This window comes from Pseudopodoces humilis, chromosome 3 (genome assembly GCF_049639895.1).
Source record: "Pseudopodoces humilis isolate 2021_Gansu_Grassland_sample_001 chromosome 3, ASM4963989v1, whole genome shotgun sequence".
Classification (NCBI taxonomy): Eukaryota; Metazoa; Chordata; class Aves; order Passeriformes; family Paridae; genus Pseudopodoces; species Pseudopodoces humilis.
The window spans coordinates 22,779,493-22,923,671 of record NC_142202.1 but is presented as its reverse complement, the minus strand read 5'-3'; the positions used below and the strand labels follow the sequence as shown (position 1 = coordinate 22,923,671).

The 144,179-nt window shown below is 40.2% G+C and overlaps 3 protein-coding genes across 8 annotated transcripts; 2 read left to right on the top strand and 1 right to left on the bottom strand.

The window, feature by feature from the left end:
* Positions 1–70,762: 70,762 nt before the first annotated feature.
* BICRAL (BICRA like chromatin remodeling complex associated protein) lies at positions 70,763–114,541 on the bottom strand. 6 transcript variants are annotated; one of them, XM_014252931.2, is made up of 12 exons: positions 114,517–114,541; positions 90,625–90,673; positions 88,203–88,251; positions 88,037–88,120; positions 82,194–83,897; positions 80,301–80,400; positions 78,939–79,033; positions 77,138–77,199; positions 76,880–77,025; positions 76,638–76,732; positions 75,345–75,447; positions 70,763–74,545 (listed from the first exon to the last, which is right to left on the bottom strand). In XM_014252931.2, exons 2-12 carry the CDS (start codon positions 90,666–90,668, stop codon positions 73,743–73,745), a joined length of 3,285 nt encoding a protein of 1,094 aa, XP_014108406.1. In that variant the 5' UTR covers positions 90,669–90,673; positions 114,517–114,541; the 3' UTR covers positions 70,763–73,742. The 6 variants fall into 6 exon arrangements, with proteins under 6 accessions (XP_014108406.1, XP_087908793.1, XP_014108404.1 ...); XM_088052667.1 differs by lacking the exon at positions 114,517–114,541 and adding an exon at positions 114,025–114,076; XM_014252929.2 differs by lacking the exon at positions 114,517–114,541 and adding an exon at positions 104,797–104,986.
* Positions 114,542–114,562: 21 nt separating this feature from the next.
* Positions 114,563–117,302, top strand: TBCC (tubulin folding cofactor C). The gene has a single exon (XM_005523430.3). It carries the CDS (start codon positions 114,695–114,697, stop codon positions 115,727–115,729), a length of 1,035 nt encoding a protein of 344 aa, XP_005523487.2. The 5' UTR covers positions 114,563–114,694; the 3' UTR covers positions 115,730–117,302.
* A 6,214-nt stretch (positions 117,303–123,516) lies between these two features.
* PRPH2 (peripherin 2) lies at positions 123,517–136,077 on the top strand. Its single transcript, XM_005523373.2, has 3 exons — positions 123,517–124,369; positions 127,075–127,321; positions 132,601–136,077. The coding sequence occupies exons 1-3, from the start codon at positions 123,789–123,791 to the stop codon at positions 132,835–132,837; spliced, it is 1,065 nt and encodes a 354-aa protein (XP_005523430.1). The 5' UTR covers positions 123,517–123,788; the 3' UTR covers positions 132,838–136,077.
* The last annotated feature ends 8,102 nt before the right edge of the window (positions 136,078–144,179 follow it).

Below are 144,179 nucleotides of genomic sequence, written 5' to 3'. Positions count from 1 at the left end.
TCTGAATTTGTCTTCTGGATATTTTCTCAGATGAACATGCCTATAACTTTCCCTTGGGGCTTAAAAAGCACTTTCCAATGCATTTTTCCATATCATCACACTCTGCCCCAGAGATGTCTCTTGGGAATATATATGGTGAGGTTACACATTCCTAGTCCTCACCGGGAATGGGATTGCATAAGAACATTCCAATTATTTTAGGTTATGGAAAAAGTAATCAAGCATTTCACTCACCACCAAAATGTCATCATTTCATGCATTTCACAAAGAATTCTCTCATTATGTTAGATAGGCCTGGAGAGACTCCAGTCTCTGTGGGCTGCATGCATTCCCCCATTCTGCTCGGAAATTAAAAGCCTCACTCTGTTTTTCAAGAAAGCCAAGTCACTTGGTGCCCTGCTACTGACCCAAAACTCAATGGCAACACACCTGATTTCTCTTACAAACTGATCTGGCCCTTTCTGAATTTGTTCCTCACACAGCTGTGTGCACAGCATTTTCCCCACAAGCTTTGTTAGAAATAATATTTGCATGAAGAAAAAGAAAGCCCATAATGTCATAATAATAACAACATCAGCAACCACTTGAGAAATATTAATGAGTGCTGCCAACAGCACAGCCATTCATTGGCATTGAATAAAGACAGCAAGTCTATAAGCCCATTAATATCCCAATTTTTAATTTAACTAAATATTTTTATTATTGTTTTGGTACAACAGTGCAATAATACAGCAGCATTATACAAACATTTTAGCATCAGCAAGAAAGCTCAGTCTTTGAGCAAAAGAATGTGTTAGTAACACAGACTTCATGAATACAAGTAATTCTCACTGTAGGAGAGAGGAGAAGTGTTTCCTTATCTCTTACTCTCTTCCACATCACCATAGAACCTACAAGCTCAGAGAGTGACTGGGCACTGCACAAGCACATGAAAGGATGGTTCTGAGCCCCATGTCTTAGAAATACAGCTCTGGAACTTCAACAGCTGCTTGAAATCCAGCAGCATGGCAGAGATAAAGGTTGAGTAAGAAATGTCTGCGTTGAGAAACACAATTGTTGTGCAGTCTATGTTGCTTTAATGCGAACTCCTACTTCACTGGATTTTATGTAGCAAAATGCATCTCCTGCAGATTTGCTGCAAAGCTTCTCATATTTGGCAGGATCTCTATAAAATATCTTTCTGCAAAATCAGGAAAGTTGAAGAGAAAATCTGTTTCAGGAACAAGTATAGCATGTGTTCTACATTACCTAAAGGGCCAGGGTAAGTTGTGTCCCTGATTGCATTTTAGTAAAAAAATGTCATCGTTTTCATTCAAAATGTCATAGATTTCTTTTGAAAAGACATTCATATTGTTGAGACCAAGATGCTTTCAGTTCTGCTTCAGGATGGATAACTCTAAGTACTACTTTATAGTGCAGGCATTGGTGCTTTGTTCTAGTGAACCTATGATGAAAAGAAAGTATCAGATATTACATTTGGTCCTACAGACTCCACTCATGTAAGCAAATCTCATTGCACTGGCAGGTCACATGCCTGTGCATAACTTCCAGAAGAAAAGATGCATAACCGAGAGCAGTTATTGAGCCCCTCTGGAGTTGCCTTTGGTGGGGAGGAGGGAAGAAATTGTGAATTATTCACAATTTTCAGTTTATCCCTAATCCCTTAATTCTGTCATTCTGACGGTAGAGACTTTTGCTTAATGGCAGTGCCAGAAATAACAAGCTAGAATTGCATGTTTATGAAATGGGGTCTTAGTTACTTATTAGGATCAACTGAGCTTGAATTAATGTTGGCTCACACTCAAGAGCACTGAGTGGACTGAATAAGCATCAGAGTTTTAAAACTCGTTAATGGTTGTTTGTTGTGTATATTCAACGCACTTAGAAACATCAAGCACATTAGACTGTAGTTTTCTTATAAACATACAGATGTAGAAAAATATGGCTAATATAGAACTACATTCTTTGGGCTTGTAGCTCTACTTAGATCAGGGTTGTATAGATAGATGAAGATAATCCTGAATTTAATAGGACACATTATGCTCCCAAATCTCAGTTGGGCTGGGGTGGATAGACACATCACCTTGTTATCAATTGTGCTATAATCTCAGAAGATGAGTACGTAATAAGGCACGTAATAAGGCAAAATGGGAAAAGTAGAGTGTATGTAGAAGCGCAGGTGTAATACAAGTGGAAAAGAGTCCAGGCCAGGTAAAAAAGAGTAGCAGACACTGTAGATAACTGTAGGGGCTTTGAAAAATTACTGCTGAAGGCTGCTGAATATGGGGAAAAAAGCCCATATTTTGAACTGATGAAAATGCAAGGTACTTGCTCCAGGTGACCTGTATGTGATCTGAAACATGGGGTGGACAACCATTCAGACAGTTTTAATGTACTTTGCACATTAAATGTTAATTAAATTAATTAAAACATTAATTAAATTAATTAATTAAATTAAATTACACATGAATCCTTAAAGTACTTGTTGGGTTTTAATTTTGAGGTTTTTTTTTATTTAGCTGAGTAAAGGTCAAAAATGCCCAAGTTTGTATGAGACCACAGCTGCATTTCTGAAGATTTAATCATGCAAGGGCTATTCACATAGAGGCCAATCTTTCAGATATCACTGAGCATAAGAAATCAAGTTTGGCTCCACTAATTTTCTGTTTCAAATCAGGAGCAGCTTTGGAAGCAAATGCCACCATCATCCCACTTACCATCCTTTGGTTTGCACTTCAAACAGCCTCAGGGCTCACAAATTGGGTCACAAAATAAACTGGAAGATCCACTCCAGTGGAGCATCTACTGTGGCATGTTATGAGGATGAGGCCCAGATTGGAAACAGTTCAAGACTGAAATGTGAGCTTCTGCAGACATCAGGTCCTCAGTACCAACTGCTCTGCTCACACAAGCAGAATGTGGGAGAAGAGAGGGACACAAAGTGCACCTTGTCAAATTAATCCTCTAATTTAAATAAATCCTCTAATTAAAAAAAAATCCATTTCAAATTATGGTGCCAAGGCAAAAGATGCTTCTGAAAATAAAACCTAAACAAACTCACAGATTTGTCTGAAAACAATGGCACTAGCAACAACACATGGCAATAATAATAAAATAAACATTACAGGATATGCTTTTTTATCAAAATATTGAAAATTATTTTAAAAACTAATCTTGTCTGATCACAAAGTTTTTCTAATCTTGCTTGGTTGGTTGGGTTTTGTGTTTTTTTATGTTTGGTCAAGTTTTTGTTGGGGTTTCAGGGTTTTTTTTGAGAAAAAGATAAAGGTAAGTAAGGCCAGACTTCACTCAAGATGAGACACATGCAGAATTAATGTAGTCCATATGGGACACAGGCTTGTCATGCATATTCTTGACTATTTTCTACCAGAAGAAGAAGCAGAGGAAATTCTGCCTATTCCAGGCAGCATGGCCTTCAGGGAAAGCAGTGTCATCTTCCTCCTTTTCTGGAAAGAAGGGAAACCTGCTAGCAGAGATGGTTTCATTAGCAAAGGCTTTCAGTCAGCATCAGAAATCAGAAAAGGAGCATAAAAACCTAGTTTAAAGCATCAAATAGATTTACTCCTATAGAAAACACTGATAGGCAACAAAAATTAGGATTCTGTGGTACCTTCCCAAACACAAATAGTGGTATTATGATTTGAAGGCTGTGCTGTGCCATTTTTCAGCTCAATTTTCTTTTCTTCAAAGAAAACAAAAGTTTATTTTTCTCCCTCCTATTCTTCTGCATGCTTCAGAACTATCACCTGAAGAGAGCAGCTGCAGAATGAAGGAAGACGTTGAGAAGGATGGGAAAATGGGAAAAGCATACATCAAATTATAAATATGAAAAGATATAGTAACTTTTAAACTAAAGCAGGTTTAGCAAAGTAAGGAAAATAAAGGTTGCTGAAAAATCTGAAAAAGGGGATTTGGGTTGTTTTATGCAGCCAAAAAAAAAACCCACCAGCATCATTCAGATTTCTCATTAATTAAAAGGCATTATGACAACGAAACTTAAGTGCATGCAGAAGATTGCACAGAACAATAAAAAAAGGCAAACATCACCACTCTCATTTAGAGACCTAAATGCTTTTTGGAATCAGAGTGGATGACTTATCCACTCTACAACATCTGAGTAAAGAAGCAGATTTCTTGTGGTTAAAGGATTTCAGAAAGGATTCGTCAGAAGCAGCATAATTTTGCAATCCCCCATAACATTGATTTCTTCATAAACTCATTTTGATTCCCTCGTGGTTCTGACAGGAATAAATCACAGCAGTTTAAAAGAAGGTCATGTACACATTTTCATATTTCATACACCCTCCTGTTGCACAAAACAAATTATCTGGGGTAACTTGCTTGAGTCATCAGTTCACTTTGGATTGACTTTAATATGTCTCCATGGAATATTCTAATCCTTTTCTTCTTCAGAAGGACTCTGCAGACTCATTTGTTCCTTAACTACTTTCAGTAAGGCCCAAAACTCATCCAAAATTTAACAGACCAACCACAAAACTTTCTCTTACAAGCAAGCATTGTACATGAGATCACAGGCTCCACCTTGCTTCTGACTCTTAAGTGGCATCTCTCACCCTCTTTAGGTACCTGAGCTGCCCATGTAGTTTGTGAGGAGGTAAAAGCACCTAGGAGTAAGACATAAATGCATAGTATCTGCACCTAGCTGGAATCCTCAGGTCCCCTGGGAACTTTCATCCTGCTGCTTCAGCATGATACAACCCAACAAATCCAGCCCTAAGGTGCTCAAAAAGGCTGCTTGGGTTACTATTATTATTATTATTATTACTATTACTATTATTATTGTATTTTATAAGGCCAGCATAATGCAGAGTAACAGGGAAACATGGTATGCAGGGAACCTCTTAATCTCAAAGTGACCAGGTTATGCTCAGCAGGACTCATGTTGGACAAGAGTTAAGAGTTTCAGCTGTATCAGACCTGGCTCCATGCTGTCAGTCCAATACTTTTGCTCCCCTTGTGCCCTAGGGGATCTCTGTTATTCTGGTTTTCCCATCGACCATGGCACATGAGTGCATTGTTAGGGAGAGCTGTGTGTGGTACTGCACACAAATGATGTCTGCTGTTGTGAGGCAGCTACACAAGATCACTGCACCACAGAGCCTGAGCATTCTGTCTCTGATGTATTTTCATTCCTTTCTGAGCTTAGTTTCAGCTTTTGATCTGCAGGTTCTGTAATGGTTAATCAGAGGAGATTACTCTGCATCTTGCCATTTACTAATAATTTTGTAAAATCTCTTACAATTATTACTGGTTTGGTTTGGAAATATGGTTGCATTTACTGATTAATTTATAAAGTATCAACTTTTGCATAACATAAAATACAAACCAAATTTCTGCATTTCAGGAGCTTTTTTTGTTTTGTATTATCACAGAAATACATCTGCATACATTTTTATTACATTTTTAGGCCCACAAGAAAATCCAACTCAAAACAATACCATAAATGAACACCACTACATAGGATAGGTATTATTTTAAAACAGAGGTTTGGATTTCATGATTTAAGTGCCTTTTTTTTATGCCAGACCAAAATACTTTACATGCTACTAACTTGAGCTACAACTTTTATTGTGGTTGAAATCCTGACCCTTCCTTGCAGCAAAACTGTCACGGTCCATGCTATAAACCCCAGAGCTAGCAAGAGATTAGGGGCCAAGGGGATTGCTCCAGACCCCATTTTCATGCTCCAAAGAGTTATTGTACTATTTCTGCTACTGCTGTCTCCTCGCTTCACACATGGTCGAGAACCCTCCCTGCTCCCACTCTCTCACGCCTCCAGCCAGTCAACAACTTGTAATAAAAAGCTGATGCCAAAAATTAGAATCATAACCATATATTGAAACACTCCTCTGAAGTGCTTACATCCCCAGCCCCATATGGACCCAGCAAAGGATCCCAGAGAGAGAGAGGGGAGGAGAGAGAGACGAGAGCATCTAGCTGAGAAGCACGTGGATTCATGCTAGCAGCAGCCCAGCGAGCTGCTGGAACTGATTTACCACTAAAGCTGTTAAGCAATGACTGACTTCTTCCAATTATTGGTTTTTCAAACAATAATCAGGTTAAAATTAGTAATCTGAATATAAAACTTTGCTTGAAGGATAGGGAGTGCTGTCCTGTGGGAGTGAGGGAAGAGGGAACACTCAGAAAGGAGAGACACAACAAAGCATCCTAGAGGTGGGAAATGTGTTTTGCATCAGGGCAGAGCTGCAGGACATCGTACAGCACACTTTCAGCTCCCTCTCCCACCTCAGGGACTGCCAAATGCCACTGTGGTGACAGCAGGGATGAGCTGGATGCCAGAGTATGAGGCCTGGGGACATGTGCACATAAGAGAGAAAAGAGATACACAGAAATGGAAATTTAAAGGCAGACATTAAAGTCTCAAACACATACTCCTGTTTTGCATGATTTTTCCTACTCTAGTCTCAGTTTGCAATTACAGACCAAAATTAACAACCTAGTTTACCATCTGCACATTTATTTATTTAGGTTTGACCACTGTACTGTAAGCCGCCCAGTCTGTTTTAACAAATATAGCATAATTGAGAGCTGATGGATGAAGAAACAGAGGTGTAAAGGTGTGGGATAACATTTTCAAAAGCAAGGGAGGCAGGTCCTAACTCTGGGGTGACCATCTAGTTTATCACAAACCAGACACTTTTCTCCAAAGCTTTGGTTTTGGTGATTGTAGCCAAATAACAAGAGAGAAAACTGGAGCCTGAACACAAATTTCTGGCTCCTATCCTTCTCTTAGACCACCATGCTGGATTACCACCACTGCTAACAGCACTTCCACTGAGAATTGGCAGCTGGGCCCCTTGACAAAACGTGGAGATATGCTGATGGGCTTTGAGCTGAAAACACTCAAGTATTCGCTCCATTTAATAAAGAAAAGCATCTAAATCTTTTAAGTTGAAAGTTCTACTGGGAAATAAGCAATAGGCATTGCTGCGTTCCAAATGTCAAGACTTCCATCCTTCTCCTATAAATCCTAGTCAGGGCTCAAGCACAAGGGTGGAAATTCCCAGCACAATCCTGCACACACCACAGTTCTGGAAAAGGACAGCACTGAGCAACAGCATTATCCATGTAGTTTTCCAGCCTTCCCACATGCCCAAAGAGAAAAAAGCCCACCCCAGGAAAGGAAGTGATTTTACTTCATAAAAATTAAGATACAAATTATGGGGAATACTTGTACAAGAAGAATTCAGCTTCCTACACACTTGGAAGTATCACTGACAAGGAAACCATAATGGTAGCTGTTCAGAGATTGCACCACCCCACCTAATAACTTTGTGTTTCTTTCAGTCTGCATGATTCTGTATAATTTTGAAGCCAACTAGAGATGAAGGAAGTGAGGACCACTGACTATAAACCACAAAGGTCAAGACACAACCCCTGCCCTGGGAAGTCCCTCCACTGCAGATTAACAGCTGTTTTGACAGTTTAATAATCAAAGCATTACTCTAACAGTGCTCTGATTTTACACATCTTTTCAGCACATCCACTATGGAGCACTGCATCCTGGACCAAAATGGAGAGCGCTGGCATTTTTCTCAGTCATTCTTGAATTTTTGCCCCATGCATATTTTTGGTTTTAGTCCTATTTTCTTCCTTTTTCAGCAATTAAAAAGAATTAAGCAGGCAAGCAACAAGAATTTCACAGTCATTATTTTAAAAAGCATATAGGAAATGAGTCTCTGAAATCCACATTTATGTAATGAATGACTCCTAATCAGAGGAAGTCCTAGTAAGGTTCCCTGATGTGCTGAAAGACAAGGATAGGCAGCACCAAGACTGCCAGGCTGACCTATACTGATCTCAGACGAGAGACTTGCACATCAGGCTTCTTGCCCACAGTGTCACCGCTTCCTGCTCTTCTTTGTTCCACAATATAGGATACTTCATTAGACTTGCAACCTCAAGCTCATTTCCATAGCAACTCATGGCACAACAAAACACAAGACATTAAGCACCATACTCAGATTTCATCAGGAGAGAAGGAACTGGGCTGTGAGCTGACAGAATTGTACAATTCACAAATAAGTTCAACAAAAGAAATCAAATGTCACAGCCCTGGGGATAAAGGGGATCCAAACCATGCTGCACAGATCCCCATTCAGATCAGGATCCTAGCTGCCTCACTTGTTGGCATTATTAAGAGCCAGTGCTTCAGCCTATGACACTGGGACTCAGGGAAGAATCTGTTCTCCAGAGAATCAGACCTAAGTCACAATGAGGCTCAGGGTCAATTCACTCAGAGTTCAACCAACCCAATTATTTCTCCTAATTGCACCTCTACTGGAAATGTCTCCTTCTCTGAAGGCCCAGCTGAAAGATGTCTTTTGAGGGCATGTGAAAGAGTCTGATTATTCTTATGCTTCACTCCTTTGAATGTTTTCATTTCCAGTGATAATACCATTTTATTGCCTGGTTTTTCTCTCCCTCTGAGAGAAATCTGCATCAACACTAGAATCTTACTGATGCTGGCAGCCTGCTTTCAGTTGGACTTCCCTTTAAAACACTTTCATAGTACTTTTACTATGAAAATTTTTACTACATTGCAAGACTCACATCTAACTAATTTTTGCAAGGATTCAAATTTGTAAACTTGCAAGCAATGTTCTGGTTTCAAAAGAAAGTCATAACCATTTTTTAGATGACAAAATAAATATCAACAGTAAGACGAAAGTAGATGAACAATACACATTCAGATAAACCAGAAAGGTTTCAGAGTGAACATTTGAATCAATTCTAAACCTACAGCATGAGCTAAGACTAAGAGTTGTGGGATCTGTGGGAAAAACCCCAAAGCAGTCTTTGATCATAAAAAATTCACTGTGCTATATCTTTCAAGTAAGTATAATTCCCCTGGTTCAGATCTCCTCGGACCTTGTGTATAGAAGCTCATTTTCTTTGATCTGCTGTAAAAACACAGTTGCACATTTGGGGTTAAATACTTCTAGGAGGTATTCCTGCATCCTGCTGGCATGGACATTTCTAAGCCATTACCTACAGAGGACTTGTTCATTAATACATTTCTCTCACTTAGCGTTCCACTTCATTGGCTTCTTGGAGAAAAAAAAATCCAATAGGATGTTCCTAGAAGCTGAATGAGGCTTAGACTGGTTTTTTTCCAAGCATACTCTCCAAGACACCACCAATAGTTTAGAAAGACTGAGTGCAATGTCAAGCAAGGTATCCCAGGCTGGAAGACTCCATTCACTACAGACCTTAAGTACAGCTTTTATATCTATGAACTTCATGCCTGCATACTCAGATAAAAATGGAAAGCTAGCCAAATTTCAAAAATCTGAAAATCCCATAAAATTACTGAATCCCGGATAGTTTCTGTACAAAAGTAGAAAGTAACTGCAATTTGCTTGAGACTCCTGTCAAAAATCTGTGAACACGTCTGAACTTAGCAAGAGACACTTCCTGTGCCTGAAGGATCTAACAGCAATCCTTGAAGTTTTGAAAATGTCTCTAAATGCAGCTGCTTCACAGAGAGAAGCTGATGAGAGCTGCATAGCCCTGCTGAACGCCAAGTCCTGTGGACAACACAGGAGCTCAAACACAGCACTGACGGTTTCCAAACTCCCTTGAAAAATGAAATGAGCTCTTCTGAATTTCCCCTGCAGTGACAGGCAGCTCCAGAGCCATAAATGATTGCTGATGTGGTAAGAAAGTCACAGTGATTTCACAAACATGAGAAGCCTGACTGGCAAAGGCATTGTGGGAAGCAAGCTTTAGCATAGAGCAAACTGTCTCTCCAGACTTCCGACCAGAGCGCTTGTGTGCCAGCCCCTCAAATTAAATTCAGTTATGCACTTTTCTAGCGATTCATTCTCTTGCATCTGGAAGGACACTGTAATACTATTCACACTCTGTTTTCACCACACCTGTGTGTCAATGTGTGCAAGAGCAGAGTTATTCCTGGTACAGTCTCACAGTCACAGAAGACATGAGATCTAGACCAGTGCAGCACTTCCGTGTCTTTTCAGACTGGGCATGTAATGCAAGAGTACAAATCTGACCCGGTGATAATTGTTGAGGATGACGGGATTTGTGTGGATGGTTTGACAAAGTGGAGGAAAATCCTGACTCCATTCCTGACTCTTCTGCGGGTTTCCTACATAAACTTCTACTAGGAAAACCTGCAGCTTCCTTCAAGAAAAATCAGCTAATCAGCCTTTGACATCAGGAAAGGTATGATATTATCTTTGCAATTACAGAAAATTCTTTTCTGTAGAACAGAGATTTTAAAGTGCTCCTCTGTTTCCCAGAGGTCTCCATAGATAAACATCAAGAACTCAGATACTGTGATTATACAGTCAGACAAGGAAAATGTTACTATAGTCACTTCTTAAAATTTGACAGAATGAACACCACACATTCACCTATGCAGGTTTTTTTGAGGTTTTATTTTAATTTTACGGCTTTGCTTATTTTAGTTCAGTAATTTTGTTTCTAGTGATTTTTCTTAAGTTATCTTCACGTGACATGGAAGATATCACTAAAGATGATGCCAGGCTGGAAAGAGTCATCTGCTTTCTAACTAAATCCTCCTACAAAGACAGCAACCAGCAACTGGGATGTATAGCAGCTGAAATCGTAATGGTGCATATAATGTTTAATTGTGCATATGTGATACACACTATTTAGCTTTCTCATTATTCCATGCAGCACAAAGAAATTCTCAGGAGGCTGAGAAGGGTCATATCCATGGCTGAATGAGAAAATAACATTAAAATTATCATTATAGGCTTTCCTCCCTCTGACTTAGCTGGGTGAACCTTAGAAGATTTAGAGTTCAGGTTCAGTTCAGATAAACATCCAAAAGTTCACAGGTTTACCCAAACTATCTGACTCTCTAGAGCCCCGAAATAAGCTGGAAATCTCCAGAACTGCCTTTCTTGGGGGATTTCCTGCAATTCCAGTTTTGGACAAAAATCAGAAATGGAAAAAAAAAACCCCCACAACATGAATCAAATATTGCAGAATCTCATCAAAACTCATTTAAGTTACACTCTGAAAGTCATCGTCTACTCACATAGATCTATCAAGTGTTTTGATTATTTTTTATTTTTTTTTAGTATCAGCTTTTATGGCTAAATCAGAGCATATTTACTTTTTCACCTGATTTCTCAGCCTATTCTATTCATTTTTACCATCAGGTTTTTGTGAGTGAAACCCGGAGCAAGTGGTAAAGAGAAGCTCTGATCTTTCAGACGTTTACAATACATTTACACAGCACATTTAGGTTTTTCAGAGACTATCACACCGTCTAAAATATTTATTAAAGCAAAGACTAAGCAGTGAAGAGAAGAGACAATGGACAAGGAGTATAGTGAAGTAGTTTACAAAGTACTGACATTGGTAACAGATATCCTTCCCACTGGCACATGAGCTGCTGGTTTCCCTCTTTGACACTGATATGGAAAAAGCATCAGCAGCCACACTATCAGCAAGAACATGACCCTCTGATCAGCCGTTGTTCACTTTCCCAGAGCAGACTTCCATCTCCCAAATTAACTGTGGCCAGTCATTTTCTCTGGTGTAAAAATGTAGTTTGAATCATTTGAGACAGATGATCTGTATCAAGCAAAAAGCACATTGCTTTGTAGTAGTTTCCATCATCCTCTCCACTTGTACAGCGAGAGAGGAACATCGGCACCCTTGCCACATACCTGCTTCCCCTGTCAGGCTGTGCAGAGCCTTCCTCCTCACACAACACCCTCCCCATTCACTCAGTGACGTGTTGCATCACTTGTACCAGGTCAAGAAGCAATTTCTTATCCTACCTCGTGGGGAAAAAACGTATCTCATAATTTAGCACTACCACCTGAGCCAATCAAAGGCCTACAGAGTTCCATCTAAGAACACCTATAAGAAAAAGGGGTATTTACAGAGTAATTCTTTCCCTGCTGTTCCTATCCAGCTCCCAGGAAGGTACCAGCTTAGAGATTTCCTGAACTGAGAGCTGGCACCTGCACCATCATGCTTGGTAGGTACTCACAAACCCTTCCTCCTATAATTTGCCTGATCCCTGCTGATGCTTTTGTCCAGGATGAGATGTGCCAATGAGGTCCACAACTTCATTGCACTTCTTTTTGCTTGTTCATAGTCCTTGTTTAGTGAGAAACAATGAATATAGAAATAGTTCCTTATTTATTTTCTCTGTCCTTCATTCACTCTTATGGCATTTAAAAATAACTATCATCCTTCCCCCCCAGTCATTCTTCTCCAGCCTAGGAAATCCATCAAGCCCTTTTTCATATAGAAGTCATTTGACACCATCCTTATGATTCATTGTTTTGCTTTTTTCTCAAAATCCTTAGAATTTTTAAATTAAATGTTCACAGTGTCACATGGAAGATCAGGTGTGAATGGTTTGTGGCAGGATGCTCTTGTTCTGTGCTTTGATTTCCATTCCCCTTCTACCAAACCCTAGCATACTAGATGACTCTGGCATCATTTTAAGGTGACATTCTCAGAAACAGACACCTGAAGTGTTTCCCCTCAGGTGGTAGTAGCTATTTCCTGCTTGTCATGGCATATATATAGTTTATGCTAGTTTCACCACTCTTAATTTATTAAGGTTAGAAAATAACCTGAGAAAAGAGATTCAGACATTCAGCATTCTAATAGTATCTAAAGTTCTCCAGGGCTGATTTGAGTTTAGGTTTTCCTGAATAGCTTTGTGTCATTATGTCAAATCTTTTCATTTTACTGCTTATCTCTGTTTTTAGATCAGGAATAATTTTAATAACATGGAACAGATTTTTGTCAGTACCTTCCACTCCTGTAGTTGCCATTCCTTCTATTGAATCATTGTGATGTTCTAGATGATTGAGGAAGAGTTTTCTACATTGATTTCACCCATTTCTTGGAGGCTTTCCACATCCATCCCCAAGAAAGTGTGATATACCTCTTAACTGACATGAGTTATGAGTTATAAGAGCAATACCTTTCTCCTTCTTACCTCTTGCTGGAGTCCATCAATGCTATGATAAATTAGCTCTTCAAAAAAAGGGATCTGTTATAGGTAATTCAGCTTCCCATATATATTTTGTTTTTCTTTGTTTATTTTTATTTGGGACTGTTTATTTTGTTGTTTATTTTTGTTTGGGACTGGTTTGGGAGGGGGTTTTTCAGACCAGTTCAGTGTTTATCTCAGCCTTGCCTCCTACCAACATTGCTCAAATGCCAGAAAGTACTTAATATCCCAGAAACATTCTCAGGTCTTTTGGTCCTGTCTCTCCTCCTGCACAACAAACCTTGAGGCTGCTTAAATTTCACACCCTCCTGAAAAAACCTCCAAGTCAACCAGGCAGCTGAAGCTCCTGTTTGCTGGACCACTCCAGAGAAATTTGTCTCACAGGGTCTGTGCAGCCACTGATGAAAGGCAGCAGGTTTAAGCATGAAATCCACTGTGGCTGTGGCAGCAGGTGGGAGTGGCTGTCGTGGTGTGCTGATGCTGGGGAAGAGGAGGGGCCCACCACACATGAATAGCCAGGGACATCTTCTCACCAGATGGTGCATCTGACCTGCTGGAGCTCAACTCTTAATTAAACTAAGAACTAAGGGCCCCACTCAGTCACAACATCAGTTTCCTCCCAACCAGATGTCAGCAAGACACCACAAAAATTGCATTCAGTGCAAGCCCAAGCCCAGGCTGAGGGTGGCCACTGCCCAAGCCTCACGCACCATCTCTTTCAGGATAAGAAGTTTTTTCCAGCAGTGAACTGACAGCCCCTTTGTTCTGGGTCATCATGCCGTGAAAGCCCCCTCTGTCCTCCATGGCAAACCTGAAACCAACACTCCTGAAGCACAGCAGTGTTGCTAACCAGGTATAGAAAACAGCCTTAAATAGAGCAAGAAATTGTCTGTAGGGTTTGCTCAAAGCTTCCCAAAGCACTTAGCTACACTAATTTTTCCTAGTGGATCATCACGCTGACCAAGATAACCTACGTGCTGAAATCCCAGAGGTGCACCTGGCTAAGAGCAAACCGGCAGTAGGTGTCTCAATAGATAACCTTACTAGGCATTTGGAAAACATGGATAAATCTGTGAAGCCTTCAAAAGCCTCTGGGTAGCATTTTCAGTAGGTGAATGGAGAGAAATTAAGAGACCCAGGCCAAGTCGCATGGCAGCCATACATCTTTGCCTCTGGATCGCCTTCAGTGCAGTACAGTGATTTTAGGGAAGTGAGGTCCATAAGGTCCCAAAGAAGCAATAATGATTTACTTTATTTGGGTAAAACCTGAAGCCAGCAGCCTATCTGTAATTTTATTTGTCAAGGATCGGTAACAGAGTAGTAAAGGTTTTTATATCCTGGGCATTGACTCAGTGTCAAATATTTAATGAAAAAAAATGAAGAAAAATAAAAAGTAGCTGATCCAAGGACTGGCAGTGACTGTACTCCAGGATCTAATCCCTCTCTAACTTCCAGTCCCCTCCTCTCACCTACCCCAACTTTTCCCTCCCTCTCTGCCTTTCTCACTTGGAAGATGTTATTGTTTAACATGGCACATTCCCAAGCTGCTAGACCAGGACAGTAAAATTATTCACTGACTTTACTGTACTCTTCTACCAGTCACTCATTTTTTAAGCTTTCAGCTCTCCTTCCCTCCACCCCCACCTCCTCCATTACCCAATGAAATTTGCTTTTTCCCTTCTCTCCCTCCCTTTTTGCTAGGCCGAATCTGGAAAAAAGAAATCAAGGCCAAACTCAACAAAACTACTGCTGCGTAAGAGCAGTCCTTTTTCACACACAGATGGTCGGTCAGAAGAATGAGCGCTTTATAAGACAGACATCGTGCTGGTCTCTGCAATCCTGTTCCCCTGGACCTCAGCAGGAGTTTTTCATCACCAAAGTGGATAATAACTCTGTCAGACACCTCATACACACAGGTATTAATAAAAAAAAAAAAAAAGAAAATACTGCAGTGACTGATTTTACAAGAAACTGGGAATCTTAATATGACGGTTAAAAAATGCGCGCCATGATTACGCACAACCGATAGCTGTGTCAACAGGGGTTTATGGCAGGTTGCTAATCAGCAGGGAATGCACTTATGTATACAGCCATGGGTTTGCACTTTATGGACAACATTTCTGTGGCCAAAGTCCACGTAATGTTGCACGGTCACAAACATGCCCAAGTATCCGTAGGCTTCTCTGTGTTTGCATATGGAAACCCCATTTTCACAGATAACGGCAGCTTACAGCATCACTGCTGGATGCACCACAAGGTGCCAGCAGGTACTCTTGCCCTTATTTCTCAGATTTGGCCTAATCTACAAATGGGCTTAAATATATTATTTTAAAGGAAAATTTAATTTTCCAGACTAAGTGTTGATGACAAACAAGGTAGATTCCCATCTTTGTTAATCAGACCCTCAGCTTTTCTTGTGATAGATCCAGATTGTCAAGACCACCTCTGAAAGGCACAGACACCACCACCATTGGCTAACCCAAAAACACAGCTCCCTTTGTTTAAAATGGAAAAATATTTTCAGAATCTCTACATTTCCCTACAACAAAAGAAGCAACACTAAAGAAAATCCCTGCAGTAAGCTTGAAGTAGGAGGTCTGTTCTAACAGTTATCTTTCTGCCACAAATGGAAATTCATAACACTTCAGTAACCCAGCGTTTTCAAATTCAAATAGAATAAAATTATGTGTGAATTCTTGCACTCTTACTTCATTAGTCATTCCCTTCATTAGTCAAATGAGAAGGGGCAGCAGTTAATACTTCTGCTCATGACAGAAGTTCTCACAATAACATATTTGAGAGCTATTCTGACCTTAAAGTTTTAAAAATGTGCTCTGTATGTAATCTGATTCAATAAAGGCAGAGAAGAGAAACGCTGTCATCTCAGAAGCTTTAAGATGGTTGTGTTCCCAAACAGAAGTTAATGTGTGACATCCTTTTGTCTCCAGCAGACCATTGCTCACGAACCACTGGACACTTATGGTGTAAGTGGAAGTACAAATATCTGCTAAGGACCTGTGATTTCCACAGGTTAAGCAGTACCCAGTCTTCAAGCCTCCATTTCCATTTTATTTATTTTTTAACACAGTGGTAGGAAATAGCCTCTTTTCCTACTCTGACTACCCTATTTCTCCTGCTCCTCCCTTCACCAGTCTCTGCTTCAGAACCATTTCTTTGCACCACTGAAATTTCTGAGAAATAAACACCATGAATAACACCACACTGATGATTTGTACTCTCCCCAGGGCACAAAATTAATTCAGGATTTTGTTCAGGAGCTGCCAAAGATCAGCACATTACTTATCATTAAAGAGATGCACGAACAAAGCTACAAGTGAAGATTGCCAAGAAATGGGCTTTGCTGTGCCCACCTCAGGTTGCTGCTGTCAAGCCTTCAGCTTCCTTTTCCAAACATAATGAAACAAATTAAGTCAGCCTTTTCAGCATCAATCTCATCTATCATAAATTCATTTTTAGGGGCATTTTCCCATGGATTCAATCCAAGTGACCTGGATTCCATGCTTCTCTTTTACACCAATCATAAAAATTAAAAATAAGTGTTCAAAATGAGATCTCATACATATGGACCATGGAATAAGATTTAGAAAAGGTTAAAATGTTTCAATACTTGGGGAAAAAAGCTTAAACAGCAGGTTTCTGAATGTAAAAAAGTTATTTGAAACAAATTCATATTAACACAGCACAAATAGACTAGGTATTAACTCTGAATGCACAAAAATCACATATAATCCTGTTTTCAGTCTTTTCAAACATGTAGACATTATATTTTAATTATTATTAGTAAGTGCTCAGACTTCACCACAATACCAAAACTTCTATTAAAGAGGGTGAGAGGAAGGGAGAAACTTACCATAAAGACAGGTTTTTCAGCAACACATATCTCAGTGACTCCCAAAACTTTGTCTGGTATGGATCGTGCTGATCTCTGTGACACAGAAGGTAGGATTGGTCTGGGGAGGAGGTTAACAGGTCAGTTCCTACAGTGAGAAAATAAACTTTTTAATTGAGAGTCTTAAATAGGGTAAGAAAAAAAAATAAAAACCAAACAAACAAAAATCCAAGAAAAAATTTTCCTCTACAGGAAAATACATCGCAGAAAGAAAAATGTGTATTTCAATGTATATTCTCACTTTCTTTCTCTGCATGCCTCAGTCTGGTAATCTGAGTTTTTCCTCCTAAGTGCATCAGCCACAGCAGCAATTTTTTGATGGCTAAAGGGGAGGAAAGTCTAAAAACAGATAGGGCATTGCATCTTCAATCTCCCATGTTTATCAAGCCAGCTTTGGAGAATTTTATAATTCCAGATGAGCTCCAGAGTATTTAACAGGGACTTCTGTGTTTTCTTTGAGAATTTTACTTCCCCTGGGTTGGGTTTCAAAATATTTCCATCTTAGCATGAGAATTAGGGAGGGTATAAACCAACGCTGCAGTGCTCTGGCAACCTTGTGCAAGTCAGAAATGTATGTCTGTGAATGATCTGACAGGGGCTGAAACCCCAGGCTTGTAAAACCAACCAGCAGACTTCAGTGCTCTCAGTGGAGGCAGGATTGATCCCTGGCAATCCAGGGTTATTAGGGCTGTATTTTTTTAAGCAGAACAAGGAATGTATTTCAGCTGGACTTTAACTCAAGAAAACTCTTCTGATTGTAATGGCATTACTACCTTCCTAGCTCCACCCCTCACTCCCTCTTTGCTTCATTCCCCCTGCCAGCAGCTCCCCACCTTGTCCTCCAGCACTCAAAGCTCTTTCTCCATCTCGCCTCAGTCACATAAATTGCTCTGAAAGGCAGAATCCCCAGGCTCTCACGAAGCTCCTGCTGAAATTAATGAGACTTGGCACCAGATCATCCTATAGAGAATGATGTGCAAGAGCAACACCTTACTTACTACTGAGACAACACAAAAATCACTTCTACACTGACAGTTTTCGTCCTCACCTCTAACTTTTACCCAAGTCAGGAATGGGTTTTTTTTGCTTTATATCTGACTTGACAGTAACTAATACTACTGTGAGAACACACCACCTGATTTTATATGATTTAGAAAGAGGAGAGAGAACAAAGATAATAGTTTCATTATAAGTTTTAAGTCTCTCTAAATCTCTCTACATCGAACCATTCCTGTTCTCCCGAGAGGGACTCTCCAAACACTGAAGCTATGCCTATTTGGCAAGAACTACAGACAGGGATTTCTTTTTTAGTCTCATTCGTCTCTACAGAGGGCAAAAATCTTGGATAGAAAACTTTGGCCCAGAAGCCTTTTTCTTTACTTGCAGCAGTTAGAGGCACAGTGATGGTTTTAATAGAATTCTGTAATGACTCTATTTCTACTTTTTATGACTATTTCTTGGAGCAATAAAGTGGCAGAGCCAATGATATTGAACCACTAACTTTTCTGCAGTGAAGAAGAGAGTATAATTAGTCCATGAAGTCATTTTCATTCAAAGAGCAAATACATTTCTAGTTCCACAAAACAAATTTTCTTTCTCACCTGTGTGCTCTCCACTAGTCAACGTCAGAAGGGGAACTCATATTGTCCAGATACCTGAGGAGTAACTTGAAATGTCCCCTCAACTTCTATTTTGTGATATTCCTGCAACTGTTGCTCAGAATGCCTGTGACAGAGCCTATCAATGCTCCCTGGACCACCCAAGGGTCTCATGCTCTCCAGGGAATCACAGCATTAATGGGCAGCTCCACAGTCCAGCTTCTCCCACCTGGGCAAGTACAAGGCAGCTCCCTCCCAAATCACATCCAGAGGATAAATTGGGTCCCAGGAGGCATAAATTGCCCCCTCCCTCTTCACTGGCCTTGGAAAGGGTTAAGGCTCTCCTAAGTTAGGTACTTTGATTTGGTGACAAAAGCAGGAGAGGATGTGCACAGTGGTTTTTCTAATGACACGGACCTTGCAAAATAAAGCAAATATCTTTTCACCACAAATCTTTATAAAGGTGCAGACTGAGACTGAGAGACTTGTACAAGTGCTGCAAGGCAAAACTCAAATTCCACAGAAGGAAAGTAAGAGATTTTACCAAAGATTCCAGTGGCACAGGAATTTCTCCTACTTATGCCCAAATAGCTCAGTTTATTAGCACAAGACCCCCTTATCTATTTAGTAGAACACTTATTAACTTCCCTTTTAGTGTATCTAAACTCACTATCTAAGCCAATCCCAGCTGAATACATGATTGTCATTAACCAAAACCAAATGAGTTTCCTCTACATTTCAGCTCTTGCTACAGCTGTAGCTGTTATGTGGTTCTGTGTTATGCTGTTCTCTAGTAAGGCGTGTCAAAAACACAAACCAAAGGGGAAAATTATTTCATTTCCAAAATAAATGAATGTCTTTGATCAGTACTAATACATGAAAGGCAGGTATTAAAAGTTAAGGGACATGTGGGAAATTGGCTCCTCACAAAGCTTCAATTAGCTTTCAAATTATCTCTCATACAGTGTGTACAAATATTCCTAACCAAACTTCACTGAAAAATGGATTCTCAATACGTTTATTTACCTAATAGTTAACACAAGGATAACAACACACATGCAAATTTAAAATAAAAACATATGTGGGGATCTTTTGCCCCAAATAAGAATTTGAAACAGATGTGCTCTTTTAACTGTATTTCTTCACCCAATGCTTTTCTCTTCACTGTTTGTATCTTCAATGTATTTTTTTTCAAAGGTACATAATAATTTATTCCCCTTTTTATCTGACAAGCATGGCTTTCAAATAACATATTCTATCTTTATTTCTTGCTGGCGTAACTCATCCATATCAATTGGTGTTTGGCACAAAGGGAGCTGACTGCAGTTCAGCTGTAGGCTGGGATACTATTTTCATTAGAACTGCATTTAAAAATCAACATAACAATATTGTAGGATGAAAACATTATACTGTTCAACATTGTTTCCACAAGTTTTGTATTCTTAAATCTTCCATTAAACTCATGTTTGTATTGGACACTTCCATTCCACTTCTCTCTGCATGTTTTCAATAGCAGTACCTAATGTTCAGAGGGATAAATTAGCTGCAGCAGATTTTCAGTCCCAGAACCAGAAAATATTGGAAAATATATCTGATGTCTCTTTTCCTCCTCAAAACTTTAATTGTAGCTTTTGCAGAAAAGCATTAAAAATTCAGCGAAGTAAAATTCCCTGGAGCAGCAAAACACAAGAGCCAGCTCTCAACCCAACAAACCAAATCTGAATCAGTTCTGCAAGTCTCAGATTTCAGGCTATGTTCACCTACACTGAGAGTTAGGAAATGCTCCTAAATTTCTACTGGACCTAAATGGCAGGTGTGGGTAGCTGGGGAATGCAGGGACTCTGTGTGAAGGAGGTCTAGGGCTGGTCATCACAAGGTCCTGCTTACTCCAGCATCGCTGTTGAGCTCCTCAAAACTGAAGGTTATTGGTAGAGCTCCGTAATTGAACCAGTAATTAAAAATTTGTGTTAATTTGCAATAAATTAATATAACAAAAATTCCCCATGTAAAGCTGTTTTACCCATGACAAACTTAACATTTAGGAAAATCCTTATCTGTCCTTTTCCAGTGTTTTCATTCAGCCTTCCTAGTGCACTTTTTACACGACAGGCCCATAAACTGCATGGCTGCTGGCATCTTTCACCACTGGACCCTGCCACATCCACCACGAGAATTTAACCATGAATGAAGAGACAGTGGCTTCATGTGACACAGGGCTTTTTTTTTTTTTAACTTTTTTCTATTTTAACACCCTTACTTAAAATCTTTCAGATATTAGAATTGGGAGTTGACTTCTTAGTATTTTCAGTGGTGCTAGTAGCTTCAAATTATAATATCCAAAAGGATTTTACCACATAGAATCAAAGACATTACCTTGGTAACAGCTGAGCAAAATGCATTTTCAGCACCCAGAAAATGTCAGTGCTTCATATAATTGACACCTCATAAGCTAAAACATTTTTTTAAAAAATCCAATTCAGATTTCTTTAAAAGGTGATAATTTCATTAAATAAGGTAAGATTCTTCAAGAGGGATGTCAAAAGGAAAATTCCTGACCCAAATGCGCCAGTCTCTCGCTTTGTCAGGTATCTGATTCAAAGCATGTGGCTATAAATACTTTTATTTTATTAATACTTAAGAATTAAAATATAAATTAAACATGGTATGTTTTTTCCTTTTCATTACTCTGAAAAATGCTAGAATATGGTGCTGGTTTTTTTGTCCAAGCAAACAGATTCTGCTTGATGCAGACACCTGACAAAATTTAAAGCTACCATTTAAAGTCTGGCAAAGCCAAAGTGATTAAAAAGAGGGTCTTATTTAACAATGTCTTATAAAAATAGTTTTATGAAAATGGGGAGGAGAGACATGCACATTCAGTAACTGGGGAATTTATAAGGACCATGATTAATTGGGATACCGAAGAGTAAATTAGGATATTTTGGGAGCTTTGGCATACTTGAATAACACAACGTAACAATCAGACAGAAGGGGAGAAAAGCATCACCATCCCACAGACCTGGCACATCTCACTGAAAGTTCACAAGAGAAAACCAAGCTGCAATGGCCCTACACCAATCAAAAAATCCATAAAGACTGAGACAGGGAGATGGCACTATAAAAATCATAATCAGACTAGAGAACCAGACTGAGTGAATTACATGGTGGCCTTTGAGAAGCAAATCAAAACAACCAGCAAAGAAATCCAAGCAGCATTTGAACATTGACCATTGGAAACTAAGAGCAGCAGCAAGTCTCTGAGATTTTTCCTTTTTTTAAAGTGAACTCAAGCAAAGCTAGTAAAATTTGGCAATTGTTAACATACCACCATAACTACAGGTTTAATAATGTCCCATAAACTTTGAGAATTTCAAATTCATTGCTACAGAGCAGCTTACACATTCGTTTTGCAACACACCCATTTTCACACTCAAAGACATCAAAAAAGCAGATTAAAGTTTATTTTTCTTTTGATAAAGAAGTTAAGCAGATTTTGGCAGCTTGCCATCAATTTGACCCCATCTCCTAACTTCCCCCCTGCCCAAATACTATAAATTAATCTTACACTGGTTGAGGGGGAAAAAAAAAACAAAACCTGAAAAACTTCCAACATTCAAGTCCTTTGGCTGAACCTCTCAGGGGCATATCCCATGGTGACAGTCGTTAGTCTTGACTCTCTCAGCTGGCCTCTTCCCCAGAACTATGCCTATAGTACAAATTTCCATATTCTCTTGGTCTAGATATTACCATGATCCACAATTTCTTATTCATATTCACCAGAAATACCTACCATGACACTCTTCTTCTGGACTAGCTGCTGGTCTCACACTAGAACGTCTGCAGAGTACTCACTCAGCTGAAGTCAGTCCAGGTTTCCACTCTGAAGCCTAAGAGCAGAGTATGGGCCTACAAAGTTAGCCCTGCAAATAGGCAATTAAATCCAAAAATTATTCAAGGAGGGAAAAGTTTTAGTTTATCTTGACTGCAAGATTAGATGACGGTTTTTATGACTTGTCTGCCTAAAAGTGAATATACAAAAGAGTGAACAAATAACACAAGAAAACTCTCACCTTACAGACAGTTCAGTGAAGTGTACACAGGTTTTCCTAGGCCACTTTTTAATATAATGGTAAGAACACCGATATCCCCATCTTCCGTCAGAAAATATAACCACTTTATTTCTGGTAGTGTCTCTGCAGTAGTTTTCTACAATGCTAAATCCCCAGCTTCTTCACTGAGATGGTCAAACAACTGAAATTATTTTTCAGGACAGACTAAAACTGGAGGAAAGTTTCAGTGTTCCTAACAAGTCTGAATTTCATGAAACAGAAAGCTGGTTGTTACATCACTCCATGAAAAAATATTTATATTGGCTCTGGCTTTAAGGTTACATTTCTCAGTTCAAGCAAGTGGCAGGAAACACACAGAATCTAATCAAGAGACAGTCCACAAGGATTATTAAATGAAATGTTAAATAAAGAGTTCTCATAAAAACAAAAAGATGTAGCTCAGGAAATGAGCTTTGTCATCTCACAACTTTCTGTTGTTCCACAGCCAAGCATTGGCTAAACATTAGGTTATCATTGTAAACAATACACAGGGAAAAAATTGCTATCAGGATTTACCCTAAAGGTAAGTCTGAAGAGCACCTAAGTGACTTAAGAGGCTGAGCTTTGTTTTTGAATCTGAGTTAAGAGACTAATTCAGATCTTAAAGAAAACCAGGGAATGTAGGTTTTCAAGTCATGTACTTTTAAAGAATTTACTTAAAATGTAAAATGCAGTTTTAAGGACAAGCCAGAAAAACCAGCAAGAAAATATATTTACAAAATGTGAACTCAAGAAAAATCCTTTTGTGTAGAAGAGTCCTTCCCTCTTTTTATTTTTCAGTGCAGAAGGTCGGTGTTACTAGAAAATAAATAACATGAAAGAGGCGGAAGAGGACAGGGGAAATTGCTCTGCAGAAGAAAAACAAAGAACAGCAGTCACAAACTTCTCATGAACTCCTGAACTACCAAGTTAACCAAGGTAATCTATTGCTCTCCTCCATACTTGTAGTCCAGCCCTTCTTTCATCTCTTTGGCCTCAATGCCCTAACCTGTGTGCATTTTTAAGGGTGAGCTATGAGTTAGCACAGTGAATGTGATCCCTGAGTTTCCAGAGGGGTTCTCAAACTTGCACACATCAGCCTCAGACGAAGCATTTTTTCCAGATTTTACAAGTGTGGCAGCAGTGTCTAGTATTAATATCATTGCCTCTGTTTTTATTTGACAGCATGACTGCATTTACATTTCAGGGAAAGCCCATACAAAGGGATGGCTTTGGAGCTTGGCTCCCGTATGTGCTCCTAGCTCGTAACAGGGTGAAATTAATAGCTATTTTTATTCCATCTGGCAGGGAGTTTTGCAGTCAATGTAGGATTGCATCTCCTGTGACCACAGGGTTTCTCAGATTTCCCAACAGTTTAATTGCTCTGTGCTACGTGAGGTAGCATTTTCTGAGAGAGAAGGAGCTATCTCGTACAGCCAGGGCTCTGCAAAGCAGCCAGCGTTCCTGAAACACAGTCTTTGTTCAGTGACTACTAGGAAAAGAAAATCAGTAAAATTTCAGTGGATAAAGAATCACAATCCAATAAAGGGCTTATGCTTTAAAAATACTATCAGATAAACTAATGAAGGAAAAGAAGTTTAAAGCAAAAACTTGAGTAAGGAAAGATTTAAGTACCTTCATTTCTGACATTAAAATTCCATAACCCCTTTATACTTAGAAAGGGAAAAAGGGGGAAGGGGAAAAAGAAAGAGACAGGCAAGAGCATTGGATGTCTCGACAATCAATGAAACATAGACACCAATGAAAATACTTGGTTTGTTTTTACTTTCCTCTTGAAATACGGTCTCTTTTTTAGGCTAGGGTAGCAAAGAGTCTGCCTGAGACATAATATCCAACACAACCCACAGTGATGCTGAGGGAAAATTTTAGTATGAGAGCGCTGCATGCTCATTTAGCATTGCACTCCTGAGAGGGAATATGGTAGACAGTATATAGATTAAATTTAGCTAGATTTGGACATTAAGACACAATACTTGGTGCCTTGATATAAAAGATCAAGAGAGATCATTCTATTTGTGGTTTTCTTTGTAGGTTTATAATGCTTTTGCCTTTCTCATTCATTTTTTCTTTTCTTTTTATGGCATTATTGTTGCATAGCAGACAAACATTCCATCTTTCTTAGTGATGCTGGTTAGACAATATAGGAAGCTTGTGTCAGGAAAATAATCAGGATTTTCTGAAGAACTCAAAGTCCTTTCAGCATGCCTCATAATTGATTTCAAGTGTCTGATGAAAAGTCCCTGTTTTTCTTTGGCTTCAAAATCAAACAGAGAAAAAATCCTGCCATAGGAAAAACAAAACTTCAAGTCTGAAATGAGAGTTTTCTGGGATTTTCTAGTTTTACATGAAATGCCACTATACAGTAGGAATCCTCAGCAGTGCACCAGCTAACAACAACACAGCTATAGCTGCCTGTAGCCACTGCCTTGCAGACAATAAAGAGACTTCCTTTTAAAGAAAAGTGCAAAAGCAGTTTCAGGTTGTTTTCCCGCTGGCTTTTCCTGACTGGAATGCCTTTCAGAGTTTTGGCTCTGTTGACACTGCAGGTTAAATGAACTAAAAAATCCAAACAGAAGCCACAAATCTCAGCAACTCAGTCTTTTTGATCTATCTAAGTGTTTTTAAGCCTGCTCATCACCATGGGATCCATGTGCCACTTTTCACATTTCAGTGTTTCCAAAAGGATCAAGTCATGGTAAGACCATAATACTTGAGTGGCTGTTGCAATGAAAGATTGCTTTAGAGAAGAAACAAGTCCTCTTCCCTAGAAACAACCCTGAACAAGACAAATCAGAGGTGTTATAGGAGAGAAAGTAAAAGGGCTGTTTTTCCTTGGCAAAAAGATTAGTAGAGTTGGCAACATATGGAACTGGAGTTGTAAAGAGCTCGAAGAAAATGCTTTCCTTCTAACCTTCAAGTGCAAAGAGGTCACAGCTCTTTCAAAGAGCTTCCCTTGGGATAATGTGAATATGGATCTTCCCATACTTCACAGATTGAATAACCATCTGAAAGGAGAATAATTTGAGATAAACTGAGATTAGTTTCTTGCATTGACATCTGCTTGGAAAATCTAGTGCAAGGGTCATTTGGCTTGCTATGCTAATGATAATACTGGCAACAACCAGTGTCAAAACACTGAAAAATTTGTAAAGATCTGGCACATTACATCCTGCTTAATAAATTCAAAGGTTTGAACATGACAGCATATTGTAATGTAGTAATATAATACAGTAAATTTGTGGAACAAGATTCAACCCATAAGGAGACCCAACGCTGATTTCAACACACATGCTTACAGCAATCTGAATGAATTATTTGAATACATACTTAGCTGAATACATACTACACATGGAATGAAGAAAAACTGTGCTCCTTTTACCTCTGTATTATATGCAATTGGGGGAAAAATGTATTTTTTCATACATATTTGTACCTATATTTTTGCAATAAGGAAAGTATACATTTAAATGCAGGGTGAGATTAACTGTTAAGAGCTGGCTGGCATGCTTTAGTTAATGTGAGTTAACATCAGCACAGTCATTCCAAAAGAGGTACACAGTAAGCTTTTTGAGGAGGGGAAAGCAGTCAAATCAAAGAGAAGATCTGCTTGAGTCACCCATAGACATGGGTGACAACATAGACAAACCAGTCAGGCAATGAGGAAGAAAGGGACAGGATAACCACCAAGCATCAGCCTGGGAGAGGCAAGTTACAACCAAGTTACTACAAGTTCTTGCTTCCCCTCAGCAAATGGTGAGACTGATCACCACTGAAAGGCCTGAAGAAAGGCTCCCTGGCTGTTTTACGTTGTTACATGGGGACTCAAAATGAACATCCAGGATAAAAATCCTTATTCTGTAAGTTCCATTGGCAAAGCTTTCTCATAAATCTTCCCAGAGAAAAAAGGAAAGTTTTAAATTATCAGAGATCAGTCATGGTATTTTCACTGGGATGGGCTAACCATCATGATCATTTTTTCACTCCTACAGAACACCTGATGAGAAGACAGTGGACAGAGCAGGAATGCATCTGGAAGGGCCACAGGCTATGCATAACATTGGACAATTCCTATGCTTCCACAAGATAGAAATAGAGAAGCATAAAAGAAATGCCCATAGACTAACAGTTCCTGTTCTTGTTCCAAAAATGGAGCTTTGTGAAGAGTGAAAGTTTTCTCTAAGTTCTTCTGTCAGTACCAAACATGGGAGAAGTGACCCAATGCTATTTTGTTATCCAAGACACAAGCATACCTCTTTGGCCACATAGAGAGAGCTGGTGGAGGCGGAGGGGGAAGCTGGGCAGTGTGGAGAGATGGCTCGCTAATCCTGTCAGGAGAAAAAGTGTTTCGCGTCACTCAACAGCATCTCCACAGGGCAGTTATGGGAGAAGCGCTGACAGCCCCTGAAAGGAATCGCAGTCAGTCGTCCTCCAGCAGGAAGAGGTCGGCTTTGACACGGAGCTTATAGGGTGGGGGAGATGAAAGTGTGGGGGAGGGACATCTGGGCTCCATGTAGGATTTCACCTTCCTCTGCCCCACGAGCAGGCCTGCCTGCTTCCAGCTTGCCTGCCTTTTCTAACCCCTTCACGAATCACTTTTGTTGCTCTCTCATTCCCCAACTCTCAAAATTTAAACTTCCCAACCCTGCTGTCAAAAGTAAAGATAGAAATAACATCGGAGTTGAGAGCAATTTCAGCATAAAGAAGAGCTGCAGGGACAGAGCAGGGATTCTTGCCACACGTGACACAGAGTACTTGCCATACCACAGAACACACTGATAAGTACATTTCGCAACCAATTTTGCAGACTTATCCTGCTTTTCTTTAGAAAATGTTTAGTCAGGCACTTTCAGTCAGTGGTGCACTTGAATGATTCTCAGCAGGAGAAGCAGTAAATAAGTGCAGACAAAGAGGTGAAACATCTACAGAAGGGATGAAGTCACCCAAGACATCAACAGGGCACTGTAAATAAGAAGGCACTTTAATCACATGGATATGTCCTATATTGCCACAGAGTTACGACCTCCAACGTACAAATCAGAAATCATACAAAATAAATGTAATCTACATTCTACCTGAGGGAAAAAAATCCTCCCTGAGTTCATGATTCATCATCCCCACACCATGACAGAGCACTCCGAGTGACAGGATGTTCAGCTGTGGCCAAGGACCTAAATCTTCCTCCCAGAAGATACTTCACATTTTAAAAATGCAAAGGTATCTGGGTTACAGTTGGGCATTTGGGTTTTTGCTCTAGATATTCCTAACCGTGTAGGAGGTTTATACAGCATTTTTTACTGCAGCACACTGCCTACTTTGTCCCACTCCCTCAGTGGCAGTAGCCACACATCCCTCTCAGAGACCCTTGTCCTCTCCGAAGCCCTCAGAACCCCTTGAAAGAGACAATAATTCTTGCCTCAAAAAGCAATTAAAAACTGCTTTTTTCTGTTACATTACATCATACAGGGGCAGCTCCTCATCCATCAATGGGGAATAAAATTCAGAGGTCTGGCTGCTCCTTTGCTTCGGCTGCACTTCAACATCATATTTTCCCTGCTTTGGTGGATTAAAGCTGAAAGGCTTTACAGGAGATATGTCTGTTACAGAGATGTAAACAATAAATAATTATAGGAAAGAGAAAGAAAGACTGATTTATTGAAGACAATTACTTCTGGAAAGTAAATAACTGAACTTTCAATTTAAGTAGACATTTTAACTGCCAAATAAATCTGCTTCCACAGATATGAGAAGAGACTTCATGTAGTACACAGAAAAGGAAAAGTTAGAGAAATTCAGATAGTACCAGCAAGCAGACAGGGCCAGACTCTTGATAGATGCTGTTGGTTTAGAGCGACCTAGGATTGTTTATATACTCATCTGCCATTGAATGACAGTATAGTGAGATACAGCAGATGTAAACAAATTGTTGTTGAGTAAGAGAAAAAAGCCACATGCCTATCCAGCAGCCTTCACACCACCAAAACTGCAAAGACCTTGGTATTTGCTTTGCCCAAATATGGACCACCAGAACATTTGAGATAAGGTCCTAAATTTAGGTACTGCATCTATTTTTATGTTTTTAAATGTCATGCTTTGAAAAACATTTGAGCACCCAGCAGTTCCCCTGGACCACAAAATGACAGCTTTATGCACTACACCACTGATGTACCTTTGTGAATTCTGATGGAGGTGGGTCTGTGGATTGATATGCATATCCAGAACCAGAGTTTAGGAATGTTCAGTATTGGCTACTACCTGCCTTGTTGTGAAAGTTCTCCCAAAGCACTAGATATCAAATTATGATTACTAGACAGAGAACCCCACTGTAGATGAGAATGGACTGATAGATCTGATGGGCCACCAAAAGAACATCAACTGCACCTGGCTTATTAGCTGAATCAGGTGCTACACTTGGACACATCCAGTTTCTGGTGAAGATGAATGTGACTTGAGTTTCTTATCACTTCTGAGAAATGTTCAGGCCAAAACCTGAGGTCTTAATATCCTTTGCCGATTTCTGCTCTGCAGTTTCTATACAGTGCAGTGCTAGAAATAACACCATTTTCTTGCTCCACATGGATTATTTCAACAGCCTAGAGAATTTAAAACCTACCCTCCTTAATTTTACCAGCTACTCCTTCTAACTGTCCTTTTCCAATGAACCAAATATTATTTCTTTTTGATCTCATTTCCCACAAAGTCAAAGTACAGTTGACACTCCCTGAAGTAACAAAACAGATATGGGTATATCTAAAACATGTGAACTCAGGAGAGATTTGGAAAGTTTTATGTATGTGAAATAATTGAATTCACACACCACTGACTTTTATCTCAAAGGATGGCCACACAAAATGCTGAGTGTGATTCCTAAGTGGTGAGATATTAGATTTCCATCTGATCTGATGGACAGTCTTAACAATTTTATGGAATGTGATCTATCCCTCAGGCTTAGAGTGAACTCTGACAGGTCCTAATTTTAAAGCTCCAAAACAGGAATTTCAGGGAAAGACTTGCAAATCTAAAAAGTTTTTGTATGAATAAAATCATAGAATAAGACAACTATGGGAGAAAGGCAGGGAGAAGAAAGAAATGCATCCTGCATATTGTTTTATATTTGTTTTACTGTTATACTTCACTTTATTTTCAATTAGTCTACCTCCGAAGTTTCCTCTATTTGTTTCCTTAAAAAGAAGTAATCCTCACTTCAACAGTAAAGAGCTGGGTAAGATTATTCTTCATCCAGGTGCAAGTACAATGGATCTTCCAAAACACATAGTGGACTTTTTTTAGTCATGGCTGGTGAATTTTAAGAGCTCCCCCTGTTTTGTCACCATATCAAGAAATCCACATTTCTATGGCCAAATCAAGCAGATTGCAAACTTTTCTCTAGACTTGGAGCAGGCTTTGAAGTCAGAGACTCAGAGTGATGAAATTATAATGCAATAAGACATTAGTTCACTGAGTTCAAGTACCAGCAAAAATCTGTTTTAAGATTTGAAACTGAAGTTAAAAGCACAATAAAGATACAAATTCCTGCTAATCTGAAACTTTCTCTTTCTCACCTTGTCATAAAAGCCCTTTGTGCCTGTAGCCACAGTCCCTTATCTATCCTGCAGACTCTGCCAAAAGGAAGCTGACACCTCATCAGAAGATATCTGGGGAGAATGGTACTGCTTGAATCCTGTCTCTATCTTCAGAATGATATTTTAGTCTATAAGGGATGGCAAAGGATTTCCACAGGCAGATGAATCATCAGAAAATATAAGCGAACAGCTCATAAAGAACATGTCCTCCTCATAACATGTCCTCCTCATAACCAGACAGTTGGTTTTCAGTTTCATGTTCTAACTTTTAAAACTTAAAAATTCAACTGGGATTGCATCTTTGCCTAACGCCTCTGAATTCCATTTCCCTAACTGCTACCCTGGAATTAGAACCAATTTCATAATCATTATAATGATTTCATAATCATTAGAAATGCAAATAGTTTTTTTTTATTCACTGCCAATACTACTCTGGTAATTGCTGTGGTAGTTGCATAACTTTACAGTATTAAATGTTAGCTATCCCCCTTAGCAGAAGCTGAGCACTACAGTTTCTCTAAGAGGTCAGAGTGGGCAAAGGCAGACAGTGCTGTGTGTGAGAGACTTGAGCCTGCTCAGCTACCCTGTGGTGCCTGCAGTGCCTGTAGGACCTTGCAGAGCAAGACTTAGCAGGCACCAGTTAAGCTGCAGTAAAAAAAGATACCCTTTAGCAGTAAAAATATACACAGAGCCACTTTGTTCCTCCTTTCTTATTCATTGGCAATATGTCCTTTTCTTTTTCCCATGTATTTACATGTCATTTATGCAAAAGAAATCTTGGACACATTTTTTGCTGTCATTGGTTTTGACCACTTGTGTATCAAAGTGCTACTTTTCACATATGCCCCTTTACTGCAATATTTGACTCTAGATAAACAATTCAGCAGAAACACGGATAATGATGAACATAGAATAATAGAAAATGAATGAGAGGTGATACTGATCTTTATTCAAGAGCATTTTTATTGTGCACTGCACAGTCAAAAAGTATCAGAAAAACGAAACTTGCAGTTAGCAAACCCTTTAAGTGTGTGCTTACCTTTAAGCTTGTAGAAAGTCTTCCAAATGTTTGCTGGAGCAGTCATGTGCCTGGAGTTAAGCATGCTTAGAAATACTTCACTGGACTCAGAGCCAAAATCTGTTTGCATTACAGTTTGGGAATAGCAAAGGACAGAGAACAAAAGGAACAGTTATTCAGAATTTGGACAAATAGATGTAAATACATTTTTTGGTGCTATTAAGTCAATATTGGCTCTGTTCAGCATGTACTGACTGAACACACAATCCTAACAATCACAGCTGAAAAACACAGACCATGGACGTTTATTGATTTAGACAAGATCACTCCTCGCAGGAGAGTGAGCCTCTAGTTTTACAGACCTTTTAATTCCCTGTACACCATTCCTTTCCCTTTTACAAATCTCCTGCTGTGAAACTCTAATGCACTCTTGAGACACAAGAAATCATGGAACTAGCTCTGCAAATTGTCCATCAGCCAAAAGAGGAAGCAGCTCCCAAGACCAAGGAGTTTAGTTGTTGCTATCCATGCTGCTTTTGTCCAACAATAAAGCACCATAGTCACCACATACCAAAAAAACTGACATGTTGCTGCAAAAGATATAATAGCTGCATATTATTTATTTTTTTAATTAGTGTTACTCTCTAGCCACCTCCCAACACCGCAAAAAAAGTACCAAATATCTGGGGTGTCTACTGGCAAAAATCGTAATTTCTTACTTTAGGCAAATCCAACATTCTATGCAAATGGAAGTAAATTTCTGCAATACAAAAAGTCCTTTCACAAAATGCTGAACTGATTAGTATTATGGAAAAGTGGAACTAATTACTCTAGTGATATAACAAAAAAAAACCCACAACAACAAAAAAGTTAGAAATTAAAGCCATCCAATTCTTGCAGAAAATAATGGCATGTTTCCCATATATGCAGCCTTCATGCAACTCTGTTAAAGGTATGAACAAGATAACCATAAATCTCCCTAACCCATAAATGCAGGTCTCTTTGCAAATCCTTAAGGACCAGGAGTGTATCAAAAGCCTGTACAAAATGTTCATGCCTAGGCTCAATTACTCTTCAGGAACTCCCCAAAAGGGACAGTTTGCTCCTTAAAAAATGAGGTGCACCAGCACAAACCTTATCTGTTCTTCCAATCCCATGTGAGCTCAAGGTAGACACCTTTTGCTGGCCCTTCACTCCGTGGTAAATTTTACCTTTGCAAAACAGAGGCCATGGGCTTGTCTGAACAACTCATGCCCCCTTTTTTTTTTATTAACCTATCCCCCAGCAATTCCATCTGGATGGTCTTATCTGTAGGAATCTGGCCTTTCATTTATTTTTTCAACCACCATTTGTGACAGAGTTTCTTAAAAAACAGACTCATGACTTATTATTAGCACATGGGCAGGTCAGCACACAGGTTTATTTGCTGTTAACCAACATCCTAACATGCTGTGTTTAAAACTTCCAAAGGGACTATGAATAGGCTGTAAAAGTAGGAGGTTGAATTCCTGAAGATAAGAGTTTGTGATGGGACCACTGTCAAAGCAACTCATATTTTCCGCTGATAACCCTTGAAAATCACTATGCAAAGACATATAGTTCAAACATATGTGAGTCCCTGACAATTCCCTTTTTAAGGGCACTTTGATGACTGGCCTGTAACACTTCAGCCTTGCCACTTAGGGAATAACAGGAAAAAAATAAAGTGTTAAACTTTAAAAATGTACAGCCCATCCAGAAAAGATAAAAGAAGGGGAGAAGCCAGGATCAGGAGGGAAAGGAAGGGAAAGAGGTAAGAGAAAAAGAAAATATTCCCACTAAAGCATATGCAGCACAATGCCTGCAGGCTATTATGGACAATAAATAATCCCATCTCTCTTGTCAGGGGCAAGCCCTAAGAACAGGGCTGTGACCAGATGGATACTGGGGACAATGCCTGAAAGGCAAGATCCCATTTGCTACCTGGGATGTCTATCAGATCTCAGGCCATTCAGAGCTTCACCACTGGAAACACTCTCCAAATAGCAGTGTCCCTTATTTTCAGTATATCATGCATGCACACAGCTGGACACCATATCCCAGGAAATTATTCCTAGTGGAAGAAAAAAATACAGCATCACCTCCAGAAAAAGTTATCCACTCACTGGCTTTCATCTTGTGCAGAGCACTGAAAAGTCTGGAGAGAGATAAATGTCTGTTATACAGGGATTTACACATTTCATCCAGACAATTGACTTAAATTTCAAGCATGAGGCCAGAATTGATAATTTATCAAGTTAATCTTCATGATATATTTAGTGTTTAACCATAATACCTTCAATTGCTTTCACAGTCAGCAGAGACTGGGCAGGAGGAGAGCACCTGTTAAGAATCAAGAATTGAAAAAGAGCTATGCAGTAGATTGGAGTTATAAATACTGGCCTCAATCCTGCAAACTCTTGGCATCCACAGAGAACCAGTGTGAATGAAGCTACAACTTAGTGGTCTGATAATTGTCTATCTATTTTAAGCAGGGACCACCTTCCTAATTCATTGTGGGGAAGGGAAAAAGAATAAATGTTCAGCCACACTCCAATGTTTCTAGCCTCATGAAATAAAGCAGCAAAGAAGGTAACTTAAGTAACTGCAGTGACTTAAATCATTAGGATATCCAGTAGCTTCCTTTCACCACTAGTGTCTCGATGTTTAATCATCATTACAAATCTTTGGGTTTGATTCTCACTTATTGTTGCTCCTGCCAAAAGCAAGTATTAAAATATATTCATATAACTGTTGATTATGCATTAATCATTGATGAATCCCTCCACTCTCATTTACAAGACAGTTTCTAAACATGAGCTCTTTCAACCTATTAAGGGTCAGAAACTTATCTTCTTTCTTGAAGGAATGAAAGCATAATTTTGCAAGTAACACCTTAAGATCACAGCACCAGCTAAAAATGTGAAACCTCTGATCAAAACCAAAGATTTAGTAAGTAAACATCTTTAAAACAAAATCAATCATTTCCTAAAGTTCTGCATCTTAAAATTAAAAACTAAACATTTTAAATTATTTTTATCTCTGTTAAACTGAAGTACAAATACCAGAGAAAATAATCCAAGCTCTATATGGAGCTTAGAATTTAAGTCCTGCTGACTTTTGATAAAATCTATGCTCCTGAATCTCTTGGATATATTTTCAACAAAGCTTTGTCATTTTTGCAAATGACCACTGCCAATTTTTAAGATTTGCTTTGCTTTTCAGGCTATCCTTCTTGTATGTGTCATCCAATTTTATTTTCATTGAATTGTTCCTCTACATCAGTTTAACTGTAATAAAAAGAGGGTAAATTCTTCATTCTTGAAATCAAAGGGTTCTGTGTCTGCCATCGTAAGTCTAGAAGAGTGTGTGTAGGCCAGTTTCTTGGCTGTCTGTAATCATCACACATCAATAAGTGCTGAGTTACAACAATACTACATGCTGGGGGAAAAAAAATGACCCCTTAGATCTCTGATTAAATCACCCTCTTCCTTCCCTCTAGCTCTGCCCTTTCATTTGATGACCACTTCCAGAACCAGTGGGAGGGGGAAAGCAGCTACTGGGGATTGAGCAGAGGAATGGAGGAGGCTTCATGGGTTGTTTTCCAACCCACACATCATAAAAGGTGGCTTTTCATTCTCTTTTTGTACAACACCTCAACACCACAGAACCCCGGATAAAGACAGGGTTTTCGGCACTCTTGTAATTCAACTAATGGACTTGAAGGCCACTGAAGTTATTCTTTGGTATCACTGAGTGAAGATTTGAGGGGCTGTAGCTCTACAGTCACAGATCCAGAGTAAATAATAACTTCCAGTCCAGACTTAAATATTGGCATAGCGACCAGTTGTAAGGGAGTGTTTTAACTATCCAGATGAATGAGAAGCTCACATTCAAAATCATTGCTGCATGGATTGTCCAAACTATACTTTTACATGACAATTTGCCTTCAGTTCAGTAAGCCCAAGCACAGATCACTAACATGTGAAAGTCAGACACTGCAGAGAGACTAAACCTGTGAATTTGCATTTATACATTTTTTAATTCTCTGGGGTTAGCTCTGGATTACCTCTGATATGCAAAAAAAAAAAAAAAAAATTAAAAAAAGAATAATGATGTCAGGGTGAAATTTCACACATATGGGTAGCAGTGAAACAATGCTATTTTGTCCATTTATACTCAAGAATGGATTTCATTTCAGAATGGGGGAAAAAGATACAGGATCTGCATTAATTACAAGCAATTTGAAAAACAGCAAGAAGTACAACTGAGGTTATTCAAGGTAGATGAAAGCTACTTTTGCTTTCTTTTCTGAACTGCTGCTTCCCTAAGTGGCAAGCAGTGGGGGTCAGAGGCCAAACGAAAAGGATAAGCGTCAATGGGAGGCCCTGTGGTGTGACACAAGTGCATAGTGGTATATTGTCCACAGCCCATGAAGAACTTGTCAACAGCTCAGTGAGAATCCCTCAAAGGAGCGTCTACAGTTTCATTGCATCCTCCCTGGAGGCAGTGGCAGATACCCAGGGAAGCAGCAGCTATACAAGCAAGATGGCTCTCCAGGAGCTCTGCTGTCTTCTAGTATTTGTTTTCATATATTCGCAGAAAAGATTATCGGTAGAAAAGGCTTCCAAATAATTGGGAAGTTCTACGCAAGCAAGAGCAGCTAGATTAAAAATCAATTATGCCTTAGAAAGCTAGGTGTCAAAAATATAAATAATATTTACTAAATTGGCTCTTGTTTAAGCCCCTGCAAAATCTTCTTATGACATCCTAATGTTCAGACTTTCAATCTCCTGTGAATCATGAACTAAGCTAAGCAGGACATCAGGCTTTGATGAACCCAGATTTCCTACAAGGAAAATAACTAAGACACAGTGTGCTTTTCATGAAAAATTATATATCAAGTTATCCTCTGAAATGCAACAGGCAAGCTCTAATTCCTTCTCCCTATTGCAGTAATCAAGGACAGCATAAGGGACATCTACCATGAAATGATAATGATTCAACCCTGGTATACAGCTAAGAGAGTTGAACGGAAGAGAATTTGTCTCATAGTTAAGGAGAAATTCTGCCTTTCTAAAAGAATCAGTTTAAAAGTATGCAATAGCACACACATCACCTTTGTTCTGGTTTTATACAGCTCCTGGAACAACTGAGTAAGAGCCCAGGAAAGGGCTTTTAGGCCTAACATCATCCAAGTAATAAATCATCATCCTGATTCTAGTTTGAAAAGAAACCAGAAAATAAGCTTGAACTGAATTCTGTCTCTAACGATACGGACAATAAAGAGGTTCACCAGGAAAAGAAATCAGAAGAAATTAAACAGCTTCACTTTGATGGATGAGGCTCAGAAGTATTGAGGATGGTTATGTAGTCGGGTTTATTCATAAAGAAACAACAGGACTAATCAGAGAGTGAAAGCGTAGTGGAGGTAAAAAGTGAAAGAAAGCAACTTTTGTCCTCTTGGCAGTGGATTTAAAAGAAACTGCAGCTTGTGTTTCAGCAGAATGGGTAAGAAATGGGTTTGGGGCTACAAAGCACATTTTAATGGATCTCTTCTGTCTCTTAATGATGCAAGCATTCTGTATTTTCTACCTTACTCTCCAACTCTCCCTTAATCATCATTTTAAACACAAAAAAATATGCAAGAAATGAAGACGGATCCCAGTATCCCAGTCACGTAACTTTAATGCAGTTAAGGAATTTTTGCCATCTGAGAGGCTGAGTCAGATTTCTTTATTACTTTTAACCATTTGTAGTGGCCTACAGGCATTTTGGTCAACTTTTCTGACTTTTGGCTGCATTACTGCAGATCAGCTGTGTTGAAATAAATGGGGCTATGGTGGCATAACCTGAAACACAGAGATGAACCAGACCTTGGCACTGTAAACATGATGCCATTTGTGAGATGAAATGTCACATGTTTACATCCACTGCTTCCTAAGCCAGAAGAGCTCAGACTGTCTCACTGAGCAAAGATTGAGAGCAATGAGTTTTTGGAAAATTGACTGGCAAGGAACCAAACCATAACTCATAAATATTAGAAGACGAATTGAGCTTCTCTGAATGAAATACTGCCCAAGACATAATAAAATAAATACCTTATGGTTGTTAATAACAACAGTAATGTACAGTTGTTTAAACTTCTAAGGGGGTCTTGAAAATGCTGCCAAATATCAGCCAGCCAAGCCTGACAGCATCCCACACCTTCAAGAGACATTCAGAGACAGTAGAAGCAGCATTTTCAACTGAAAGTTGAAAGCAAGAGTATCCAACCTGGATTAAATCTTGCTATTCACAATACTGGCACCTGCATATCCTGTTGATCCTAGCAGGAACTGTGGCTACTTCAAATCTATGAAAATTTGGGTTTCAGACCCAGGCCAAAAGCTGCCACTGGAGCACAGGCCCTCTTGCTCCAAGCAAGATATTTGCATGCTTATGTCAGATCTCAGCAGACAATGTCCAACAGGAGTCCCAGCCCCTGGACTGATGTGTCAGAACTTCTGTCTTTGGAGCCTGCTACAAATTAATTTACAACTCAGCATTACAAGAACTCAAAAAAGCCTTGGCACTTCATTCTACATAGCTATAATACAATTCCACTCTTAATCCTAAATTTCTCTGAAAGCAGCGTGCCCAGAGAGCATCTGAGAGCTGCTTGTTCAGGGAAGAGAAGCACCGGCCTGCACTCAGGCATGCTGCTGCTGCTGCTGCTGCTGCCACAGGGGAGCAACTGGGTTGGGCACAAATGAAGTGTATTGTGCTCTGTGCACAAAGCCACGCTTTGATCAGCTGCCTTTAGGAACCTGGAGGAAGCCCCTTTTAAATACAGTATTTGAACCTTCAGCAATAGGAAGCTTTTTAGTCTTTGTGTCTGAATGCTTCCCAGTAGGATATAAATGCTTAGGAAATCACAGCTATGCTCACCCTCAGATGCCACATTTACTGGTTTTATCTCATGAGCTCATTCCCCAGTTATATCAACAGGACATGGATATGGAAGCTGAAGACTTTAAGGAATCACTCTACTTCTCATCTCATAAGGCTAAAAGCTGTAAAACAGAAGGGCATCCAAATTAATTAGACACAGCTTTCAAATCCACTTTCAAAACTGACTAGTCGTGTTCCCTCCACCTCCTTTGAAGTCAAAATTGGCCTCAGCTTGTGCAAGGAGAATCAGGCTGTTTGTCCATCTGCACAAGGATCGGATCAGCCCTAAATCTGAGTAGTCTCCCCTGGCTGCCACAACATGCCAGCACGTGATCATCTCTTACAGGCTGTGGTTCTGAACAGAGCTCCCTGGGATATTCAGTGTTAATGGAAGGAAGGAGAAGGAAATTGGAAACTTTCTTCTGCAAATCCCACAAAGTATTCCATAGGATTTTCAGAAATGTTAGAAAAAGTCACTCACAAACCTCATCAACTGTTAAGGGATCACAACACAGAAACAATACACTCTTCAGAGTTCTTTGTGGAAAATGGATGAGAACAGTCTTTTGAACAAAAGCATAATTGGCCTCTGAACATGGGAGGCTGGCTGACTTGAGAGAAAACCATACAACTTAAAGATGCTGCTAAACTTCTGCTCCTCTGTCTAGCCAGGACTATCCTGCAAAAAGCCAATCCTGCGTTACAGCAGGCAACTTGACTTTGTTGGATGATGTGCACTGTAAGGAGATACAGAACAGAGAGAAACAGAAAGAAGAAAGAAAACAAAATTTACATGAGTTCTATTCACAAACTCACCAAACCCTGGAAAATCATAGTGTAGAATATGTACTGACCTCTGAAAACAAAAACTATGTTGAAAGAAATAAATGTCACTGTAGAGTTAAAAGATAAACAGAATCCTTCCCTTCAACAGCACCAGTACTATGTGACTTTTAATAAATTATGTGAAAACAGATTTACAGGCTCATGCCCTAAACTTATGCCTCCTCTGATAAGAAAACATGCAAACATAATGATCTAGAGAAGCAAATTAAATTCCCCGAACTGGATCATATTCAGAATAAAAACAAAGAGGTTCTTCAAAAGCTAATCTCTCAGAAGTCTCAGCACAACATGATACTCTCTCAAGGTGCAGATTTCTCTACCTTGCTGCTTAAATATGCTTTGCTATTCAGAGCGTAACAATAAAGAGCTTTTTTTAAATTCAGTTAAAAGGTAACAAATTATCTTAAATGACAAAAGAAGAGAAACAAGACCCTAAACTCTGAAATTAGAATTTGTAGGAATCAGGTTCTCACACAGAGATGCCACTCTGCTTATTGGCTATTTATTAGATTAATTTATTTTACTAAAGTCTAGCATAGTGTTTTCTTTATCAGCTATGTCAGGCATTTCTGAATAAATGTATTCAGATCTCCAAAGCAACACCTGCAATGAAAGGAAGTGAACTTTATCATTACACTGACCTGTAAACAAAGCCAACTGCCAAGGGTGTTACAGGGAGCATCACCCTAATGAAACTGGAGCTGGCAGTTGCCTTCCTACTAATTTCTCAAAATACAGAATATGAACCTACAGGATTTATAGACCCTCCCTCCCCAAAGCCTTCCCACTCACACACTTTCCCATAGAATTTGCCTGCAGAAAGTACCAGCACCACAAAATGGGAATCACACCCCATTGCAAGAGGCCACCTGTGGAGCCTGAGGTCTGGTCCAGTTAAAGTTGCCACCATGGAAATGCTGTATAGGAGCCCCAGCAGCAGCAAATTTGCTGACTGGGATTCAGTCAGACTGGGACTTTAGGCCTAGTAGTGATGACAGAGCTGTAGATATCTTATGTTCCAATAAACCAAAGGAGCTCCAATCTCATATCCCTCTGTGGCGGGTTAACTTCCATGGCACAGTGAGTGAGGGTGAGAGCTGCTACGGAGCAGAGGAGGTCTCCAGGATTCCATGGTGCTGAGCTCCCTTCCTGAGTGTTGTCAGAAACCCAGACCCAGCACACCAGGGCAGCAAGGAATCCCCGTTTCTTCTGTAACTTTGGTTCATAATTTGTACTCCTGTATTGGCAGCATCAAGGACAGAGCCAAGAGCCCAGACTCCAAATCTCCAGCTTCACCAAAGGTGCCTTTTCTTTCTACATTTATCTTCCTGAAAATCAATCTGACAATGGAACACCACCCCAACCACTGTTCCCTAACACAACTGGGATAAAGATGCAGCACAGAATCTTTCAAATCTCTTCCATGGGGTCTAGCTTGACAAATGATGAATACACAGACAGACAGTGCCACCTGTGCATGGACCAGTCCCCACTCTGCTGGCCAGTGCTGATGGGACATCCTGCACATGGCTGATGTCAGAGCAGGCAAGCAGCTCCCTCAGCCAGAGCCTGGACAAGCAAGGCAGACACAGCAGTGAGGTGCAGACTTGTTCAACTGATAGCTCCTTCCCTCCTGTGGAGAACACCTCTTCAAAATCCCTGCAGAACTACAACTCCAGACAACTCTTCAAAGAGGGATGGGAGGAATAACATATTGCAGATTTACTATACCACTTCGGTGCTCTTTGGTGTGGAAATTTTGTCCACCCCTCTACCTTCTGCCCCCCAGCTACCACCTGTCACAGTTAAGTACCAACCCTATGAAGTGCTGAGATTATTAAATGCCTTTCATCTTGGTTCATCAAGCATTCAATTAGTAAAGAGACTGTCCTGGAAGCCTCTTGTATCAAGATCTGAACACATGGTTTATTGCCTTTCTCACAGTGTTTCTTTGAATCATTTAATATTGTCTCCAAAAGGACACAACAGAAGATTTTAAAAAGAAAATATTAAATACCTGGTTCCCAGACGAGCTTCTTCCTACAGGCTTCTCTACAGAGCAATCCCAATCTTTTGAATCAGAAAGGAAGACTTACATAGGAATATCTTGCATTCTAGAGGCATCAGGTCACGCACGTGACTGATCTTACTCCAGCTGGTCACTTCAGACCAGTTATGAAAGCACTGACAAAATTTTATTTTAACAAGTAAGAATTTCTACGGATTAGAAACACACATCTTTAGCACACTCACATTCTCTTCCACTGAACCTGAGGAAAACTTAAGGCTATGTAAAATACCCACAGACTGATATCCCAATAGCCCTCATGGTTCCTGGATTTTCCATGTTCAGACTGGTCTTCAGGCTGTAATCACTAATAACTGCGTGTTCATATCACCAAAAAGTTGAATTCTTTACTGTGTTCCATTAACTGTATAGATATGGGGCTACAGAGTGGGACACTTAGATTTATTTTATTTTTTTTAATGGAAGATCATTTTCTCACAGCAAGTCCCTTATATGTACATGTCCCAAAACTTTCTCTGTCTGGAAGGACACTGAGGACTCGCCTTCAACTCACCTGCAAAAGTTAAAACTGGGTTTTAGCATTTTTGTATTTAACTAGAGCGTTCATTGGCAATAGTCCTATATTGTTCTGATAAATACCTCAAATAATCAAACATGACTGAAAAAAAACCTAATATTGCTTTTGTTGCTTTAAAATTAAATGTGCATACACATGATGCAAAAACTATATTAAGTAATCCAGAGTAATCTGGATAATTATTTTAAATGCATACGCTAAACCCCCTAATGTGTCAGCCTACAAGTCCACTTCCTATGTTTTTCTATCTGCAAGATCTGCAAGTAATTTAGTCTTGTTTTCACAGAGCGCAAAGACATTCCATTTGTTTACACTAGAGACAAATTTTACGCAATTGACGCAATTCCATTGATTAAATAATGGCTTTCTTCCTCATTTTAGACAATTTTGGCCTTATATCATGACATAAAAGAGGTAAGTGATTGTCATCCGTGCTCATATTATGTGACGGGCAGATTATCAGGTTTGAGGCCCACTGCCCAGTGACAGGACCCTTTCATGGACTGATTTCAGTCTGAATGCTCATACCCTGTTCTGAAAACTAGGCAAATGATTAAATAGGTCAACAGAGGGTCAACTGTGGGCCAACTGCAGGTGATTTAACTGGAGGGACCTCTAGTAGGTCAAGTGAAATAAAGCAGATAAAATTTGTCCAACTTCTGCATTAAAAATACTGTTGAAGACCAGCTTCCGTGTATCTGCCGTCTTTGTGATAACTCTTCTTTAACAAGATTATTGGACAATCAGGTCCTCTTTACAGACAAAATCTGCAGATTCCATGTCAGCGTGGAGTTTTGCCTCAGAATCAAATGCAGCATTAGCTGTTGCCTTTAAAAGATAAGGAAAAGAAAATCCTTAGCAGTCCTAGTGAATAGAGCAGTGCTGAAATACTTTCACAAAGAGAGAAGCATTTGTTCAAACGTGCATGCACAGTGCTCATCCCAAAAGCATTCCTGTACCCATCCACAGGCTCTTCAAAACCTCAGCATATAACACTGTCCAATTTTCAAGCCTTAAGCATGCGGGAGGAATTAGCCAGCACACCACGAGCCCAGGATGGCTCTGTTCCTTGGGTCAACAGAGTGTCCCGTGGAGCGAGAGGCATCACAAGCCCTTGCACAGGAGTGGAGCCGAGAAGGGTACAAGCACAGGGGTGATGCCCACTTGTACTTCATCTCTTTTTAGCTACCTACCAGAAAAGGCTGCTTAAATCTCATTTCAGTGAAGTACCAGTGACATCTAGTGGGCAGCTCTTCTACAGTCGCACATCTAATGGGGTGAATCCGGTTAATTTTTAAATTTATTTGAAGGAGGCTACAGAGGAAGGCTCAGACAGAGAATGGTAGATTTTGAAGGAACCTTTAAAGTTTTCCTAGTCCATTTCCCTGCTTTAATGCAGAACCAGCTACAGCATGAGATAGTGATAAGTCAAGGATCTTTACGCTGAAAGAGGGTAGGTTTAGATTAGATATTAGGAAGAAGCTCATCACCATGAGGGTAGCAAGACACTGGAACAAATTGTCCATCCCTGGACATGCTCAAGGCCAGGTTGAATGGGGCTCCGAGCAACCTGGTCTAGTGGAAAGTGTCCCTGCCCGGCAGGAGGTTGAAGCTAGACTATATTGAAGGTCCCTTCCACCACAAACCATTTCTGTGACTCTTTAATGCCTGCTTTGGTCTTAACAAAAACTCACACAAACAGAACTTAAAACCTTTCTGTGATGTAGCCACAGCTACATGGACCACACTTCTTCCTGAGCACTCCAGCAACCAGCTGGGCAGTGAATCGCTTGCTGCACTATGACACTCTTTCCTTCCTCCCTTGTCCTACTCATGACAGACATGAAGAACAGGGAGTGCTTATAACTTACCTATTTACCTGGATGAGCAGTTGCAGTAGCAGGTTATATAAATGTCCAGGCAGGTTAGATACGTGCCTAGCCAGTCAACTCTGCAACACATCCTTGCTTTCTCACAAATGCATTGTGGTTTGTCCAAAATTGGGTGAAATTTCAGAGATGCAACAAACAACAAAACAAACAAACAAGGGCATACCTAATGATCCAATCAAATTGCAATACTTCATTCCAAAAGGAAAATCACAACCCCTCATTTCTCATTTTTAGCAATAATTTCAAAAACAGCCTACCCAAAGCGCTCTGCTCACACTGAAGATTTTAGGTCCACAAGCTAGGGTTTAGCACACGTGCAACAGCAGCAGGGATTTTAGAAAGGACAAAACCAGGCAGCTGTAGCTCTAAGTAGGACTTGCCTGCATATTCCTGTATATCATGTATCAGCAGCTAACCCTTTCCTAAATAACACTGCCTGAATGATATTTCATTTCTTAAAACATGGTACAGACTTGTGAGGTTTCAGCAGTAATTCCAAACTCTAAAACCAGCTAAAAGCTATAAAAACAACAGTAATTTATTTTCTGAATAAGATTCTACAAAGCACTTTATAGACACTCCTGAAATTCTCTTGAACAACACAAGGATTTTTTCTTCCGAAGCCCATATCCAGACCTTGGCGGTTTCAGCTGCTGTGTGTGCTTCACACCACACAGCAACATCTGCTAGCAGTTAATTTGGAAAATGGGAGACTGTCACCACAAAATGTAGACCTTTTAAAAACACAAGAAAAATATTACCAAGCAAAAATAAAACTGCATAATAAATATAAGTGGGTGGTAACTACACACTGGTAGAGAGGATTTTATAATAGATCAAACAAATCACCAGACTGAAACTGCCCTCCAAAGTGCCGCTTTCAAGAGACTGATGTTGTCAGGCTGAGATCTGAAACTCTCTCTCATCTTTCCTTGCCATTTCCTCTCCTGATAAAAAAAAGTCCTAATCCTCTATTTACTTGAAAGTTATGGTAATATTGAAAATATAAACCTCCAAACTTAAATTTCCAAAGTACTCTGTCAGCAAGAAAAGCTTGGTCTTTCTTCTTTATGAGCTCTAACTCACAGAGGAGCACACTCCTTCCCGACATCAGATGAAATATAACTTAAAGTCAGAACTCAATTACTAGACCTTGGAGAAAGTGTTGTTCTCAAATGGACAAAACTGTATTAAATAATGGGAGTTAGAAAAAAAAGCAAAGTTTTTCCTGATGTCTTTTTATTCTTCAGTATGAACAAAATTAAAATAATTCTACAATCTTCAGAAAGAAAGAAAAAAATACTGTGAATATTTAATTTTAAAATGTAGGGGGGAAAAGTTTAGTGGTCTAGGTGGTATCAACTGGCAGAGGTCATTTTGTGAGCCTTTCCAAGCGGGCCTTAGTAGATTTTACTGTCAGGATCATACTGAAAGAAATATCCTTCTCTCCTATGCCACTAACCCTCAGTCAGGAGTCAAAAGCCCTCCTCTGTTTCCATTTAACTGGGAAGCCCGTTGGCAAAAGGAAATTTTCAGCTACAGCTATTGATGGAATCTCCTGTACTGGCTTTGCTCCCAGTTTGGTGCTCTTAGGAAGTCCCCCCCAAGCTTTCATAAAGACTGTAGCATCTTTTGTCATAGAGCACATTGTCTCACAGGAGTCAGGCTTGTGCTTGGCTCCAGCAGTTCAGACCTACTGACTGATCACAGGCCAGTCTTACACTCAAATGCTTAGGGAGAAGGGCTTTGTGCAAAGCTTCCCAGGAATCACAATAAAACGTACAATTGTTAGAAATAAAGTTGGAGCATTAAGGCTCTCAACTGGAGCACTCGGAGTTTTTTGGTGCACAAAACTATTTGGATTTGGCCAGTAGGTTTGTAGTAGCTGAAAATACTGGGGGGGAAAAAAGTACTTGTACTGTTATCAGTGGGACAGAATAGAATCTCTGTTGAACATCAACACTGCTGGGGGGGATTTAGACAAGCAAACAAAACCCACAGAGATCAACTACCTATTTACCATTCACAACTATTTACACCTCTGTTGCTTTTTTCCTCATTCTGCCTTTTTTCTGGGAAGACCACTAGGTGAAGGGTGCATACAGGGAGAGCCACTTTCATGGCTCCCACACATGAGTGCTGTTTTCAGCAATTCAAGTTTACTCTTGCAAAGGGCAATGCTTTCAGGTGGTTCTGGGCAGCTTCAGGGAGTGCCAGCTCCCCACACACGTCAGCAGTTCTGGGAGTCTCACCTGGAGGTAAGAGTCTAAACTGGATTTGTTTACAGTGCTAATCTCTCACAAAACTAGCTGAAATTATTGGAGACACTCAAGATCCCTGCTGCAGTCTAAAATCCCATCTACCACTTGTTTGGGCCATTTTCACCCCTCACAGGGCCAGACTAAAAATTAATTCATTGATATGAAAGTCTCAGGTAACTTCACAATCAGGACCATAAGAAGTCCACAAAAAGAGAGAGCTTTATAAGTAAAGGATGCTTTAGAAACATACAGGACCCTAAAGAGCTGGCAAAAAATATGGAATAATGAAGTGAGATTCTGAAAAATTGTTCATTCATGCGGTGCTGTCCATCCTGCCCCCTCTGCAAGGCTGAGCAGTCCCTAAGGTGCAAGCTATGTAGAGGTAGAGAGGGCTTCTTCTGCAGTGAAAGAAAGGCATTTTGGACAGTCTCAACCAAGGGGAGAATGCTGCACAGTGATTTTTCTGGCCCCTCAGGTCTGCCAGGAGCTACAGGAAATGGTATTCCCCACAGCAAAAAGCTGGCTTTTGTAGGCAACTGAATGTGCTGCAACTGATAGTACTCAGGTCAGATGTCAGAGGAGTTGTGGTGCCAGAAGGGTGATATATGGCTGGCATAAAGGGGATGGGGCGTCACCATCACCTTCCATCTGAAGATATCAAAGACACAGTTGGACATGAACAGATAACATCCACTCACACTTGGGGAAACAGGAATTCCAGTGCTTCCAAATATTTCTATCCCCAAGGTAGTCCCAATGAGTTAACCCCTGCAAAACTTTTAAGTATGCAAGGATATGATTATCAAGATAGAGAAACAGGTAGAAAAGATTTCAACAAGCAATTTCAGGTGTGCCAAGTGACTGATTTTGCTGCTCAATCTGAAGAGGTGTGCTAGCCTAGGGTTCCTCTTCCCTCAGGATGGGTATGTCCAGCAGACACAGCTATATTTGCTACAGGGAGTGAAAGCTGTTATTGCCACCCTGAGGCTGTCTCTATACCCCAGACAGCCCTTGGCTAACCAAGCCTGGTTAACCATGTTAGGTCTATGCTGTTTCTCCCCCTTTTCTGCTGCCATGAGTGCAGCTACTCATTCGTCTCCATCCTTTTGCTCTCAGTGGGGTGAGGTCATCACATGGCACCCTCAGACCGCACAGCACTGGAAACTACTCCATACAGGAATCAGTCTCTGCTGTCAAACTAAACTGGACTAGAGCTTGCCTGTCAGAGAATCATGTGTCTGTTTCACAGTGGTGATTGTGAAACTAAATCTGTTCATGTGGGAAATAAACTGTGTGTTGGCTGTGACTTCACCCATAATCCATAGGAATCACAGGTTGGGAATAGCACATCATCTGACACTTTTACTGGAGGTTCTCACTATCCTTTTATTACTGCAATATAAAGATACAGTCTGGCATTTAACTTTAATGACCTAATTATAATTGTCTGAGGAGCCCAGCTCTTTCTCACTGAGCTTGGATGCCTCACATCCGTACTGAGGACTAGAAATCTTCCCAGCATGGTAAAAGCAAATCCCCAGTGGCTTATCTGCCTTACAGGCTTTTACAGCTCAGATCTCCACATCCCTGTGTTGCAATCATTGTTTCTCCACAAACTTTCTCCTTACAACTGCAGAGGCTGTAAGTTATGTTCCCCATTTTGGTTCTTCAGAGCAGCCAGTTCTCCCAAGCATTTACAGTTCTCCACTGACACAGCCTGGTTTGAAACTGGCAGGCGATGATGAAGACACACACAAGCCAGAGAAGCTTTTGCTCACACGCTGGATTTGCTGTTCAGATTCCAGAGCTGGTTTTTACGTCTGTCACAGGGTGTCTGTCATCACTTCTCTTCAGAAGCCCAGCAGGGTATCCAAAACAATACCAGCTTTGCAATGGGGAAGAAGGTTCCTTTCTTCCCAAGGTTTTAGTGGTAAAATCTTAAACAACAAAGTGCAACAGTGTGTGTCAGAGCCCAAATGGGAAAAAAAAAGCAACAACAAACCAAGCCAAATGAGAAAAAAAAAAAAAAAAAAAAGGTTTTCCACCCACCCATCTTTCCTGTGAGCCCAAACTCTCCCTGACTTATGGCAAGCACCCTGGAAAATATAAGATTTTTCCAAATTAGAAGACCATATGTCCACAATTCCTTTGTGTCACACAACCACAGTTCCTTTCCAGGGAAAATCATAGAAAGTCCTCCTGCATTCATAGTCTTCTCCAGCAGGAACCAGAAAGTCTTGCTCACCCTTTCTCCTGGGATCCTCCGGGAAGAATGAAGAGGGAGTGGTTTCAAGGAGGACTTTGTGGTACTAAGATCCAGACATCACCAGCACCACTAATTTATAAGCAGATGCCTTGGAATCAGTTCTCTCTGCATAAAGAAAACACAAGTTTTTCTTGGTTTCAGGACATGCACCACCACATTTTTGGTGACCTGTCCATCTGATGTTCTTGTCCCAGCTGCTGGCCTCTCTGTTACAGCCATCCCAACATTCCAAGAACAAGAGGGCCACAGGCAACACACAGCTGTGAGCACAGGACCAGCTGAACATCAGCTGAGCCTGCACATCAACCACTTCCTTCAGTCCCCTTTCATCCATCAGATCCTACTGGTGGGACCTGGCCCAACACAAAAATAAAAACAGTAGTGCAGTTATCAAGAGGCCACCACTGCAGAGGCCACCACATTGGCTAGAGGACACAGAAGCCACAAGCAGGTGGCTCCCCAGGCCACACTGCACACTCCAGGACCAAGCTGGGATCCCTCCTCCGGGAGCCACAGCACACCTTCACCACCTCTGCTGCAACTCGGGGAGCAAGATAGAGGTAACTCCTGAAAGCTGCGCTCCTCCCAGAAACCTAGCCCAGATACAGGACCCTTGCCAAAGCTTTTTCACAATCAGCCTCCCATGTAGGGTCCATTTAAAGTCCCCTTTTACCATCCCTTAATCACACCAAATATGTGCTGCATTGTGCCTGGGAATTGAACTCTGAATTCTAATGATTTCTTTGCAGTGATTTGAGTCTGTCCCAGCAAAGCCTTTTTTTTTTTTTCCAGGGAGATTGAGGAACATCATATTCATCTGTGGGCTCCTAATCCCTTCAGAGTAAAGACTACTTTAAAGAGTTCTTTTCAAATTACTTTCAACTTGGTTAGATCTTACAGGAAAGAATCCACAGATCTTATCTGAACCCTGACATGCAAAGACCTCTTTGCTCCATTTCATCACTGGTTCTATAGTCATATTATTAGGGATAATACTGGGAATTATAGGATTATCTCAGGCTTTCAGATATATTTTACATTGACTAATTTATTCTGTCTGTCCTTTCATGAATGCCTGATGTAATATCTGAGGCAGAGGGTTCATAAGACTAAAGGTATTAGGCTTTCACCTTATCACTACTGCTTGTGGTTGTATGGAACCTCAGCCTGATCTGCAGCTGGGTGCAACCAGTGCCTGACCCCAGACATGTGATGTTACATGAAAAGTGCAATTAAAGTATTTGGTTAGCACATCCATAGATGGAAAGTTAATGAACTGATGCTCTCTGTATGCAATTGTGCATGTAAGCCATATCTGGCTGCCATGTGTGCCCGGAAGCAGTTCTTTCTCAGGGTATGCTGAAAAGCTCTGTCACCATAAGTCAGGCTCACCCTTGATACTTTTCAAAAGGCTCCAGAGGAAATTAACATTGGTTCTTCCAGGTTATAGCTTTTATATGATAAAAAACCCTACACCAACTGTATCATATGGAAAACAGAAACGGATCACAACACAGACAGGTAACATAATCCACATGCAACTGACAATTCAAGTACCAGTCTGATGTTCAGCATCTGACAGAACAATAGACAAGGCCAGAGTTGTTTCCTTCCTTAAAACATTCAGTATCAGTGGGAGAAACGAAAGCAACACCAAAATGTGCAGCCTGATGTTGGCAGAAGGTGACCTGTAAAAAGGGAATAATTGTTATTGAAGGTGACCCTTCAGTCTGCAGTAAGTCCCCAGTAACTTCAGCATCCTTTGTGCTAGGACATATGTGACCAATCTGCCAGTATCAGATTTTCTGTATTCCACCAAACTCTGAATGATTTGGTCCTGAAGATGGAGAGGATATACAGTAGCAACACACACTCAGCCCCTGTTAGTGTTGCCAGTCTTATGTCCAGGTTTGAAAGGCACTCACTTTATGAGGTGACTGTATGCTTAATAAATGCCTTGATGAGACAGAGAGATAAAAAGCTCAGAGGTCACTCCCATGGCGATATAGCAATATAAAATTGGAATAATGCAGCAGTGAGTCAAACCAAGGACATACCTATAAACCAATTTGAGGGCTCATTTCCTGACACACTGCACGTGAGATATGGCAGAGCTTCAAAGCAAACCCTCCAGACAGCATTTTGGGTGAACTGTCCCCCCATTTAGCTATTCATTTGCAGACCCCTTTTGCAGAATAAGGCAAGACCATTCATACATACAGAGGTTGTGTTTTATGGGAAGAGAGGTGTGCTCATAGCAAAATACATCTTGTGCCCAAAACTCAGCAGAAAATTTTTCAGTAATTATCTGTACTAGTAGCTTGTGAATGTGCCCTTTAAATCTTAAACTCAAATGTTAAAAATATTTGAGTATGGCTGCACAGAACATGACATTGTCCACACAAAAATTCCTCTTCAGAATCCATAATTATTCCTCTGTCCTTATTTGCTGTTTTTACTATCTCTGGATTTGTCTCATCAGAAGAACTCTTCTTTTAACTTGGTTTCATATCAAAGCAAGGTCTATTTCCATTAACACACAATTTATCACAGAGAGAATGAAGATTTACATATTTTCTGCCTGAAACATGAAATAATCTTCCAACTCAGCTCAGCATGTCTGCAGCTGCAGTCACTGGAGCTCACTGTCCGCTGGCAGAAAGATCTTGATTACAGAGAGGATCCCACATTTTGCCAAATTTATAAACCTTAGAAGTCTAATTTTTGCATGGCTGAACTGCTTCACCCATACAAAACCGAGGCCTTGAACCAGGGCTCCACTATTGCAAACCATAAATGAATTGTAGTTCCTAGATACCACAGCAACAAGCATGGTAGACACACTTGGCTTGGTATGTAGAAGGCAGGTAACAAAATTTAAATCCTCTTTCTTTTGATTTTGGGCTGTTTGCTGTCACCCAGTGCATTCCAACTTGACCCTTCTTCCATAGGCATGACACAAATAACCCAAGTTGGGTCCAAGGAGATGCAGAGAAACAGCATCTGCATTTCACCATAGTGCAAGCATATCCTTGGTGCCAAAGCAGAAACCAGTTCCTTTTTTCCATTCCTATTCCTTTCTCTGATGAGCAAAGGAAAGGGTAGAACTAAAAAAAATGTATCAGGTTTATGCCTGGCCTGATGCATGCTTTCCTAGCCTATAAATGCATTACATGTGGCATCTAGGAATAAAGTGTTCAGCCTCAAAAAGGAAGGGAATAAAACCTTGTGTGGGAATAGCCAGGGCTGTTCTGCCCTGCTTACCAGGCTGAAAATGCCCTGCTTCAGCTGGGGCTACGTTTTCTCAACTTTTGCTGCACTATGACCTCAGATGACCCAGCCTGCTGTGAATCTGGCCACTGTACATTTGATCCAAAATACTGAACAACCGCTGTCATTTTCAGTCACTGCTAAATCCAATCTGACCTAGAAGGAAAAACCCTTACATCCCACCTCTAATCCCTTCAGTTTCATCCAAGCAGTGAGGCCTATAAGCAAACACAGCACACGCACTTTAAGAAAAGCAGGCAAACAAATCAAGTTTCACAGAAATCTAAAAATCAGACTTCAGGAAATCAACCTCAGTAAAACTCTCCATATTCTCCAGAATAATATTTCTCTGTATTGCTCACTCTCAGACCATTCTGTGACAGTAAACAGATTTTATCTTCGGTCTCTCTATAAGACCAGACTGAAGTAAAAAAATATTCATTATCTCTTTCTGGCCTTCTGAAAAGGTACATCTTGCATGAATCTTGCAGGAAGTTAGAAAAAAAGTTAAAATTTTAAAACATTTTGCTTCAACATGCCAAACATTCCATTTCACATTTTTTCCTGTAAAATCACAATTCTCAGCCACAGCCACTTCATCAGTATAGAAATAGCTGATTTTCCCACAGTCTCTCCAACAAGTCAGACAGCAAACCTGCACTAGGATGGTTCAATTTCACTGGAGTCAGCACCTACTGAGCAATGTGGTTTTGGTTTCTTTTGAGCATTCAAGAACTTTTCTCATAACAATGCCAGATGGCCTTGCAATCCAAACCTTTGCCATCAGCCTGTCACCTCCAAGCTCACTGCTGATAGTCTAGGGACTTGAATTTGAATACAAATACCCAGAAGCTGTTTCAGATTTATTTTTTTAAAAAAAAAAACAAATTACCTCTGGAATGACAAATCTTCCAACTGCATTATCTGGCTTTCACATGCCTTTCCAAACATTACGCGAAAAAATGAGAAAGAGGGAAGTGAAAGAAAAATTTCTTGACTACCACCCTAAAAGAAATTGTTCCTTAATTACAAACAGGACACCCTTAAGCTGAGAAGTGAAGAGAAGGGTAATCTATATGACCTTTCCCCATCACTTCGTTTTGAAATATGGCGTAGGCAGAACCAATTGATGTGAGCAGGTTTAGTAAGGTAAACATCAATGGCAACTTTTTATATTTAACATTAGGCCTTCTCCAGGACAAAGAGTAAGAATGAAAGTACTCATTATGTACTCTTGCAAAATGTATGTACAGTGTATTTAAAAAGAAAATATTTGCTTATCAGTTGTTGCTGTATAATGTCAAACACACAGTAGCTACATGGTATTTTAACCTTACCCCCAAGCTACAAGGAAATTGAGTAGATAGCTAGTTTTCTAGTGTCTTTAAAGTAACTAGACATGAAAGGTCAGACTTAGGGAGAACAGTAGATAAGCTGCCCAACAAGGCCAAAAGAGCTGAGGAAACATGCTCATGTGCAATGGATATCCCAATGTTTGCTTAGAAACATGTCATAAATGTAATATTTAGTGATGGTTTAAAGCACCCCACATGAGTAAGTAGTGGAATTTACACAGGAAAAGAAAGGACATCAAAGACCTGATTCAGAGAGTAGGAAGGTGGCAGTGTTAACACTCTTAGACCAACTTTAATTAACCTTATGATACACTACCATAGCTACTGAACTTGTGATCATGCACCATAGTTAATCATATTTCCCACAGATGGCCTGCACTGAGACACTCAGGCTTAGAACAGTGTCTTGTACATATTTTTTGCCACAGTGTATTACCCCTTTGTGATGACAAATGATAAAATGTGAAAAATGTGCCTGGACCTGCCTGGGAATGATCCTGTCCCCAGTCATCCTCCAAAGTTCTCCTGAGATGTGCCATCTCAGTCAGACAGCATTCACAGGACAGAAACATCATGAGCCTGCTTTCACTGTCATCCTGAGCTAAAGTTTGGCCTACACTTCAAATAAACTGGTGAATGGATGTTGGAAAATCGCTGCCTTAAAGGAGGTGCAAGCCCCAGTTTGAATGAACTCTGTTTCATCTGATATTCCACTCACTGCAGACTTGTGATATACTTTGCCCTAATTTTTTATGAAATTTTATTTAACTGAAGTTTCGAGTGTTCCCCCTGACTTCCATAAGTTTGGGGTTTATTATACACCAGTCAGTTCTCTCACATGCAGTGTAGAGTGCCCGAAAATTTCAGGTTAATTAACTCACATCTGGTTTTCCACAAACAGAAACCCTATGTTCTGCTGCCAACCACTAGTGCTAGCTAAAGTGCTTTGTGCTCTCTCGTTTGGGGATGAAACCAGTGCATCTCTGATTTTTAAGTCTATATTCTGCACGTCTGATACCTTGTCAGAAAGCCAAGGGTTATTAATTTCAAAAACAGAAGGTAGAGTTCAATGAATAATGAATAGCAGCTGTTGGAAGCAAACCTTTGTAGCCCTGGGACCGTCTTTCCCTATGTTACAATTACACTTTGATTGACCTCAACAATAACTAACAAGCATGCCCAGCTGGATCATAAACCAAGTATATACTATGTCCAGATATGGTGTAAAATTTCACATCAATGAAACACTCACTGTCAGTCTAGCTTCGTCCCATCATATGTCAATCAGCCTTACAAATAATCTTACTAGAGCTGGGACATGGTATTTTCCTAGGGGGAAAAAAAAAAAAAGGTTCTTTACTGGCAATGAATGAACAGTTTGGAAAAATCACAACTACATGTAGTTGATGGCTCAACCTCTGAATAGAAGCCTCTTGCCATGACAGACTTGAGGGGCTTGTTCACTGTGCAAATATTTAGGGGCTTTAAGAAGGAGAGGCAGGTTTCCAGGTTGCCTGAAAGAGCTATATCCCCATAGCTGGGAGGCTGAAAGCAGAAAAAGGTGAAGTTTGGGCTGATCAAGCAGCTGAAATATTTCTTTTTATGAAAGAATGAGCTGCACTGGGACCTGGTGCTTTCACAAGTCTGTGGGTGGGACACCCACGGGGCTCACTGGGGATACAGTACCTCTCACCTGTGGATAGTCACATAGTGTTACACCTAAATTTGGGATCTGTCTAAACAAATGAGAATATAAATCCAGGGACAAGCTGTTTACACACACAAAACCAGAAAAATCTGGCCTGTGCTGTTTGGTGGATGGAATACCCAAAGTTTTACATCCTGTCTTGTCAGATTGGAACTTTGGTCTATAGCCAAACAATATTAGGAATGAGCCACTGGTGAATAAAACACTCCAGCCTCTGGATTTATATATACTCTCTGCATTCTAACACTTTATCCTCCCTCTCCTGACAGTTCCTGGTGAAATGGAGAAGCAACAAATCTGTCTCTCATTAAGTCATTGGATCCTCCACTTAAAACTGTTATATATTATTAGCATACGTTATTATTTGCAATATTATTTATACTGCTAAACAAAACAAATTGTCATAATTTCTTCCTGACCGTGAACTACATTATTACAGACACAAAAATCTTGTTACAGGCACTTTCTCAAAGGGCACAGCACAGCCATGCAAATTTACCCAGATACCTAAATATCCCAGGTTTGGTTTCCCATTTTAATTTCCTTAATGTGCTCTCTGAGACCCTATCATGGCACCTCCTAGAATCTGCACTGAGGAAGAGTCAGCTAAGCTTGCACTTTGTGTTTTCTGTACTGCAGAGCTGAAACTGCACATCCTCCCTCTCTTCATCAGAAACCAAACACATCCCACCCCCTTGCAGCTTCCCCTCTTCTGCACCTCGTTTAACAAGCTGAGAGTAAAGCAGATCACATAACAAACACCAACATGGATTTTGCCTCTCCTTATACTGTTGCTTGTCTTTGCTTTGCATTCTCCAGCTGAAAATGCTGCTACATAATGGCTCATCACTGCTCTCAGTCTCAAAGAGAAGCCCTGTCATCAGGGTTTCCTCATCTCATGCATCTTGACAGAGAATTTCTTTATAGATTCATATCTGACCACAAATGTTTTGCTCAGGGGAATAAATCCTACCATACCTGGTGTAGGTTGCAGATGCCCACTGATTTCGATGGAACCAGAAATGCAATTAATTGAAAGGCATTTGGCAATGCCTTGGTTCCAGCCATTTGTTTGCACGTATAAACTGTAGCTATGGTTTAATTTCAAAAAGCAGTACACTTTTTTCTAGCACAAAGAGAAAGGAAACAAAAAAAATCCAAAACAAAGTACTCACCAGCAGATAAAGTTACACACCACCACAAGGAGAAAGCAAATTCCCAGTACCTCACACCATCCCCTACCAGGTCATCAGGCACGACAGGCTGAGCTTGCAGCACACACTAAGTTTGGACAGACCCCAGCACAGGAGGGTGGATGTGGGAAGTGAATTCCAAAGCCAAGGCTGGGCGTCTCTGGCTGATTCCAGATACGAATGCTGTGCTGCAGGAAGGGAATCAGCCTCCTGGGTAACCATTTTGGGCTTTATAGGTTCCAACTAACACCTTTAATTCTTCCCAGGAACTTATTAACAACAAGCAAGACTGATCTCAAGTGTTCCTGGCATGGAGCTCCACACTGTGCACCAGCTCCAGTTTCCACAGATCTCAGCACACAGCTCCATATGGAGAGCATGGCGATAACATAATCCAGCGTCAAGGTGTCAAAGGCATGGAGAGCTGTGACAAAGTTTCTCCACTGGACATAAAAGACCCATTTTTCTTAACTGTAGCATAAGGGGGAGAAAGACATGGATATTTTGTCAAAGATTTTTCTCAGAGTGTTTTTATGCCCTGGACACCACTAATCTTGGAGCCCTTATGAAAGATTGATTATCGACCTGGTCTGTGCTTTGAGAATTTCCTAACCTCACCCTGGCAAAATTAATGAAGTTACCTATGTGCGAAAGCAGCATGGGGGGCCACAGCAGCCCCAAAACTCCTCAGGTATAAAGATTAACTGGGATATACTTGGGAAATTTTTTGTGGATAAAATGTCTGTCTCTGTTCTCCAAGAGCTTATTTCTGCCATGCCCCACTGAAGGCTTAGTCAGTTAATTTCTTCACATTCTCAATTCAGGACTGAGCTGTACCAACCAGTTTTTTGGTTGGTTTTTTTTAAAATCTATTTAAAGTCATATATAGCTGAGCTGATTTTCCCCACACTCCTTATTTTGTTACTTGCTTTCTGACCGTAATTACACAAACAATTCAAAGTACTTTAGGACTGCAGAAAAATCTAAATCCTTCCCTTGGTTCTAACAGATTTGCTGGACCAAAAGCAGAAATAAACAAATACTGAGTAGATTCCTACACACATAAAGGCAATTTGAAACTCAGATATTCCAGTTACAAACATCCAGCAGAAGGCTGGGGACAAAAGCACTGTCACACACAGATTTTCTGTCACCCATTTAATAGCAACAACACGTAGTAGGGGTGCAAATTATTCTGGAGCAAACTAGTCAATGAAATAAAATTACTAGATATGCAAAGCAAATTGTTTCTTGCCCAGTCTGGAGATCTATAACCATTTCATCCATGACTGAACCAGTACAGGTACAGGCTCTGTGCTGAATTACCAAGAATACATCAGGGTAATCGCAGTTAAGTATCTTCCTCATAAGAGATGAGTCAACAACACAAAGTTCCTGGGCCAAGTAACAAAGCTGGCTAAAAACTAGACATCCAAAGACCACTTCAGTTAGAAAGCTTTCTAAGACAAAGGAGCCACAGAAGCTATCTAGGGAGACACCCTGACAGAAAGAGTGAGTTAAAGATTAAGGAGTGGGAAAGATTCCTTCTCCACGTTATGAACAACAACTATTAAGGAAAATTCAAGCATTCTGATACCTTAAAAAAAAGAAACCAACTTGTTTCTGAAGCAAAATAATTTCAAAACTATCATGTCTTCAAAAATACATCTTTAAAAGCCATTACACTACCTGGCCAGAAGGGAACTTCAGGTCACTCTCCTCCTCTTGAAAAGAGGAAGAATGAATTAAAGACCTGAACTGTTCCCACAGAAATGGTTGTACGTAGGGCTAGATACACAACAAGGAGATAATATCAAAAAATGCGTGATTAGGGGTCTGTCCCATGATTTTTCCCTTGCCTGGAAAGCAATATGAATTGGAGCCCATTTTCAAGCCCTTGTTATCTCTGCATTTTCAATTCAAAGAGAAACTCTAGACAAGGAGACCTGTGAAACAAGAGAGAGTCAAATCCTTAAGGATACCAGTTATTACTAAGCAATGGCTAAGAAAAAGCCAGTTCCCAGAGTCTCAACTCAGAGGCTTTGGAGGACTGAAAATGGGAACAGAAAAACTGCCACAAAATAATTCATAAAGAATAATTCATAATAAATTCATAAAGCATAACTCAAAGATATTTTAGCAAAGGTATCATGCTTCATGTGGTATAAACATTGTTCCAGGCAGAAAATCTGTACACTGATCATCCATAAAAATGAATGCTCAGATTCTACTAAAGTAAGCTCCAGCTCTATAAAAATTATAGTTAAAGAACTGAAGGACTTTTAAGAGCCCATCACCATCCACTCCCAATCTCTGCACAGAGCTAACCATTTCTTGAAGGCTTCACTCAGACAAATAATTTTAATACATCATCTGAAAACCCTACAAATATAGAAAAGTAAAGCTTTTCTCATGTTGCTGTTTATCACTGAGGCAGAATAGATACAGATATTAGGAAACAAGAGGCGTCTACTAGCACCACAACAAAACCTTACAAAACACACACAGAATTTACATATATCTATGAATCTGAACGTACTTATCTTAATATTTATCCCACTTCTATTGTGACAAGAAAGAACTTGTTCTGGATTTTATCTTTACTTTGGGTTTTTTTTTAAATTATAAGACCCCCCCCCTCCATCTTTGTCAACAAATGTTGAGAAACATAAATTTAAATCTTCTACCCTATAAATTCTAATGTGTCTTGTATGCTGTACCAATTATACCAGAACATGCTCTACCTCCATTATAGGAAGAAAACATACAACTGTTTGGATTGTATTTGGCATGACTGGAAATAAACCATAAAAATACTACAGAGATTAACCAGTCACACAGCACTGAAATCCAGAAACACTGATCCAACCAGAAAAGTTTCCATTTGACAAAGAGGAATTCCTTGTATCAAACCATGTTGAGATGAACCTCACAGATATAGTCACAGGAAAAAATGCACATGCATGTTCATTTCATAATTACAGTTCCACTTCAGAAGCCTCCTGATTTTAACTGGGACTGACAGAAGCCCAAAACAGGGAAGTGTAAGAAATAACTTGCTATAAAGTTGAAATCTTTCCTCCACTGCCAACAGCAAATGTTTTTACATTAGGTCACCACTTTAGACTGTTTGAGCAACAAATCAAAACAGGTTCTTCTTCTGCAGAGGTGTTAGATAACCTATCTTTAAAGTATCAAAAGACAACATAAAGAATTTGAGGTGTTTTCAGTATTCATGGACTTATCAAAAATACTGGTATTTACTCCAGTCACTAGAAAAAAAAAATCTAAAAAAAACACAGGAAACACAACATCATACTTCTGAAATATCTTAAAAGTATTCTTTAAACAAAAAAATTCAAATCTCCTACCAACTATCTCCATGCTAAAAGAAATCAGAGGTCAGATGTGAATCTAAAGAATAGCAAGTTAATAAAGTGTCCTCCTCTGAGCTTCCAGGAAAAGAAAAACAGAAGGGGGTGTTAAATCTTTGAATAAATCTCCAGTAAAGACAGCCAGAAATTATGCTGCCTTTAGCCACATGAAAGAGAGTAGAAGGATTTCTCTTTTTAAATTACTCTTTATTGTCTGCTTCGTAAATTGTGATCACATGTGGTATTTATTACAAAGAGATTTTCTTGTTGCTGTAGCCTTCTTGCTTGCATTTGGTGCTTTCTGTTTATTTTAAAATGAAAAATGTCCAGAAATCTTTCAGTTCTGTGACTGCAATTTGGCTTGCTGCACAAGCCAGAGGGTCACAGTGACAGCTTAGGTGACTACTAAAGAGCCTGTGTAAAATATAACACACACGTTTTTAAGTTGAGATTCTAAGCAGTAGAGTCTAGATCCTGTTATCTCATCTCACCATTTCATCTTCACACAGACAGCTTTTTATAGGTAGGATGGGAATTGAAGTCTAATGAGATTTTTCTGTGCCTGTGTAACTTCAGGGCTTGCACTCCTTATTCTACAGCCCACCAGAACCATCCCATTAGGAACAATTATTTAAGACCTTCTACAACTGACTTTACAAACTTGGCAAACAGGCAAAGCCAATTCAAGGATTGACACAAACTCACCTCCCCACTGAGGCTATGAATCACCACATATATTAAACTAAAGAGAGGCACTGATATGACCATGGATAAACACATTCCTTGCATTTTTTTTTCCAGTTGGAAATTGAGCCACGTTTGGTTTGAATTAAAGATTCATCGCACTGAAACAAATAACTAAATGGAAAGATATGAGTCCCTTTGAAGAGCGTGCAAATCAAATTTAGGTGATAATTAGCAGCAGACAATTGAAACCTACTGTTTATTTGCACAGAACCTGATGTTACTGAAACACGGCTTGAGTTCAGGCACACTGTGAACTGAGTAACTGAGTTTTCAGGAATTAATTTAACAGTTTAATATCTGAGGTAGAAACAACCATGCTTGGAACAAAACGAGACAAATTTACATGTGCTCAGACCCTTCTCTCCAGCTACTGCCCCTTCCTGTACAGTTACTGCACTTCCAAGGCTGTAATTTGTTTTTCCCCAGAATACTCCTCTCTTGGGAAAGCGATGCATAGGGATGCCATAATTGGGAAGAAGCAGCAGCTCATTGTCAAGTTATAATGAAGTATTACCTCCTATAATGTCTGCCCAACTTAGTCCCTGTTTGTTTAACTTAGTTTGCCAGGGAGCATAAATACACGTGTCATCAGCTGCATGTTTGGCAAACCAAACAATTTTTTTCTCAGGATGTGCTTGGCCTCAGCATAAGAGGAAGCACAGTTTTGCAGCACTAGTGAAGATGAGGAAAAGGTCTCTCCAGCACAGAGCAGGCTAGAGTAGCAACTCTCATAAGACAGATTTGGCCAGAGCATTGAAGTGAAATTTTGGTGTATTTTTCACTTCACCACATGTTTTATAGATTGCTTTCTTCCATTCAGCCTGAGCTACCACCAAATAGAAGCAGGATGATAAAGATTTTTAAAATAATAGAAATTATAGAGTTTTTGCAATAAAGAGAAATAGCAAACAGATTAATGAATTCCACAGGGAAAAAAATTGCAATCCCCAAGACACAGATCTTCCTGTATCAGGAGACTGGTCCCAGTTTGGGTTACTTAAGCCTTCATTCCAAAAGGAAGAGACAGCGTTCATTCCACACTCACTTGTATCTGCTGGAGCTAAGGCCTGTGACAGTAAAATTTGACTCCTGTAGATTGTTATTGCCTCATTTCATAACAAATTTCCATGATAACAGGGGTGGAGGGATGGCCATGAGTAGGCAGAGAAGGGAACCCCTCTCCTGTGCAGGTCCACCAGCAAGGGAGCAAGAGCAGCATCCCAGGCTGTGCATGCTGGAAGCTGCTGGGTCATCTCCAGAAGCACCAAGGGCACCTACTGAGAGGCTCTACTATAGTTTCCAGCCCTGAGCATGGATCAGCAAGGGACCATCCCTCACCAGAGACAGCCCCTTGGTCTGGTGCTTGCTGTAGCCTGACCCTGTAAGGAAGCCACAGAGCTTTCTCTGCAGCTCCTCACTGGGTTTTGCTCTGAATCTGCTGTTGCTAGAGAATTTAAGGCAGTCCCTCTCCTCATCACTCAGGGAGAAAATTCTTCACCTTAAGAGCAAAGCTTTAAGAAGACTGCTGTCCCACCCTGCTTCCCATATAGGTATTCCCCAACTTGAGTCCTGTATCAAAAATAAAATAGCAAAGCCAACATGCTTTCAGGACTCAGGAGGTAAGTTTTGCCTCTGGGGACAGATAACTCACATAACTTAGCACAGCTCCAGAGAAGGTGCTCCCATGCATTTACCCCTCCACCCAGAGAAAGCATATTACCATTAAATTTCCATATTACCAAAGGAGAATTACTTCTATTAAAGCTAAGATTCTATTAATCATAAGTATGGTCACCTGAATTTTAAGCCTCTCAAGAGGAATTGGGGCCTAGTCATCTGACTGCTTTACCACATTAACAGATTGCCACTAAAACCAGTCTTCAGTAAAAATACACATTCTTTTAGCTGTCACAGAAGCTGGCAAAGCTTGATCCTGCAAATCTTTTTCAGAAGTTTATATTAAGATTATCTAGCTTGTCACAAGGTAACATATATAAAGGAGGAGAGACCAAACCTTACCTGAAGTACAGATTATATATCCAAATTTGTTAGAAATTTCTAAGTCCTATCTGTGAGCTAGACAAATTACTATCATAGGTGCATCAGTCTGAAGAAATTATGGCTCTAACTGGCAAGGCTATGCTGCAAGAAGTCCTCATATATTTTGGCAAAAAAAAAAAAAAAAATTCTTTCAAGGAAGTAGCACAAATAATACCAGTAAAGGGAAGAGAGGAAACAAACAAAGAAAAAAAAAAAAATATCACCACCCCAAGCATCAACTAAACCAACCAACAATTTGCCCTTCCCCCAGAAAATAAAAACTTTGGAGCATAATATAATACACTCTTTTCAACATTTAATAACATCTTCATGGAGACTTTCCCTGATACAACACTATGAAGTCCACACCTTCCTCACATCCCAGTTCTTTCTAACCTCACACTGCAGCTCTCACATGCTTTATTTAAGGCAACACAATGCTTGTGGGAATACATAGGCAATCAGCTCTTAGAAAATGTTTGGGCTAAAAGAAAGCAAAACGACCTTTTGTGCAAGCTCACAACAGCAATGTTCAAAAGGCTTCTGCCAAGAGCAGGACAGGGGATCAGGTATGGAGGGTGAAATGGCTCCTCAACACCCCTTTCCAACCTTCTTTCCAAGCAATTCACTATCCCAAGCTGCAGTTCTGCTTTTGTGTTCACTAACTGCAAATCACCTTGATAACACCCCATTCTTACTGACCTTTTACCTGGATAAAATTGAGTTAGGCCTGAAATGCTGAAACAACCTTAGCACAGCTGCAAACACACTTTAATGCCTTGAAAAGTAAGTCAAGTGATCTGCCATAAGATGATCAGGTAAAACAGAAGCAGTGTTGTGTCATTCATGTAAGAGTATTAACAGAGATTTTTTTTTTCATTTTTTTTTCCCAACAGAAATCCACTGAATTGAATTTAAAAAGTCAATTTATTTATTAGGTATTTATTTATTTAGTATTTTCTATTTTGGGCTTGACATGCTTCATCACAGATAAAAATAAAAATCAGTTGGGTGAGGGCTTCAGACAAGGAAAGGAAATTACAAACTGAATGGAGTTTGATTTTTAGGAGCTGCAAGGACTGAAAACAAAGGACTCAACAACAGACAAGTTTAGGGATAACTGTGCAAGGGAAGTACTTCCAAATCTCACCAGAGTCAACAGAAAACCCATTCACAAATCAGAGCCCTTAGCAGAAATCTAGTATGTTACAAAATTTTTAATTAGAGACACCAGCTGTTATTTTCCCTACTTGTACTTTATCCATAAAGAACAGCAGTTCTACAGCGACACAGCCTATAGGACTGAATATATTGCAGCACACCAAATCTCAGAGAACCAGGTTTATCCACCAGCCCCTGGCTATATGACCACAGACAGGCAGCACACAGCTGTGGGACCAAGCTTCTCCCATCACAATCACTCAACTTCTTTCATGCTTGGACAACACTCTCAGGCCCCATGATGTGATTCCTGGGGATGCCCTGTGCATGGCCACGAGTTGGATTTCAAAGATCCGTGTGGGTCCCTTCCAACTCAGCATATTCTGTGATTCTGTGCAGCCCTTAAAGACCTCCTGATGAATCACAATACTGAAACCCCCATTATCGTTCTTAAAAGGAGCAAACCAGCAAGACACGCTTCAGAGCCCTTCCTTGCATCCTCCCTCCATGGAGTGGGAGAGTGTGGGGGCTGACAATGGCAAAGGAGGGCAGCAGGAGCGCTGCACACCCGCCCGCAGCCCCTTCCCACACCGCAGCACGAAGCACAAGCTGCTTCCTCCACCTCGTGGAGGATCGTGAGAATGATCTGCAAATCACAGCCACCAAAAATTTATAAAATACACAATATTTAAATAAAAAAAAAAATCCTTCCCCCCACCCAAAGTGTTCCAGAATTTTTGGAAATAGTTTCCTTTTCCATTCGATCTATCATAAGTGCTTAAAAACTTCCTTATTTCTTATTTGTGAAGAACATCATTAAGTAAACAAGAGATTCAGAGAAGCAACTTCGAGATCACTACTGAGAAGGAATGGTCTTAAGCTACTTGTGAAGTTACAACATTTATGAATTGCTTCATCATTAGAAAGTGAGGAGAATCTCCTCAGTCAGGGTGGGTTTCTTCATCTCACTATGCTCAAAAGTACCAGTAAATATTACTGATACTACACAAGACAGTGACTGTTACTACCATTCTGGAACTGTTATATTCTTAATAAAAGTGGCTTTACTTCATTGGTGCTCATCTTTTTTTCCATCAGCTGTCTTGTTCTCATTTATTTCAAGTTTATGTGACAGTATCAGTTCATTCATCTTCTCTTGATCAGCCCATTGGTCAGGTTCTACTTTACTTGATACCTTAAAAAAAATGCTTCTGTGGGTTTAAAATTTCCTGTATCACAATTCTATTTTTGCTGTTTTTTTGGTTGGTTGGTTGATTGATTTTGGGGGGGGGGGGGGGGGGGGGGCTGGGGGGGTTGATGGGGCAGAATTTTTTTTTGTACAACAGTAATTAACACTTAATTAAAATAAATTTTGATAGAATTACAATATTAACAGGTTTTTTGGCATAATCTTTCTTTCCTTCCCTCAAATTTTGTTTGACTGCTCACTTAACTTACAAAGATGTTTTGACTGAAGTGTCAATAGTGACATCCACCCCAAAACAAAGTATGGCATTGCACAGCTGAACTAACCAAATGTATGCACTGTGTGCTAACTGCATAGCAAGCAGCAGTGAAATTAAGTTTTAAAATCAACACTCCATTAAGACAGCCAGAAGAAATTCACACTTTGCAGTGCTATTGTGTCCATCTGCCTACAGAATCTATACTATTTTTTCTGAAAGGTAGTCAAAATGTAGGATAAAAATACTCTGCAGATCAAATTTCAACTTCTGTCCAGATTCTAGTGTCTACCAACCTTCCATTCCTTCATCCTTCTTCTGGGAAAAAAAGAAAGTTGAAAAAATCTCAACAAAACAAAACCAACGCCACACTCCTAAAAGCTCTTTATCCAGAGGTCCAGGTGATTTCAGCCTAAACCCACTCATCTAGCTGAGGGCAAAGGAGGCCAGAGCCCTGTGTTAGGCTCAGGGCAGTCAGGCACCCCGCAGCCAGGGCAGGCTCTAACATCCCCACCCAGCCTGTGCTGCATGTCCCTGGTTTGTGAGGGCCCCATCCTGGAGTGGGTCTATACATTCCTACATGCAGAAGAGGAAAGAGGAGTGCACAATCCTGAATACAATTTTTAGCAAGAACATGTACCCAAACTCCCTGGCCCTGTAAATGGCTGTTACCAATTACCAGGGCTAGCAACACTTTCACTACCACCTTTACAGGCAGCAATCCCCAGCTGGATCTACCCTTCTCCCTGCTGTGGCTGTTCCATGCCTAACCAGCTGCATGGCAGATTGCCCTCTGGCTGCATCCATTACACCACAGAGGCACTAAATAAGTAACTAGGTTTTTATCACAAAGACTGATTTCAAGGGAAAGAAAAAGCAGAGGCTCAAGTGTCTGAACAAGGACTAAGTTTGCCATCTGTGCTCAGAGAGCAGCTGCCAGCATTGCTTTCACTATGAGCTGAAAGAAGAGATCAAGACCGGAGGGGGGAGCTGGCAGCTACTGCAGCAGTGGGTAACAAACCAAGTAAAAGAGATTGTGGATGAGGATGGACACAATATTTTTAATGGTGAAAAGAAACAAGACATGTTAAAATTAAGAGTATTCACTGCATCCAGTGAACATTTTATGAATGACTGCATGGAGCTAGAGCTACTGAGTAGGAGATTCCACAGCAGAGTATCAAGTAGCTGCTGCATTTGGTGAATATTCATTCATGAGACAGCTCTGCTAAAGACGATGCCTACTTTACTGACAGTTGTTTTTTCTCTGTAAAATACCAACTATTTGACTAGTAACAATCTTTTAACACCTTTCTCACAGTATGTTCTCTTCCTAGGTCATAAAAAGCAAAAAATTAATGTATTTTTCAATACACACCATGACCTGTGTGATCCCATAATGTTCAATTGAAAACTGCAGCCAGTACTGCACACTTAAATAACCTTTCTCCACAACATTAACTGAATATTATTAGCACAGAGTTGTTAAGGATGGATGGGATGACTGGAGGTCACCTTGTTAAGGCCCCTGCTCAAGCAGGGCCACCAAGAGCCCATTTCCCACTACAATGTCCACATGATGAGACAGTAGTGTGGGATTTCCAGGGCACTGCTCAGTGTCTTAGTCAATCACTCCATCAGAAATACCTTAAATTGCCTCATTTCTTCCCTAGGCCTATAGTTCTTAGTAGGTGCTTTTGGTGAAGGAAAGGCATGAGACCAGTGTTTCAATGCCCTCAGAGACTGTTGTCTTTACCACTACAGACAGAGGAATAAATACAGTCTGCCTATAAAGATTAAAAGGACAATTACTGCAGTACAAAAAAAGTCTGTGTGAAAGAGTAACCGGCCCAATGCTGTGTAACAGAAATATTTGGGGGGAAAAAGTCTTCACAATGAGATTTGGTTACATCTGTATAATGTTAAAACTTCCTCTCATTACTCAGAGCCCACCAGAACCACCCCATTTGGCACAATCACTTAAGACCTTCTACAACTGACCAAGCCCTTTACAAAACTGCCAAACAGGCAAAGCCAATTCACAGATCGACACAAATTCACCTCCCCACTGAGGCCGTGAACCACCACATACATTAAACTAAAATTAAACTGATATGACTGTGGATAAATACATTCCTTGCATTTTTTTCCAGTAGGAAATTGACCCACATTTGGTTTGAATTAAACTCACTTATTGCACTGAAACAAATAACTAAATAGAAAGATATGAGTCCCTTTGAAGAGCGTGCAAATCAAATTTGGGTGATAATTAGCAGCAGATAATTGAAACCTACTGTTTATTTGCACAGAACATGATGTTACTGAGCTACCTCTGGAATGGACAAATAGAGCTGTATATTCTGCTTTACACCCTGCTTCTCGTTTTTAAACCCTTTACAGAACATTGTCAACTCACCAGTGTCAAAGCTCCTGCAACCATGTTAAGTAAATGAGGGGAAGGAAGAGGCAAGTGAAAATTCTCTTTTTTCTGTTTTAAAACACAACGGACCTTTAACAATTTACATCTGCTCCTTCTCCTCTTCCTCTCCATACACACAACAAAACTGGATTTCAAGATAAATCTTGCTTTTGGATTGCAGCACAAAGAGGTCTGAATTTGAGTATAAAGTTTTAAGGCTCGTGGTCACACCACTTGTGGCATGGTTTACTCCAATCTTCAGTCTCAAATTCTTTCAATGCCTGGACCTTGGCACCAGAGCAATAAAACTACTACTAACACCTTCAAGTCTGAAAGAGCATGGCAGATAAAAATAAAAAACAAGTAAATAAATCCAGTTTTCCCTGCCATCAATAATCTCATCCTGGTATTTATTTCTACCAAACCAGCCAGGTAAGGAAGAAAATACCTTCACTCTGATCGGGGTAGATGCTAAACACATCTACATGCAACAGCAGAGGAGGTGGGGGGGTCTCTTAGCTAGAGAGTTTACAAATTTAAGACATAAACATTATTTTCCTCCAAAAGTTATGAAAAATTTACAGAAAATAAGAGCACAGGTAAAATATGACAATCTTTTTTAGGAACCAGCTGCATAAAAATGGCTCTAAAACAAACCATGCAGCCTCTGACAGAATACTGCTGAAGAAACAGGTCCAAGTGACTTAAGGCTAAAAGTATCCAAGAACACTTTATTACTAAGTTAGGAGATTAAAATTTGATTGCCAAAGGATAAAATAAGACAAAATCAGAGTAGGCTGGTATCTCCCTTTTAGCTTTAACAAAATCAGGTGTGTTAATATTTAATTTTAAAAAAAGCAGTCCTAAACTTCCTGGGAAGTGAGATTTAACTCTCGGACTGGTTGTCACAGGACCAAAACTGCCCTTCTGAAGAGATGAGAGTAACAATGTATTTTCATAAAGGGAATTCTAATTACTACAGATATGTTAATGTTTTATACTGTTTTCACTAAAAACTCAAAATTAATTAAATCACTGGGGGAAATTTAACCTCAAAGAAACCAGTATAGTAGCAAATAGATTCTATACCTGCCTGACCTCTTAGTAAAGACTTATGTTGTCAATGACACTCATTCAGTAGCATGAAACTACCTCACCCACTCCACAATACTTTGAAACTGACTCACAGTTTTTCCCAATGTTCTTGCTCAAATTAATATCAAACCTTGCATATTAGATACATTCTTTCACAAAGAGCTTTCCAACTGTGTGCGAGCCCATCCTTGCAACTGTTAAAGACACACAAATCCTCATCTGAGTAAAATATTCACTAAATCCATTCTTCACCCAGGTGCAAAGGAAAAAAGAGCAGTGTGTTTAGTATTATGTTAATTACGTTATCTAATATATGAACAGATACAATACCATATAACTTCCTGCATCTACAATACATCCTATGTTGTTAAAATCAAGTTTAGGTCATTTAAATCTCAGATCCAAAAAAAAAATAAAAATCCATCACACACACACTTACTTACCTTCCTGCTCATCTCCTCCAAACCCTGGAGCCTTGTCTCCTTCAGCCTCATGTGAATTTTCTTCTCTGGACACAAGATTTCCAAGTCCCTATTCCTGAGCACTCAGTATCAAGCCTTCCACAAACACAGCAGATAATCTATTTGCCCTTGAAAACAAGAGGCCTCCAAAATCCCTGATTAATTTTGCCATGAAAGCAATGTGGAATTGTTCAACCTCAATAATATTAACTTCATGCATTTTATGCTGTTGGCCATTTGTTAGCCCCAGATACACCCAGCAATGCCACGCTGTGAGATGAGCTGTACTAGGTTTCCAATGATGGTGACTCCACTCCCTGGGCAGACCATTCCAGTGATGAACAACCCCTTCAGTGAAGAAATTCCTATTATATCCAGCCTGAACCTCCCCTGGCATAGCTCGAGTCTGTCTTTGTTCTGTCACTAGCTGCCTGGGAGAAGAGGTCAACCCCCACCCTGCATATGTGTGTGTGTGTGTACATACATACATTTACACATATATATAATATATATCTAATATATATTAGATATAATATATATCTTTTATATAAATATATATATAAAATACAGAAGAGCCCTAAATTCTGATGCAGATAGTTTCTTCATTTATAGAATACTTCTTCCCCACAAGGTTAAGACAAACTAGAAAAACAATAAAATTAGGTTTATCCTCAGCACACAGCAGGGCAGTTTTAAAGGTTTTTCCTTTAACATCAAAAACATTGGTTCAGCTGGACACTGTGTCCTTTGTGCATTTTCCTCCCTAGTACAGGAAGCTCCCTCAAGCTTACTTGGCGTTTACCTATTGTAACTCATTATTACACACACTTTTTTTCCATGTCCAATACAATGACCAGTTGCAAGATTAGCAGCACTTACAAATGCTAACCCATAAATCACAAAAAACTCAGTACACCCACCACTACTCATGTGAAATCTGTACATGCATTGCATCTGTGCACCAGAGTTGCTATGAGCAGATCTTCACCAGACCTTGCTTCTTTTCTGCAGTGACTTTCTTTAACCGAAGTGAGAGCTGACCGCCAGTCACAAAGACAATTTCTCCCAATTCTGGAAGCTGTCTGAAAAACATTTGTGTGAAAAATCCAAGGAAAAGTGTACAATTTGAAAGGAAAAATTCAAAGGCTTATAAAAAAAAAACTTACTGAAGAAGAGAAAAATTCCTCTAGGTTTTAAAAATTGTTTGTTTACCTTTCCTTGTGCCAATTTGATTCTGGCTTTTTTTTTTTCCTTCGTTCAGATCCGCAAAATCATGGTGTTTTGAATTTCTTAAATCAGCTATGCAGTAACACATATGCCCAAATCTTCATAAATTCTGCCCCATAAGTTGAATAAACAAGCCTCAGTATAAAAATGTTATTGAAAAGCAATAAAAAAAATATGCCATATTCCTAGAACATAAAGATATTCTCAGGTGAAGATACCTGCACAGTAGACTTCACATAAAATGTTTAGCATTGCAAAAAGTTTGCCTGGTGCTTCTACAGGGATATGGCAAAAAGAAAAAATAATTAACCCCAAGATGCTTAGCCATCCTAACCCAGAGAGAGATTAAAATAATACATAACTAATTTTATTCATTTTGCTACTGTCTGAATCCATGTGGGAAGCATCCAAAGACATGTTTATGTCTCATTGACAAAATAACAAATACTAACCATGAAGATTTCTACCTTTCAACAGTGGAGGCCCTACTCCAAGATGAGAGGCAGTGCCCTTCACCAATGCTCCACTTCCACAGCCTCCAAAAATAAAGTAAGGAAGTTCCAGGTATAAGAGCTTTACTAGATCAGAGTCTCAGCATACTCTCTGAAAAATTCAATCACAGTAAGAAAAGGTTCATCACCCCTCTAATAAAAGTAGGAAGATTCACTGCACCACCTGCAATTGCAGCATCTTCACACAAAACACCCAAACACAGGTATCTATAACCAAATGCAGCTGACGTGAGTCAAACCTGCAGAGTGGATGCAGTGGCAACTTGACTGACAAAAGCCCTCTCATCTTCCATCTCCATGAGGCACCAGGAAGATGACTCCTTTACCTTGTAAAAATACACCAGAGAAGGAGAGCATGTCTCAAGAACCTCACTGTGGCAAGACTCCTAATACCAACTATACCATTGTCTCTCTCATAATTTGGATATTAACATTATTGAATGCAGTCATAATGCCACACGAACCAAAGTCTAATAGTGCATGCTCAGAAAGATGCATAAGGAATATGGAAAGTTGGCCTACTAAATATATTACAACAGACCTGCATGATGAGAGGAGTAAGAATATTTTGTAGTCATATTACTTAAAACTGAGACCAATCATCTTCTGGAAATGTAAATATTCAACTTGGTTAAATCAAGACAATCACAGATAGACATTTTTTCCCAAATCTTTGGCTGTATTGCAATGGTTGTTTCAATTTGTAATCTCCAACTAAACATTTCCTATCCATGGATTAACAATATATTTACTGACTTGTGTCTTTTAACAGTATTTATCCAACATAACAAAATAAACTGCAATTTGTTATACTTTTTTTTTTACAAAACATTTTATAAATATTTTTACAAAATGTATACAAAGCAATTTCAAGTGAGACATACTTTACAAATGAAGGTATTTAAGCAAATAAAGTCCATACCACGCTGACAATAAGTGACACATCCTCTTTAAGTGAAGTCAGTCTGTAAGGCCTCCCTACTCTAACAGATAAATTATACCAAAATCTTCAAAATGAACATAGTTTTCTTAATTGCCAGTTTAAAATTTGTTTTAATATTAGGCAGTATTAAATAACATTGAAATCACAACGCTGATCCAGCAAAATAATGAAAACATGTTTAAAGTCATGCACATTCACAATACTTTGCTGGACTTGAGCCCATATGATTAATAAACTTTTTTCAAGCACCACAAAAATACAATTCTTTCTTTTACTGCTTCACCACGTACCAGAATTCCTTTAGAACTGAATTCAAAGGAGTGAACAACAGAACATTAACAATCTAAGATCAGTCTTACTAGGATTGTTCAAGGGCTTCCTCACATCAGCAGTTCAGAGAAATGTGTCTGACCAAATCAACCACGATTACTTTTTGTAATTTGTCATTTTTACATGCCATTGTCCCCCCTTCCCAATGAGACCCAATAGAAGACACACAACCTGATACTTCTGTTATGTATTTGCTGTAGAGAGGCTGGAAAGCCCATACCCATTTAGAGATGGTAAAATAAGCAAGGGGACTGATAAATGTGCAACTTCACTTTTTTTTTTTCCTCAATGAAATAAAATTTAACAAGTTAACATACAGCTGTGTAACATATGTTCTCCTTCCTAAATAGTTCAGAATGGCTAAATTTCCAAAATGATAAAATAAAATATGCATCAGCATACACAGCCATAAGAATATTATTAAATCTAAAAAAGGCAATAGGTGAAGACTATCTTGTCAGTTTTGCCAATACGAAAAAAACTAACTGCCTGAGAGTCTATTCTGTGGACACCCAACTAAAAATTTAAAACTGGCAATATTTATTAATATTTCTTACAACACTTGGGAATGTTGGGTTTTTACAAACATATACTTTAAAATTGGCACATTTTTTTTTAAATGGCAATTAGTAACATACAAAACCAGTACTTCCATTCACGTTGAGGGGAAATGAATTTTAAGGAAGTTCATCACTCTCTCATTGCTTTCTAGATCTGGTTTCCTTTAGTGGTCAGACAGTGAACTGTAGCTCAATACTGAGTTGCGCTGTAATGTTCTACTATCTCAAGGATCTAATTCTGCTTCTGTCTGTGCCATTCAGATGGACTGAATTACACACCAGCAAAACCTTTTGGTTTCTCTCCTGGCAATCTGACTGACAACCACAGCTTGTCACAATGAGCCTCTTACATCATGAAAATCATAATCAGAAAGTCTGGAAAATGGCTGGTAATGTTTCTGAGAAATGGTGGAGAAGTTCTGGGGGAGAACATGAGCATACCTTAGAAACCACAAAAGCTGTATCCTCCTGAGCAGACATATGTACTACACACACGTGACGAATGTCAGCGCGCTTATGTGCACAAAAGCACTCATGACCAAAGTAAACTAGAACAAAGCAGCATGGGCAGCAAAAAAAAAAAAGTCATAGATTAAAATAAATAAATAAAATAATAAGATTCTATCTTAACAACATGACAGCAAGCCAAATACAAACCATGCAATGGTTTCACTTGGCTTTACAATATGAATTAATAATTACACATTTTTTGATATGTTTAAACAATGGGATTGCTGATCAACTTTGGTCTGTACATATCTCGCTAACTATGACTGCTATGGTGGATGATTTAACATTCTCTGACAGCAAAAAGAAAAAAAAATTAAAAATAAACACTGGCCTTTAAATTTAATCAGAGTAAGGCTAACATCCTCTTAAAATATAAGCTACAAATACAGTTTTCAAATAAAAGTGCTTTTGACACTTGGTCTAAAAAAAAAACAAACAACAAATAAAAAAACATTTATACCACTTCAGAAAGACTCAAGGCTGACTACATCCAATTATAAAATGCAAAATCTTTTCCTCAAGAGATAACATATATATGTATTATATATATAAATTAATGGCTCTATCATGGCCTCATCCTGTACACTTTGCTATTTACTGGCTTCCATTCTACCTTCCTTAGTCAAGCATTTATTACTTCATATCATGCCACTGTGACTAAGATCATATAATATCATCCCACAGACTAAAGTTACCCACTACAAATATATCAAGTACTAGCTTCTGCTCAGAAAGCAATAGAAAAGCACTTAAAGTTTAAATTATGAAGCCTTGTAAACACACTGATGATTTCCTTCCAACTTAAGAATCCTAGAATACAGAGTCATTAACAAAGCAAATAATCACTTCTGAATAGAGGTACAGTGGGTTTTCCAGAAAAACTAAAAATTTGATGATTTGTGGAAGAGAAGGGTAGGGGAGAATTGTTGCTTCCATAACTCTTTAGAAACACTTTCTTAATAAATATATCCTTTCAAATGACTGTGATTGTCAGTATATTACCATATTATATAGGGCCTAACAACCTGCAACCCTGTTATGTTGCAGTACTGCACAATTATCAAAAGCACTATCATAATAATACTTGAAACAGTAAGGCCCTAACAGACTGCATTCTAACAAGGATTAACTTTACTTGGATATCTCACTGTAACCACAATGAGTATTGCTCTCAAACACAGAACAGAATCTAGTTTAGAAAGGTTAACCTTAAATGCATGTCAGGCTGTACTTGTGGTGTCATTCACATTTGCTTCTGCTAAGAGAAACATAACTTGTCCATGGTACTGTAACTATTAACACTCTAAGATACTATTTACAGCTGCTTCTAAAATAGAGTCAGTTTCTACAACACTTTCACTGTGGTCTGGAATAAATTTTTCCAGGCAGTTCTCTTGTGAAGCGATAGGTGAAAAATTAGGGAACTCTAATTCAACCGAGCCACTACTTGCCGCTTCATTCTGTGGCTGTCTCCCAGCTTTTTTAAGTTCCAAGATGTTTTTAAATGTAGTTTCTAAACTCTTACTGAGCAGTAAGTCTTGCTGGGGTTCACCAGAGCCTTTCCTGTTATCAGGATGCAAAACCTCATTCTTTGGAGAGCTCCTCAGAGTTTTGTCTTGAAGTGAATTGTTACACGTTACCTTTGAGAAAGGCTGAACTGTGTTCCTTGTTATTTTATTGTGTGTTCCATGACTACCTCTAGACACAATTTTTGACAAGTCTTCAGAACTCGAAGAATTCTCAGTGGACTTGGCAAGATCTTTTCCACTCATCCTTTCTTCAGAATGGGCCATGTATTGGCTCTCAGAAGAACAATTAGCTTTTTCAAACTTTAAAGCTTTAGTGAGGCTCTCAGATTTTTTAGTAGAAGCTTTTCCTTCTTGTGGTGTCAGAATGTTGTTAGGCACTAAAGGAAGTTTACTGTGATTTGTGGACTCTGCTGAGCTGGATTTTGGTCGGTCTCTGGCTTGGGTTTTGGTAGTCTGACTTCGAGAAGGTAATGTTTTGCTAGACTGATGGTCACTTTTGCTGGACTGTGCTTCTTCAGCTGTTTTCTCAAATTGTTTGGCAGAACAACAAAAATCAGCCTGATAACCATCTGAAAATCAAGTAGCAGCATTTTACTAAAATTAGCTACACATCCAAATAACTGACACTCCAACAGCGCTTCTCAGTACTGAAATTCAAATAACATCCACAGCTTACAGATCTGGGTCTTTAACTTATGCTTAAGTGTTCTGTTTTGTACAGTGCAGAAGATTAGCACTAAATTAATCAGCACACTGCTCACGTATATGCACTGTAAAACCAGATTAAGGGCACTTCCCAGCATGCTAAATATGCAAATATGGTCTCTGAAGATTAATACATTCTACAACACAACCTGTGACTACCTTTTAAAATATGCAGATAATGCAGTAGCTTTAAACAAATCATAGCTGAAATCTTACACAAATAATGTGTTTCCAGGTGCTATGTTTAACAACATCCGAGTTAAAAATGCTGCCATTTAAATGGCCACGATACTCTAAGAGCAACACTTCATTAAGATGAACAAGAGTATTCATGCTTCAAATAGTGCTGCTCTTTCTGGCTGCAAGCAAACTCATAGATTCTTCCCTGCTAGAATGGAGACACTGCAGGAGTCATGACTGTTGTCACAAGAAATTCAAACATTTCTCTGCCAAACAGGTAGAACATTTTTTTTCCCCCTCAAATAACTGCTTCAACCCTACAGTGTCTCTGGACTGTTGAATTCTGGAGTTATAAAAGTTACCTTGCAAATGCTTATTCAGTATTTCAATAACTGGAATTCACAGCAAACTTACTGTGCCTTACTGTGGCCACAACTATTCTTAAACACTCCACACTTAATTTAAAAGTTAAGCATTACTTACCAGGATCCACAAGTGCAAGACGCTTATCCCGGGTAAGAGATGCTCTTTCCTCCTGGTTAAACATCCTATCAATCATAACCATTTCTGCAGAGGGATTTATCCGCTGGAGGAAAAGGAAAAAAATAACCAATCTCTTTAGTGACCCATATGTTGGTACCAAATCAAAACACTGATAGCTTAGCTAATTTTCAGAGAAAAAGAGTTTTATTATGTATTTGTGAAGAACACTCAAAATTCAACAGTCTTTACTCTGATCCAACCACTACTGAAACTCCATCATGAAATATTACTCATATTGTACTTCAAATTTTATTTGGGAAAAGCTTTAAAACAGGGAATTGCTATTCCAGTTGCATGAATTGTACTTTTTCAGGACTGAGTATGCTTACTACTGTATACCACATTTTTTTTACTTCATACAGTATCCTTCTCTTTTAGGGAATCAACCAGCAAAAATCTTGAACTGGGACTACCCTATCATCTTCCCTGCACTTCTCTCCCATCCTTGTAACTAGCTGGTGCAGAGCTGCATTTTGCTGACAATGCCTCCAAGCCAGCTGGATCCATTCATGACAGAACACGTTCACTGCACTAGGCCATAACACAGGCAACTAGTTTCAAACCTGAATGCTTTGTGAAATAAACCTTTCAAAATTACTAAATGGGATTTGCCACACAACATGCCAGATGCTAAAAGAACAAATCTCAATCTCCACCCTCTCTTTGCACCTGCAAATACTTGCAAATATTTCATGGCTTGGGTTTTTTACAATGCAACTGCTAATTTTAAAACTATATTAATTCTAACACTTATATATTATATTATTGTCTCTAAATATCTATTATATGCAAATTCAAAACTTTTCCAGGCTTGAAAACTAGCATGTCTGAAGTCACAATGGCATTTCCTGATCCTTCTAAAGTACATTCTTAAAGTTACTTTGCCAGTTTTATTTTACCTCATACTTGGGATTGTGAAAGCACTTAGATTTCTGATGAAGTTCGACCTAGCTTTTAAGGACAATGATTTCCTAAAACACAATATTATTTTATTATGTTTTCTAATAATATAAATTATATTATAATATGGCTGGGGGCCTCTGAATGGACAGCACTATTTCAGGTTCCATCAACCACAGAAATACACAGAAATCACTCTCCTGACTATCACAGCCTGTTCAGTGTAAGAGCAAAGCAGAAACAGAGAACAGAAGTTCATGTGCCTGTTCTGTATGTTTTTAACAAACTTAATCCCATCCCATAAACAACGTGTACCTGGGTTCTACACCTTACCATTGCATCCTCTATAAGCAAACATCTGTATTTGTTCAGCATAGCCTGTGTCCTCTTCAGAAGCTGTGTAGCTACGGATTCAAATTCACTGTCCACTAGAAAGAAAAAGTACACTTTCAAATATTGCTCTTCAACCTGCACAAATTTTAAAATGTTCCTTTTCTTATTGCTGTAATTTACATTACGAATTCTCTCAATACACTGATTACAAACTTATTGCCAAATTTTAAAAAGAAAATTACCTTTCCTTAAGTCTTCCTCTGTTGGCAGTGATCCCTGGCACACATGGTATGAAAGGAGTCTCTGAACAGCATCATTTAATGATCTGAACCGACTTTTATCTGGTGTCACAGCATGTACCTGATCCTTCTGTAATTGCTGCAGAATACTACAAAAAAAAATTAATGATACATATTTAACATACTGTACAGAGTTCTTACATTGACAAAAAGTATAAATTAAGGTTTCTGCAACAAAATTACAACAAAAAAATTACTTACAAAGCTCCTTTAGTTAACTGTTTAGCAGCAGGCCTTTTTTGTCCAACTAAATGACCATCAACCTAAGTTCAAAATAAAGGACAAATTACAATATATCCCCTCATTTGCAAAGGCTAAGTTTCAGGATTTGTTTCTGTCAGTTAGATATATCACCAACACTAACTGTACCCACCACATAAGTACAAACACTTTCAACTATCTCCTATTTTCACAGGACACTGTATCTACAAAAGAGGGTAAACCAAAGTTCTGAAAAACTGTTCATAGACAAATACCGCCGTTGCGCATTATATATATTTCACTAAGAAAGAGATAATCAAATTTAACAGGTGCAAAGAGGGAAAGATACAACTAAAAACTTTTACAAATAAATCTGCTCATACAAACTGTCGGCATTTTTCAGAAGATGTCATCTTGCCTGATATTGATGGATTAGATTATCTGTGAAGAAATCAGGCTAAGGCTGTGCACTTAAATTCTCAAAAGCCACAGTGGCTGGGGGTGGTGATAAAAGTCATTCTAGGAATTCTATTTCAGGTAGAGATCTAACTTATTTTCTCCTCTGCTTACACATTTAATGAAATCAAGATTTTTCCTGGCAACACTCTCCTAAGACCTGAGGCTCTCTGAGAGGGTAAAGACTCATGGCAGGCACACTGGAATACTATTTGCCTCAAAAAGCCTCCAACTTCAGAGCATAAAATACCACCAAGCAGAATGAACACCTGACCAACTATTACACAATCAGGCTGACCTCCTAACTCAGCATTACTGTACCTTCTGCTCTACTTGTACATCAATAAGATACGGGCAACATTCCTGTCCTACTGCATTCACAAATACATTTACAAGCAAAAATTCGAAGTCAGATCCTCTCCAGAAAAACTCATCCTGGACAGTGTTCTTGTATATACTTGCGTTATGTGGGAGAACTTTTGATGGTAAAAAAAGAAGACTGCAGTAAAGAATAAAACAAAGACCAGACAGAACTTTCCTGCTACTTCTCACAAACCATTCTCTCACAATCAGCTAGAAAACAGCTGAGTTTGTAAGAAATAATGAGTAGGCCAACTCAGTGAAGAATTGCTGTGTCATACAAAATTATCCTCAGGGAACAGTACAGTCAGGCTCCATTTCCTGAACTGAATCTGAAAGCAGCATTCAGTGCATCAATTTGCAAAATAATCAACATTTATTATGTCATGGTAGAATTTGACAAGTTTGAGGGAGTTCATGTACTCTACAAAAAAACCTACAATTATTCCTTACTTGTTTGCTCACTACCTCCTCCCACCCTAGCGGAGAGGAGAATTAGGAAAAAAGTAAACCTTGTGGGTTGAAAAGAACAGTTTAAAAACAGAAACAAAATAAAATAATATAGTAATGATGGCTATAATAAAGTTGTAATGAAAAAGAGAAAAACCAAGGAGAAACAAGGGATGCAATTGCTCAGCACCCTCTGACCAATGCCCACCCCATTCCCAAGCAGTGATCAGCGGCTCACAGGCAATTCCTACATTTATATAAAGAACGTGATGTTCCATAGTATGGGATATTCCTCTGGCCAGTTTGGGCCAGCTGTCCAGGCTCTGCACCACCCCACTGGCACAGCATGGGGCACTGGAAAGGCCATGACTTGCAGAGCAGGCACTGCTCAATAGCTAAAATACTGGTGCATTATCAATATTATTCACATCCCAAATCCAAAACACAGCACTATACCACCTACTAAGAAGAAAATTAACTCCATCCCAGCCAAAACCAGGACAGACAGGGAAACATAAATAGAAGTACTCTCTACCTGTATACTCTGCTGAACTGATGATCCTATCACTTTTTCTTGTGGCTGTGCTGTTGCTAGAGACTGTTGTACGATTTTTCCTCCAGAGTCCTGTCCTATAAAACGAAGTTAAAAAGATTCTTGTCACCCTAAACAAGAAAATAATAATTTTGTGTACCTATCCTGATAATTTTACTTGAGTTTTTAGAAAAGATACATCTTATGCTTAAAAGCATTAGTGCAACTATCCTGTAGAGAAACCAGCTCATAAAATTTAAATAGGATTGATATTTTGTCCTGAAAACCACAAAAATCCTAAGATATAAATCCCACCTCACCACGGTACTGCAACATAAGAAGAAATTCAAGTATTGTAAGTTCAGTGTCCCAACAATTTACCTAAAATCATACAGTAAATTTTATCAAGCTTTTCAATACTAACCCTCCCTCAAGTGTATTACCCAAATTTTTCTAGAGCTCCTGAAAGTACTTAAGACAGCAAGCATATTTTTTCCCCTAGATTTTTTTAGATAGGCAGACTTCTTCCAACTGCCTTGCTTCATAATCCAAACAGCATCTTACCAGTCATGCTAAGTTACAACCAAAACAAGAATTTATTAGGTTTTTTACTCCAAAGACACCCAGCATACTGTGCAGATTGTATTGAATTGCCTGGACAGCTTATACATAACAGTACACAAGGAACAAAAAAGCAAGGTACAATATAGCACCTTATTCAAAAGGCTACTTATGTACAAAGAGAACAGGAAGGTTACTCCATTTTTCTGCTTGTCTTGAATGTACTGGTATTGTTCTTTCAGTAGCACGGTGCTGCTTGAAAAGCTGCTATTTTGCCATGAACAATGCATGAACTATTCTAACTGAAAGTGACATATTCAAGAACAAAGTGAGTGATGACCGCCTGCACATAACCTTGTAATACCTATTTCTCTTCCCTCTGTAACTGAAGCAGCTACCACATTCAACATTCTAGAAGTTTCATGGAATTTTAGCAGATGTCTGTATTTTGAAAATTACGTATTTCTATTTTCCTAAGCTGAAAAAACAAAAAAAAAAAGAAAAAAAAAAAAAGAAAAAAAAAGAAGAAGGTACAATGTTGGATTTTACGGAGGGAAGAAATAATTGCTAATTGTGAAGATTCAACTTTTCACTCTAGAAAATAACGTACCATGGCTGGGAAAAGTCAAAGCACACATTCAATACTGAAAAAAATTAACTTGAATTCTTCTAAAAATAAAATTCCAACAACCTTTAGAACACTATGAGCATGAGGCATCAATGTAAGTCTGACACACTGAAGAAGAACAAATCTCTGTTGCTGGAGAAAATTAAGAAAATTATGTTAAAAAGACCTTAGTTGACCTGATAGTGTGTTGCTCAGAAGACTTGTTAGCTGAGGCTGTCTCAAATTGTCCGGTGTCTTCGATGCGGAAACTGGCGATGTCTGGTTCACAGCCTTTTTCTGTGCCACATACATAAAATAAAGAAACAAATTTTTAAAAAATCACAGTGAAATAATTACTGGAAGCTTTAAGAAAAAACAAGGAAAAGGCACCTAAAATTTATCTCTATGTATTAATTAATTACTTTTTTAACTTCAAACTCAGTGGTGAAATTTCACATCTCAATCCCTCCAAGTTCAAGAATTTTATAAAGTAAATCAGAGAGGAACAGAAATTACACTAACAGCACAAATATATACCAGTTGCATTCTACAAGACCCCTGATTTCCCACTACAAGTGCCCTCAAAAAAAGCAGCTTCTCAGAGTTCCGAAACTGCAAGATGAGGAAGTTGCTTTCCCAACAAAAAATACCCACAGTGGAACAAACCCTGCATTGCTTAATAACTACATAATACATGGTTTAGTACAAAGTACAATGTTTAAAATGCAAGTACAAACAAACTAAAAAGATTCTGGCAAATAGTCGCATTTGTTCTCTCTAAGTTCCCATTTACAGCTCTGAAATTTCAGCACAAAAACAAAATGATCTTCAACAGCAATAAGAAATACTCTACTTTTGTAACTGCTGAAACTCACTGACCCAGCACATAACCTGCAAACAGGAAGATGTAGACACATGAAGAGAAAGTCAGACAGGTCTCAAATTACTCATCTGCAAACAAAATGTTACAACCTGCACCAGAAGTCCTGGCAAAGACTACAAATGTGTTTCTACAACAAGTTCATACTGATTTTATAAAAACACATTATTTTCCAAGACATTATTTCACTGCAGATTTTGGGTTCAGTTAATAAAAAAATCCATCAGGCTTTCAAAAATAGAGAAAAATCTAAGTAAAATAAGTAAAAGAAAAAAGAAAGGTCTAATTAGAGAAAATGCATTCAGAGAGAGTGACCAGTATTTTAAAACAGAAAAAAAAAAAAGTTTAAAAAGGACAGAAATGGAATTGTTTGTTGCTAATTGTGTGAAAAGTCACCGAGTTAAAATTGGCAGTTGACTCTGGACCTTCATGAATTTTTTTCTTTTAAACCTTTGACTGTTTGTAAGTTCACTTATGAAAACAGAAAAATTTGAGTTGAATATATACTGCAAGTATATCTACCAGACAAAATAGACCACATCAAACCTTAAAAATGAATTCACTTTTTTTTTTTTAACTACTGGCTTGACTTCTTAGAGGTTTGTTGTTTTTTTTTTAATGCTATACTTTTACAAACTGCTTTTAAAAGTACTTATTTTTAAGGATTAAGAAACATTTCTTGTCCTTGCATCAAATTTGAAAGCTTCTAACTGCTGCAGATACACATAATAAAAGCGCCAATATGATAAATAATCAAAGGAAGCCCAAGAAACCTTTTAATCTCTACTTTCAGTAAGTCAAACTTTAATGCACAGGTTTTAGTGAGGTCAAAAGACTTAACTGCTAAGAACGAACCTGAGCCTTTACCCCTAGCCTATGCTAAGGTTTACAGGAGAGCTCGCAATTATATAAACTTACAATGCCCATCCCTTTAAACAGGAGCAGAAATAGACCGATGCTAAGCACTTCTGAAAGTAATACTATAAATCACCAGCAAAATCTTTGAAATTAATCGAAGTGACAGTTTTTCAGTCAGTGACAGATACAGAAAACACCAAGTGAAAGGATGACCCTGGGTCACAGTAATTTTCAGCACTTCCACAGTATTTGTAATAATACAAACCAGCAAAATTAATATTCTGTGTATTGACCAGATTTTAGCACAGCTTAGAAGCCTTTCTTTGGCTACATTCTCAAGCAGCTTTCATACCTGACCAAAGGCAAACTGTTGTTGTGTTACTCCCACAGACGTGTGATTAAAGGTGCTGACAGACTTGGAGGAGGATGCTGGAAGACGATGCGATGCACTGACGGCAACTTGAGCTCTATTCTGGACCAGCTGATCTCCTGTAAAGTTCCCTCCCGATGCGACAGACTGAACTGATGCTCCCAAGCTGGGGTGTACTGAACCAGAAGAACTCGCAGCAGCAAATCGATTAGAAGCTGACATATTTGAGACTGTGGACTGCCCAGGTGACATGGTGGTAAAACTTGATCTGCCTTGAGAAACATTAGCTTGGCTGGGTGACAAATGCAACACCGTTGGTGACGCCTGCTGCAGTGGCACCTGCCCACCAACAATTTGGGAAGTTCCATGATTTACTATAACTTGGTTTCCAGGGGCTGTGAATGTCTGGCCTGAAACAAGCTGAACAGCTGTGTTCTGATTATTCAGCATCTGTCCTGAATACGACTGGTTGGCTCTTAGCATGTTTGTAGAGTTCCTGTTGAGCATTACATGCTCAGCAGACACTTGGCCAGGAACCAGCTGGGAAGGCTGAGTCTGAAGAAGTTGTCCATTTATGGTCTGGACATGATGAACTGAATTAGAATTAACAGACAAACTAGTAGGTATGAGAAACTGGTTTTGAGGTGCATGAGGCTGTCCCATAGGGGAATGGATAACAATACTACCTCCAGCATTGCTAACTGTCTGAGGCGTAACTGATTTTCTTGTATTTTGTTGTTGGTTAACAATATTAACAGACATATGAGGACCAACTACTGAACTTTGAGGTGAGTTTGCAGAAGCAAATGGAATCCCTTGCTGTACATGATGTTGCTGTATTCCCAAGTTATTCACATTGTAAGCAGTCTGCTGACCCATCTGAATAGGCTTTGGTTGGATATTAATAGGAACTTTGTTAGAGTTTGGTGCCAAACCCCTTTGAATGATGATATTATGGACAGGCAACGAAGTCTGAAAATTTGTGCTGTTAAATGGAACAGTTACGGGTTGTGCTACTGGACTTGAATTTGAGTTACTGAACAGCGAGTTCCCATTCGGAGTTTGTCTATGAACCAAGAGGCCACTGCTCATGTTTGCAGGTGTTTGCTGACCATTGCCTTTCAGTATTATCTGAGATCCATCGAGGTTATTGATGGTCATCATGGAAGGCTGATTACTAAATGAACCAATCAGCTGTATCTGCCCAGAACCACTAATCTGGCTGCTGTTAGACAAATGCTGGCCGGGAACACTAATTCCAACGTGTTGCATAAAGCCATGTTGCACACCGACTGTATTGCTTGCAAAAGATGCTCCAACAGGTTGCTGTACCACTTGAGTAACTCCTATAGGTTGCAACGTCTGACCTGAGTAATTAGAAACATTAGAAGCCTGAGTAAAGGATGCTGATGAAGAAGGATGAAGCTGAGCTTGTGCAAACTGTTGGCTAGAACCTACACTGGCATCCAAATATGCCTCTTCCGCCAAAGTCTGTTCAGTAATATTGGCCTCCTGCAAGGACTTCTGAAGAATATCAAAAGGCTGATCCTCAGTAAGATCAGGTAAAGGAGAAGACACAAGTTCATCTTCAAGAAACTGAAGGCTACTGGACAGCTGCAGTCCATCACTAGGCCCCTCTCCAAGCTGACCACTTACACCTTTTACAGACGACTTAGGATCAGTGTTCTGAAATGCAAAACAAAAAATAAATCACTTTCAGAAATTCCAATATCTGCTTTGTTTCCTCGTCAGTTTTTTCATGAGAGCAAACTTTCAACACAGAATTACACTCTTCCCATAGCATGTGTGGGGTGATGCGGACTCCATACAGTGAGCCAGCACAAACAGGTCATGGATATCCTGCTCACACCCCCAGACTGCTGGAGACACTTCTCTCCTTTCCCTTCTCCAATCTCTCAATACACAGCACTTAGGTCTGCAGCTGCACTGCTTCAAGAGGACGTGAAACGCTCTCTAAGTGCCATTTTCCCTTCCTTGAGCTGAGCTCTCTACTGACAAAAGGATGAAAGTAATGAGGAGGGAAAACACCTCCACTCTAATTCAGTTTGGTGCAAGACTTCAGCAGCAACAGTAGAAGCAGAGAAAAGGCAGATGAAAGCTTTCCTTTCACTGACTTCTATCAAACAAGATCTGCCTCCAAAAATCGTACCAGCATTTCTATAATCACTTAGTGTAAACTAGTGACCACTTGATAATGTTAAGGTATTATGCTAATTCCTTCTTTAAAAAAAATACAGAACCAATTCTAAAGAGTTGGGGAGTAAGAAAAAAAAAGTGTTACAGACTGTGGTTTATGCTCATAAAAAGATTACTGAGAACTATAAACACTGGAACTACCAGAAATATTATGTGGCACCTTTAATGAAAAAAATCCTTAAATCTACATCCATTAACACTATGATAAGGAAAATCAAAACCTATTTACTCTGGCCTACTGTCAGGATTTTCCTAAAACAAAGTTCTGTCCAGAAACAACACAAGCAGTAGGTTTCTGCAGGCAGAATGAGAAATTTAAATGCATACTAATAATACTTGCAATAGTATTAAGTTAGGCAAAGTACACCTTTCTAAATTGCATGATCACAATTATTCAGAAGCAACAACCAGGTTTTTTTTTAGGTCAGGATAAATGGAAACTGTGGGTGTGCACTTATCAGTCACATTCATACTCTGAGCCTTCACTCCTTGAAGGTCATAGACGCTTGTTTTCACCTCAAGTAAACAGTGTGAAGATGCTGCAAGCCATAATTATCACATGCACTGATGTCTCCACCCTAACTTCAGTTTCCCAAGCATATTTATTCAGAATTTTACCCCAGTCTGTTTCTGAAAAAGTCTGTGTACTTTCTGAAACTTCAGTCATATTTTAAATATTCAAAGATTTTTCTTAAGAGTAGATAAAATATTTTCAAATTACAACTATTAAACTACAGCAAGCTTTTAACATTTATGTTATTAATAGAGGAATCAAACCACCGCTTAAATATCTTAGTGTCTGAATCTTAGGGACAACTAAAGCGACAAATCAGGTTCTCAGTTGTACCTAGCAACCATTGGGCAGAGTAAAAAGGAATCACTAATTAGGCCATAATTAGGACTCTTAACTGTCAGGTTCTGAGGAGAATTCCCTATTGCATCTCTAAGTTATCTCCAAGGAAATGACCAAACTGAAATCTTCTACAACTGTGTAACTTAAACAGTTCCACTAACACTATTCTAGTTAATACAAACAATACAACTATTACTACTACAAATAATAACACTAATAAGTAGTATTACATGCAATCAAGACCAATAGCTTAAAACTCTCCCACTGGAATAGAGAATCGCAAGCTTCATTCCCTGCTCCCAGAACTACTCTAACATTAAGTAAACAATTTTATATGCAAAATCTTGAACTTTCCAAGTTAGCATCTGAAAATCACTACTATCTAGATTCAGAAGAGCCATGCAGAATACCATTCTAATTTCAAGAAGAAATCAAAGCCTCTGCAGCTTCATGAAGCTGCTGACCAACAAGAAGAGTCTTATTCTCACTGGCTCCATGTATATTCTACCCTCTTATGCTGTCCTATTATACTGTAACAGGAGAATGAAAGCAGCCACCCACTACAAGTCAGGTGACATGGCTAGGGAAGCCTTTCATGACAACTGCCACAAGAAACCAACCTGTAATCAGCTACAGACTCAATCAACTCAGGGAAGGCTAGGATGAGGCATGGGAGGCAGTGTAAGAGAGTGGGAAGAGTGAATAGTGCTTTCTTTTCCTTTAGTCAGCAGGAACTTCATCTTGCATTAGGTATTGGCTGAGCATGCTTACCAGCTGAAACACTGAACCCTGAGCACTGAATTTGTCAACTCTGCCCCTAAAAGGCATGAAACAGGCAGCAAGACAGTTAATCCTAATTCATGGTAGGAATTCTGAATATATATAAGGACAGAACTTTCAGTTTCTGCAAAAACTTGAATGACAAAAGCTTCAGAAGCATGTAACTTTTCAGGTATCTCATTTTTTATAAGCAGGGACTGTGAAACCATCTGTTCATGATTACACTTTGTTCCTTCCCAATGAACTGTAACAATCTGTATTTGTAATCATATCATTCTTCACTTATGTCAGCACAGGGGTCTCACAGGAGGGAGGAGGGAAGAGAAGATGACATTGGTTTTCTTTATGAAGATATAAAAGGATGAGGACAAGGCATGCTGAGAATTAAACTGTAGTATGTCATCCTAGGAACATACACTAGGAATCCATGCTCCTCTGATCACCTTGCCTTCTAGATTACCTACCTCCAATCTCATACACCAGAAAGCTCTTGGCTTTCATCAAATATTTTTATTTCTTCCAACTGCTACTCCCTAGGCAACAAATCCACCTTGTCCAGAATCTCCCACTGCCCCTCAAAATTACTCAAAGTAAGTCACTTCCTGAAAATACATCAGAAACACCTGACTCCTACCTACCAAGGCATACTCTTCAGAAGGAAGTCAACAAAGAACAACTAGGAAGTCTAGGCTATGACAAATGTATGTCATATGTCATCCTTTTTACCCCAAACCTGGTTTTTCTTAGGGTAAGTCCTCAAACCCCACCCCTGCCAGTGCTGCATACAGGAAGCTGCTGTCTACTAATAGCTAGCCTGGTACCAAGTCGAAACCACTGTTCCCCATCAGCTGAAAACTGGGTATCCCATTACTCTTGGTAACCTACTCCAACCAGAGTATCTCAACCAGATTGTCTGTTTCTTCTACAATATTTAATAATAATCCTGAAAGGGGAAGGACAGGACAAACACTTCCCATTACACTACTGTGCCTACAGGAAAGTCACTTGTTCTCCACACACAGATTAATACTTTTCAGAATTTGTTCACGTCAATTATTTAAGGTCCCTACACAACTATAAGTGTATCCATGTACCTCTTATGAATATGGGACAAACAGACAAGAGTCAAGGTAACAGTACAATAGAAAGAGGAATTACCAAGAAAATCCTACCTTATGTATTCAAATAACTTAATTGTGGGATTAAAAATTCAGTTGTTTTACAAAACACACCAATGAAATCAAAGAAACATGGGTCTGAAGGGGTATCTTAAGTCATCCAGTCCAATGTTCTACTCAAAGCATGACTACCACCCACACTAGAGCCGATCAGCCTTGAGTTTATCACCAAGGATTGGTGATAAATCAATCTACAACCTCATTGTGTAAAACAGTCCAGGGCTGCAATACACTCATGGCAAGAAGGAACACTGAAGACTTCTTGCAACACCCAATGAATTTAAAGCGACTTCCCTAATACTGAAGTTACACGAAGGACACATCCTAAATGATCTCCTGAATGCAAAGAAAAAAATACAAAAAGAGAAAAAAAATCCCACTCAATTTTAAAAATCTGCCAGCTCAGAGCCTACATAAAGTAAGAAACAAAAAGGCATTCTAACATACACAGGAAACATACGAATTACTAACTTTCAAGGTCTATCTTTGAACACAACTACTCCTACAATCGCTAAAGCCGTGAGTGCAGTTTACTGGTGAGAGCTTTTACACCAGAGAGCATTTTCACTGCTCAGCAAGCTGCTTTACATATTTACAAAACACTTCCCAATAGTGCAGTATTTTTCAATTAATTCCCCACTGAAATACTCAAAATACTAACAGCACAAGATAGGTTCTATGTTACTATTCAGAGTTTTCACATGAAAAAGCTGAAGCTCACATCTATTTCGTTTGATTTTATAAAAGCCAAGTAAAGCCGTACAGAAACATGCAATCTCAATACTAATGAAATTTACCTCCTGACAACTTACGTTGGAGTTGGCGAAAATTGAATTTGAGTTGGCTACAGAATATTCTGCATTAGTCAAGTCTTCATTGCTCTGGTAAAAGACAAAAATCATGTTCAGAACTAATACACTCAATGAAGCTTATCTATGTCTAAAATACAACAATGCTACTTACAGATTTACTACTAGGTCCATGTAGAAAATAATTCAGCGCTTGTGGGTCCCTGAAAGGTGGAAAAAAAATAAAGAAGTTAACACTTTTTGGAAGTCCTTTTTACCAATGAGGCTAATTTAACTAAGCCACATACTGTACTCATATAAATCAGGTTTCTAGTAAAACCACATCTTTCACTGAATCCAATGCAAAGCTGAAAGTTTGTACCATCTGGGGACCTGTGTTTCTGTATCAGCACAATTTCCAGATGCTGACCATATCTGCTGCCATTGTAACAGGGCTCTTCAAGCAAATAAACTACCTTGATCACAAAATTTCAGTTGCACTCTACTGTGTTTCCCTTTATGAGGGTGATACTCATACTCTCTTGAAAAACATGTTATTTTATGACAGCACACAATACAAAACGTAAGGAATACACTACCACCAGATAATGTGAGAACTGAAACAGGTATCACCTCTTCTACAGCTAAACTGTAATGCCCAGTTTAGCTAGCATCTAATAATAGGGTATTTACAAACCTGATTCTTTGACAGGTTTTCTGTCACCTTTAACACAAGCTAATAAAAATTTATGATTGCCAGAGTAACAGTCCCCTCATGAACAAAAAGTGGCACCTTTTCCAAGTGAAACCAACCATAGAAATAACTGACTAAATATTGTGAATTTCAGTGTATTTAATTAACTTAGCATTAGCACTAAATAAAACTCATATTAAAAATGTAGTCTGACAGAGTGTCAGAAATTCAAACAAATACATTAATTTAGATGTACATATAGACCAAGAAAAAAGAATAAAAGGCTGTGTTACATGGGATTATTCTAATGCAAAAATTATACAGCATTTTCCTTAGCATAAAGAGTAAACTGACATGGATTTCTTTGATTTTTAAAACATGTTTATTAACAACTAATAATAAAACATTTTTTAGAAACAGGAGACTATAATGTAAAAAAGCAGTAATTAAAAATGTCTCCTTCTTCCTTGATGGTCTTAGAATATAAAAAGGCATAAAGTCAAAGATCATTCAGGGTCACAACTACTCTTCTAAAAGGATAAGCACACCTCCTCTTTTCTTTTAAAAAACAAACTGTGTTCATGAGCTTACAAAAGACATGTTAGACAGTACTTCATTTTCTGGACCACCTGTGGTCTTGTAGCAGGATCCTCATGCTTCATGCTCACGACAGAACACTTAGTTGTCCCACAATCATCTTTATGTTCCAAGAAGGAACTGTTTTCATATGGCCACAATCAGTAACCTTGCACAACATTTACTTCATAGAATATAACTGAGCCTTTACTGGCACTTCTTTTGCTACAGCATCCAGAGCAACCCTCAAACTACAGCAGCCAGTGGGGGTGCTGTTTTGGTCTTTCTGAAGTTAAAGCTCTTACTGATTTCACTAGAAGTTTTCAGGTGTGTGAGAAAGGTAAAAAGCCTATTTATTTCATATACTTAAGACACTAAAAAACTCTTGTATGAAATAGGAATGATCTTTTAGCAGCTGCTATGAGACTGATATTAGTCTAATTTTTAGAAGAGTTTGAACAAAGTACCGGGCATGAAAGCTCAATTCTCTTCTTGTGTTTTACATGCATTTATAGCATATTATCTGTTCTTGAATACTAACACAAATGGTAGCCAAAGGAAGGCAACTTGTCATATACACAATCCACACAAAACTTCCTCATGCTTCAGCTATCCTAATTATTTTTGCCATATAGAATTATAAAACGCCATATAAATCTGTTATGGAAATAAGGAGAGGGGGGTGCCAAAAAAAAAAAAAAAAAGCCCCAACAACCCACATGATCATTCCAAATACTCAATTTTATTAAAATCAAGTATCTTTGACCAAAATGGTGGTAAATTCTCATTCACTGTGACTATACAACAGTACAGAGAGCTATTCTTTTTTCCTAAGACTTAGATTCAAATGTGTATTATTAGTAGAAATTAAATCTTTAAGTATTTATGATTAAGAAAAAAGTTTTACTTATCCCTTAAAATACAAGTACAGTATTAATAAATTATCCAGTTCCAGTACTCAAAAAAATTGAGATTTTTCGGGTTTTGATTTTAAAAAAGCTACTTGCAGTGAAGTTTGTGGTAACATCCCTAGTAACATGCATCAACACTGGTCTGGTATTATCACTACCTAAGAAGAGAATCCATTCTCCATGAACACACATTCCTTAGCCTCTCCTGAGGAAAATGTCAGTGGACTGTCAACTAGCATCCATCAGGACTGAAGGCTTTGCAATCCACACATCTCCACGTGGAAGACATGAAGCATGTCTGCTCATTTCACTGCAAGTCACCTCATCTTTAGAGATAAGACAATCACCTTCTAGATGATGATTTTGCAAAATTATTATTCCCAACCTTTCTGCAATAATTCTTATGGAAAACTTACCCAATAAGATCAAGGAGACAGGATTCATCATCATCATCATCCATGACAACTAGAATAAAGAAGAAAAGGATGCATATTTGATATGTATCTCCAAATCAAATTCAGTCACATGTAAAGATTTACAAAATCCTATGCAATGTTTTACCATCTAGAAGGTTTTTAGAATTTTAAATCAGAGAAAGACAAATGATTAACCAAATTGATTTAAAAGAACTTTTATGACAAAGTAGTAAAAATATCAACGCTTAATGCAATCTAAGACTCAGGTTAAAATGCTTCTATAGGAATTTATTCCCAGCTAATTCCAGTGGGGGAATAACCAAACACTACAGAGCCAACAAAGACTTACAAATTAGTGGCAGTAACATCGAGCAGCCAAAATGGTAAATAAACTTAGGTCAGTATCATGAGGATGCTGCTACAGTCTAGAATCAAAACTATAGTCAAGACATGACTAAGCATTAAAATAAACACTGTTTTCTAATAAGCCTTTTTTTAGCAATAACTAAATTACAACGTGGCCACTTCCAGTTTCTCCTCAGCAATATTCAGGAGTGTACTTAAACATGTGTTTAACAGTACAGAGTTCTGACAGTCCTTTTAACAATGGGTAAGGAGGAAATTTATGTGCACTGCCCAACCAGAGGGCAGGTATCCAATGCAGAGCATTTTTAGCCTCACAGTGTCACAACCGCTCTAACTCCTCACACACTACCTACTCCATCAAGGACTGCTGCACCAAAAACTCTCACTCACTTTTCCCCTCCAACTGCTGCTCCTTCAAAGCTTCTGTTTGCACTTTCTGGGCTCTCCTATTCACCTCAGAATATCATCCCTGCTTGTCCTTGTCAGTAACTGTCAGGACCATCCCATCTAATCAACCAGTTCAATTATCAACTGATGTTGATAATTGATTCCTAGCTTCCTTTAAATTACCTAATTTCATCTTTACAATGTTTTCTACTCACACCAAGTTGATCATTGCATTCCATGCTTGGTTTTTTTTCAACTTCCCTTAAAAATTGTGCCATCGTACTTATTCAAATGTTTTAACACAGTTATGGCTTTAATTCATTCTGCTCTCTCTTATTGCTTGCCAAATAGAAATTTACTCTCCCTGACCAGAGATCCACATGAATCATTCCTCATCCTGATCCCCATAATGATTAAAACAGTGAAGGGTCTGAAGCACCTGCTATACAAGAGACTGAGAGCACCAGGACTGTTCTGCCTGAGGAACAGAAAACCATGAGGGAATCTATCTTTTGTATAAATACCTGGTGGGAGAGTGTTAAGAATATCAAGCCAAACATTTCCCAGTACCCAGGGAATGAACAAGAGGCAAGGGGCACAATCAAAACACAATAAACCAAAAATTCTGTGTAGACAAAAGAAAACACTTTCCTTTTTTAAAACTCTGAGGGTAGCCAAATACTGGCACAAGTGTTTCAGCAAAGTTACAGAGTCTCCATTCTTGGAGATACACAGGACACAGCTGGACCACAGCCTTGACCTGCCTGCTCTGACTCTGAGCAACCTGCTCTGATTGAGTCTGCTCTGAGCAGGATAGGGGATAACGTGATCTCCCCGTGAATATCTATTCATTCCCACCTTGGCTGTCCTGTGATTCTGTAACCTCTTTCCTGAATTTTTTCTGTACTCCACTGGTTCTGAAAATAACTTTTACTGTAGACTAGCAGAGGGTACTGTGTCCTCTATAAAAAATCCTCATTCGGATTTTTTCTGTCTCTGTGCTTTAGTTTACAGTGAGGGTGAAGCAGAAATGGAGCACATGTCAGTGTGAGGACCATTCAGTATCACCTCACAGGGAGGACAGAAAAACAAAGCACAGCTACAGAGAATTACCTCTAGCTGATGCTGAAAAAAATCAGCATTCATGAGGTGATTATGCCTCTTAAAGAAAAGCAGTTTCTCCCACGCTTCAGTGTTCCAGCTGCCTACTCTTGCATAGAGCCACTAGCATGAGCACTGATACTGCAATTCAATGCTAAGCAAATGGCATGACATAGTATGATGTCATGAAATTTAAATGTAAATGTGTATTACTAAGAACAAATTAATAAGCAATTAACATTCTGCTTTAACTGTACTGATAGTACTACTTATAGAAAGATATTATTTCCTCTAACTGCTGAAAGCATACCCATGTCTCAAGAACAAGGTCCCAAAGTCTCCTAGCTAACCAAAAGCAAAAATTTATAGAAAGTCGAAATCGTCTTTGCTTTCACACTGTAAACCTGCTTTTGAATATCCCAACCCAGGTGTCTATGACAATACTGACAGCATTACTTAAACACCATAAAATGTCTTTGCTCTACATAAACAAATATTCTCCATGATTTTATGATAGTAAGGGCTCACCATTAGCTAAAGTGACACCACAATTTTCTTCAATTAATACTCCTGGAGGTATTAAAACAACTGGCACGAATTAAGATAAATTTGTTTAGTTCACTGAATTCTTCAAAACTTGCATAGAATGATCAGAGGGAAAATAAAATGCATGAGAATACTGGTGTGAGAAAATCCTAATGGTAATACATAATCTTCACTATCACTTCCATTACTGAACATACAGTTGGCTTTACTAGCTAAATGTGATACAAGAAAAATCTACCTAACATACGGTAAACGCCTACAAGTTTACCACAGATAATGAAGTTTTATTGTTCCACATGATGCCATATGGTATGGGACATCCCTTTGGTCAGTTGGGGTCTGATCTGCTGGCTGCTTCCCCTCCCAGCTTCTTTCACACCTCCAGCCTCCTCACCAGTGGTGCTCCGAGAAGCTGAAAAGTCCTTGACTTGGTGCAAACACTGCTCAGCAACAACTAAAACATCAGCGTGTTAACGTTATTCTCATTCTAAATCCAAAACACAGCTACTAGAAAGAAAATTAACTCTACCCAAGTCAAAACCAGGACAATACCCACCCTTTAGTCTACACCAACCTCATCATGCCCAGGTCCCACACTTTCCAATGCATCCCACATAATCACAACCACCTTTCCTGTCTTTTGACATATATGCAGACATAAAGGCCCATAATCTATAGACCATCCCTCTAAGATGTCCACTGAGTTCTACTTCTAACACATCAGTGTTCTGAGTTGTAGGAGTTAACTCTCATCCTACCACAAAAACGCAGCACTGCTCCAGCCACTAGGAAGAAAATCAACTCTATCCCAGCCAAAACCAGAACATTGCAGGTTTAAATCTTTTTAACTAATGCCTATTTTCAACAAGGATTACCAAATGATTAGTGACCTGTTAATTTCAGGAGAGCAACAGAGGCGGCAGCAAACAATCAGAGTACTTGCACACCCAAAAGCAAATTGACCCAAAAGCAGTCAGTCTACTTTGAAAAGAGGAATTTGAGCAACATGTGACCTTGACACAGATGATCACTTTAAAGTGTGTTAACAAAAGCAAGCCTGTCCTGAGGAACTTTCCTAAAGCCTTTTCTACAGCAGAAGTGATAGAAAAGTTTGTCACTTTTCTTGCCAACTATCCTCTCTAGTTTTCTATCCTCCTCACTGTTTTCTAACATACAGTGGGTCAAAGCAATGAGTGATGAATGAAATGGCTATAAACCATATTAAGCCATGAGAGTTCGAAAATAAAACCTGCCACAATGAGTGGAGTTAAAGAGTTATGAAGTCAAGACCAGCGGCCTTCAAAACAGGGTGTGTGTAAGAAAATCCAGTGGGGCATGCAAGAAGAAAATATTAAAACTTCACTAGTATATGAAATTTTAATATACACACATATACTTGTGTATGCAAATTAATATACATATATTGGGGGTGCACACTCAAAAATCTTACCAATAGGGGTGTGCAATCAAAAATATTTGGAGACCATTGGCCACGACCTTTAAACATTGACTCACTTCTATATTTTGGATCAATCTTTGGAGACTTCAGTCAGTGGAGGCTCTAAGTGAGGCTTGGCTGGGCCATTGTGACCCATCAATGCATCCAGGGCCCTGCCAAGAGCCCACACTAGAGACAGCTGGGGAAAATACACTTTGGGAAGAGTCACATAACCTGTTGGAGTACTGTTACAATATAACCTAGCAAATATCTTACTATCAATACTAGTCTACAGTGTCTTTAAAAAAAAAAAAAAAAAAGCCTCAAAAAATCTATCTGCTTGTAAGTAGGCCAAATTCAGCCCAAATGCATCCAAATAATTTAAAAAGGGCAATCCTCACTAATTAGTCACAACCCAGCACAGATATTCCCTGTAGTTTATTAGCAAAGCCCCTACCATTCTGTTTCGTATCTCTGCTACCACACTGGTAAATACAGCACATACTTCAACTTGTATCACATGTACTTATGCAAGAAGCCCTGCCTATCCCTTCTGGGAAATAATCAGAGTGCCCTTTATCACATGCTCCCAAACAGAATATAAGAGAAGTTGAAAGTAATAAAACTGACAAGGAAATCCCAGCCATGCAAGCCAATCCTCTGGGAGACTCTTATTACTTGGCCTTTAAGCCTCTGCCTTCATTTCAACACTCTGACCTACTACAGAGCAAAGAGCAATAGAAGATGAACAGAGCAGCCCTGCCCTCCTCTTGTCCACTTTCCCCGCATCAGCTCAAGGCTTTGAAGAGTCATCTGGAACAAAAAACTTATCTGATAAAATACATTGATCTGTTTCAACTTAGGATGAGCTTCTTCATTGGCTCTGGTATGCCAAACGGCCACAGCAGTGCTAGAGCCGGCACAAGAGAGGGAATGAGGTAGATGGGTAGCTAAACACAGGGGATGGCAGCAGTGCTTCAGTCAGCTTAAACCACATGTGGGGCTGCAGCACACATGTGAACACAACCACCACCCTCACATTAGCACAGTGCAGGCAGCAGTCCCATGGAGTGATTATTCCCTTCCTATCAGCACTCGTGAGCTCCCAGCTGAAATCTGTTGGGCTTTTACACATAGACACAGCTCTTAAAAGAAACATGAAAGAACACGAAGGAGTCCAACACAGTACAGGTAAAATCCTGTGGTCACGTGAAGAAGCTGCCTTTCTTCAGCCTGGGCAACAGAAGGCAAACCCAGGTGCTACCTGCAGCCTGCTAAAAGGAGTACTAAAATGAGCCAGGCAGGTCTCTTCTCATCAGCATACAGCAAGACACAAAGCAAGAGCCAAAACATGTAACACATATAACCCTCAGCTGGATGCAAGAAAAAAAAAATCACAAACAAGACTGCTCAAGCAAGAAGGTGGAATCATCCACTTTGGAAATTTTCAGAACTCAAAGGGCCCTGACCAACCTGTTCATACTGTGAAGCTTGTTCTGCTTACAGCAGGGAGCCAGGCCAGGTAACCCAGTGGTCCTTACTAGCCTAAATTTTTAACCAACATGCTACACATTCCACGGTATCATGCAACACGTGTAGGGCCTACAACCTGTAGTGTCATTAAAACCAGATTTGCCCAGAAGCAATCCAACTATTCACACATGCTTCATATACTATCCATATTCTAAAAGATGTAAACACAGGGTTTTAAATTTACTCAAGTTACATTCAAAAGAATATAGCAAAAGAATTATTTTCCTTTCTCAAAGTCACTTATTTCATACATCTTTAATAGATAGTTTCAGATACAAAGCAATAAAACACTATTTTCACTTTCTCTAAAAAGCACAAGCTAATGGATACCTTAGAAGAGCAACGTTTAGAACAATGATTTCCAAAGAGTGTGATATAATCAACATCAAAACTTGGTAAGTCACACATAAATAAATTTATCTGCAAAACTGTTGGAAGAATCTAGACTTAAAAGTTTTGTGCAAATACATGGGATCAATCCCTGACTGGCAGAATGACTCCTGAGAGTGAACATTGACCTTTGGAAATCAATGCTTTAGAGCAAGGTAATGACTGCTGTAGCTTAACCTTTATAATGGGAGATAATCAAACTTGCACACAGTAACATACACAGCACCTGAAGCAATTACTGTTGGAGTTATGACATACACCCACTAATTCTCACTTCAGTACGACTTTGTACACATCCTGTCAGCAGGAATTCTGACAAGATCTCTCTCATGCTTTATAATGAACCTGTCCTATCAAATCTTCTAAATTGTTCTGTTGCTCTATCATTCTCCATTCAGAATTTTAATATATGATCCCAATGGTAAGAGTAACTTCACTATGGAATATCTGAAGAAACACATTGCTACTGGAACAACAATCACTACAACAACAAAACCAGAATGAATCAGTTACTGTAACAGTCACTGCAAAGAATGGTAGTGCTGTGAAGTGAGTTTGCTACACCATATCGGTGGCATTTTCATCTTTCACAACCTTTCTGAGCACAGATGTAAGATAACTCTATTAACCCAATCCATCCCTTGCTAAATTACATAAAAGGATTGCAGCTGCATTAAGTGACTCCATACTGACTGCAGAGGTCAAATGCCCAGAACTGAAGCCCTTCCCTCACACAAATTTGCACGAATTTCTCTCGTTAATTTCCACAGAACTAATATTTTGCTCAGTGTGCTTCTGAGCTGGGGGAAGAAAGCCAAGCTGTTTCATCATCCACTGGGTAACGTATAATCTCAGCAGTGTGCACTTCAGGTTGCCTGCCTTACCCTGTCAGCTCTCTCTCAGGTTCCTATCCAACAGGCAGCCTTGGATTCAGTGAAGGAAACTCCTACACAGGAACAACCAGACCTCACTTGCACTCTCTGCAACACAGAATTGTAAGAAAGGAGTATAAACTCAAATACCATACAGTTTATTCTTAAATTTCAAGTCAATACTACTTTTGAGCAATCTAGTGCCTTGCAAAATGAATTTCAGATTCTTGTAAGTAACCACGACTGTATCTTATAATTAACTTAAGAGCTGCTCACCATGTCAAGCCCCCTGTTTTCAAGAAATTAATTTTTACATGGATGGAATACAAAAATTGATATTATGAGGTATTTCTATTTCCCCCTCTCATTACTGAAAAAAAATTATATTCTGCAGCATAACGGCACAGTACACACGGGAAAAGAGGTAAATATTGAAAAATTCATTGCAAACTAAAACCTCACTCCAAAGTCACAATTATCCAAAAATTGTCATTCCAGGACAACAGAGTAAGGAAACAAAATTAATTTTAAAATGCACTTTGTAAAACACAAGGACTTAAGTACTCACTTATAAACTAACTATGCTGTACTTGTAGTCTACAATATGAAATTACTTCTTATTAATATTTTCTTTTCCAGAGCAATAAAAAAAGCAAGTACTACGCTGCTGCAAAATCTACCAGGAACTGTGCTCTAAAAAAAGAGTTATAGTAAGAATTCTGGGATTCTAATCTTGTAATGCAGTGCATTATACAAGCATTAACTTTCTAAACATACAAAAACAAGTTTTCATTCCCAGAATCTAAATCTGTAGAACTGAATCTAATCAATATTTCAAAGACATCTGTATGCAACAGAGAATGAGAAAAAAATGGCTATTTTCAAAAGAATGATAAAAAACCTTTCTAGGAAAAACTACTCTAAAAAATAGAAACTATTCAGGAATCAAAAAACCAGCAACAAGAAAAAAGTGCATCCTCTCAGCAATTGCTAGGCACAACATTATGCCTCTTCATAGTTTTTAAGATCTGGCAGATGAACACCAACAAGGACAGGCAGGATCCTTACACAATTGTGAAATATCAGCTCCACACACAGAAGGGCAAATAAAAACCACACACTAAAACAGACAACCTACAATAGGCTGCTTATCCAACTCCTTACATTTCCCTTTAATATGCCATTAAAAAAATACCGATTTGAGTTTGCCAAATGTGATAACTTATCAAGTTTCCAAAAACTACAGTGTTTAATACGTTAAGAAAAAAAAGGGAAATGTGCAGTTCAACTAGCAGTACGTATGGTAGTGAAGACTAATCCAGCTACAGTCAAGTATACGTGTGAACCCCCAGTGAGGCTTTCTACAACCTGATTTCCCTCAAACACACACATTCAGCACAGAATTTCTAATTTATTCAGTACCATCTTTTTCCTACTGCATCCAGAGCTGCTCTTGGCAATCTTGGCAAACCAAAATCTTGACAAAATTTTTATCGGGAAACAGACTTTTATACCACACAAAGAAAACCCAGAGTAACCTCAGCCTGAAGGTCAGGATGCTTCCCTATCCCATGGGATTTCCCAAGCTAAAGGCTGGGCTCAGATTTTTTTCCCCCAGCAGTGACTATCCTCATCACTATGCTACGGCCTATTTTGGGTCCTGCCTTCCAAGTTTCTCCACCACATAGAGAATTCCTCAGCAATTTAAATATTCATAGAGCTTCTGAAAGGTCTCATGTTCAATCCAAGAGAGGCAAAGGAGGCATGATCTCAACAGTTGTGTAGGAAGGAAACATTCACCTGCCCAAAAGATAATAGATGCTGTTAAGCATTTCTACCAACTACTGTACATTATAGTGCAGACTGTTAGCATGTATTATTTGTGCAAAACAATAATTCAAGGGGTGTTGAGTCAGTCCCTCAGATGTTTTGACCTCGTTTCTACTCAAGAATACTCAAGTGTCATACTTCTCATTCCATGCATACAGTTTTCAAAGATTCTGAAAAAATATTCTGTGGTCCCAGAATGTAACTTCTTTATGAACGGATCATTTCTCAGTTGATTTACAAAAAAAATGCCCAATTAATACCAATAAACCAGTGCCCTTTTCATTGTCACTCTAGTCCATACTAGTTAAATACCAAACCTTGCCACAAGCATGGTTCATATGAGTTAGCATCTGCTAACAACAGCCAATAATTAGCTGAACAGCTACTTACACTCCTTTCAGTTATTATGTTTGGGAAATCTACAGAAAATTGAATAGGATGAATTGACAGATGTGTAATTACTTCAGCAGTGCAGCCCATATCAACACCCCAAATCCAAGCTGAAAATCCTTCATGCTGTCCTCCTTGAAGCCAATGCCTTGCTGAATGCCAATGGAGATTCTGCCACTTATTTCAGTGGGGCCAAGATAATTTCTGGTAATTTCACCTCAATAAATTCAAGCTCCAACACTAAATCTTGAAATTCCATGCTTGGATCAAGTCCACAGTAAAACTACTGCAAATTCCTCCTGAGACGAGGCATAAGATCAGACTTTACAAAAATAATTAAACAGTGTCTTGCCATTAAGTCAAATCCTTCTCTCCAGACCTTCCCCTCTCTTCACTTCACCACCCATTCTCAATAACTTCAATGAGAGAAAGGTTGTTAGGGGTGTTAAGAGTGTTATGTTCTTACAATGATTTTGCCCGCTTTCTATTTCCTTTGGTAAGGATTCCCTTAACTCTAGAACATTTTGAAACTAGTGCAAGAAAAGGAATAAAAAATACTTGATAATCCCTCTGTGGTAGTTAATGATGGTAATTTTTATTACGTCTAAAACCTCTACAATTCTCAAATAAAGCAAAAATAATACCAACTGAGTAACTGGGGTTTTTTCCAACAACAAAAGCAGGAACAAATTAACATTTGAAAATAAAGATACACATTCATTTAAGTATGTGATGACCGGGAAAAAATCTCAGTTCAGGTTGGTTCTTATGCGTTTATGTTGGTGTAACAAAGGCCTTCCCAAAATTGCTCACTCTGACTTTCAAACTGAAACAGTGGCAGGTTACAATGAATGTTAGAACAGTTTATTATTGTCACTGCTCTTCCCCTGCAATAAAAAAGAAAAACACACCCATTTTTGTAGGTAATCCCCATGTCTATGCTGGACTGGGTATATGACAATAAAAAACCTTTCAAGTACAGATGCAGCTTATTCCAGCAGAACCACTGTAAGGAATTCTGCCAGCTCTCTGAACAGTGACTACATTATCAAAGAGGCTCTTATGACTGCTCTGTAGCTAGTGAGAGACAGGAATGACACACTTTCACGCTTGCTGCTACATCCTACCCTAAAAAGCACCAGTCATTAGATTTACCACAAGCCTAATGCACCATGAAGAGGCACGACCACTGACCATTAGAGCCTCGCTGTAAAACCAACTGCAGTTACGCAGATACAACTTCTCTGGAAACCATGTGCAAATACTCCAGCGAAACTGGAAAGACAGCAGGCAGCACACCCAGGCGTAATACATAACTGCAAAGCTCTTCAGCTCTAGACCATGGGCTCACCTCTGCTGGCAAACTTCATGGGTACTGAAAGGGACCTTGGGGGAAATTGGAAATGCATCTTATAGTAGCACAATTTTGGGGGTTTCCTCTCAGTATAATTGAACTAAATATATAAACTGTACTGGAAAAAGACATGTGAAGGAGCTGGGGCAGGAAGTCTACACATCCATAAAGTGATGCAAATACCTAGCTACAGTACAACCATCTCTGTAGCACTGACCTCAACTGAGTACACACGTTTAGCTAGAGCATTTCATCTCAAGGACACAGGTATCACATACAAAGCAAGCCCTCAAAATTTGAATAAAACAAACACACACCTAAACACCCCAGTATCACACCAGTCAGTAAACCAAGGTGGAAGCACAACCAGGCTACTGTATCAACATGGTGAGCTTTGCATTCCTCCAGCAATGTAAACAAGCGATACCCAATGCAAAGTGCTACTCACAACAACAGCAACAAACTTTTGAGCTCAGACAGACAAAAGCACATTTAAAAACCACCGGTCTAGAATATTTAAGTAGTAGCCAACAAAGATCTCAACCCAAGATGATAATATATTGTGCTTTAATGCAAGCAGGCCAGTAGCATTAAAGGTGCAGATTATATGTAGTCATTTGGCAAGTACTAGGCCCCTCATTTTTATCCCATTTCTTCATTATTTTCACAAATTAATGAAAAAACCACACACAGCCTTCCAGACATTAGAGCATAATAAAAAAATTTTATTGTATTAAAATACACTACTATTAAAAGAAAAGTATTCACTACCTTGATCCCAAGATTCCTGTCAACAAAAATAATCACTTCAAGAAGCAGTGGCTTTAATGAAGTAAGATTTCTGAAATATGTGAACAAATACTATATTCCACATTCAAAATATTTGTAAACAATTAAAGTTTCATAAGTGGTGTTTTCTTCAAAGCTAAAATGTTAACAAGTCCCCAGGAAAGTCTTAAAGACAGCTTATATCCAGACAACTTTTGTATATTCTAAGCAATTAGCATATTTCACAGAAATGTTGTTTAAAACCCTTCAATAGGCAAAAAAATTAAATAGCCTTAAGATTATTCCTGAATTTTAAAAAAAATCTCCCACTTCCATCAGGAGTGAGCAATGGGAATAGGGAAGCACTCCTCTGATGTGTCAAAAAACAAACCCAAGCAGCACACAAGCATTCCACACTCTTTAGCGGGCACAGCACAAGTTCGACTGGCAGACACTTTGCTCTTCCCAGGTACAGGTGATGCTGGTATTAAAATCAAGCCTCATGAGCTTCAAGCAGATCATACGGAAATGTAAAAAAAAATAAAATTTGCAGTGCTCGTCCTAAAAACAGCACCAAAACAAAACTTTAAAAATATATTAAGGTGGAGCTGCCAAATTAAGTAATTTGGAAAAGACAGCTTGCTCTAAGACATAAAGGAGCAATAAAAACTTGAAAATATGCTAGTCCCTCCCCCCACCAAAAAATTATGAAGACAGGAACAGAAACAAAATGAGAAATCTACCCACGAAAAATTACCTATGCTTTTATTTTGGCAAGCACTTTTAAAGGTACTGAAGCTTCTTCAATGAAGGATACTTTGCCCTATGCACTACGCCGGATCATTTTTTAAAGGCGTATTTCTTTTTTAATGTCATGCTTTATTTTTTGGTCATCGTTCAGACGTTCTTTCAAATCCCTTTTTAATTCCTATACTCTGAATGACAAGAAACACGTATTTCAGAGGTAGGAAAACAAGCCTATAAAGGACGTTGACGGGATTGAAGCTGCGCGCACGGGCCCGTGTGAGCCAAGCTTGTTTAACCGCTCCTCAAGTCGGTGACCCAGGACTAGGAAAGAAGTGTGAGGGAAGCAAGGCTTTTAAGACTTCGGAGAGAGGCTCCCAAAGCCCAAGGCAGGAACACTTCCCAGACAAGACATAGAAATAAGGCCCGGGCTGGGCGCGACGGCACCGCCCCACACGGCGCGGCGACAGCAGAAAGGACCTTAAAATGGCGCCCGTGGGGGAGGAGAGCGGGTGAAACTGCGCAACAAACGCTGGCAGGGAGCCAGGCAGCGCCATCTTCCCGCTCCCCCGCGCAGCCGGGGCTGCCTGCCCGCCGAGCCCGGGCCCGGCCGGGGCCGCCGCCGGAGCCGCTCTCCTCTCTCCCCTGCAGTCCTTCGGCCACCCCGCGCTGCCGAGCCCGGGCAAGGAGAGGAGCGGCGAGCAGGGAATGGCGAAAGGCACAGGCCCCCATATCTCATTCCTCCCCACAGTGATTAGGAACAGCTCTAAGTAAATATAAACGTGCCCTCTATACGTCGTTCGATTTTGCCCAGCTTTTAACATCTCTATACCTATTTTCTGCCATCATCTGTAACTGAATTTTGCAATTAATACCAAAAAGCAAAATATAATTTACATACTGAATACTGCCCATAACTCAATAAATGTGACCACTTCAAAAAACCCCCTTCACAACCGACTACTGTTTTAAGCCGCAAGTAAAAAATCTATTTACAAAATACTGCTTCTTTTACGCAAAATAATCCCAGCAGCACAAAGGATCGGATTCACATCCACTCTACAGCGAAGCCAAAGGGGTCACTCCAGAAAGAGACGCTTTATTGTGTTTTAAAAGGCGTTACAATTAAGTATTTTCTCTCCCCAAATGAAAAAGAAAAAAAATCAAATAAATAAAATAGAAGGCACATCGAAAAATTTGATCCCGAAAAAGCGAAAAAAAAAGCGCATTAGCCCAAACCTACCGCCCGAGCACTTCGCGCACCCACAAAAAGCGGCACCGTTTCCATTCCTCGGTTAAAAGCAGGAGGCACGGAGCGATTCGGAGGAAATTGCAAATAAAAAACCAAACAAATCAAATCAAATCTAGTGGCGACACCGAAAACGAGGAAATGAGTGAAAAATAAATCCCCAGAAGGTACAAATCTGAGATACAAGCTCAAAGAAAAGACAAGATTAGGGTGGTGGCGAGTGGACTGGGGAAAGGAAAAAATCAAGCCATGAGCGAAAAAGGAAAAAAGAAAAGAAAAATCCTTCCCAGCTGCACAGCCAGGAGAGAGACGAAGTGTCTCCATTTTCCCGACGAGGAGGAAGAAAAGACTGTTTCACAGACCACAGAGCTTTAGAGAAAAGCAAAGAAACGAGGGGGGAAAAAAAAGAGGGAGGAGATTTGAAAAGATTATTTTTCTTTCTCCCTCACACACTCTCTCTATCCCCCTCTCTCCCTCTCACTCTCTCACACTCACACATACACACACACACACTCTCTCTCCCTCCTCTCCTCTTTCCATCCCTCTCTTGATGGCCATCAAGGGGGCGGAAAATAAAAAAAAAAAAAAAAAAGACAACAACAACAACTAATTTTAAACCGGCTCAATCAATGAGTCATTAAAAGAGATTTTTCTTCCCTCCTCTCCTGAATTTGCATGGCATCAGCAAGAAAAAAAAAAAAACCCACCCCAAACCTCTCCCCTCTCTGCAGCTATCAGGCTGGACCTGAAACCTTATCTCTCCCTTCAACCCCCCCCGCGCCTTTATTTTAAGAAACAACTTTTTTTTTAAGTGCCCTCAGCAGCCACCACCACCACCCTCGCGGAAAAAAAAATAAATTAATATATATAGTTCATTTCCATGTGAATCCACATCTGCCCAAACAACAGCCACCCACAAAATATCCCTCTTCTTCCTCCTCGTCTCCCCTCTCGCTCGCTCTCTCTCTAGATATATATTTATATACATAGCCCCAGAGCCAATAGCTCTCTGGGCTGAAACCTAATATCCTGGTTTTGGCAACTCCTGGTTGTTAATTTGCTCCTCTTTCTTTTCTGTCTGTCTGGAGATAGATTTCCCCCCTCTCTTTTCCCTCCCCGAAGGAAGGGAGGAAGGAGGTTGTGTGTTTTTTTTTTCCTTGAAATTTTTATCACAAAATTATAATACACTCAAAGGGAAACTCACCGTCATGAAAAAGCAGTGCCTTGTCAACGGGGTTTCTTCGCCATCACATCAGGGGCTGGCAGTGTAGGAGAGAGAGAGGGAGAGCGAGAGAGCGAGGGAGGGAGGGGGGAGAGCGAGCGGGAGAGGGAGCGAGCGAGAGAGGGGGAAAGAGAAAGCGAGCGGGAGGAGAGCGCGGCTCCGCTCGGCTCCGCTCCGCGCCCGCACCGCCACCGGCACCGCACCGCCGGGCCCGGCACGGCGCGGCCGCGCAGCTCCGCCGGGACACAACGCCGCAGACCGGCGCCCGGGCACACGCACCGCCGCCCTGGCATGATGAGTCCTCAACCCCAGCGCGATCCTCGCTCCGCGTTTAAATCCAGGCCCTTTAAAAACTTTGGCTCCTTTTTTCGGGGTGTTGTGTTTTTCAGAAACCCCTAGGTCTGGAGACCTAGACTGAGCTGCTGGCTTTAGGTTAAAAGTTGGGATTTGTTTGGGGTTACAGGAAAGTAAAAAAAGTTTTTATCCTATTAAAATTAACGTTACGTCAACAATTTGGTTGATTTCCTTCATATTAAAACTGTAAACCACTATAAGATTTGTGGGCGGGAGGGGGTCCCCAGAAAAATGCAAGGGCAGGGGGCTCCCCAGAAAAATAAATGCAAGGTCACCTTGAAAAATATAAGATTTGATCCCCTTACAAGCTACAATATTTTAAGTATTTTTAGCTATGTTCTTATCAGCCTTGCTGGAAACAAATTACATGAATTTCAACTACTTAAAAAAGTTTCAGGTAACCTAAAAATGTTAATTTGTTGTCAAAGGTTATAGCACTAAGAGTTCATTGATGCTATTCTACAGTTTACTTCAGCTAAAAGCACTAATAACTTTATTCAAAGTTTTTTTGTTATAGAAAACTAATCCAACTTACTCCATTCACTTCATTCATTGAAAACAATTTAATTCTAAAAAATTTATTCTTTGCAGATAATTCAGAGAAGCCTGGTTTATTTAAAAAAACACATTTTGATCGAAAACAGATTTTTCTGTTACATATCTCTGCATGCAGAGATATGTATGGTAATGCTTTTAAAACAATAAAAAAAATCTCTAAGACCCTTTTTCTGCTAGTAATGGTAATTCCCAAGGACTTTACTATTTTATTCCTAAGTAACTTTGTTAAAACTCCTTAGAGACAAGGATTTGAAGACTTTATTTAGTAGCACATCTTTCTTTATTCGCTTCACACAGCTTAATAAAACTCTTAAGAAGTTATAGGTTTTTTGAGCAATTATATCAAAATGGTTATGGGCTGTGTACTAAGTGGACCTTCTCAAAGAAGTTGGCCAGACTGCTAATCTTAAAAAAAATCTCAGCATAGCAGTATTGTTTTTCAGTTAGAATCTGGTTATATATATATATACACACATATATTTTAAGTCATCAAGCAATTCCAGACTTTTGCCAAAGCCAAGACTCACCTACAAACCTTATTTACATGCATACCCACAGTAGAAAACTGAGCTGAAGTTTCAAATCACACTGTAACTGGAAAGGTTAGGCCCAAACAAACAAACCTTAGCCCAGGTCCAACAGATCCTTTGTGCAGCCCAGACTGAACCTGCACTTGGCCATACTTTGGCCATCAGCCAGAATATTAACTGCAGTTTTCATGAATACAGCAAGGACCCCAAGAGCCACAGTATGGACAGAAACACCACATGCCAAAGAGCTCTGGAAGAGCTGTAAGCCCAGTATTCCTGACACCAGCATTAGAAAAGCTGAAAGGCCACAACTTCAAGGTTCCTAACTTCAGGAAATGCTTCAAGGCCAAATTCTGCCCTGAATTCAAACCTATTCAGCTTCACTGGCTTTAGAGAATATTGCCCAAGTGAGAATTTGTATGGAGGAACACCACCAGCATTCTGATTTTGTTAACAGGAAGGAACTTTGCTTCAGAGGTTACAAGGCCGAACATCTCATCAGTATGTTATTATTACTCTCCCAGTCCTACAAAAACCACAAATAGGAAGTAGGCAATATGATACAGAAAAGGAACTGGAGAAAGGAAGACAAATTATTTTTTAATGGATTCTGTTATCATAAGAAACACAAGGAATCCTACATAAATTTTCCATGATGGTATCACAGCTTTCCCTGAAGGATGTTTCGAGGCAGCATTGACAATAGCATTACTAAGCAGGTACAGTACAAAAAGAGAAGGCGAGCTAACACCATCTATACAATGAAGCACCTTGCAGTTACTAGGTTTCTCCATATCTACATACATTTGCTACATTTGTTCACAGGTAGAAAAGGTTACCAAAAAAAAAGTTAAGGATTGGATGTAACTTTACAGGTCCTATTGAAGTACGCACTTAATGGTACCTTCAATACTAAGAGGTCTGAATGCAGTCATCAGCTGTAATGTTATCACTTTCAGGTGTACTACAGAATTTCCCAGACCATGTTTGTAAAGAACTACTGCTTTTTCCTGGCAGGTACTCAAGCTGTTTTAAGAGCATCATGTGGTGTTTCAGAACTGGGTGTCACTGCCCCAAGAGGTTGCCCCTCTTCTCACTACCTTGCTGCATTAATACAAAAGACCCTTGTATGTCAATATTCTTCTACATCAAGGTCACCTGCTTAGAGCTGTCATCTTCAACCAAAGTCCTATTTTCCAAATTATGTACAATGCACAATCACTTGCAGTCTTTCTTCAGATTTGACAACCACATTAATACATTTTCCTGTAGTAGCTTTATAAGGAGCAAGAGGAAATAAGCACAAGAAGGAGGGCAAGACCAAAGGAATGAGAGAAATCTTTAGAAGACAGACGTTGGTGTAAAAACAGCTACTGGGAACGTCATGTGCACCCATCACACAACAAACTACTTGGCTGTATTTTGACACCAGCTGTCAAACTGTGACCAAGCTGTTTAACAAATACCACTCTCATAGGTGTGCAAAGACACCAAGTGACATTTGGAGTGATCTGATACATCACCCTGAAATGACAGACAGTAAAGAATTGAAAACTATGCTTTGATATTGAGAGGGAGAAAATAAGGGGATACAAAACACCCTCATTCATTCTGTTTCCAGGTTTCTCCTACATCAAATCACTGTTGCTATTCAGCCCATTTTTCCAGGTCTGCATCACATATATTCCAATTCTTGTGCAATCATAAATTAGTACCCCAAAAGAAGATAAAGCAGCAGTAGATTTGTAATGAAGAATTCAAGGACTAAGCTAATGCATTAAAGGAATTCCACAGCCATCCCAAGATTGTTGCATGAATAGATGGTTTGTAATATCAATTTTCTGCATCCTTTCAAGAGATATATTGGATAGAAAAGAATGCCATTTACTCCACTGCAGCCTTGCTTCCTCAGACTGAATCCATCAGCTCTGTTGATGGCACTTCTTCCTTCCATGCTGTATTCTCTCTCCATTCATTAATGTATTTATTATGTCAACTCATCACCAGTCACACCTTTTATACATCTACATACTGTTTTATTATTTAAATAAGAATAAATAACTAAGCTTGAAGGCACAGAAACAAATAGGTCATCATTAAAGGGCGCAAGCAATAGAGGTAGAGGTCACTCGAAAAGTAGGGCACCCAAGAACAGTGGCATGAAGGCAGACAAGGACTTTGACTTGGAATATAAATGTAACATACCACATGAAAAATTCAGTTAAATATCCATATTATTCTGAATAATTACCACCACTATTTTGATGACTCACCAGTAAAAACTACCTAAACATTACAATGTTCAGCTTGATACTGTGCCTTCCTTACACAAAACAGTACTTACAAAACCTGGGTCATAATTGCATGATGTAATTTGTAAAGCTGCATGACTCCAGTATCAATCATCATACCAAAGACAGGACTACCTAACCAAAGGTATCTTAAGGGGTGACTGGTAAGGATGTAGGTAGTAAGGGGAGGTAATGAAGAGTGAACCTCAGAACAAGAGATTTACACCAATACCAGAAGACAGGTTTCTATGACTGGCAATTGTGTGAAGGCCAACAGGGCTGGTCTGTGATGAATCTAAAGAGCAGATTTTGGAGAACTGTGCTTCTCTGAGATGGGGATCTGACATACAGCAGACAATTAAGTAAAGCCAAAGAAAACATGGTGACTGGAGGTCCCATTGAAACAAATGGCAATTCAAAATTATTACTGGAACAGATCAAGAAGAACTATATCATTCTCTAGGTTATTTAAATATATTCTCATATTCTTCGGCTTAGAGTACCTTAAAAGGGAGAATTAAGTTTGGAAGATTAATAGCTCTCACTTCCAAGTTAGAATAACCTTAAGATATTCAGCCACTGAAATGTATCAGAAAAAAAAGAAAAAACTCACATCTGGTGACAGAACTTTACTACAGAAGTAATGGAGAAGTAATCTCGCACATCTAACACTGCAAAAATTTATAGAAGATTTTGGACTAAAAATGATGGCAGAAATTGGGACAACCTTCTATCATATGCATAGTTAATTTGGCTAGCACAGATGAATGTGAAAACAATCAGGTAAGGATACAGAAATTCAGACAAGTATATTAATAAAAGGGTTTGGGTTGTTTTTTTTAATGTAGTAATAATTCAACACAGCAGCCAGGCAATGAAACTAACAAAATAGCCATTCCTAATACAACTGAGGTGTTAAAAGGTGAGGATGATGTTAGAATAAAGAAAAAAAAAATTAAATAATAAAAATAAAAATAATAGGAGCAATTTAAGCAAAAAAAAAAGAGGCCTAAAACATGAAATTAGGTGATAGAAGGATACAGAAACACAGTTGAATAGTAAATTATACCAAAAACATTTCTGTTCTTGAAAGAAACACAGACATGCTAAGCTGTACTTGTATTAAGGACAAGACAAAATGGAGGAACAGAAGGGACATTATGAATGAAGCACCACCTAAGTCAGAACTTTTGAGACAGAACAGTTTTACTTGGACATTTCTGAGTCCCTATTACAAAACCAACTGGGTAAGACTTGGATGTGAATGAAGATTGCCGTAAAAGGAGTCTTCATACTATCACTAGAAAGTGTAACAATATGAATTGAATTTATTCTCAGATTTAGACTGAAGAACAAATTCTAATAATAGGAGGAGGAAACACTCATTCAAAATGATAGCTGACAGATTTTTTCATAAGATGAATAAATGGTAAAAAGACTACAAGTATAGTTTTATCCACTAGGGAATATACTACAGCAGAGCTAATAGGAAAACTTGGATATGACTTGGACTTAATTCTATTTAAATAACTCAGAAAGATAAATGGAATATGTTTGCAAGTAAGATTCACAATTCTAAAATAGAAAACTTTGATATGCTATTGAACCTAGGTGGTCAGTTCGTTGAACTGGCTAGTCACAATAATGGTCAACTAATAACCATAGTTTTCTGAAATGCATTAAAAAAAAAAAATTGTAAAAGTATCTGAAGTGTAAAGCAAGGAAATGAAAAAAATCTCTCAGAAAATCCATAACTAATAGAATGATTGCCTCAAAGGAAGAGTCCATAAAGCAGTATCGTAGCTTACATACTAGGTCTTCAGAATTTAACTACAGCCAGTTAGCAAGTTAGGATTCTATATAGCAGTCAGCAGCTAGACCTGGACCAAACCTAAGTGATTTGCTGCTCTTGAGGTCTTACATTTCGCATATTTGGGCCTTGCTCTGTTAATCTGGAAGTACCTCTTGTCATAAAATTCTATGCTTTGAAGTCCGACCCTGGTTTTGAAGGATAACTAATTTCCGTAGAAATTAATCTGTTTCTCTACCTTTGACATTGGAAATACCAGGTTCTCAGAAGGGATCAGCTCAGACTAGTTTCAAAACAAGTGCACCTTGACTGGTTAGAATATAATTAGTATCTTAAGCATTCCCAAGGATTACATTCAAAGCTTTTGCATTACTCACAGCAATTAAGTTACACCAAGTAAGTTTCATAGTTTCAGCTTTGACACTTTAATTAGTGATTTAAAAACACATGTATTTTGCATTGACCTGGCTTTCCATATGGCCAGATATATATGAAACACAACATTTTAGTGCAAACAAAAGCTTTTCAAAAAAAGATCAGTATACCAAACAATGTTCAAAGAATTTCTTTTTTCCAAATGAACCGAGATACAGTAATTTAACATTCACTTTTAATGAAACTCCATTGCACCGTGAAAAATGTGCAGCCTACAGTATCTTAAATGAATCATAATATGGCTTACATCTTTAATGCCTGATCACAGTGCCAGAGGAGTTCAAAGAGCCCTTACTAAAACCATCAGTAGACTACGCTGGTTGCACAAGCCACTGAAGTACCTACTTTGTAGCCAGAAGTAATTACGTAGCTCTGCTGATCTCTGGTGCAGAAACTCAGTCTAACAGACAGAGATCCCCTCTATCAGATAAGAGCTCCATGCATGACACAGAGGCTGCTGCTTTTCTTGAAAACACACACAGCATTTTGTGTGTATGCCAGTGTAACATACATGCATTACGCCCTTTGGAATAAAAATTGTCAGTGTTGGGAATACATACTGATGATAAGGAATAACTCTACTTCCTTCCTCTACTTGAGAGGCTGAGCATCTACATCTTGAGATCCCACCACATCTATGAGGTTCCCGACTTTTACAAGCACAGGAATCTCAGGTGTAAGAATCCATTATTATGAGGCTGAACAGTTGCCTCTGTGGATTCCCCTTTCATTCCCCACTCTTCTTAAAATAATGATGTAACGAGACAGGATCTTGAACCTTCAGCTGAACTGCACAATACATCTCACTTAAAAGCCTATGAGGTAATGCTCTTGAGCTATAGCAAATCAGTATGAAATATTTCAGGTAGATAGCATTCATGACTGATAACCACGGGACACAGATTTAAATCTGGAAGCATGCACAGAGCTTATGTTTTGAAGTTTCGCAGTACTAGATCAAAGTAAACAAGTGCAACCTGCAACTTCACATCAAACAAATGACACTGTACAGTTCAAACAACGGCAGAAGGTCTTACTAAAATTACTGCTTTCTACTTTCAAACCAGAGGGGAAGGAAAGCACATCCAAGAGGGAAAAAAATAGGGAAAAAAATGTAACACGGAGGATTATGTATCTTGGTTTTTCTCATACCCTCAAACAGCCAACCTACTTGTTACAGCTTAGCCAAATCACTCCAAGCTTGAGCTAGAAGGCTTACATTTTATTCAGGTGGTTACTGTTTGGCACATTAAGCAGCCTCAAAACATAGAAGTTGCTGCCAGCAAAGTCAGGAAGAAAATTGTCAGTCTTTGTATAACCACAAAAAAAAAAAAGTGGATATGCACATGCCAATATCAATTATACAAAAACCTCAAATTGTACATGTGGAAAGTAATTTTGGAACATCAGGATGAAACAGTTGGAAGAATTTTACAGCTCCTTTTTTAATTTTTCATTATTGTCATACATTTCACCTTCTTGTGTCTGGGTATTTTTTTGCTTTTAACAAAAAAAAAAAAGTGCACATTAGTGAGGTAAAAAGATTCCAGTCTCTCCTCAAAGCTCCTATTCACAACGGTATTTGGTCCTCATTAATTTAAACCTTCAATCACGTATAGAAAAAGCAACTCAGAATACCTAGCATTCTAAGTGCCGAGATATAATAAGTAGCAATTATACTACAGCATAAAATACTTAACATTTATTCTGTGCTGTACGCACTAATGTTTGCTTGCAATCCTTCCACATATGAAGTTCTTTTACCCAGTGCAGTTCATCTACTGCCTCACATCTGTGTAACAATACCAAAGCCATACTCCAGGAATATTTGTGCATAAGAAAAACAGTAAAACCCTTTTTCTGTCAATATCCTCATGTATGGGACAAGCACTTCCATCAGAGTTACCACCTCTATTAGTTAGACTCATGAGAGCATAAGGTAAAAAGAGCTTGCTAGCTAATATGAAACTTCCACATCTTTCAACAACATGGAAATAAGGATTTTTTTTCTTATGAAGAATTAATTGCACCGTATTATTGCCTAACAGAACATTGGTGCACTAGCTACAAGAATGGATTTGACTATTTATTGGAAAAAAATACCTAATACTTATTACTAAATGTATCATTTAAACACATTGCTAGGAAAAAATATCAAGTGAGAATATTTCAATATCCTTCCTTTTTCATGACTGAACACATTCTCCTTCTTCCTAGAGGAAGAGGTTTTTATTTTTAAGACTCAATCTAATTCTTCAGAAACAAAATTCTGAACATTGCAGTATTGCAACAGATGTAATACCACATTAAGAGCTGTAATGGATCAAACACTTCACCCATCCCACTGCCCATTCAACCTGCTCCAAAGTACCATAACAATGGCTTGCAATCTCTTTCGTTTATACGTTAACACTGTTAAGGAAAGAATATTCTCTATTTGAGTGCAAGTCCTCTGTACATTGCAAGGATCAAAAGCATTTCACTGCCTTTCCTCTGTCACCTGAACTGGACTGACATTATCACATATAAGGTTCAAGTAGTCCACACACTCTTAACATACATATCTAACATTATATCATTTCTAACACAGAAATTAAACCACATTTCTCAGGAAACAGAAAATATCAGCTGCTTTCAAATGCTAACCTTAAGGGACAGAACAACCTAAACTGCCAAACAGGAACATTAGGCAAAAAAAACTCATGGTACTACCAAACAGAAGACAGACAAATCAGATTATCTACTTTGGGCTTGCCATCTTTATGTTTCAATGGATAGCCTTAGGTCCTGTGTTAATTTGTTACAAGTAACTTCAAAATGACAAGGGAAAGGAGCTGGAATTTGTAGAAATGGACAGGAGTTAAATTTGTTTTCATCTTTCTAAGACTTTTTTTGCAGAAATTAAAATACAAATAATAGAACAACAGTTCTTAAGTGAATATACCAAAACAATAGTCACTTTTTTACTTTGCAGACAGTGTACTTAATTTCTGGCTCCTGCTGCAAATTTACTTAAAACACATCTCCTAATTATAAGAGCCTTGCTTCCCATATTTCCATATAGGCCTCTGTGGATTGCTCATACAGTCCTCCCTCTGGGGTACAGTAATGCACTGGCACTGCTCCCACTTTTCCCTCAAGAACCGAACTCTCTTCGGAAACAAAACACTGCAGAAACCAAATAAGCAGCGAGGAAAAAAATCGATCCACCTGGCAGCACCTTTGCAGTTACCTGCAAGGCTCAGCAGCCTTTTCCTAAGCCATTTCACTGCGGGAGAGGGAGACAGCAGGGAAGGTTTATTAGAACACGGCGCGTACGGAACCGCCGGCCGTGCGAGGCTGTCAGGGGACCCCACCCAGGCAGGGGGCCGGGACCGCCCGGCACCTCCGGAGCACGGGGGCAGCCGGCGCGACCCCGAATCAGCTCAGGAGGGCAAGTGGAGCTCCGGGCTGCGGGCCCTCCGCCTCCCGCCCGAGAGCCGCCCCTTCCCTCGCCCGCCCGGGCCCCGCCGCCCGCGGAGCCCCCGCGCCCAGGACCAGCGGCGACGGGCGCGGCCCGAGAGCGGCGCGGGCTGGGGTGTGGGTGCAAGCACAGCAGCAGGAAGAAGCGGACAGCTCCGCGCGGACACAGCAGGGGAGCGGGGCGGGGGCTTATTTATATCCCGGGCGCTAATTTGGGAAGCGGGATAACCCGCCCCGCACGGCACCTGCCGCCAACACTCACCCCATCCCGCGGAGAGGCGGCGGCCCCTTTAAGACCGCGGGAGACCCCTCCCTCCAGCCCTCCCGCCCTCCCCCGCCGCGCTCCTCCCGGACCGCCAATCGGCGGCCGCGACGCAGCCAGGGCTGCGGGCAGCCAATCCGCGCGCCGCTTAGTGACCGCAGGGGAGGCAAGCGGCAAGATGGCCGCACCGGGAGAGGCGGTGGCAGCGGCCGCGGCGGCTCCCTCACAGCCCGAGGTGGCCGCGGGCTCGGCCGCCTCCGCCGTGGTGCTGCCGGAGCGGCTGCAGCGGCGGGAAGCGGAGCGGCAGCAGGGTGTGGAGCGGCAGCGGCAGAAGAAGGAGGCGCAGGTAGTGAAGGAGGAGCAGAGCGAGTTCTTCCTGGCCACCTTCGCCAGGGAGCGGGAGGCCGTGGAGGCTTTGCTGGCGGCGGGGACGCTGGAGGAGGCGGCCGCCCGCCTGCAGGCGCTGCAGAAGCTGCTGACGGGCAGCGTGCGGTTCCTGGCGCCCTACGAGGTGCGGCAGGGGCAGGAGACCGTGGCGCGGCTGCAGGGGGACCTGGCGGCGCGGCGGCAGCAGCTGCAGCCCAAGAAGAAATTCGCCTTCCGCGCCCTCAAGAAAGAAACGGCTCCGGGCAGCGCCCCGCGCCCCGCCGAGCCCGCCTCGCCGGCCCCCGCCGCGCCCGGCCCCGGTCTCGCCGAGGGCGGATCGGGCGGCCCGCCGCTGTGTGGGTTCAGCGGCGCCCAAGACGAGGAGCTGGAGCTCGGCCCCGCGGAGCTGCTGCAGCAGGACGTGCTGTTGTCGGAGCTGCGCGGCTGCCGGGTGCGGCTCCGCGGCAACCCCAACACGCTGCGAGTGCGCGACTGCCGCGGCTGCACCGTGCTCTGCGGGCCCGTGTCCACCTCCGTGCTGGTGGACGGCTGCAGCGACTGCCTGCTGGCGCTGGCCTGCCAGCAGCTCCGCACCCACCGCACCCGCGACTGCCGGGTCTACGTGCAAGTCACCAGCCGGGCCGTCATCGAGGCCTGCTCTGAGGTCTCCTTCGCGCCCTACTCCTGGAGCTACCCTGGTATCGAGCGAGATTTCGAGTCGTCTGGGCTGGACAAAAACAGTAACAACTGGAACCTGGTGGATGACTTTGACTGGTTGGCGACTGACAGACCTTCACCCAACTGGAGCCTGATCCCCGAGCAGGAAAGAATCACCTGCTGGGACTGACTGCGGAGGCAGCTCTGCTGTGCGAGAGATGCTCATGTAAACGCACTGATAAACTGTAAACTGTGGGACTTAATCCCTGATATGCCATTAAATGATTCCATTCGGTGTTCAGATTTTGAATTATATATGTCTGGATTTCTGAAATGGAGAATACTAGTCAAATAGAGTTTACTGTTCTTGCACAGGTTGCTGCTATAATCTGTATGTCTCACTGCGGGATTTGCCAATTTCTGAAGTACCTCATTGTGAGTTTTAACTTACAAAGGTGGGGCAAAGGCCACTGATTCACAGACAATAGTGTAACAGCCTCTGTTAGAGCTGTTTTCACTCACCCAGGCAGACACTGAATTGGCTGCAAGTAGTGCAAACTGCACTGGAATGAAAAGATCAAATACCAAATTTTCCATGTATTTGTGGTTCTTAGGTTGCTGACAGCAGCACAGTGCATCTTAAGGGGAGTGTAGAGCAGTACTGCTGTGAGGAAATAGGGCAGAAAAAGGTTCATTTAAAGGAAGAATTTGTAACTTCACAGTGCAGCAGACTGAGATGCATCCTAGGCTATGATACAATGATGAGCCAGTTTCTGTTGATTCTGGTTAAATCTGTAAGTTGGCTTTAGGCTTTTATTTCAAGTGAGATAAGGCTGAAGGAAAAAGGTGCTCTAATAAACATCTCATGCTCTCCTAATATACTGATTACTTGAAATTAAGAGACCTCTGGAGTCTGTATAAATACTAAAGCCTCACAATCTGTAAGTGCTGTGTGAAAGGATGCTGCTTCTGTAAGAATCTTGGGTGCATCTAGCAAGTGCTGGTGAATACTAGTTGATGAAACTGGGTTATCTGTTCCTCTGCAAGCTGAAGCTTCAGGGGAGAGGTGTTCAGGGATGTCCCACTAGTTTTCCAGACAACGGGCTTTGTGTGCTGTGATCCTAATTTGCAGCACTCTGCTGCTGCTTAAGTGCAGTGTTGATGGAGAGAGTCAGTAAAACTGGAAGATGAGGTACTATATTCCAATTCCAAATTTGCATGTTATCTTGCATAAAGTGCAGAATAATTTAAGTCTCTTCACTCCTGCTAAATAATAATAAAAAAGTAGCAGCACTGCGGAATGAAGTATCTTTACAGTGCCCTACAGTGGTGCTGAAGTGACCACTGTCCATATATAAGGTATACATAGCAGTTTTATGTTTCTAAAACCCCTCCTTAACTTGTGACATTCTTCAATAAATAATTGTTTATCTTGCCTTAGCATAAAGCTTTATTTTAAAACTTCAAATTGTTTATGCTGTGCAACCATCATCTATGTGCCTGTAACAGACACCAAATCCTAGTTGAACCATCAAAAACTGCACCACTGCCAGAAATACCTGAAACTTCACTTAGGTGCTTGACAGGTTTTGAGCAGAAAATGTTTTTCTGTAAGTTGTTTTCAGCGTATTTAATTTAAAGGTGGGGGGCAAAAGGGAATTTTTTTTTATATTCCTGACAACTTTCAGTTTTGTTTACTTCTTTTAATATAAATTTTTTGACTGAATTGGATTTTGCATTTCAAATACATTTGTTTTGAATTATTTCAGTTGTTCCTTTACTTATTACTACTGTCTTCTTTGCACTGACAGTGTCATAAAATGATTTAAAGAATACACCCTCAGTCTTACTTTAATGTACATAATTTACATCCTTTGTTAGAGGGATGTGATCAGTTGAGGCTCTCAAGTATTTTAACATATCCTTTGTACAGAACCTGATTTCATAGTTCTCACTGTAGTTTCATTGTTCTCCACAGATCCCGGTACTGACAGATCAATCCTGTTAGCATCCTCTAGCCTTGAGATTGCAAAATGTCCAGTCTGTAAGAACTACAGTAATGCCTTTGTTCTACTTGCCCAAAGCTCTGTAAACACCTATATTTACACCTCCTTCCTGTGGCATTGGATCCCAGCAGATCCAGACAGGGAGAGAGACCCCAGGCTGTGGCAGGTACCAGGGGTGCACTGACGCTTCCCAGCACACTTCACGTGGAAGTGCCATGTCCTGTTCCAGCTCTTGGCCCATGGCATGCAGTACTGCCTGAATAAACAGAACAGGAGTCAAAACATGGAAGTTTGAACTTCAACTTCTCCCTGAAATTGCTTCCTTGGGGATGTTTTTTACAAATCAGTTATTGACATCCCAGCTCCTAATGTTTTCTTTCCTCCAAATACTTAACTTTGGTCAAACCATAGTTAGCAGGTAATACTCTTCAGGAACATGGTGCCAGACAATTACCCTAAAGCATTACCTTTGTATTACCTTTGTACTACAAAACACAGAACTGGCGCTTGGTCTCAGGCATGACATGAAACAAATTGAATTTGAGAACAGCAAGTCCAGAAAAATTTGTCCAGGCAAATATCTAAATGTGATTTATGGTTCTAAATGTACAGTTTTATATACATATATACACACACAGTTGCACATGTTTCCATACACCTTTTTAAAATTATACTTTCCTGATGTAGAATCATAACAGAAATTCGAGACTATTTTGAAACAGAAGTCTGTTAGTGTTGTATGAGAACTTAAGCACTAGTAAAGGTTTGCTAGCACGTTCATGGGCTATTCAGTATAGAAATTGCAACATTTTTGGGTTTCTAAGGAAGAGAAGCCAAACCCCTAAGTATTTCTAATCAGCTAGCAATCACCCTGCAAAATGTACCACTGAAGTGAACGAAGTCTCTTCAAGAGCTCTAGCTCTGGTTTGCATTTACAGTGCCACCAGTTCCACCAGGAACTTCTTTAAAAATCATGTACTTTAAAGAAATTAAGGGGCTGAAAAACAAATGTCTGCTGGAGGCATGGGATAACAGAATATCAGCACCACAAGCCTTGTGCAAATTTGCCCTGAAGAGAAGCTAACAGGCAAAAAGTTTATAAAAATAGTGGGGGCCACTGAGCTGCGGAACCATTTTCCACAGGGAATCAGGAAAGGAGTCCTGCTTCAAACATTTTTGAAAGCCTCATTGGACGGCCCTCCTCCAGCCAGTGGCCTCACCAAAATCTTTAAAGCCAATGAAGCTTCCTGGGATGTTACTCAGTGTTTTACTGCTCCTGTGTGTGTCTGTGGAGGAGATAAAACAGTTATATGCAAGGATACACAACACTAAGTCCGTGGGAGAAAACTGAAGCCATTTTCCAGGCCTCACAGACCTTTGAGCTCTTCATCTTTGAGCTTTGAGCATTGCCATTTGTTGAGGCACTGAGGGATGGCACAGACCAAAACTTGCCTCCAGAGAAGCAGCCAGGAGCTTTGCTGCTGCTTCCCATGGGGCCATCCCCTCACCCAGGGGTCTACCCTGAGAGGGATAAACCTCCTCGGTTCCCTTTGTCATCCAGGCATTTCCCTCTGTCTGCCCCTGCTTCTCTGAGTAACAGCAACAGAAAATGGAGTTACTTGCATTCGCTCTTTATCCAGCCCTCTTTCCTTTAAATAGATTCTGATGTGAGCTGTAGTAGAATTGTTTTGTGAAAAAAAACAGGTACAAAATGCATGTGTAAGACAATTTCCTACACGCTTTTATGCATTATATTTTTGAAAGCTTGGAATTTTTTTTTCTAAGTCTCTTATTTAAACAATAGCTGCATGTAGACAAGGTTCAAATCTCAGTGGTTTTACCTGGAATTTCTTCAGGTTTTACTAAACAGCCAATTTCACCACATACAAGGAAAGACAGGAATAGCAAGAAAAAGAATCTATGCAACTTGGGGAAATTTCAGTATTTCCATTCACATCCTGATCTGATTTATCTGACTGACTGGGGGATCCAACTGTTGTGCTGAGATGTTTTCCAGCATTAATGACAAGCATGAGCTTTTTGTAAGCTTCTTTTCATTTCCAACATATTTCTTTCCTGTTTCGGCAAATATAAATTTTTATTTCTAACTTTTTTCAGCAGAGAATGCTACGCCCCAGACATCACAATAACACAAATATTCATAATGACCATCTTGGAGGTAAAAAAAAAAAAAAAAAGCTGTGTTTTCTAAACATGTTACACACCACCACATGAATGATGGCTGAAATTTTGGGAATTACCCAGAGCAAAACCACACCAAAACCCCCACAGTGTGCCCCAGCAAAGTGCAGGAACCACAGAGTCCAGCAGGTCAAATCACCCTTCCCAGGATTTACAACAATCCCAGCAGTGAATTTAGAACTCATCTGTTTCCAGCCTCAGAACCTGCAATCACCTCACATGCCACAAAAACAGGAGCCTACTAAGTGTAAGGAGGTAAAAAAAAAAGTCATAAATCAGACTTTTCTCCACCTGATAATCATACAGTGAGGTACAGCATCTTTATCACATTGTTCCTCAGGAGTGTCCCTGTTCACACCACAGAGTTACAATTCAAAGCAAAACTCTAAGTGAGGCTACATGAGCAAACCTCTCTACACAATAGCTTCCCATCAAAGGTAGAACCAGACATCATTATTCTTCCAGTGAAATATAACCGCTCCTAGGGAAAGGAAAGAAAAAAAAAAGCCTCGGAAAGACACACATTTCATATCACAGAGCAGTGTGAAAGAAAGACTGGGTCAGGAAATTATTCTTTTTACCAACTGAGGGCACTTCCATAGTTTAGGCATATATGTATTTCATGTCTTGTATCCCTGAAGATGGAAAGATTAAGATTGGTCCAGGGCTGAGGACCAGACTGTTTAACAAATACCAGATTAAATTGTTTACATTCCTCTCTCTTAACTGATAAACTTGTAGCTTACGTGTAGGTTAGCAAGCATAGCTTTTTGGAAAGGTGTCAATATTGTACATACTACACATTATAATTTTTAACTAGATTTTGAATTTAAGTAGATTCACGATGAGATCAATAATAATTTGAATATTTTATTCTACCATTTTTTCTGCAATATTGGCATATGAATTATATATTTGAATTTAATAGACAACCTCTGAAGAGACCATTAACTCAAACATTCTTGCAGCAATTAGCTTTTATCTGCTATGGGTCAATTTCAGCATTTTCTATTTGAAGCAGAAAGCGGTAGTAAGTACCAAACTAAAGACGAATCCCAGACAAGAAAAAGTTTTTTAAGAAAAGCAGATGCCAGGCAAAAAGAGTTTTCTTTTTTAAACGGTCCATACCCCAAAACACTTCTTGGTGATCCCCCTTCATCTTCCTCTCCCTCAGGCTGCTGTTTCAGGGACAGCCCTTGTCTGGCCGGTTTGTGCTGATGCTTTCCCAGGGCTTGTCACCTCCATGTCTAGGCTAATGAGGAAACACCCATTCCCACTTTTCCCTTTTAAAACTCCCAAGCACGGCGAATCAAGCTGATGGGTGGAGAAGTTTTTTCCACTTTATGTCCCCCACTGGTATTGAGCTATTGAGAACTACTTAAATAAACAGCACTTTCCTAATCCAGGTTGTTTTGGTAGTGCTGATTGCTCTCACTGATGATTTTAGAGGTCCTACTCTAAGTCTCAAAGGTCTAATTAGTAGGTGAGTGTCCCTTTCTGAACTTCGGGATTTTTACTGATCATCTCCCAGCTAACACTAGCAATTTAGCAGTGATTTATGTGCACCTCTCCCGTTTCCTTTGTTTATATAAGGCAGAAGAGTAAATCTGGAGGGATCAGAGAGCCCTGAACCACATCCTGCATGTTCTACTTCAATACTTTGATTCCTGAATTAGAGGAAACGCCATAGTGTATACAGTTACATGATTTTGCTGCATCAGAATTATCATGGGTATCTAAATGTTAAATTATTAAGCTGACAGGTATTCAGATTCATCTATTCATCTGTGCTCTTGAATACGAAATTACCCTTGTCCAGAGTAGTACCAGGCTTACATCAGCTGTGGGCAGGAAGTATTTCACTGTATATCCTCATGACCTGCAGACCTGATACAGAATTCTTTTCCGCTTTAATTACAGTTTCACTGTCATCACTGACAAGAAAGGAAATTATTTCAAGTTCCTTTATCTAGAATTAACTCCAGGCTGTCAGATAAATACGCTGAGTCTTGAAAGAGACAGTGAAACACAACATGTGCTGCATTGGTTGTGGGATATTTTGCCAGGAGAGATGCTATTTCAGCACCATGACTTATTGCACAAAAACATGAATAGGATCTCTCAAGAAGCAGCACTTCTCATCCACTTAATGGCAAGAGGGAAGAATAGCCCCTGATGGGTAGTCGCCTTCCCTCTCTCGTCTTATACACTCTCTCTTCACCGGCAAGGGCAGCAGCAGTGCAACAACCAGGCTTGCTTTAGAAAAATCCCAGTTACCGGCTGCTCTCCAGCTCACTGCAATAGCACCAGGATGGGCTGGGAAAGGTCCACCACAAAAACCTGCTATTAGGACAGGAAGAAGTAGTTAGTTGCCTTTGTCCTTACTGAAGGAACCTTCAGCGCTCCAGGATCTCAAATGGTAACTGGGAAGCATCCAAGGTTCCACAGAGCTGCAGATGAACAAAATGCTATTTTTCAGTGCTTGGGCTTTTAAATTATTGTCGTTATTATTTTTCACACTTGCCGTCTTCCTAGCAGATCCCTTTCCCTCTCTGTCCGGGAGGGCTGGTGGCCATGCTGTTGGCAGCCACTAGAGGATGCCCCCAGGGACTTGGGTGGTGGCAGCAACAGGTCTGGTTGCCAGGCAAGAGAGAATCCTCCCAGTTCCTCTTCTAGAGCTGCTCTTTTCTCCCCTGCAGCGCTAGTGCCCATACCCTCACACTCCTGCAGGAATATTTTCCATTGCTGGACGTTGCCTGAGGTTAATTTCACGTTGTGGTGACAGGCGGTGAGGCAGCACAGGAATTTCCCAGTATCTCCAAACCCCTGTGAGGTGACTGGGAGATGATATTTCAAAGCAAGAAAAACTCCTCGAGCGGAGGAGCGAGTGAAAGCCCGGCACCTCTGCTTGTCTGACACAGCTGGCTGCTGCAAGGAGGAGGCTGCAGCCGCAGGAGGGGGTCGTACCCTCCTTTCTGCCCACTCCAGCGTGAAAGCAGAGCCAACTGCAGGTCCTTCACCAGAGCCTGAGGACCCCCGGGATGCCTCCCTTGCACTCAAATACAACATCCCCAGGGTCCCTCTCCACCTGCTGAGTTGAATATTCCTCCCCGGTGTAAACTCCGGGGTGGGTCTCCTTGGGCAGCCCTGCTCGCCTCTCTGGTCTGGTGATTATCCAGTAAGCTGCTCATGCCAGCTCACTTTTTATTAAAGCATCTATAGATTTCAGCCCAGGGTTTATTTATTGAGTTTCTCTGCACTCTTCCTTTCTCCTGCTCTCCTGCCAAGACTCAGAGATATGGTGCAAGCCCTGGAAGTAAATAGAAAATGCCAAGCTTAGCTTTTTTTAGGTCACTGTAAACTACACGCTTATCTGCTTTCAGAATACATAAGCCACAGGATGTCATCTCCAGTCAGCACAGAAGGATAAGGACTAGAACGTGGGTTTGGCTGTAGATATGAATATATCGGGATCACGGTGGGGAAGTGTATGTTTGTATACAAGCAGCCTTTTTTAATCCAGAGCCTTCTTCCTTTTCCTCAAAGTTTCTGAATTCTTCTGGCAACAAAGATCTTTTTATATCTCTGGGGTTTCATATTCCACCCATCAGCCTATCATAGGAGAGCACAAATCTACTAAATAGTAAAATGAGGGATTACTTCCACTCATCTGTTAACAGACATTTCTCCAAATTGGATCAAATGATTAAAGGTATTAGAATGACGTCTTGCAGATCCAGATCAAATAATTTGAAACCTTGAGAGTGTTTCTCCTTTGCTTGGAAGAAACCACCAGAAATAGTTGTAGGTGCTAATTGCCCATTATTCTCACTAATGTGAAATTGTTAACTGGGACCTTCGAATATTTTACTTATTTGAATCCTAACCAGGGAACTTCAAGATGGAAGGACCGTGCAGTGGCTCACTTCCTGATGTGCCGTTCGGGATCTCTTCCAACGCCTGAATGGTTCTTCCTCAAGTTGCTTACGCTGAGAAGAGGGGTCCAGGCTGTGAAATCTTCCAACGTCTCCCACTACAAAGATGGCACTGCTGAAAGTCAAATTCAATCAGAAGAAACGGGTAAAACTAGCGCAGGGACTATGGCTCATGAACTGGTTTTCGGTGTTTGCTGGAATCCTTGTTTTTAGCATGGGATTGTTCCTCAAAATTGAGCTCCGGAAGCGAAGCGAAGTGATGGACAATTCTGAAAGCCACTTTGTGCCCAATTCTTTGATATTGATGGGTATATTATCCTGCGCCTTCAATGGTTTTGCTGGAAAAATCTGTTACGATTCTCTGGATCCCGCTAAATTTGCCAAGTGGAAGCCTTTGCTAAAACCTTACCTGGCATTGTGCTGCGTCTTTAACATGCTCATTTTCTTCGTTGCTCTGATTTGCTTTCTCATGCGGGGCTCCCTGGACAGCACCCTGGCCCAGGGGCTCAAGAACGGCATGAAGTTCTACCGGGACACGGACACCCCCGGAAGATGCTTCATGAAGAAGACCATCGACATGCTCCAGATTGAGTTCAAGTGCTGTGGCAACAACGGCTACAAAGATTGGTTTGAAATCCAGTGGATCAGCAACAGATATCTGGACTTCAGCTCCAAAGAAGTGAAAGAGTAAGTGACTTGGTGGGGTTTTGTATCACATAGTATCAATCTTTGATCGATATTTTCCTCAAGTGCCAACAGGCACTGACTGGAAAGGGGTTTGTGTAAAATGGGGTCCTGTGTAATAAAGCATCCCAAATGACCAGCTAGAGTGCTTCCTCCCCTGACAAATTCTTCCAAAGTCATCCAGAACATAAAATAATAAGCACCAAAATACAATTCCCACTCTTACTTGGTGTGATGTAAACAGACTTAATAGTTTTTACTGTCTTTTACTGCTTTATTAAACCCATTACCTTGAGCCACACTCCCAAAATCAACAGGAAAGTATCAGAACTTTACTAATCCTTAAGCAGATGTCAGTGTGATTTATTAATTTCCTATAAAAAGAATTCCCTGGAGGAGATATACTGTTGATACCGCTTTTAAAACTCCACTTAGATATTGGCAGCTAATCAGCCGCATGGAAATAAATAGAGGCAGTAACTCTTTGCCAATAACTCATGCGTTTTAGATCCTTGAGATTTAGAGTTTTATTTTTATATTCACTCAATGGATTGCTTCTGTGCTGTGATAATACTGAGCATCAATTGATGTCCCTAGCTTTATACAGTGGCCCCTGTAGCCATATGTATTTAAGTTCTGTCCTGCGCCTAATTTTTTTAAATCTCACATGAAAGCAGCACTGGTTTATTGTTTCTATACAAGCCAGACCAGGTTGTTGACCAGAAACACCTTAATGGCTTTGATGTCAGTGCCCAAAGAGGCAGTAATCCCAAAATCAGGTTAGGTTCAGTAAGCTCAAGCAGAAAATAAACATGAGAGCAAAATGAACCTTTGAAATTAAAAAAATACCATTAGGCATAAATACCCAAAACCTTTTTAAAAATTAAGCACCAAGGAAAGAGATGGTTATTCTGGGTTCTTCGGGAACATCATTCATTATCGTTTTTGCTCTGTGGTTGCATAATGGGTCCTGTAAACTGGAAGCAATCTGCCTTTTAAATATACTGCCTGTATTAAAAATGTCTGAATAATTTGGAAAATAAGCTTTGTGTATCTCTTGGAATCTTGTGGGATCCCTGCCTGATGGTGTAAATGGTATTTCACTTGTGTGTGTCTCTCTGCACGTTCTTTTCACACGTTGGGTGGTCTGGTTGTTTTTGCAGTTCTGAATGAGGACTTTTTAGTGAAAACTGTTACAGATTTAATCGGTTACACTGTGGGGTGTTCTAACAAATACATTCACTATTGAGTAAGGAGGCATTCCCATTGCAAAGGTATGCCCGTGGGTATAAATAACTACTTGAAAAAACCTTGCCAGCATTATATGGAGATTTGAGAGCTGTAACTTAATCCAGCAGCAGTAGAAGGGCAATGCACAGAGGGAAAACAAGGTTATACTGTCCTTAATAACTGATGCCTTGTTTGGGACTGAGACTCAAGGTAATTTCTTTGTACTACTGAGGCAGGAAATAGGGCATTAAAAATCTACAAGTGGGTTTTAGTGAATTCAAAGTTTGTACTATATGGTGGTGCACAATCTCTGCTCCTGTCCTGGTGGGATAGTCTGGCCCTTTGAAGCCAATAGTAAAGTTCTCCTTAGTTCCAAGGCAGGTGGGAGTCTGTTTCCCACAATGGGATTTTTATATTCTTTGTAGACCAAAGGCTTGATCCAATATCCAATCTCTCTGAAACTGGTGGAGCACTTACACATGAATGGGAATTAGACCAAATCCAGAGCACACTTTACATTTAGAGAGAAAACCTCAACTGCGTTTGCTGTTTAGATATATTTAGGTCATGACTGTAAAGCAGAATTTCCCTTCACCAGGCTGTTGGAATCACCTCTCTCTCTATGACAATTTTGAAATATCCATATAGAAAGTTACAAGTGACACTCAGTTTTTTTTCACCTCTCTACACCACTGGGACCCCCCATTCTATGATTTTCTAAGCAAAATGGCCTGTTTTAAAATGGCAGTCCTTTTATTATAGTCTTTTTGCAGAGTTAGTGGAACTATTTGCCTTCTACGTTATCTTGCATCTAAATATCTCCAAAGACACCAGACTAAATGACTGTTTACAGAGAAGAACCACAGTGTCAGATGAACAATAGCTGGGGAGCTCCTGCAAGGACTTTGGAAATTTTGCAACATCCTGTTGCTGAAGCACATTTCATGTTTTCAATACTGGCTACCTTCCCAAGCCAAGAATAAATGCACAACCCCTCCCTGGAGCTATTATCATCAACAAGAAGCTATTTGGTTTGCTGGATCAATGCTGTAGCTGGATACAGTGGGTTCTAAGGCTGTTCTGGGTTCTTTTCCAAGTTCAAGTCAGCTCCAGCACCTCCCTTCCCTCCTAACTATGCTGTGATCACCCTTTTATTACTGCCCCTCCTGAATTCTCTCAGCCATTTGCTTTTGTTAAAAATTAATTTCTTTGAAGAAGTGACCCTAGAGCATGCATTTCCACCAGGAGTTAATTACAGACTCAGTGTAGCCTTGACATAGAAACGGATTTTGGAGAGAAAGGACACCCTGGATAAACACCACTGTGTGAACAAGGGGACGCGGAGAAAAGGCCGGTGAAAAAATCCTCCTTGCCTTTGCTTTCCTTCCTCGTACAGATTTGCTCCTGGATATTTCTCTGTGTGTCTGTGTGTCTGTCTGTGTGTGTGTATTCACGCTCCCTTCTGCCCTTGCCTGTAGCCGGATCAAAAGCAACGTGGACGGGAGGTACCTGGTGGATGGCGTCCCCTTCAGCTGCTGCAACCCCAGCTCCCCCAGGCCCTGCATCCAGTACCAGGTCACCAACAACTCTGCCCACTACAGCTATGACTACCAAACCGAGGAGCTCAACCTGTGGCGCCGCGGCTGCCGGGAAGCGCTCCTGAACTACTACAGCGGCATGATGAGCTCCATGGGCGCCGTCATCCTCCTCGTCTGGCTCTTTGAGGTAACCCTCTCCCCTCAGACACACTGCAGTGAAGTGCCAGCTCTGCAGGAGCAGGGCACTTTTCAACGTGGGCTTCTGAGTGAAAATCAAATCAGTTTAAAATAAATTTCCCCATTGTTTGCCTGAGAAAATATCTAATAGCTGAGTAAGGGCTGAAAGGTCCCAGGCTGGAAACAGAGGTGGAGAGGCCAGAGCCTCCAGTATTCCAGAACAAGAGGGGAAAAAGGGTGTGATTTTCTGTCAAAGGCAAGGTGCTGAGCAGGGAAGAGAGCACAAGGGCTCTGCTGTCCAGATGCATTAATTTTACATGTGTCACCATTTGTGGGGAATGAGAAATACAAAAAAGCAGCACATCAAAAAGATATGACAGTAATTAGTGGTACAGAAAGCGCAGTTAAAGGGTTTACACGCTGAACAAAATAAGGCTTTAAGCCGCACACAGTGGAACGATTTCAAGGCAGTGTGTGTGAACCTTCATCAGCTCCACCAAGTTATTTGTCAGAAAAAGTGGTTTAAGTGGAGCAGATGGATTAAATTTATTTTATTGTGCTTCCCAAAACCATGAGGCTAATGCAAACAGATGCCAACAATGCCCAAGGCAGGTGTCTGTGGGCACCATAACCCAAAGTGCAGCTTGTCTGATAAAATAGTGTCCATGCAATGTGATGAATCTCCTGACTCTGGGAGATGGCCAGTTTTCTGGCCAGGGTGTTTAATCAACACTAATGCTTGGGGAGTGTGGGCTGGCAGTGTCACAAGGGCTGGAACGTGAGGTGCTGGATGTGGAGATCAGGCAGCACCTGCTGGTAAAATGGAGGGCGCAGCTCCCTGGGGTGCAGCAGATCCTTTCCTATCCTTGGAATGGTTGCTGCATATGGCATTGCCTATTTTAAATGATTCAGCTGCCTTTTAAAAAATTTAGATGCATGCAAATTAAAAAAAACATGAGTTACATTTTGATACAAGCACTGGCCTACAGCCTTCCAGGAATGAAGATGCTTTTTAGAAAATAAACACCTACCTAAATCTGTGAACTGAAAAAAAAAGTATCATTAAGTTACTCCATGTTGCATTGTTTTAAAAATAACTGCTCTGAACTGCAGAGAAATGTATTAACTCTTTGCACTGTTATTCTGGTAAGAAAATAAAGAGAAGGTCTTTATTTTAGCCCAGATTCAAGTGCAGAGCTCTTAAAGAGAGGGGAAATTCAATTGTATTTGAAAGTCAAAGAAATCCAAAAACTCAGGGGAAAAATGCACAAAAATACCAATGCCAGCTTCAAAAAATCATGACTAGGAGCCAGTAAGATACCTCCACTAACTTGCAAGAGATTAATGACTGTGATATGTTAACATTAATGGCAGTGATAAAAATGCAGTATTTTATGTCTAACTCTTCAAAGTACAGCTCGGTATTTTTTTCAACCTGTGGCATAATGAGAAATAAGAGCTTCCCTTCTTTCCTTTGCCTTTTTCAAAAGAGTAGGTGAGACTTTTTTTCAGGCAATCAGAGGACTTTCAGGGCAAAACTTGAAAGAAACAACACTATTCTGGGTTACAATAACTTGCCCTCCTGAATATTTATTACTTGCCTGATATTCTACCATAAAGGGCCCAGATTTGGGTCTGAAATTCCCTTTGCTTTTACGGCAAACTTTGAAGAGAGCATGCAAAGCAGGAAACAGACATTAATTTTGTCTCCCTTGAAATATAACCACTTCCTTTATATTCCAGTCAAGATAGGAAACAATTTTATTCTGAGTAGGAGGGCAGCAGAGGTTCCAGCTCTTGGCCAAGGTAAGTATGGGTCTGAGCAGGGTGAGCCCAGGGGCAGTGGTTGTGCTGGCTCTGTGCTTGGCATTTTCCACTTTGACTGGGAAGTCACAGAAAGGTGCCAAAGCAAAATCCTGGGTTGCTTTACACCTGCAGCCACTGTGGACTCAAACCAGGTCCTTCTCCAGCAAAGCCCTTCTGGGGGCTGTGGACGACTCTTCCAGCTGGGTTGCTGGAATTGAGGTGTGTGAAGGGGGAGAGAACATGGAGGGAAATACCAATCACAGCTGTTATTCTGAGCTGGGAAAGAAAAAGATAACATGCCAAACAGGCGCAGGGACCTCACCTGTGGACCTCAGGGAAGGCCATTCCTTTTTATACTAGGCACAAGGAAGAACAAACCTATTTTGAAACATCAAAACTTCTATTTGAAAAGAGTGCTAATATCTAGAAGCTGCTTTTCCTAACAAAAGCTGTAGGCTTCCCATGTGTGACAACCAGTCATGAGGATGACAAAAAAAGATCACACCCTGCTCTGGCTAAGCCGCCTCAGGCTAAACCCTGGCCAACAGATGGGCTTCGCTGCAGAAGGTCAAGAAGAGCAAGCCTGGATGTCTTCTTGACCTGCCTCAGGCAGCAAAGAGGAAAAGAGGGGTTCAAGGGTGCCCTGAATAAAGCATTTCAAACGGAATAGAGGGCTGAGGCTGGTTCCTGAGATGCTCCAGGTCCTTCACTTGTGCAGACATGTGGATCTCCATAGGTCACAGCTGCCACAACAGCCAAGACCCTGGGATTCACCTCACATGTGCCACAGGCTGGACAGGGGCTGAGCTCCAGGAGAGCACTGAGACATTAAAAGGAGGCATGTTTGCATGTCCTGTGTTGGACTAAACTCTCTGATGCTTTAACAGTAGGAGTGAATTTCTGGTGATCTCCAAAATGAACCCACAGGAAGCAGGGACCCTCCAGATGGACACAGTTTGCCGTGTTGGCCCAGCTGGAGAGGCTGAGCATGTTGTGGTGCAGAGCATCCACCAGCCCAGCCTGCATGGCCCTAGCCCTGGAGAAACACTGTGGCTGTGTTCTTCCCAGCACTTTAAAGCTGCTGTTAAATGGCAAGAGTTTCCATGACAGCCATGACAGGGAAATCATCCCTCAGCAAGACTGGCCTCACTCCGGGACTCTGACACCCCAGCCTTCTGTTCTGGATTGTGGTTAAGCTCAAATCTACAACTCACAGACTGGTTAAGGTTGGAGGTTTAGCTGTGGCCTCACCAGGGCTCAGCAGAGGGGAAGAAGGATCACATTCCTCAGCCTGGCGGCAATTATTCATCTAAAGCAGGCAAGGATACCATTTTCCCACTTTGCCACAAGGGCACATTGTTGACTCACGGACAGCTTGGAGTCATCCAGAGCACCAAGGCCCTTTGCTGCCAAGCTGCTGCCAGCCAGCCACCCCCAGCACATAGCGGTGCGTGGGGTTATGCCTTCCCTGGTGCAAGACTTCAGCTAAACTGGTGGTCCTAGACTCTCTGTGATCATATAGGAGATAGATTAATTTACCAGATACTTGACTCAAACTTCCTGGGCTCTCTTCTCATCTGGCAGAGAAGGCAGGCTCAGGTCAGTGGAGGTGATGAGAGCCCAGACATTTTGCATTGCTTTTAAGGAGTCTCAGCTTCAGGGATTCAAAATCTTGCTTAGAAAGGTTTTTAAGAAAACAAAGTCTTAAACTGAAAGAAAATGTCACAAAATCTCATCCAAGGACAGGTCAGATGCTCAATGCTGCACAAGCACCTTCCTTTTTAAAAGCATGATAATATTTATTGACTTAGAGCCATCCAGGAACCAGTCCCCCTACTTTGGCTATCAAAGAATGGCACTTGGCAAGTCAATCACAGAACAAAGCTCCTCCTCGCTGACGTGCAGCAAGGTAGCACAAGTAGAGAGCAACGTGGAGGTCATTTCCTGCACCCAGACCTGTTAATCTGCATCGCAACAGCCATTGATTTCAAGGATATCAGCCCCATGAGTGAGAGCAGCAGAGGAACTCAGAGGGAAGATGTCAAAGGCTTTAAATCCCAAGACTAACGTGATGGGATTTGTCACTTGTGACTTTTATAGAGTAGTGCTTTAACTGATTTAAGTCATCATATTATTGGCTAGATGAGACTATTTCCAGACCCAGAGCCACTAGAAACTTCCTTAGTGACAAAAGTGTGGTGAGTCATACATTCCTGTGTTAAGCAGTATGAACATTTGCCTTTGGATATGGAAGTATTTGATGAAACTTGTTTGTTTGACCCATGTTTTTCCCTTTCTGATCTTGAGTGAAGGCAGAAAAATACGAACATCTGCAAATTTTGAGATCAGCCAAATGTAGCTTTAGTCTTCCAAGAGTTTGGAGACATTGATCAAACACAAGTAGGGTGACACAATAGACAGGCTGATGAATGGTCCATGGAAGCACATGCTTGGGAAGTCCCGCAAGTCCAAAAGCCAGAGGTGAATTCTGTCATTGGCCTTGCCATGTGGCTGAATCCCAACCTCAAATCTGCCAGCCTCTTTAGCCATCAGGGTTGAGGAAGACCAAAGATAGTCAGTTCCTTGGGCAATTGGATAGGGTGATGGAGGCATCATACTTCCCTTAGGGAACAAATCCTATGAGGTCACTGACAGCAGTAGGTGTTCTCCTGCTGAGATTTACCCAGCATGTGAAGGACCAAACCAATCTTACTGCTGCCCCATCCCAACCACCAGCCCTACCACGTCACCAGGCTGGCTCTTCTGGGAGCTGCTCTTCTGTCCTTCTCTACTTCACTCATCAATCACTTTTCTTCATAAGCACCACAAGGGTGAGGTCAGATTGTTGTGAGTGGTCTTAGAAGGCAGGAGACTGGCTAAAAACCCACTTTCTCTCTGGGGGCAGGTGCAGGGTGTTGTCAGTGTCAGTGGTGTTAGTACAGTAGAAAAAGTCTCAGGGCTGCTAGGACTAGGTAATATTTAATCAGAAATATGGATTTGTTTTAGATGGAACCAGGGAGAGATCACCTGCTGCTTTGGTTTCCTTATTTGCACATACCAATGTTAAAACAAAATCAGAAACCTGAAGCAGACAAACTAATGGCTCAAATCCTAACACTGCTCTGTTCTGCAGAGATGCTGATTCATTAATATCTCATTGATCAGCTTAATATACTCACCAAACATATTAAAGTCAATGCAGAGTTGAAATATTTAGTTAAAACTAAGTGGGTGGTGGCCAAGGACGGTTTTGCACATCCAGACTGCCTTGTAGACACCCAGTGCACAGCAGCCAGGGATGCATTAAAACCTCCCGGGAAGGCACTGACACTGACAGGGCACCTGGAGAGGCCCCTTGGGCCCCTCAGAGCTGCTGCTCACACCAGCAGCCCAGGCTGCCCACAGCAGGGGACAGTGAGGGTGACAGGACGGGAGTGTCCAGGCCTGGCTGACGCGCTCTGCCTTTCCCATTGCCTGGCACAGATGTCGGTGATGGTTGGCTTGCGCCTCCTGCACACCTCCCTGGAAAGCATTGCCAATCCTGAAGACCCCGAATGTGAAAGCGAAGGGTGGGTCCTGGAGAACAGCCTGAAGGACACTTTCAAATCCGCGCTGGAGAATTTGAAAAAGCTGGGTAAGTTCAACCAGGTGGAAGCAGGAGCCGAAGGGGCCGAAGGAGAGGAAGGTGGGAAGACGCCAGCCATCACAACAGTCAGTTGAGCTGCTCATTGAGGTGGACTTTTTCTCAGAGAAAAATAACACAAACTGAGAATTGTGAATATATCTACATTTTAAAAGTATGTATGTATCAACCACCAGAATACACATTTCTACGCATGTTCACTTTTGTACATGGGAGCATACAACATAGTGCACCTTGGGATAAAACACTTATCCACAATGTGACTACACCATATCCATATCCTTTTGGGAATACGACCCCAACTAGGACTTGCAATATTCACGTGTTCCCTTATCAGAGACAGTTAGTTTAAGAAAAAAAAAAAAGAAAAAAAAAGATTGCTGGCATCACTTGGTGATCCAGTCCATCTTATTTTGAAATTAAAAGTGGAATTTGAAAAGTTAATATTTCTTTGTTTAAGCTGTTTCATCAGCATACTTTCTGTACTTCAGCTTTTAAGGACAAACAGATTGAATTTCTGGAGAGTAACATGATAGAATTCAAAGAAAGAAGGATTTCCAGAATTGTATATAACTTAGTATACAGGTATTTTGACAAACCTCTCATATGTGACTTTTGTTAATGTGCTAAGCAATGGTATTTTCTGCTGTATTCTTAAGATGTACATAGAACAAAATGCAAACCTATGCTGAGAATTTATGTACTAAGCAAAAATTGTAATTTAATGAAGCAGCCAAGCATCATAAAAACAACATTCAGGTAAGATTCAGGGGGCTTGTTTCTCAGGATTTTTTTGCAGACTGTATATCTTGAATGCATGTGTTGTAGACTTACGCTTCACCTTGTATTTAAATTCTTCACAGAAGCTTAGAAGATTCATCTTTTAGTGGGTGGAATCCAGGCTATGAGCACGTGCCAGTTATGGTTACTCTGGACATTTTACAGAGTATGTAATCTCATAACTTGCTCCAGAATATTCAAGCCCAACTATTTTTAAGACAAGAAAAAGATAAACCCAAATCCAGACAGGCCACTTAGAATTCACACTTTAAACGTCTTCCAGGGGCCTAGAAAATGGATACTATTTGTTCATAAGTACATCAAGCCTCACCCTTTCAGGCCAGGGAAAACTAAGTTTAAATCAATCCCCAATGTACAAATTTTACTTTGTCAGTGAGGCAGTACTCCTCATCATATCTTTTAAATCAAAAGGAAGGCACATTTTGCATATGCTGCATCTCTCCAGAGCTAGTGTCATAGCTGGAGGATCCTGTTCTCAAGTTGGAATAAAATATGGAAAGAGTTTGCTGTGGTATGCAGCCTCTAATAGGGGAACAGAGCATCATCTTGAGTTTATTTTCAGCTGCCAGATAATTTCAGCTAAAGGGAAAGAAACCCGAGAGAGCAAGCCCCAGCCCCCTGTGCTGAGATTGCAGACACCTCAGTCCCTCTCTGCAAGCCAGGCACCACACTTATTCTTACCCTCTGCATCTCGGGGGTGTACCTGGGAGAGGTTTCTCAGTGGGTCCCTTCTCCCTGACTGGTGGCCAGCCCTCAAAGGGAACAGCGTTTGCAGCTGCATCACCATTGCACAGCCCACTGGTTTTCGTTCTTAATCACTTGTGCACTTGCCCCAGCAGCACTCAGCTCCTCCAGCTTCTGTCCAAATTCTTTCTAGGATGGACAGATCAGTTCAAGGCAGGACAAGCAGGATGTGTCTGTGCATCAAGCCGTAGTTTCCATCTCAGTGCCCTGGCTGTTTCAGGCCACCTACACATAAGGTTTGATTTTGACAGGTGTCTGTGGTGTCCTTTCACTTTCTCAAAGCTGGTCAAAACTTTCAACTTTAGTTATGATCATGAATTTAGTTACAATAATGAATTAAAAAGTCACTCTCCTGTGCGTAAGACTAGGACAAGGGCACTGACAAAAGGCCAACTTGCTACTCACCACAGCCTATCGTCTCTTGCTCTGCTGAGGGACAAAACTGTACGAGCCAGAGCAGCTCCTCCCTGCTCGGTAGGAAGTCACTGGGGCCAGCTGCCCCTCTCAGAGAAGAACAGGATTGAGGATGGCACACGATGCGGCCACATGTACCAGAGAAGAGCTTTTCAGAGGAGTCACATGTGGATAGGAGCTGCGTTACAAGGATTAATTACAGTCTTTCCTTGGGAGGCTTCAGCGAGCTGTGATCTCTACAAGTTATTTGACTAGACTGACTTTTCAAAGATATCTAGATTTATTGCTGCACTAGAAATCTGGCTTAGGCCATTAATTTAGACAGGACTCTCCAATTATTCGTGGTCTCTATTTTTTTATCAGATTATTGCTAAAGCAACATAACAAATTTTAAATACTGGAGAAGCCAGTTCCCAGAACAATGGTATCAGGCAGGTAAAGAGACCATCTGAGACAGGTTTATGAAGCACAGTACTGGAACCAGGGAACAAAGAATATGGGCTAATGCTATCTAAAACCCTCCTGGCTGATGAAGATCTTTGTGACATCTTATGATTACCACAAGATTGTAATACGACTGCTTTGTACAATATTACATGTAATATATCACGTGTCCAATCTTACACATACTTACTTGTGAAACCGCAAATGCTGTTCTAGATAAAGATATTTCTGCTGACTGTAAATGTAAATTTAGGTATTAAAATGTTACTGCAAGTAAAGATCTCTTTAAAAAAAATGTTTAAATATATACAATTTAATACAGATTTCTTTAATTTGCATTACTGCTTTTTCCTTCTGAACTCATTTTTTGGATCTGTTTTATGTGGGAAGGTTTTCCCACTTCTATATAATGCTCTGAGAGAAATCAAATCTTTCTCTTTCCATGTGCCCAGCTAAACTCAGGATGTGCAAGCAGACGCCTAAATCACCTGCCTCTTACTAGAAACAGAATTTGCTGTTCTATTTTAATAGCAGCCTCTTGTAGTACATAGGAATTAAAACATCTTCACAGCCGTGAACATGATGTTCTGATCATGCTGAACCATGTGAAACCACTGGCATCCTCAGGGTCTTTGACAATCAGCTGGGTTTATAACCTATTTTTCTCCCTCTGTTTAAATCAAACTTGCAATGGACATTCAAAAGAACACATTGTTCTTATTTTAAATTTAAGTCTAAAGCTCACAAAGTCAAATCTCCCTGCAGCAATCCGACAACTTCCAGAGCCGTGCCCTCATTTTCAAACTAATAAACTTCAGAAGGATGTGAACTTAATTCATGCAAACCAGGCCACTTCTTTTTAGGTACCTCCACATGGATTAGCAGCTTAAATCCAAGTACCCAGATCTCAGAGTCAGCCCAAGGCCTCAAAGTGTCAACTCTTAAGAAATATCACTTTTAAAAGAATGAATAAAAAATGAAGAATGAATAAAAAGTGTGTTATTTTACTGATGACATTTATTTGAAGGGACACAGAACATTGACTAAAGTGCTTTAAAGGAGGAAATATAAACAGCTTCCTTAAAGCTATTAGTTCCTAAGTAGCCTTAATACAATTTATAAGATTAGCCTCCATGCATTACATGAGCTTGGGCATTTGGTAATACCACACAAATACAAGTGTGCAGCTTAGCAAAGAGCATGGGAATGCTATATTGGGCTCACAGGCACCATGGACCTCCTAGCTGATGGGCTGGGAAGATTTTCAAGGCTGATATAAAGAAAAAAAGATCCCAGCAAAACATTTACTGATTTACACCCAACTTGCTTGTTTCATGCAAGAAGCCAACGCTGTTCTTAGCATAATCAATGGAAAATAGGGACGGATCACAAATGCTTATTAAAAAAAAAAAAAAAAAAGAGCATTATTAGAGATTAGTTAATTAAGAGATAAGGCCAGAAAAATAGAATGGAACCATGTGATAACAGCCCCCTGTGGGGAAGACACAGGCTTAGGCAAATTTATTTCTGGCAACAGCAATGCAGCTATCTCAAATCTGAAGTCATGCCAACATGGAACATTTTCTGATTTTTATCAGACCTATAGTGCTCAGTGACTGACTGAAACTGGACTAGTAAAACGTCTCTCTCAAAGCACCTGCATTTGCTGTTCCCATGTCATTCCACAGGTATTTCTGAATCTGGATCCAATGCATGTTTGTGAGGTGGGAAAGCTGGAGGAAACCCTGGCCTGGAGCTCAGCTTTGTAGACTTTCCATCACAGTCTCTGCAGCACGCTGCCCTGGGGGACACCCCTTTTTGCAGTTCCTCCCTAACATTTGGGAGGGCTCCACAGAGGGAGGGCTGAGCAGGACTCTCACCTCCTATCCCACCAGCTCCCCACAAAGCACACACAAACAACGACTCTTGCCTGATGGTTTCTAAGAGGGTAGTCCATAAATCACGAGGAAGTACATTTCCACAGTTTGTTCTCAAAGTTCTCCAGAGCAAAGGGTGGTGCAGGAATCACAGTAAAACAAGGAACAAAGGGCAGGTCTGCAGCTTGCCACCAGACTGATGCACACCCCCTGCACCAGGCAACCAAGCACCACATCCCCGGGAAAAACAGGGTCAAGCAAAAGCAGAAATGAGGAGACTTGGGCATGTGGACCTTGGAAAGGCACAACTGCAGCTGGAGGGTGGTGAAAGGAGGAGAACAAAGCACTAAATCTCAGGCACACAATTCCCCAGACTGACTCCCTTGATAATTGGGTGAAAATGTTTAGTTCTTGAAAAAAACCTCACAGAAGTCACTTTGAAGTCTGTGATGATACAGAATTTAACAGCAGCACCAAAGAAATGCTGTCCCTCCCAGATGGAGATGCACATAGCCCTCGCTCCAGCCAGGCAGCAATGTCAGGATACCCAAGCTGGAAGGTGACTCTGGCTGTGTTCATCTGTTTGAGGACACACACAGTCCCCAAATGCAAAGTTTTCCTCTTACAAATCACCTCCTGCCTTCCCAGCCGCCCAAATAACCTGTCCAGAGGGTGGCACAGCTCTGCCTTAGACAAATACTTTTAAAGATGGGTGTGAGTTTTCCCATTTACACACGTGTTTTCTCCAGCACAAATAAAAAGCTAAGGTTTAAAATGACAAAAACACGGTGGGACATACCAGTAAGGACAAGGTCAATTCACAACTTTGTATGAATGAATCTTTCATTAATTACATAAATTAATCAAGAGTGCAAGTAAAATTGATTCTATAATGTCACTGGTATATTTTAAGTAAATTCTGACAGCATTTCTTGTTTTCATTCCAGAACATTAAATGTAATTAGAACTTAAAATTCAAATTTATTCTTCATTTCTCTAAGTTCTTTTATTATTATTAGAGTATTTTAGATTATTTTTGAGATTAGGTAATATTAAAAATGGATCAAATGCATTTCAGGAAGCATTTTATTCAGGGAAAAACTTGCAGTGGTATGTCTAGATTTCAAATAATTACTACCACACCACATCCCTGACTCCAGTGGGAGAAAAAAACTTTCTGTCCCCTCCCTCTTTGCAAGGTGGCACTCAACCAGGAGTGCTGCCCTCCTCAAATACTTCACAGCCAGCTCTCTGTCACTGGTGAAGGCTTACAGGTGGATCCCAAATCTCAGAGAGGAGGATTCAACTCCATCCTCGTCTCATCACAACCACTGCTGCTGCAGCCCTGGAAACTACGTGCACCTCAGTAGCCGTGCCTGGAGCAGGGCATCCCACCCTGAGCACCCACTGTGCTCCAGGGCAATGAAGCAACCATATTTGGTCCAGGGTTTGCTGTCCTAAATGGATGAGACACCTTTCAATGCCTGGATAGCTGCTCTTCCACATCTGTGAAATGCTGCCCACACAGAAATGTTTGTCTCACACATGTTGTTTGCATTAGAAGCAGTTACCCCCAACCTGCCACCTGAACACTGTGCTTCTGCATGCTCCAAGTGACACAAGTTGCTAGTGTAGAGCATTTACCACTCCATTAGAAAAAAAACAACTCAAAATTCCTTGTTTTCAGCTCCATCCTGTTCAAGCTGACAGAGTGGAGCTTAAAGCATGCATTACAAAGTAGTATATAGAAAAAAAAACCCACAAAGTTCTTTGTTTCAGAGTTCATGCCATGCTCCAAGCTTTCAGCTATTAGAGCACTTTGAATTACCAAAACCTGACCTGGAAGAAATTATTATACACAGATGAGATGCCTGACTACTTTAACAGCATTAAGTAGATGCTTAGCAATTACTGCAGATTTTTCTTCTTCTAGTGTATTTGGTGCTAAATTGCACCTTCATTCCAAGACTCTGATACAATCACTGACAAGAAATCACAGGCTTCTTGGAGCTGTCTTTAAGGGGAGCAAACAGCACCTTTCTAATGCAGGCATTTGTAGTTAGAGGACACCAGTGAATTACATCAGTGAACACACTGCTGATCTCCTCGCCCTCGTTATTTTTATGTAATCTTCTCTCCTATTCATTAACACACTTTACCATCCTCCACACTTAAGAGTACTGCAAGTACAGAAATACGTTTCACACGTTGTTCCTCAAATACGTGGTTGATTTCAAATCAACACTTTGGTTTTCTAAGTCCTGAAATATTCTGCAGTGGTCTGCACAGACACCATCCCTAACCTGAGCTCAGCTGTCCCACCCTGCCCAGGGCTCTCTACCCAGTCTGGCTTTCCTTCCAGGATCCCACGCAAAGGACAAGCTAGAAAACTTACCACCTCCGAGCTCACGCTGTCTGAAAAGAGACTGTGAAAATATATATTCACAAACTGATGAAAAAGTAACATTTAATCATTGCTGTCATGGAGACGAAGATCAGTACTTGCCATTTCGTAGCTCCTACACCTGGCGCACTGCGAAACTCCTCATACTCTCCCTTTTCTTTTTTCCTCCAAGAGAGGAGTGTTTGACAAATCTCTCCATCAAAGATGTAAGATTTGGGCATTTAATGTTTGTATGCCAGGAAAGGGGAAAGGTGGCAGAAGAACGGGGGGCGGGGGGGGGGGAAATAGATTAATATGCAAAAGACTCAAGATAAAAATATGCAAAGTAGTTTTTATCTGTGGAACAAAGATTTGTAGAAGAAATGTTAAATCTGCCATGAATGAAGTATGGATAGAAACACACATGTATGTACACGTACGAAACAGCAGAAGTAACTGAGCAAGCCTTTAAAGAGTAGCATGTATGGATAACAAGGGATGTGACTGACAGCAATAAAGTGGGAAGATGCTGAGAAATGTGCTGTTTCCGCCCAGCCCAGGAAGCCTGATCTCCAAATGGCCCTGGTACAGTCGCCTTCTCAGCAGCAGACCTGCGCTTTGGCAACAAGAGGGAGAGTGTGTGGTGTGTGCCATTCCTCTTCAGGTACTAGCCAAGGCACCCAAAACAGGAAAAGACAACAGGCAGCCTTACTTAAGATTTAGGATGGGTGAAGCAGGATACTGAGGCAAAACACAGTCCCACAGGTCCTACCGAATCCCAAAGAATAAAAAAGAGATTTCCAAAAGCCTGTCCTCTGTAGCACCTAGTCCTGGCCAGACTGCTTGGGCACACGCACACACGCGCACACACACACCCACACCCTGGTGGTGTCTACAGTGAACTTCACTAAGATGAAATCACCCTGCCCTTCTATAGGGTCTCAAGCTGAAGTGAGAGGATGTTTTAGTACTGAGCTTTCATAAATAAATACATCATAAATACTCAGCTACTTCTCAGGGCCAGCTGGTGATAAAGGGGACTGGATAAGGGGCAGCATGCTCCTGACATGAGCAGAAGGGTAAAAGGTATGCCCAACATATGGTAATACAGCACTCTGCTTTGTAAAAATCTGAACTATTTTACTGCAGCTTATATTCCTCTATCAGCCTGTAACACATTTAACCAATACACATTGACTACTATAAGGTGACAAATAGTATTATCAACAAAACTGGCTCAATTCTGTTGCATAGAAGTCACATCTGAAATAGCTATTAGAGAGCTTATTCTCCCAGAACAGAACCAGGAATCACTATTTCTCCTGACCCTTAGCCTTGGAATAAAATGGATAATGAAATCCCTTCTTCCCCCTATTGAAAAAAGCTGCTTAACTGTCTGAAAAACACAGCTCTGTGGGACTTTTAGTCAGGCCTCTGAGAGTTTTCTGGTCGATGAGTTTCAAGAACCAAATCTGAGGGAAAGCACTGACAGATTGAGAGCCTCAGCCAAGGCTGGCATCCCCAAGTTCTTCCCCGTTCCTGATCCAACAGTTCAAACTTCCACAACAGCAGAATCCCCAGACTCCATGGGCACTGCTGACTGGCAGCAAGGAAAGGTAGGGAGGTTCCAGCTCCTCCTGGCCATGCCTCCAAGCTCCAGAGCTGCCTGTGGCGTGTGCTCTCCCTGCAGCCCCAGCAGCCAAGCAGGCAACCTTACGTACTTATCCCAGGCTTACAGTGATGCCCTTCCATCAGTCACTGTCAGTTCTCCAAACCAACAAATGACACTCTCACAGGGTAAAGCTCACTCATAACTTGGAATTATCTGCAACTGGAGATAAAGTGTGCTATCTTTGCATCCACATGGCTTCCATCAGTCACTAGCAGATGGACACAGCTTTTGTTTAAGCAATACTTATTTACAAAGTTCTTCCCAAGAGATTATTTCCACATTTGCATGAACACAGCCCAAAAAGACACATCAACTCTACTCTAAATCCCCAACATTCAAAACCCAAGAGGAAAAAAATCCAAACCAAAAAGGATTCATGGTAAGAGAGACATTTCCCTAAAGACAACTTGCCTGTAAGACTTCCCACTGCTGCTAAGCAACCTTTCTGTGTGCCTGTCCCTGAGGAGATGTACAAGCCATTCCATACAGCTTGAACCAGCTACCCAGAGAAAGCAGAGTCAAACTGCAACGTGTTAGTTGTGCATGCAGAGGGGTGGCTGGCAGGCTCCCTGGCTTGCACCTCTCCAGCACCTGAAAGCAGTACTGCAGAAGGCAGGCCTGAATAACTGAATCCACTGCTGTTACCATGTTACCATGTTCTTCACACAGCATCAAGAACTCTGGGACAATCACCATGCGGAGCTGAGGAACTGAACAGCTAATTGTAGAGGAGATGCCTTCCTAAGAAAGTTCCTTTAATGACAGTTAAGATATGAGAAGCACCAATCCATTCCCACTGTGATGCAGGACTGGTTCAATAAAAGCTATGCTGATTCCAGTACAAAAATACTCAGATCCCTAGACCCATAGAACCCCATAAAGATGACCCCAGTAATTCTCACTTTTATCAGAAGTGTCTATTTTTTATATATTTTGCTGCTGTAAAACACTTTCTCTGTACAGCAGATGTCTTACTTTAGAAAAACTTTCAATATGATTTCTGACATCCTCATAACCAATTTGGGGAGTTGTAAACTGGGCAGACTGCAAGGTAAACAGAATCTTGGCTGGATTTTCAGGCTCAGAGGGTGGCAATGAACAGTTGGAAGCAAACCAGTTACAGAAGGAATTCCCCAGGGGCTGATATTCAAGCCCAAATACTATATTATGTCTAATACTGTCATATTTGACTTCTCTGATCAATAATCTCAACAGCAGAATGGAAATAGAGGGTTACCACTTCCTGCTGGAGACAATTCCTAGAAAGGAGCAGAGGAAAGTCCAAGGCAGAAGGGAGGCTGATTGAAAACTCAGTTCATCTCATGACACAACACTACTGTGAAGAGATTTGAGATGCAACTCCCCTTGTACAATTTAATCCTCCAGAAAGGAAAGCAGCTGGGATTTAATGCTGAAGGTCAGTTGAGCAACCAGCTTCTCCTCTACATGTTCAGGCCACAGAGGAAATTTTCATTATGACAGAGCTTCTAAACACAACAGTGTCATTTAATAAAAAATAAAATGCACTTAAAATGAGATGCCAGGGCTCGAGCACAAGCATGAGGAAAGGATTCACATCTAATGAGAAAGGACAGAAAAGGGTCTGTGCAGCTGCTCACTCCATGTCCACTGTCCCAGGAAAAGGAGCGAACTGTATACTGCAAGAACACAACCCTTCAAGTCCAGGTTGTTCCCAGGGCTAATAAAGTGGGAAGGCATGAAATTTACTTGCTTAATGATCAGTTTTGAAGACTAGCTTAAGGGATATAGGCGGAAGCTATAGAGAACCAGAGGAGAGCTGAAAATGAAAATAGTCTTGAGAATCCACAAGCACTTCCTCTCAGCCAAACTCCCTGTAACATCAGATGAAGTGGTTAGAGAGTTCTGGCAGCACTGGCTCTTGGCACAGAGGCAGTCAGAAGGCATCAGGAGATTATTATTTGGTTATAGACTTTCAACAGAATAAAAATGAGCCTCCTGTGGCAGACTGGGGGGAGTAAAAGTGTTATCTTCTAGTATGAACAGAGTAAATAACGTTACTGATGTATTCAACCCTTATCCCTTTACAAAATTTAACTTACAATCCTTTAAAAAGACGATTAGACTTTTTTGTAGAGGTCAAGGAAGGTTTAGCTGACTGAAGCAAGTGACGCTAATAATATAATCATCTTACATTTATAGCCAGGGAATTGCAGATGTTGCACATCCAGGTATTTCTGTCAGCTTGTGATTAACAAGGGGCACACTTGAAGAAACAAGTTCAGCAAAATTCTAAAAACAACATTTAAAAAGTACTTATTGGATGTTGACACGAAAAGCTCATCCTTGATGCTTTCAGTTTAGTTTTCTATTTTGTTATGATGGCTTAGTACTTGGGAATATTTGTTGGGTTTCTTGTTATTTTTTTTTCTCCCCTCAAACACATAATACATTCTAGACTGTACACATAATCCATAAATATTAAAGTTATAGCAAATTTATTACAGATATTTTTTCCCTGATACTGAAACAATATTATATATAAATATTTCTACATTAATATAAACACATGCAAACCAAATCAGAAAATAAAAGTCTTGAGTAGAGAATGACCAAATTGCAAAAAAAAAGATAAATTGTGTACTTTGCAACTATATGTGGTTGCAGTCTCCGACTTTGATCCCAAAGGCAAAACAAAAAATATTTTTATTTTTTGTCAATATTTTGGTTTGCACAGAGAAATCTGTCAGAATAATTGATTATTTTTTTAATATTATGATTACAGGAAAAGAGTTTTTCAATGCAGTTACACATTACTTGAAACTGTGGCACATAGTTTAAAAAGCAAAGAAATAGTAACATCACCATAGAAGTGGGATTTCTAAGTACCATGCACAGAAAATCGTTGGTATGTCAACCACTCTAAGTACGGAAGGGAAGAGGTAAAGCATTAATGTCATTTTCCCCTGCAATTTCTCCATGTCTCTTCATAAAAAGTGACAGAAATATATAAATGATCCAATCTGTGACAGGTAATAGAGACAAAAGTAGTTTGTCCTGATGTTAAGAAAAGGAAATCCACATTGCCAAGTTTCTTTATTTGAT

Coding starts and splice junctions, on each gene's coding strand:
- BICRAL (XM_014252931.2), bottom strand. CDS start 90,668: ATGGATGATGATGATGATGAATCCTGTCTCCTTGATCTTATTGG. Junction 83,898..88,036: donor CCAACGTAAGTTGTCAGGAG/GTAAATTTCATT, acceptor TTTGCATTTCAG/AACACTGATCCTAAGTCGTC. Junction 74,546..75,344: donor TCTTGCACTTGTGGATCCTG/GTAAGTAATGCT, acceptor CTTGATTTTCAG/ATGGTTATCAGGCTGATTTT.
- TBCC (XM_005523430.3), top strand. CDS start 114,695: ATGGCCGCACCGGGAGAGGCGGTGGCAGCGGCCGCGGCGGCTCCCTCA.
- PRPH2 (XM_005523373.2), top strand. CDS start 123,789: ATGGCACTGCTGAAAGTCAAATTCAATCAGAAGAAACGGGTAAAACTA. Junction 124,370..127,074: donor AGCTCCAAAGAAGTGAAAGA/GTAAGTGACTTG, acceptor CCTTGCCTGTAG/CCGGATCAAAAGCAACGTGG. Junction 127,322..132,600: donor TCCTCGTCTGGCTCTTTGAG/GTAACCCTCTCC, acceptor TGCCTGGCACAG/ATGTCGGTGATGGTTGGCTT.